Raw genomic sequence first — 144179 nt, 5'->3', positions numbered from 1 at the left:
CAATAACAATGGTATGAAATTACAACAAATGGTATAAAAAGTGATGCAATTCATGGAATACTCTGTCTACTTGGTTGCACCATATTCCTATAGAAGGAATTCTGGTATTTTATTTTAGATATGCGAGAAAAATGTTCCCTCAGGCTGTAGTTCATAAACAGTGTTCTGAGCTGCTCTGGGGTGCCTCAGGGAGCTCCTGGGGGTTCTGTGAGGTATTTTAACTTTTTGGGGAGACACAGTGCCATCTGTTGGACCCTATTTAAAACTACAACTGTTAAGTTGTCTGAGTCTATACTTCATTGAACTTCAGGGTGTTTCTTTGGCCTGAGGCACCATGAAAAAATTACTAAGTCACTAGGGGCTCTGTGACCCACATAACCGAGAAGGGGTTAATATCTAAAACATACAACGAACTCATACAGCTCAGTAGCAAAAACACAAAAAGATCTGATTTAAAAATGGGCAAAGGACCTGAACAGATATTTTTCCAAAGAAGACATACAAATGGCCAACAGGTACATGAAAAGGTACTCGGCATCACTAATCATCAGGGAAATGCAAACCAAAACCACAGTGAGATATCACCTCACACCTGTTCGAATGTCTATTGTTGAAAAGACAAGAGATAACAAGTGTTGGCAAAGTTGTGGAGAAAAGGGAACGCTTGTGCACTGTTTTGGGGAATAGAAATTAGTACAGCCATTGTGGAAAACAGTATGAAGGTTTCTCAACATATTAAAAGTACAACTACCGTATGATCCAGCAATCCTACTTCTGGGTATTTATCTAGAGGAAATGAGATCACTATCTTTTTTTTTTTCTTTTTGTTGAGGAAGATTGGACCAGAGCTAACATATGTTGCCAATCTTCCTCTTTTTTTTTCCTCCCCAAAGCCCCAGTACAGAGTTGTATATCCTAGTTGTAAGTCCTTCTAGTTCTTCTATGTGGGACACTTCCACAGCATGCCTTGTTGAGCGGCACATAGGTCTGCATCCAGGATCCAAACTAGTGAACCCTGGGCCTCCAAAGCAGAGCATGCAAATTTTAACACTTGGCCACGGGGCCGAACCCCTGAAATCACTATCTTAAAGAGATATCACACCCCCTTTTACTGTAGCATTATTCACAGTAGCCAAGATGTGGAAACAACCTATGTGTCTGTCAACTGATGAACAGATAAATAAAACGTGGAGTACATATGTAATATATATATTACATATATACACAATGGAATATTATTCAGCCTTAAAAAAGAAGTTAATTCTGCCATTTGCAGCAACATGGATGAATCCAGAGGGCATTTTGCTAAGTGAGATAAGTGCGAGAAAGATACACGCTATATGATCTCACTTATCTGTGAATCTTAAAAAGTTGAACTCAGAAACAGGAGGTAGATTGGTGGTTGCCAAGGCTGGGGGAAGGGGAGGATGGAGAGACGCTAGTCAAAGGAAACAAACTTCTAGTTGTAACAGGAATGAGATCCAAGGATCTAATGTACAGCATGGTGACTACAGTTAACAATACTGTATTATATACTTGAAAGTTGCTAAGAGAATAGATCTTAAATGTTCTCACCACACACACACACACACACACATACACACGGTAACTCACGGTATGTGAGATGATGGATGTTTTAACTAACTTTCTTGTAGTAATCATTTCACGACATAGACACATATCAAATCATAACATTGTGCACCTTAAACTTACACAATGTTCTATGTCTATTGTATCTCAATAAAGCTGGGAAAAAAAGATGTGTTAGAACAAGGATATTTTCCTGAGCTCTAAATGGCAAAAGAAAAATGGACGCATTTTATGTCCCTGAAGTTTATCAATATCATTCATACTCATGGTAATTTATTAATGCATCATAACCTTATTGTCTGAAAGCTTTTTTGAGCTAGACTCCATTTCCAATTGCATCTTCAACTCCTCTGCCAGATACCCAACATGTTCAAAACTTAATTATCATCTCATTATCACTCTTGCTGTCACATGGCCCTCCTCTTTTAGTCCCTGTTTTGGTTGATGGTAATTCATCTAATATCCCTGGGTAGAAATCTCAGAGTCATTTAAAAAATTCTCCTGTGCCCTCCTTTTGATTTAGCCCCAATGTCTCTTTAATCCATTTCTTTCTTTGCATTCCGTTTCCACTACTTACATTTCGTTCTCACAATGTCTCTCCCAAACTCATTGTTTCACCTCCTGACTGAGTTTTCAGTTAATAGGCAATGGCACTGGGATCTGTCCCCTATGTCTGGCGTCAGAGGCTGTTCTTTTATTCTTTACACTCTAGGGAGTCCATATTTAGGTTAATTCACTTTGATCCACCATAGCATAAAGCTAGGGTACAGTTTTTGACAAGACTTTAAAAAGAGGATGTCAGAAGGGAAGTACAACGCAAAATTCACTTAGAATGATTCCTAGATAAGAATTCACTGGACCCAGAGGTCCAAAACCCGGCTCATGAGCTTCTTTTATGGGCAGCTTCAAGATCTAGCTCCACCCAATTTCAAGTCACAGGATATTTTGCCCCTGCTGTGGGAGAGACTTCATGGGCCTCTGGATACCTCATCCAGGCCCAACTGCCAAGAGGCCCAGTGGTAGAAAGGTGTCGTGTCACACCACATACATGGCCTACTTTCTATGTTCCTATTCCCTGGCGTTGGCCCTGCCTCTTCTGGGATGATTGACAGTGAGAATGTCCAGTCCACCAGGGCCCCAATAAAGCTATCATATCAGAAGAGGTGAGTCCTCCTTCTTCCAAGTTTTAGCTAACACTCTGTGTTATATTTGATTGCAACAGTCCAGTTCTGTCCAGTCCCTTTTACATTTCCATCTTCTATCATGAACATTTTAATCCTCTCTGTCACAGATTTCATGTCCTCTTCTTGGAGTGCTCCAAGGCTTAGTCCTTAGGTCTTTCTCCTTAGGTAATCTCATCTAGTGTCAGAGCTTGAATTACTCTCTGTTCTCCCAAATTTGTCTCCAACCTGGACCTCTTCCCTGACCTCCACAACTGAGATGAATATAAGCATCTCAAACAAGCCCTAACCCTACTTCTCATACTCAGCATTTCTCATTCTATTCATTGGTAACCAATTTACCTACTTGTTTAGATCAAGAACCTAGGAGTCATCTTCAGACATCACATCCAATCCATCAGCAAGTCCTGTGAACACATACATCCAAACCTGACCACTTCTTACCACTCCACTCCTGTCATTCTAGTTCACATCCATCTTGTCCCTGGTCGTCTCAAGTAGTCTCTCTGCATCTGCGGAAAGCTCTTCTCTCAGGCTCAAATGTCACCTTCTGAGAAAGACCTTTCCTGAACACCTTATCTAAAGTATCTTCCCTGCCCTCCCCTCCCTGCCACCACTCTTTATCCCTTACTCTGTTTGATTTCTTCTTCCTGGCACTTGTCACCACCTGGCATAATTTTTATTTGTCTATTGTGTGCCCTCACTAACTGCCCCTTCTTTTCCATTATAAGTTCTAGAAGAAAGGATAATGTCAATCTTACATGCCACTCTGTCCCAGTGTCTACTGCAGTGTCTGGCACATAATGGGATCTCGGTGAATTCATTGAGTGAATGTTTAATATCCTAAGAATACCTGCTCAGACAGGAACCCACAGATCTCCACAAAAACAGGGGATAAGTTTAAAGGCACAGCTCCATACGGAGAAAAAAAAGAAAACAAAACAAATGACTTGTACTCATTTATTCTTAAATAGGCAACAGATCCTGTAGAAACAGCTTTGAATGCACCATAATTACAAAATAGAGTGCTTAGCTTCTCAGTGTAAAGTATCTGCATTAATAGTTATTTCAGTATTCCTGAGACTAATCGTCAGGTACCTACTATGTTTTTATAACTAATGGACCCATTCAAGAGGTTTTCTCAATCCCAAAGGAGGGATTGAGCAGGAGGACCCAAAGGGGTGTTCACATCTTTACAATTTTTGAGGCAGAAATTAATTACAATTTTGAGAACAGTAATTTTCCTCTATGTTTAAACTATCCATTTTCAAGTATTTTAGCTGAAGTTTCAGACAGATTTTTCTGTTTTAAGCTTTTCCAGTTTTTGCTTTCTTTTCACCCAATATTTGCTACTTTGTTTTATTAGTGGTGGTCATCCTGTGGTGGGGGTAGGGGCACTTATCAGAGTACATGATTAACATGATCACACTGTTCTCCTTGGATAAGAAGTGAAAAACATTATCACCACAAGTCAAGAACAGACAGGAGTTGCTCTTTTCAATTCCGCAAAATGTATCCTATACTTCTAATGTCAAGGGTTCAGCATGCTCGTATAAAATATGTAGCAATCACTCTTACAATGACTGTTTAGAACAACCATGTATAATCCCAAGTGCTCCCTCTTTTGTCAAACACAGAATAATGGGATTAGATACCTAATTTCAAATTCTCTCATATAAACCAAACATCTGAATAGTCAGTGAAAGAAATTTAGTTATTACTCAAAATAGAATTGATATCATAGCACTTTCGGATGTTTTAAATAAGACAAAACAACATTTTAATATCTAATGATATGGTACATAATAGAAATATTGCCTCAAATAGTCTCCCATTATTAAAGAATTCCTAACAACTTAAAGTATCTTTAAATGAGCTTTGTGAATGCTTATAAAACAGATAAACAATAGATTAGTTCTCTTTGCAAGGAGCTACTCACGAAATAATTTTATTAGAACAGTTCAAAAGGACTATGACCTAATATCCTAGGGAAAATAATGAGAAGAGAAAGTTCTGTTACATTTCTCTTTAGCACCTTTTATTTATCTATTAATTCACCTACTTAAAAACAAATTCCACAAACATTTTATGGAGCAGTCGGCTAGTACAGATCTTTAGAAACCTACAACTTGATCTTTCCCCAAATGAGTGCATGCGTGTGTGTTTCTCTGTGTGTTTGTGAGTGTGTGTGTGTAATGGTGTTGCAGGAGTCGGCCAGGTGAGGCAGGTGCTAATTTGGAAGAAAGACAAAGGTTAAGTCAAGTAATTCAATATGAGTTACTAATCCTGAGGAAGGAATAACTAACTTATGTTGGTAAACAGACTAATAAACTACTTTTTTATGTCTTACGTTTAGAATTTAAAGGCAGCTTGAACTTTGGTTCATTTTAGAATTATGTCAGGCGGAATCTTTGCTTCCATTCTATGAGTTCTCAAGTACTGATGAAAAACAACATGCTTTACTGGAAAATTTGTTCTCGACAGATGTTAAGAAAAGATTATTGAATTAAAAACAAGATGACAGTTAAGGTATGTCACGCATGTTTGAATATCAATATATCTCTCATTCTATAAATAATATATTTTAGTTGCCTATGAAGAATATTACGAAACTTAAAATGAACTTTCTGTTTTGATGTAAAAGCTATAATTAAAGTCTAACCCAATAAACCATTAATATAAAGAACCTTCTATATTTTATTTTAAATTTCTATCCTTATTTTATGTTTCAGTTTACATTGAGGAAATCTTTGATCCTATCTGAGATGTATATTGAATGCTTCAATGCTTCCATATGTATGACATTAGTCATTTCAATTTAATGTTCAAGTTGCTGGGCGTAGAAAAAATGTTTATGGTTAAAAATATAAGTCATGGTTGATAAAATGACATGTACAAAATATCATGGTTAATCCTTGAGATGATATTTTGATAGTAAATGGGTATAAAATGATTCATAACTAAACCTGTCTTCAACAAACTCATTCTAGTAAAGTTGAGATAATAATCCAATGGGGAAAGAGGCAAGGGCTCGGCAGAGGCACACATAACTCTGGGGCAGTGTCTGAAGACATGCACTCACTTCCACTCAGGAGGAGTGGACCAGCGTCATGGAAAAGGTGATGTTGAAGCTGGGTCCTAAAAAAAATGCTTTGAGCCTGTGTGTGCTGGGGGAAGGCAGGGCAAAGGACTGGGAGACAACTGCATTCCAGGTAGAAGGAAACAGGATAAGCGAAGGCACAGAAGGAGAGAGTCAGCAGGTGTTCCAACGAAATAGCAAGTCACTTAGCAGTTAACAAGAATATAGGATTGTGTGACATGAGGCAAATTCAGAAAGAAAGAAAAAAAAAGGCCCCTGATAGTGGAGTGTCTGTGAGCCGCAGAGTCTAGCTCAATGCTTGTACAGAGTTTATCATAGCAAGGTGACTTATTAGACCAGAATCACCTGGTGAGATTGTTTGTTTAATTAAATTTCTGTTAGGGTTGAAAATTTTAGATTACAGCTGGATATATCATGATTGATTAAGTAGGCAACACATTTTGATTTACTCACACTGCTACAAACTGCTGTCGATTACAATACTATCAAGAGCAGAACGTAGCAGGAAAATAATGATTGGAAACCAGCAGTAGGCATTAAAATCAAAACTGTCTTCTTGAGCAGCAATTGCTGTGTGTGGCTTTGTACCTCTTATGTCAATAATTTTTAAAAGTGGTAAGTTGCACATAAGAATTCCAGTGCTAATGAGGGACCTGGCAGAAAGGAGGGACAACAAGAGGCACATCTATATAAAAGCAAATCTAGATTTGCTTGATTTTGTATCTATTTTATGGCCAGACTCATATTGCCATTTAAAAAAAAGATGCAGGAGAAATTACTTTTCTATATGACTAAAACTTAGCTTCCAACTTTCCTTTTTATTTTTCATTGAAATATTTGTTTTAATAGGACACGTCATGATAACGCTTGGTCTGTTAGGAATACAAATCTAATGTATGGTCAAAAGATTTTATAGTTTTCCCACCCAGATCTATTGAATCACACTCCCTCGGGGTAAGGTCTTTAAAAACTTCTGGAATAAGAAGTAACTGGAAATCATTGACTAGAGTTGAGGACAGAAGTCAGTGCAGGATAAATTTCCAGAATTTCTGGAGTAGATGCAAGATAGGTGTGATTAGTACTAGAGAAGAGGGGAGGACAGAAACTTGGAGGAAAGCCTGTGTTTTCACATGTATAGCAACTTTTAAAATTGCATTACTTTATGTTATTGTTCAACTGTCAGGAGGTCAGAAGGGATGGTGCCAGAAGAGATGGGAGTCAGAAGAAAAGATGTGTTTGCTCTGGCAGAGGAGACTGCTTCTCTATTATGCGTACAATCCAGACCAGTGTGTATCAATATTGTGATCTTTGTGTACCGAACTAAAAGAGGGCTGGGCCGAGGCTGAGGAAGGAGTTGCTACAGTTCAACTACATTGAATCAGTACTGCTAAGATACATGGGTCTTCCTTTCTCTAGAAGGAAATGTAGGTCATCTCCCTCACAGAAGGCTGTACTGTCAAAGCTTACGGGGAAGATCGGAGATAGGAGTGGGAAGGGTGCCCTCTGTAGATGGCACAGATCAAAGGAAGAATCAAATAGAACCTTAGTTCTGGTAAATTCTTTAACTCGTCCCACACTGGTACTTGCCCTGATATCAGTCTCCCTACATTAAACCCAGCGTATTTGGGGTTAAAACAAAAACGCTCATTCCCTGCTTACTCCCTGGCTTCCTGGCTCCAAAATCCATTATCCTCCATGGAGACAGACACAGCCAAGAATAACCACCTGGATTCGTTATCTCCTCCTCCTCCTCCTCGCAGCAAAGGAGCCACAGGCTGGTGGGAAAGCTGCTGACCAGCAAAGTCACAGGCTCCCTCTTCTCTGCAAGTAGTCTCAAGGCCACACACAGGCTGGTGAAAAGTTCCTACGAGCAAGGCCATATGCTCACCTCCCCCCACACACACACACCTAAAACCTCAAACTAAAACCCTTCCTTTTAGCTTTTCCGGGAGGTTGGGATTTCAATGTTAGCTGCCCTTTCTCCTTGCTCAGTGCTGTGCAATAATAAAATTCCTACTTTCTTCCACTACACCCTGTGTCAGAGATTGGCTTGCTGCACAATGGGTGAGCAAACTCACTTCAGGTTCGATATGAACACCTGGAAACTGACAGACATTTAGAAAATATTCATAGAACGAATAAATGAGCAAATTAAGTGTGCCTTAAAATTTCTGTGCCTCATTTCCTCCTTGGGGTTTTTCTGGGGGCATTGAATAAGATTACTCTATGCATAACACCAATAATTGTTCAATAAAATAGTACTTTATTGATGTGATTACTTTTATTTTTTAGCTTCCTGAAGGTCACAAAATTTAGTAATTAAACAGCATTTTAGTCATAAGTAATTAGGATTTAAAAACTATTCTAAGCTACTGAAATTCTTTGTTGTGAAACAGAGAAACTGAGCAAAGATGTTTCATAATTTCTGAACTTCCATTGAAGAGAAAGATAAAATTGCTGTCTATTTTCAAGTAATTTAATAAGCAAACTGAACCCTAAAGTTGATAATTGAGAAGTCATTTGCATTTTTATAGGAATAAATATTTGTTTAATAAGTGAATGAAGAGCAGTTACAGTTTACAAAGTTGTTTAAAAAGGAGTTTTCCATATTTATCACTTATCCTCTAAGCTGCTTAATAAAGCAAGCAAGATCTGTGTGCGTTATATCCTGATTTTATAAATGAAGACGCCAAGGCTCCATGAGGTTAAGTGATATATTTGCTGCAGGTCTCTAGGCTAGTGTTTGGAACTGTAATGTGGCTGATTCTAGGTTAGAGCTCTGCCTGTGACCACAGGCTGACTTGCTTTAGGACGTGGAATGCGAGGGAGGGATGAAGCTTCTTTCAGAAAGTTTCCACTGTAACAGACTGGGGCAGCGAAAAAATATGGAAGATCAATTGTCCTTGTTTTGAAAGTACATTTCCTGTTTTGAGTACAGTAATCCCTCAGTATGCTTCACTTATCATGAGGATATGATATTTAAGGATTAATAACTATCAGTCTGGAATCTATTGAGACTTGGCAGCAAATTTATGATGTTCTCAATCCAAAAGGATTTTATGGTCTTAAGACATATCCAGATGTAGTTTCAAAATCAGGAAATGAAATCAAGTTTAACTCATACAGAAACAACTAGTGTTGGGGGACTGTCCTGCTATCTTCCGTTTAACGATAACTCTGCCTTTTAATAGAAAATTGAAGGTTTTCTTAATGACCTGTGTGTTACCTTACATTAAAGACCAATTGGTCTTTATATTTTCTTTAGAAGTAACTCTCTGTGATATAAATTGAAAGTATGCTGGATGGCTTATTAAACTTAGAGTTAATATGCTTCTTCAGGGATCTCAAAATTAAATCATCCCAAATACTCAGACTGAGAAACCACTTCTGTTATAAATCATAGCCTAAGACATCTAGATAGATATGTTGTACCGAGCCAGGTTCTCAAACATTTCTATAAATCTGAGATTAAACTTGTCTCCATGATACCTAAAGCATAATAAGGCAATATTGTGTTTCAGGAAAAATCTGAAATATTAAGAATCTGTGTATTGAATTACTACAAAGATAAGTTTAATTCAATTTGAAATCCTGCTTTATATACAATAGTTTGTGATATGGACCACAAATAGAATTCAATCCTACTGTTTTTTGTCTCACACCGGAAAAAATATTATTCATTCTAAAACAGAAGTATAGAGAAAGTATAAATGATCCACCAAAATAATATCTTGGGATGACTGCTGACCTCAGTGCATGTGTGTGTTAAAATCTGACCATAACAATAGCTGCTAAACTACTAGTATCAGAAGATCAATTTAGAAATGTAATGTTTGTATCTAAGAAAAATGTAGTATTTTGTACCTAAGAGTAAAATTATAATTATTTCTTAGTTCACATATATAAATGGTAAACATATCTGGAAAATATTAAGAATTTTGTATATTCTATTAGAAAAGGAAATTATAGGGGCTGGCCCAGTGCCATAGTGGTTAAGTTCGTGTGCTCTGCTTTGGTGGACCGGGTTTCACAGGTTCGAATTCTGGGCATGGACCTACACACCACTCATCAAGCCATGCTGTGGCAGAGTCCCACATACAAAGTAGAGGAAGATTGGCACAAATGTTAGCTCAGGGTCAATCTTCCTCACCATAAATAAATAAATAAATAAATAAATAAATAAATAAATAAAAGGAAATTATAAATGATGGACATGGTTAATATTTTCTACTTTCTGTTGGTAAATGGTTTTTCCATTTATTTAGTCAGAGGTTAGAGGAAGGCATTAGATTAGTTTGTAATTCAGAAATGAGGGATAGACTGTAATTGGATCTTCTGAAGTTCATATATAATTTGTAAACTCACAAAATATAATTATATGTAAATAAAGCAAAAAAATATTTTCCCTTCTTTGAAGAAATGGATATTAAAATCAGGCTTCGAAAATCAATTACCATTTAATATTTTGGGTCCAAAACTATAATTTCCAAACAATAAAAAATTCTATTTGTTTAAATTTTACTCAAATATTAAAGAGTATTATATTATTCAATGTTGAAATTCAAAGTTTTAATAAATTCCAAGAATATAAAAATATTTTGATATTAAAAAATCATATGCTACTGCTGATGGGAACACAAAATGGTACAGCTGCTTTGGAAAACTGTTTGGCAGTTCCCCAAAAGGCTAAACATAGAATTATCATATAAGCCAGCAATTCCACCCCTCAGTGTATACCCAAGAGAAATCAAAACATATGTCCACACAAAAAAATGTCCACAGCAGTGTTATTCATAATAGACAAAAAGTGGAAACAACCTAAGTGTCCATCAAATGATGAACTGATAAAACGTGGTGTATCCATACAAACTAATATTACTTGGTAATAAGAATAAGAGAAATGTGAATGCATGCTATAGCATGGATGAACCTGAAAACATTATGCTAAATGGATGAAAGAAGTGAGTCACAAATCACCGAATAGTGTATGTTTCCACGTAGATGAAATGTTCAGCACACGCAAATCTACAGCGACAGAAAGTGTATTGGTAATTGCCTAGGGGAGGAAGGGGGAGGATTGGGGAAAAATAAGAAGTAACTGCTAATGGGTGTGGGGTTTCTTTTCAGGGTGATAAAAGTGCCCTAACACTGATTTTGATGATGGTTGTACAACTGTGAATATACCGAACATCATTGAACTGGTAAACAAGGGAACAAAAAAGGGCACTAGCAATCTCTCAAAAATGAATCAGTTTGTGCAAGTAAATCATGTGTCTTTTAAAAAGATTTGCACACTTGTCCAGATACAAGGATGCTTAAATCTAGCATATTTATAGAGGTAAAAAAAATCATTTGCAATACTTCAGGTTTGCAGGATAGGCATGTAGGTTAAGGCATGTAGGCTATTACTCATGTAGTGTTCAGAAGAACTAACATTTTGACTGAATTCATTACAGTTCTTTTACTTCAAAGGGAAAATATCATCAGTCTTTAATAGATCTCCTGAGGGGGCTAGCCCAGTGGCATAGTGGTTAAGTTTGTGCAGTCTACTTTGGTGGTCTGAGGCCCGTCAGTTCAGATCCTGGATGCGGACCTAAACACCACTCATCAAGCCATGCTGTGGCATCATCCCACACAGAAGAACTAGAAGGACTTACCACTAAGATATACAACTATGTACTGAGGCTTTGGGGAGGAAAAAAAAAAGATTAGCAACAGATGTTAGCTCAGGGCCAATCTTCCTCACCAAAATAAAAGTGTACCTTAATAGATCTCCTGAGTTTTTCAAAGATCAAATCAAAATATCCAGTCATCTAAAGAACAACTGGCTGACAAGCGAATAACTAGATGCACTAGCTGCCTATCTTCAGTTACATATGCAAGACTTCACAAAACAACAGAACGCCTTTGAGGGGTTCAGTTTAGGATTGTGTCATTACGTGCTTTCATCTCACAGATAATCCATTCCAAATAAAGTATAAAAATTGCACTGCTACAACATCAAAGAAGAGGACTAAACAAAGATTAAGCAAAGGTATTTGGCAATCCATTGTGCCAGTGCATAGAGACACAAATCTCAGTTTTGGCAGCTGTGTTTGTACACATTCTAATCCAGGCTGAACATTTGGACTCCTTACCAAGTTGAACACTCATGCGACTGGTACAACTTTGACATAAACTCAGACAGTGTTATGTATATGAATTTCTTTTGCAGCATGCTATTTATGTCTTGGAAATTGAACATGCATTTGTGGAAAGACAGAACATATCAATACAGATGTATGATATTTATAGATTGCCTTCTTGCCAACTCTGTACTAGGCTCTGGGGAAATAAAATGCATGATAATACTTTTTTTTTAAAGATTTTATTTTTCCTTTTTCTCCCCAAAACCCCCTGGTACACAGTTGTGTACTTTTAGCTGTGGGTTCTTCTAGCTGTGGCATGTGGGATGCCACCTCAGCATGGCTTGATGAGTGATGTCATGTTTACACCCAGGATCTGAACTGGCAAAACCCTGGGCCGCTGAAGCAGAGCTTGTGAACTTAACCACTCAGCCATGGAGCAGGCCCCTTCATGGCAATACTTGTTTATAAAAAACATGAAAAAGAAATACAGTATGTTCTTTAACCATTGTTATAATAGATATCACCATATATTATTTTCCTTCATGATTTTAGCCCTAAATACACTGTAAATTGTTTAATCAAATACATAGAACACTAAAATTTAAATTTGCTTTGTTTTCCCCTGTTGCCTCATCTATGCACTTAACTTTCAGTGACTTAAAAGGAATCAGAATGCCAGACTTCTCTTTCTGCATCCTGAAGAGCTCTGACAACAAATCATTTCACACATGGAAGGAAGAAACTGTTGGTTCTTTCTCAGATTTTTGAGATATCTGAAATTATCCACTAACCCAACTCTGGGGACTTCTGAGATCATGGAACCTTCTGCATTATCTATTAATATTCTGGAACCACAGCCCTGACTGAGGTCAGAATTAGCGGTGACTACATCGGAAGATCATATTTTCTTTCCAGAAACCCTCAACTCCAACACTTTGCTCTGCATGTAGCAGTCAGGGTTCTTAGCTGCCAACAAATGAAATCAGTTCTAGTTAGTTAAGAAGAAAGGGAATCTATAAAAACGTTAGGTAGCTCTGAATCTGCAGGAAGGCAAGAGAGCTGGTTTAGTGGCTGCACAGTCAAGAACCATGCCAAACTTCTTTCAAGAGTTTCCTGTACCGGGGTCGGCTGATGACGTAATGGTTGAGTTTGTGTGCTCTGCTTCAGTGGCCCAGGGTTCACAGGTTCGGATCCCAGGTGCAGACCCGGCACCACTTGTCAAGCCATGCTATGGCAACATCCCACATAAAATAGAGGAAGATTGGCACAGATGTTAGTTCAGGGCCAATCTTACACACACACACACACAAAGAGTTTCCTGTACTAGCTCTGTTACCTGAGATCCCACTGTAACTGCTCTCACAGAAGTCAGCAAAGTGTGTTAGAGCTGAATCTAACAGATACTTCCTGGATTTTATTCTCCTTGATCACTCAGCAGCTTTGAGACTGTTGACACCTCCTCTCCCCAGATTTCTCTCTCTCTCTCTTTTTAAATAAAACAACAGCATAAGTATTTTATTTTTTCATTAAGCTTCTTAGTTTCTTAGTATCAAATGGAATGATGAGAATACAAGAACAAAAAAGACTATGAGTATGCAAATCTCTGACAAAGAGCAGAGACATCAAGGCAATTGTGTATTGTAGTCTTTCCCTCCTCTCCTCTCCTTCTTTGGCCTCTTCTCAGGCTCCTTGGAAGGCCTTATTTTCCCTACTGTCTGTCTCTTAGATGTTATTATTCCCCAGCCTCCGTCTTGACCTCAACTTTTCTTTCTCACTCTGCCTTGGGCTTCTGCATTTCCTCTCATGATTCCAGACATCATCTGGATAATGACGACTTCCAAATCTATGTCCTCTACCTAGACACATAGCCTAAACTCAGACCTCTGTTTCTAACACTTTAACCCACATAGCCTCAGGGACATCCCATAGGATCCCAAACACAGAATGCTCAACACTGAGCTTAGAGTTCCTCCCTCAAGGCTTGCTGTTCTCCTGTCCTGACTCTCTGTCCTGAATGACAACACCATCCTCCCTGCTGACTGAGTCAGAAAACTGCCACCACTCTTCACTCATTTATTTTTCTCACCCTTTATATCCAGCCACTTGCAAAGATCTTTCTACTGATTTACCACTTTAATATCTCTCCAAAATATTCGCTTCACTCCATCCCTGAAGCTACTCCTCTAGTTTATGGTGTTACTATTTCATGTCTGGATGGTTGCCCAGCTTCAGTGGTCTTATCTCCATTCTTGCCTCCTCCAGTCCATTCTCTACACTATAGCCAAGGTGAACTTTTTAATATGCAAATTTGGCTACTGGCTTCTTTATCTAAAATCTTTACTGGTATCTCACAGGCTCCAAGGATAAAGTCTAAACTCTTTAACATCTTTTAAACTCTTTCATTGACCTTGAACTTGTCTGCTTTGTCAGCCTTAATCTTCACACACAATGCACCAGTTATATGCACTGGATGAGATTACATCCAGCCACATGTAAATGGTGACCTGAACACCTGAATTTGGTGGTGTGTGTGTGTGTGTGTGTGTGTGTGTGACTAATAATTATTATTATTAGGTATCATATAAAGAAATCCAGCGGTAGACAGTTCAGGGCTAGAACAGTGGCTCCATGATATCATCAACCTCTCAAGCTCCTTATTATATCCTTCTACACTACCACTCACAGCTCATGGCTTTCCCTTTTATGGTCACTTCATGGTTACAAGATGGCTGCTCTACCTCTAGGAACACATTCACATTCCAGATAGAAGGTGAAGGAGGAGGGGACAAGGAAGAAGAGATAACACTTATACCAAGAAAACAATCAATAATGTGGGCTCCCCCCCCAACCCCATCAGGGTACTGACATTACTCTTCCCTGGGCCACTTGCTTATCCTTCTCAAGTATATCATCCTTAAAATATTGGTATATATAAAACAGATCAATGAGATTCAAAAGAGCTAGTTACTTTGAAGAAATGAAGGACTAGTACAAGGATCAAGATTAAAGAATATACAAAGCAATGGATCAAAGAAGAGATTCTAATATTTCTCTCTTTGACCTTGGCAATGAAAACTCTCTAATTAGAACAAAATAGTTTTATTTCCACTTTATGAAGTCTTACGCATGTTTTAAACTGACTTTCAAATGTTATTACATATCCTCTCACACTTTCCAATGTCTTAGCACTTAGCAGATACTAAATAAATCTTTGTTGGATTAAACATGTGCAGGGAAACTGGCTAGATATGTATGTCATTGTTCCTCATATTAGGAGAAAAATGGTGGAGACTGATAAAACTTGGCTCAGAAAATCTTTTCTATGGATTTTCATATTGTATTCTATAGAAGGCTAGAGACTCCATGCAGGTTTCTCAGGCCTAATTTTTTCTCAGTGCAGAATTCTGTAGTTCTTTGCTAAGCATTCTCTTATGACAGGTACTGATGGTTTAACACAGAAATCCTCACTCTTGGCTAAACATGGGCTTAAAGTCTAGATAAATTATTTATGAATTAATGCTTTCTGAAAATTAAAGAAAAATTGAAATATAAACTGAAAATTAAGATTCAAGAAGAATTTATATCTGTTAATTTCATTCTAAGTGAGACAGCCATCAGAGAATATGCTTTGGGAAAACAAGCCATATCTCTGAATAAAATGTACAATTTAAAGTTTCACTAATATGAATAATGTAAAGCACTGAGTGATGACATCACCTGTGGAGAAGCATTTATATTTTCAGTGAGCTATCAAAAGATTGTGAGAACATGATGAGAAAATTAAATAAAGAATGACTTCAAGAGAGTGACATCAGCATCATGGTGGAGTAAGCTGTTCTCTTAGCACCCCCCTGCAAGTTACAACCAAACAGACATTCATTGACCAATGATGGATTCCTTACAAAGCACAAGAGGACATCTGAGAGATCCATGCAGCCATACATCTGAAGGTGGGGTACTGGATCTCCAGGAAGCAGTGGAAGGAGGTAAGAGGATTCTCACCCACCACCCCCAGTGGCAGTGATTGAGGTTGTGCGTCCTCATGCAGCAGCCAGTGAATGACTGTAAGAGGAGGCTGGGGATAAAGCAGGCTGTGTGTGAACACTTTCACTTTCAGAGTTGCAGTCCAGCCTGCAGGAACACTCCACACCGAGTGGCATGGCTCAGCCACCACATGGGCATTCCTACCAAGCCCAGAAGCCCAGGTGAACATCCCATGAGTGCAGAGGGGGCCCATGCACATACAAAGGAAAGAAGCCCCCACCCCCAAGATCCCTGGCTAGCACACCAGCTTGACTGGTCCCAGCCAAGGCAGCACATCTGCACCAGAGTGCCTGCATGTGTGTGTGTGACCTGCCACATGGCTGCAGCCAGTTGGCAAAAGCAGATGAACCCTATAGGCATAACTTCCAGCAGACACAGTGGGCTCAGACAACACAGCTCCTGCCCCATCGCAGTGGTGGCACATGGAATCTGCAATCCGATACTACCACTATGCACCAGCAAAGGATCACTTCATCAAACTCGATGAAGAACTACAGTAACACTCCAGAGCAGAAGAAAAATGACAAGTTTCCAGAAACCAATCCTGAAGTCACAGAAATTTACAATCTAAATGACAGATTAGTCAAAATAGTTGTTACAAACTCAACGAGTTGCAAGAAAACTCAGAAAGACAGTTCAATGACCTCAGGAATAAAATTAAAGAGCAAGAGGAATTCTTCACAAAAGAGATCAAAAGTCTAAAAAAAATACCAAATACAAATTCTGGGGATGAAAAACACAATGAACGAGATAAAAAACCATCTAGAAACCTTAAAAAACAGAGCAGACATTATGGAGGACAGAATTAGTAACTCAGAGGACAGATATATAGAAATGCTTCAGGTGGAGGAGAGAGAACTAAGACTTTAAAAAAATGAAGAAATTCTTTGAGAAATATCTGACTCAATTAGGAAGTGCGACATAAGGATTATAGGTATTACAGAAGTGAAGAGAGGGAGAAAAGAGCAAAGAGCTTGTTCAAAGAAATAATAGCTGAGAACTTCCCAAACCTGGGGAAAGAACTGGACTTACAAGTTCATGAAGCCAATAGAACGCCTAATTACATCAGAGCAAAAAGACCTTCTCCAAGGCACATTTTGGTAAAACTGGCAAAAGTCAGTGACAAAGAAAAAATCTTAAGGGCAGCAAGGCAGAACAGAATAATCCACAAAGGAACCCCTACCAAGCTTTCAGCGGATTTCTCAGCAGAAATCTTACAGGCTAGGAGAGAATGGAATGATATATTCAAAATGCTAAAAGACAAAAACTTTCAGCCAAGAATACTCTATCCAGTAAAACTATCCTCCAGATACAATAGAGAAATAAAAACTTTGCCAGATAAACAAAACCTGAGGGAGTTCATCACCACTAGACCTCCTCTACAAGAAATGATCAAGGATACCCTCATACCTGAAACAAAAAGGCAAAAGTTTACAAATCTTTGAGCAAGGAGACAAATAGACAAAATCAGAAAATTGCTGCTCTCCATCAGAACAGGTTAGCAAACAATTATAGCATAAAAGATAAAGGGAAGGAAAGCATCAAAAATAATGACAAACACTTCATTTTAATCACAAACTCAGAACACAAAACAGAATAATTTGTGACAACAATAACTTAGATGAGGAAGAGGAAAAGGATGGAACCTGCTTAGGCTAATGGAGATAAGAGGCTATCAGAAAATGGATTATTTCATCCATGAGATCTTTTATACAAACCTTGTGGTAACCACTCAACAAAAAATAAGAACAGAGAAACAAATCATAAATAAAGAGAAAACTGAGAAAACAACCACAGAAAACCACCAAACTGAAATGACAGCCAGAAATATAAGGGAAGAGAAACAAGAGAAATATAGAACAACTTGAAAACAAGAGATAAAATGGCAATATTAAGCTCTCACATATCAATAATCACTCTAAATGTAAACGGATTGAATTCTCCATTCAAAAGACACAGAATGGTGGGATGGATTCATAAACAAGACCCAATAATATGCTGCCTCCAGGAAACACATCTCATCTCTAAAGACAACACAGTCTCAGAGTGAAGGGATGGAAGACAATACTCTAAGCAAATGGCAAGCAAAAGAAAGCAGGTGTTGCCATACTTATATCAGACAAAGCAGACTTCAAGATAAAAAAGACAATGAGAGACAAAGAGGAGCAATATATAATGATAAAAGAGAGATTCCACCAAGAGGACACAACACCTACGAATATATATGCACCTAACACAGAGCACCAAAGTATATAAAGCAACTATTAACAGACCTAAAAGGAGAAATTAACAGCAACACAATAATAGGGGACCTGAACACCTGGCATACAACAATGGATACATCATCCAGACAGAAAACCCACAAGTAAATAGTAGACTTAAACAAAAAACTAGACCAAATGGACTTAATAGATATATATAGAACACTCTATCCAAAAACAGCAGAATACACATTCTTCTCAAGTGCACATGGAATATTCTCAAATATAGATCATATGTTAGGAAACAAGGCAAGCCTCAATAAATTTAAGAAGACCAAAATCATATCAAGCATCTTTTCTGACCACAATACTATGAAACTAGAAATCAACTGCAAGAAAAAAGTTGGGAAAGTCACAAATATGTGGAGACTAAATAGCATGCTGCTAAACAACCATTGGATCAATGAAGAAATCAAAGGAGAAATTACAAAATGCCTGGAGACAAATGAAAATGAAAAAACTTCATACCAACTCTTACAGGATGCAGCAAAAGTGGTTCTAAGAGGGAAATCATAGCAATACAGGCCCACCTCAATGAACAAGAAAAATCTCAAATAAGTAGTCTTAAACTACACCTAACATAACTAGAAAAAGAAGAACAAACAAAGCCCAAAGTCAGCAGAAAAAGGGAAATAATAAAAATTAGAGCAGAAATAAACAAAATAGAGATTAAGAAAACAGAAGAAAGGATCAAAAAAACTAAGTGCTGGTTCTTTGAGAAGATAAACAAAATTGACAAACCCTTAGCCAGACTCACTAAAAATAAAGAGAGAGAAAGCTCAAACAAAATTAGAAGTGAAAGAGGAGAAATTACAGTGGATACCACAGAAATACAAAGGATTATGAGAGAACACTATGAAAAACTATATGCCAGCAAATTGGATAACCTAGAGGAAATGGATAAATTTTTAGACTCATACAACCTCCCAAAACTGAATCAAGAGAAATGGAGAATCTGAATAGACCAATCACAAGGGATTGAAACAGTAACCAAAAACCTCCCAAAAAACACAAGTCCAGGACCAGATGGCTTCTCTGGAGAATTCTACCAAACATTCAAAGAAGATTTAAACTTATCCTTCTCAAATTATTCCAAAAAGTTGAAGAAGGTGGAATGCTTCCTAACTCATTCTACAATGCCAACATCACCCTGATCCCAAAGCCAGACAAGGACAACAGCAGGTGGGAAAATTACAGGTCAATATTGCTGATGAACATAGATGCAAAAATCCTCAACAAAACATTGGCAAACCGAATACAGCAATACATTAAAAGGATCATACCTCATGATTAAGTGGGATTTATGCCAGGGACACAAGGATGGTTCAACATCTGCAAATCAATCAATGTGATACACCACATTAACAAATTGAGGAATAAAAACCACATCAACAGCTCAATAGGTGCAGAGAATACATTTGATAAGATCCGACACCCATTTATGATAAAAAACTCAATAAAATGCCTATAGAAAGAAAGTACCTCAACATAAAGGAAGCCATATATGAGAAACCCACAGCTGACATCATACTCAACTGGGAAAAACTGAAAGCCATCCCTCTGAGAACAAGAACAAGACAAAGGTGCCCACTCTTGCCTCTTCTATTCAACACAGTACTGGAGGTTTTGGCCAGAACAATTAGGCAAGACAAAGAAATAAATTGTATGCAAATTGGAAAGGAAGAAGTGAAACTCTTGCTGTTTACAGATGACATGATCCTATAAATTGAGAACTCTAAAGAATCCACCAGAAAACTATTAAAAATAATCGACAACTACAGCCAAGTTGCAGGGTACAAAATCAACTTACAAAAATCCGTTGCATTTCTATACACTATTAATGAACTAGCAGAAAGAGAACTCAAGAATATAATTGCATTTACAATCGCAAAAAAAGAATATAATTTCCGGGAATAAATTTAACTAAGAAGGTGAAAGACCTATACATTGAAAACATGAGACATTATTGAAAGAAATCAAAGATGACATAAAGAACTAGAAAGATATTCCATGCACATGGATTGGAAGAATAAACTTAATTAAAATGTCCATATCACCTAAAGCAATATACAGATTCAATGATATCCCAATTAGAATCCCAAAGACATTCCTCATGGAAATAGAACAAAGAATCCTCAAATTTATATGGAACAGCAAAAGACCCCGAATAGTGAAAGCAATCCTGAGAAAAAAGAACAAAGCTGGAGGCACCACAATCCCTGACTTCAAAATATACTAGAAAGCTATATGAATCAAAACAGGATGGTTCTGGCACAAAAACGGACACCCAGATCAATGGAACAGAATTGAGAGCCCAGAAATAAAACCACACATCTATGGACAGCTAACCTTCAACAAAGGAGCCAAGAACATACAATGGAGAAAGGCAAGTCTCTTCAATAAATTGTGTTGGGAAAGCTAGACAGCCACATACTAAAGAATGAAGGTAGACCATCATCTTACACCACACATAAAAATTAGCTCAAAATGGATTAAGGACTTGAATGTAAGAACTGAAACCACAAAACTCCTATAAGAAAATATAGGCAGTACACTCTTTGACACTGATCTTAGCAGTACCTTTTCAAATACCATGTCTATTCAGGCATGATAAATAAAAGAAAAAATAAACAAATGGGACTACATCGGACTAAAGAGCTTCTGAAAGGCAAAGGAAACCATGAACAAAAAGAAAAGACAACCCAAAAACTGGGAGAAAATATTTGCAAATCATATATCCAACAAGGGATTAATTTCCAAAATATATAAACCAGTCATACAACTCAACAACAAAAAAACAAACAACCCAATCATAAAATGGGCAAAGGATATGAACAGACATTTTTCCAAAGAAAATATACAAATGGCCAACAGATACATGAAAAGATGTTGAACATCACTAGTTATTAGGGAAATACAAATCAAAACTATAATGAGATATCACCTTACACCTGTCAGAATGGTTATAATCACCAAGACAAAAAATAGAAAGTGCTGGAGAAGATGTGGAGAAAAGGGAATCCTCATACACTGCTGGTGGGAATGCAAACTGGTGCAGCCACTATGGAAAACAGTATGGAAATTTCTCAAAAATTAAAAACAGGAATACCATATGACCCAGCTATCCCACTACTGGGTATTATCTAAAGAACTTGAAATCAACAATTCAAAGAGATTTATGCACCACTATGTTCATTGCAGCATTATTCACAATAGCCAGGTTTTGGAAGCAACCCAAGTGCCCATCAACTGAAGAATGGACAAAGAAGATGGGGTATACTACTCACCATAAAAAAAGACAAAATCATCCTATTTGCAACAACGTGGATGGACCTTGAGAGTATGATGTTAAGTGAAATAAGCCAGACAGAGAAAGATAAACATCATATCATTTCACTCATATAAGGGAGATAAACAAACACACAGATAAAGAGAACAGATTAGTGGTTACCAGAGAGGAGGAGTGTGGAGTGGGTGAAAGGGTAAAGCGCCATATATATATGGTGATGGATAAAAATTAGATTACTGGTGGTGAGCACAATGTAGTCTTTACAGAAACTGATAAATAATAATGTCCCAGAGTACATCTGAAATTACACAATGTTATAAACCATTATGACCTCAATAAAATAATCAAAAAAAAAAAGAGAGAATGACTTCAAGTTATAAGTGAAGTTAAAAGTCATCTTGTAAATAAACTGTTACTTTAGCATTCTACTGAGAAGAGATTTTCACATTTTGAGGTTTATGGAATAAATATTCAGGTTCAAAACTGATTTGGCTTGAACTGAAGAAGCCTGAATTATGGCCTATCAAACATACATTGTACATCTGTTTTAACCATTGAAGTAAAGAACACATTCTCTTAAGAATGCATACTTCTCTGCCTACACCCTATTGGTAAAACCCTATTGATAACACCTGTTTTAGTCCCTTTCCCAACATCAGGGTCATGTTGGCCTACTCATTTTCAAATAAATGCCTCTTTGAAACTTTGAAAATGTATCCTGGGTGTCTTTATTTAATTTATTTGTTTATTTTTGCTGAGGAAGACTAGCCCTGAGCTAACATCTGTGCCAATCTTCCTCCACTTTTGTTTATATGTGGGTTGCTGCCACAGCATGGCTGACAAGTGGTGTTGGTCTGCACCCACATCCAAACCCACGCACCCGGGCTGCTGAAGCAGAGCGTACTGAGCCTAATCACTATGCCATGGGGCCAGCCCCGAGCATCCCGGGTATGTTTAACATATGTTCTTTGTTCTAAAATGCTGTAAGACTGTACTGAAAACCATGCTTCTCTGGAACACTTTATAAGGCCATGAGGGGTTATAACCCTCACTCCGGCTCAAGTAAAACTCACCTTATTTCTCTTCTCTATCAAATGGTTATTGGTTATTTTGCATTGACAGATATAAGGGAGGTCTCCTGGATTTTGCTCTGGAAATCTTTGTTCCCTAACCTAGAACAAATATTTCCCTTTTTTTCCCTTTCTTATTTTATTTTCTCCCCTCAGCTTTTAAGATATAGTTGACACACAACATTGTGTAAGTTTAAGGTGTACATGTTGATTGATACATTTGTGTATTGCAAAGTGATCACCGCCATAGCATTAGTTACTCCAACCTGTCACATAATTACCATTTGTATTTTGTGGTGAAAGCATGTAAGATCTACTCTCTTAGTAACATGCAAGTATATACTAGAGTATTATTAGCTATAATCAGCGTGCTGTATATTAGATCCCCAGAACTTCTCAACCTCATAACTGGAAGTTTTCACCCTTTGACAAATATCTCCCCATTTCTCCTACCCAGACCCTGGTAACCACCACTCTACTTTGTTTCTTTTTTTGGACTCCACAAATAGGAGATATTATACAGTATTTATCTTTCTCTGTCTGACTTATTTCAATTAGCATAGTGCCCTCAAGGTAGAACCAATATTTTTTAAAGAAATCATTTTTTGCGTTCTTTAGGGAATAACCTTCATTTCATAACTTCAGTGGATTTCTCCCAAAAAATGATAAAGAAAGCAATTTTTCTGATTTATGCAAAGCTGATACACTCTGTTTAATGGTTCTATTTTGTTTATCAGAAATTGTTTGAATGAATGTCCAAAAAATTTCTGAACAAGTAAATTCCTATATAATAGATAGTTGCCAAAGAGAAGTTCACATGAGAAAAAGAAAAAAACAAGGAGAAAAAGGAAGAAGCAAGGAAGGAAGCAAGAAAGAAAGCAAGGAAGGAAGGGAGGAGGGAAGGAAGGAAGAAATGCTTTTTCCAAAAGTGAACTATTTCTGATGACCTTGCTACTCAATTCATTTCTAGAATTTGTAGCTTAGCCTGAGTCTGAGCCAGCATTTGGAAAGATGATAGGAGTTCAAATGAGAGCAAGGTCTAAACAGCCGCAGGAAATGCTGAGAAAATTAGAAAGTAGTAGCTACATAGATTGATTCCCACTTCTTCTCTTATAAAAATCTCTCTATTCTAGTAGAGTTTAGCTTTTCTTTGTTTCTGCGCCATTTTAGTGGGCTATCTACAAGCAAGCTCAGAGCCCCTACCGGCTCCACTGGCCACCAACAGTCAGTGGAGGGTCTGCCTTCCACGCACACCATTGCTTCCACGTAGAACTTAGACTCTGCTAGCAGAATTATTTTGGGGGCCTTTCTTGTTCTTTAATCAACACTTTGCTTTGGATGCTGTTTTTTCTCTTGGTCTTCAGTCCGCCATCTAATTCTGCTTATAACATGACACTTCCAGTTCAACTTCCAGGCTGGGCTGTGCTTCCCAACTGCAAGCAGTTTTCTGTCAAGGTATGAAGAACTTCGATGTTAGTTTCCCCACGCTTACACTCTCATACTGTGTGATGTCTTTCAAAGGGTGCAGAGGCTAGCAGGACCTTGCTCCATTATTTGTTAACAAAAGACCAAGTTATCGGTAAAGGTGGCAGTTTTTCCTCTCATTATCCAAAATGCTTTACTTCTTCCAGTCCAAATAAACTCCTTCTTTTATAACTGATTCTCCCTCAAAAGATTTGCCATTGATAACACACAAGAGCCTTCCTTTTTCCTCTTTAGGTGTTCTTGCAACACAACACGTAACCCAGACTTATCTCTGGAGGAGAAGGTAGAGCAACGTGTAGCAGACCCCCTTCACCCAGGCTGCTTACTGCTCAACAGCACCCCTGGCCTCCCAGAAGCACTGAGCCGTGTGTTCAGCAAGATACAGCCACCAAAGCTCTAAAGGATGCTGAGCCATTCTCACTCTTCACCTTGATCACAATCTCCCGTCTTAGAAGATTTCAAGGGCGTCCTTCCTGTTGAACTGCTACAAGGTCACAATCTTCCTAACTTCTAAGAGATAAACACGTAGATGGTCCATTGTTGATGTGCTCAGGATTTCTCAAGGTGCCCAAACAAGTCCTCTCCTCTCCTCTCCTGGCAACAGGGAAAGGGGCAGTGGTACAATCTTAGTCCTGGCAAATTGAAACTATCTTGATACAGGAAGACCTCCCATCTTTCAACTCCTCCTCTGAACCATATTCTGTATTTCAACTATGGAAAAGCTGCTTCAAGTTCTAGCGGAGGTCTGAGTAGGGATTTTCACTAACAGTGGAAGCAATTATACAGTCAGGAGCATTGGATAATGAAGGGGCATAGAGGGTAGGAGTATAGGCTGTGGAGCCAAGCTACTTGCATTCACATCACAGCTCAGCCAATGGTACTAGCCTGCACTCTAGACTAGATCAGGGAACATAACAAGGGAAGATATACATCCATCTAGGCTTTTACTCTGGGCAGAGTTATACCAGGAAATTTGAGTTGTAGTGTTAATTTGTACCTGTGAATGTGAATTCATTTAGAAAAAGGGTTTTTGCAGATAAAATAAAGGATCTTGAGATTAGATCATCCTGGATTAACTGGATGGGCTCTAAATCCAAAGACAAGTGTCTTTACAAGAAGAGGAGAAGACAGCGAAAGAGGCCATTAAAGGAGTCAGAGATTGGAGTTACACTGCCACGAGCTGAGGAGTGCCTGGAGCCACCAGAATCTGAAAGAGGCAAAGAATGATTCTCCCCTCTAGCCTTCGTAGCGAGCACGACCCGAAGGACACCTTGATTTTGGACTTCTGGCCTCCAGAACGGTAAGGGAATAAATTCCTGTTGTTTTAAGCCCCTAAATTTGTGGTAATTTTTATGGCAGCCTTAGGAAACTAATACAGCTTGTAGAATCTTTGTGACAGCAATAAAAGAAATACAATTAAATTATAAGTTTTGCAATCTTCTCCACGTCCCCTCCTTTCTAAGGAGGCAAGCATCTTTTGCCAGTTCGGCCAGCTACTGTTTGCTTATTGGTGTTGTTTTGTGCTTGACCATGTTGAGGGTTGGAAAAGAAAGTAACACTAACAGCAGGAATTGGGCTGGAAGCTGAGCACAGACAGTGGGAAGAGAACGAGAAAAAGTAGGAAAAATGAGCAGCTTCTGTGAAGAGTAGGAGATTTGGGGGAAGGTTTGCTCTATGTTTTAAAATATTAATCCTCTTTTTGTCGACTTTTTCTCAAGAGAACTTTAATAAACCCTGGAACTGCTTCAGAAACTCTCTGGAGCTAGCTCATTGTTTCCTTAAGATGCATTACATTGATTAGCATTGCTGAGGTCAGCAAGGCACTGGGGAGCATTTAAATTAGGTTGCATTTAATAATCAATAAAATAAAGATAGTTTCCCTTTGACAAAACAAGATGTGTAGGGGTGTGTGTGTGTGTGTGTGTGTGTACACTAGGGTACTCTTGATATCTCATATTCAGACATGACTACAGATGTTTGTGAAAATGAAAGATTCCTTACTTCTGTCCAGACCCAAGGGCACCCTGATCCATCCCAGACTTACACCGTCACGACCTATGCTTCCAGTTGGACAACAGATGTTTTCTCTTAGTTTTGAGAACTTTTATCCCTGCACGATTTGCCTGGGAAACTGACCCCAGAAGTATTACTCCCTCATCTAAAAATGGAAATTACTCGTCAAATCTGCCTTCTGGGCTCTGCAGTACTAATCCAGTTATAATCCACTATAGCCTGGCAGCTGCAGATAACCCAGAAACTCCTCCTTCTTTGGCCCCATAGCTGGCATATTTTAACACTGGAAGTACCGTATTCTACACACAGGGCACTCCCAAAACAGCAGCAACAACAGCAATATCGTGGAACCCTCTGGAACCCCAGTAGCCAGTTTAGTAGGGAGTAATAGATGAGGCCCAAACATGAGAATACCTCTGCTCTGAAAACTTTGTTTTTGTTGGTTTCTGTTTGATACTGAATAAATAAGGCCATCATAAGCATAAAATACCTACATGCAGCAGTCTACATATCTGAAAACTCCAAACCACCTGTGGTGCACTCTCTGTAAAGTGTGGGACTATATATTCTGCATGGGTTAGCCTGTGGCCAGGACTTGTCACTGTGCCATTTTAACCAGCCATGGTGGCTCTATCAACATATTAAATGAGGTTCAGAATGGGGTCAGTGATTTGTATTATGTTTACTTGTGATATCTGTCTCCAGGTTAAATAGTAGTAAAATGGATTATTTAAACCATTTTCTTCCCTTGGATGACCAGAGGGACACTTATTCTGGGTTTTCTCTCTTTTATTAATACAAAGCTATCATGGTGGTGTTATATACCCCGCCAAAATGGCACACAATCTCTAGCCCACCTCTTAACTCCCCTCCAGGCATCACCAGTTCAGGGAATCTCCTGCCTGTACGGGCAGGTCTAACTACCTGATTTATGGCTTCTGATTTTTAAAGGTTGTGTTCGAATAGAGCCAAGTCTGTACTTACCTGTCCCTTGTTTAAAGACAAAGCATATGTAGCAGTTGCCCATGTTCATCCCACTGAATTAAAAAGTACAACAGCTCCACCCAGAATGCTTTATAGCAATTTCAGTTTCTATTCCTCCTATTTCATGAGTTTCCCCACTTCACTGATACCCCTGAGGCAATCCATATCTAAAAGAAGGATAGGATAGACATGAATACCTCCAGTGCTCCTTTCCACAGGCAAAGCTAGAGAGAGCTCGAACTGGTGAGTCCCGGCATCACCTTTCATGACAATCACTCTTTCCAAGCTCCTGGCCCCTCTAAAGTGATAAAGACAATCAACTTTACTTCAGTTGCCTCTCTTCCTTGTCTCTTCTTATCCTCTGAACTCTGTCCACCTTCAGTTTCATTATACATGCCAAACCCTAAAAAGTGGAGCTAGACTATTTTTCAGAAGGTATTGTGTTACTGAGGACTCCATACTCAGCTGGTATTTTCAGTTCATTAGCAAGAGAATGGATCAGGAGAAATTTGCACCTCCATAGCATCTTTGGTAGGTCAATGCTCCAGTGAAAACTTGTGCACTTTCATCTTTTCCTCTGACCATTCTAAGGAGTTAAAGGCCATCCCTGTTGTTCTCACTCTGTTCCAGTAAGGGTTCATCAGTCCCCTGGGAGGAAAGATCTGACAAAATATATTCCAGCTATAGACCTAACACAAGCTAATGCCAGTGTCAGATAATTAGGAAAACTGAAATTAGCTCCCTTTTGTTTACTTGTGTATTTAGGAGCTGGCATTAGCCAGAATGATTTGGAGAACATCAACATTAATCTTAATTCATGAATTATTAAAACCTCAGGTTGAGTCATAGTAAATTTGCAGGAATAATATTTTAATTTAATACTATTTTCAATCAGTGCAGAAATAATGGAAATGCATTTTATGATCAAGCATTTTTAGTAAAGGTGTTATTGTTATCATAGTAACATTAAAAATAATCCCTTTAGGGGCTGGCCCCGTGGCCGAGTGGTTAAGTTCGCGCGCTCCGCTGCAGGCGGCCCAGTGTTTCGTTAGTTCGAATCCTGGGCGCGGACATGGCACTGCTCATCAGACCACGCTGAGGCAGCGTCCCACATGCCACAACTAGAAGAACCCACAACGAAGAATACACAACTATGTACCGGGGGGGCTTTGGGGATAAAAAGGAAAAAATAAAATCTTTAAAAAATAATAATAATAATAATAATCCCTTTAAATAAGATAGACTTGGTCATATTAACTAAATTAAAAGATCTGTTTTTCACAGGGAACAGAAAACATTATGACTACCAAGTTCTTATTCCTGCATTAGGAGAAAAATGTATTAGAAATCATCATTCTGAAAAGATGGAGACCTGATGAATATATGCAAATATCATAGTCAATTATATATTGAAAATGACATCTTACTACAAGACTGATGTCAAATAACAGTCAGCTGCTTTTCACATCAGCATGAAAGAGAAACACAACACAAGTTGCAAAGTACAAGGAAAAATAATACCTCTGATTTGTCTTCCACTGATTGCGTTACACAGGGAAATTGCTACTCAGTATCTTCATTTCTTTGCCAATGCAACAAAGAAATTTATCACTTAAAAATTCAGTTATATTCTTGGATGCATTTCTGTTGGGTATATATTATGGAGTCGAGTTTCTGGGTCATAGGGTATGTATATGTTCATTTTCATAGAAAGTGAAAGTTTTAAAAAACCAATGTATCAGTTCATACTTTCGCCAACAGTGGATGAGAGTTCCACTTGTACCACATCCTCACCAGTATTTTTACATGGTATTGCCAAGTAAAATATTTGATTTTAGCCATTCCCTAATGAATAGTTAGGTTGAACCATTTTTTAGAGATTTAATCACTTTTTATATAATTCTTTGTTATGTGGATTTACAAGCCTTTTTTTTCTCTTTCAGTTTGTTTGTCTTACCAGGGACAAAGAAAACTGAAATGAATGGTCATTGTGCATATGCTGGGCATATGTAGGCTTTTAAATTCAAATCCAGTTCAAACACATTAGGCTTAAAATAAATATTAGATTTTTTTCCTTTTAATTCAAAGTAAGTCTCAACTTTTTTTTAAGTAGAAGTCTAGTATCTCTATACAACAATATACATTTACGGTGTGTAGCTTTGGAAAATGATTGATACAAAAACTGATACTTGGCTAAATATGAACCAGTTGGACAGATGCTTAATGTCTAAATCTATATTGGGTTCCTGACCCTTTTTGGAGGCCAGATAGTACTACAAATACAACGTGGAGGCAATTCTCTTTCCCAGGACTGTAGAAATAAGTGGTGTGAAAAATTAGTTGATAAGCCATTTGAGATAGGAGATGAGAGCACTGAGAATTAAGCTTGAGTAGATAAAGGTGATCTCTAAATGCCTCTCCAAGGCAGAGGGTAATTGTAAGACTTCTGATTGACTGAGTCGAGAATGCACTTTTGGGAGCAGAGAAGAGAAATGAGAGTGACCTGTGCTAATAGCAGATCTGGATCCTTCCACCCTTCCTGCCTCTGATTAAATATTAGACAAATGTGCCAAAATATCAGTTTAAAGGAACAGCAACATATTAGCTCGCTTGGGAACACACACATCCCGCTCTCTTCCATAGGTGTCTGTTCTAACGTCCTTGATTTAGATTAGTGCATATTAGTGCAATGTTTCAGGTGAATTTTTTTTTTTTACAAAAATAATACTGTGCTATAGATCAAAAAGTTTTGAGCAATTTATATACCCATTAACAGTGTGTTTGTGAGCCCGTGTCCCTACAGTCTGATGACCGCTAACATTTTGATATTTAAACATTTACCTATTTGGTAGATAGACAAAAATATGATTCTTCTGTCTTATTTTGAATTATTAAATTATGAGTGTCATAGAAAACTTTTCAATATCTATTGGTCATTTTCATTCTTTTCTGTGAACTGTCTCTTCATTGTCTTTGACTGTTTTTCTACTGGGTTGTTGACTCTATTGATTTGTAAGCATTCCTTTTCAGTGAAAGAAATTAGTATTTATGTAGCTATAATTGTTACCACCAAAAAAGGGGGTTCTTCTCTCCTCCGCAAGACAAGCCAATTGTCAAGAGGCAAGGTGGTAGGAGAGAAAGAGTTTTTATTACGACTTGCTAGCATGGTGGAAGGTGGTGGGGGGGAGGACCAATGTCCAAAAGAACCATCTTACTGAACAAAGACTATGGGCCAGTTATATAGGGGCTGGTTTCCAAGTGGGACAGACATCCCATCTTAGTTCCTGATAATCTTTTGTTTTACTGGATATGCATCAGAGACCAGAGCAATGCTCTATACCTTGATTTAGTTCAAAGATAATAAGAACAAGAACTTCAATATGTATAGTAAAGATTGTTGTTTACATGAGTTGTGCCTACATAATGTTAGCAGTATGTATACACATTAATATCTAAGTTTCTTGTCTGTTTTTGGCACTATGTGTGTTTTATATTTTCATGTAATAAAATGTATCATATTTTGCTTTTAAGCCTTCTGAGTGCATATGTTTTTGCTGCGATGCATTTAGAAATTATATAGCTGCGTTTTCATCTCTCTCCTTTTGGGCAAGCTAAAACTCTCTGCAATAGAATTGAATAATCATATCAGGCTCTCACAACATTCTACCGTATCATCTTGCCACCTATCCCATTTTTGAGATTGCCATTCAATAAATATTAATTGAGACCCTCCTATATGCCTAGCCTGTGCCAGAAATAGGAGATGAGGAAAGCCACTAGCTAAACTACAGAAACACGGTCAAATACAAATGCAATTCAAAGAACTACTAACCTTGCTCTTTACTAATTCTGTGAGAAAGTATTCTTTGAACACCTCTTTCTCACTAGCCTTAAACAAGTATAACATTAAGCTTGTCTCATAAGATGTTAATAAATATAATTTTGATTATTTGTGATCCATTATTATTCCTAGAAATAGTTAAATGCCTTCCTATATCATTCTTGTTGAATGCCGAAGAAGTGCTACCTTTATTAGTGTACAGGTTAAGCTGTTGTAGCAAGAAGATTCCTTTTTAGGTAAATGTCCTCTTAGGTAAAATGTCAGTACTGAGTCACATGGCCACAATCAGCTCTAAGTGAGGCTGAGAAATTTCATCTCTACCTGGACAGCCACATATTTGCTAAAATTTTGGTGGGTTCTATGATTAGAAGGAATTAAGGGATTTTGAATACTAGAGCACACTCAGCAGCTTCTACCGTAACCCATTTGTATGGCAACTCAATTATCTCTTGTTTCTTTTGTCCCACATGAAGGGCACACCTCTATTCCAAGGGGGGACAATGTATAGTCCAATCCAGTTTAGCTTAAATCTAGAATCTCTCCATGGTGCAAGCTCTTTCCATGAGTTCTGATGAGGCTTCTTCTGGTTCTGTGACATAAAAACTAGTAGATAATTTCACTGCTACTCCCCCTAGCCCCCACACCCCCACAAACACAAATACACAAATACACTGATATACAGCGGTGGAACAGAACCAGGATAACTGCAGTAAAAATTTCTATTTGGAAAAGAGAAGAACAGGAAACACACAGAACAACTTTTTTATAGCAATGCTGAAATCTTGCTTGGAAGAAATTGCAAAGACTCCCCTTATTAGCAGTAGAGTAAGTTCCTTGATGAAATCCTGGCTCTGCTTTCTGGGAAACAACATGTCCATTGTCCTCTTGGTCTCCTGACTTTGTCCTTTGGAAAATTCTTCTCTGTCCATAACCCCCTGGGACATAGCTACTATGCATGTTGGAAAGCATAACTTTTGTTCTACCTTAAACGTGACAATGGACAAGAAGTTCTAGGCTTTGAGGTGAACGCAGCACAAGTTTCTCAATTGTCTGCTCATGCAGCACTAGGATCTCAGGAGGTGCTTTTTATGGTCAAACAATCACGAACTTTTGTAGACTAGACTTGTAAGTTCTTTGGCAATGTAGTTTGCTCAAAAACATAGTTGACTTCTTGTCTGTTTGGTTCCAGATAGTTGTATATGAAAGAAACCACAGCCAAAGGCTTTATCCAGATATAATCCTGACAATGCTAACATCCCTCTCTCCCTTGAATTAACAGCAGCTACACTGGGTGGGGAAACAACACCTTTAATCTGATTTTGGATTGGCTTGTATTCCTGGTTGAGAACACTCAAGAGAAGGCTCTTGAGGAGGTTCCAAGTGACGACTTTATCTAATGTCATTTTGTTTACAGAAATAGTTGACTTTTCCAAGTTGCTAATCCCTTAGTCAATTTAGATTAAAGGCCATCTGCTGAGAATAGAGCAGAGTTATATCCCCTTTCATCTCTGCTTTAAACTGACTAATTCTTGTCTGACTTCATCTCTCTCTTGTAGTACATTGCTAAAAGTTGCAGGGAACAGCCAATGCACACTAACATTCTGAATTTCCCTAACTCCTTTTCTAGGAGGTTTCAGGCTTGATAGGCATATGGTCTGCTTTCTTAGTTACCACTGGTAACAGTTTTATGTAATGTTTTACCATAAAAAGGACTACTGGCTTCCCAGCCCACAATATCTATGTACTCACTCTTAGCAAGTCTACCATTATGACAGGGCCACATATGTTTGATTATTTTTATGTTAAACTTCATTTCTAACACCAGTTTTTATATTAATTAGGATATAGGCTGAACTACTCGAAAAAGAGACTCCAAAATACTGCAGTTCAGATAAGATAGAATGTCCTTTCTTTGCATCTATCAGCCTTAAAATAAGCAGATTCAGTCATAGGAGGGAAGGTCAGCCATCCTATGTGAGGAACACACCTCTTTTCCAAGGTGAACAATGTCGAGTTCAATCCAACTGCATGGAAACGTGCTTTCTATCTCTGGGCCCAAGGTGGCTATTCAAATTCTCATTGTTTCCTAGCCAGTAGAAAAGAGGGTAGAAAAGTAAAGGAGAAAGAGCTCCCTTTTTAAGGAAGTGACTAGAAATCTGCCTTTATAACTCAAAGAACTTTTGCTCATGTCATTGGCCAGAACTTGGTCAGATGACCACACGGTACTGCCAGGGACAGAAGAAAGTGCCCTAAGTCAGGGAGGTAGGTTTTCATTACTAAAAGGGAAAAGGGAAGAATGGATAATAGAGACCAATTAGCAGATACAGATATCACATTAATATATTTTGTTCTTTTTTTGCTTGTTTTTGTTTTTTTGACATCACTTTGGGGGAAATATGAATATTTAAAAACAATATTTTTTGATCCAAAGTTACATACAAAATTACATATTTTCCATCTAGATTTCATATCTTTCGAATATTCGGACTGTTTACCAGCACCAAGTCACTAATCAATAAAAATATTTTTTCTTTGCCAGTACATTCTGCTTTTTCATTGTTCTTTGTGCTTTAAGTTGCACTGTTTTTTCAGAGCTAGAGAGAATCTCTCTCTAAACTCCTACCTTCTACTTTCTGAAATGTTCAATAAAATTGAAATTTCTTACCGATATGTTCGATGGTAGGGAACTATATATGGGTAAATGCAAAAGGTGAGTGAACACATAAAATGGCTACTCATATTCTTATAAGAGGTAGGTTTTATCCTTCAAAAACGGAGAAATTTCCCCTACCTTCTGCATAGATGTAGTTCTTATATTTTTTTACTTTCTCCTTTGCATATATAACAAATCTCATTAAACACAAAGTACTTCAAATTAGTTATAGTTTCTGGCATTGAGTTTTTCTCACCATCACCCCACCTTCAGCACCATTACTGTTTTATTGATTCTACTCAATTCTTGAGCTTTTCTCAATATCTCTTCCTTTTATCACTAAGGTTTCCATGAGTAGTTGAACAGTTATGCTTATAAATTGCTTCCTCAGCATATCCACTTTTGGCCCTATCAGTGTATTTTGGTTTCGTTCAGACAGTCTTTCTGTCTTCACCATATTCTGTAGGTCCTGAGACTGTGCCACGCTCTCCTTAACCTCCTCCTTCTATGCTCATTTGGCTTAACTTGAGCCAGCAGGCGGAGGGCCTCCTCCTGACTCCCAGCACCCACACTAACCAGTGGAGGCTACCTAACACGTGGATGTAAGGCGAGCAGGCAGGCAAACGCATGCTTAACTATTAGAGAAACTGAGGTTAAAAAGTGATTAAGTGATTTACCCAATACACCCAGCCCAGCTAATCATGGTTAAGCCAAGATTCTTCCCAGTGTCTTTTAATTAAAGAACCCATCGAGGCACCACGCAGTGTTCTTTAGTATTGCACTGTTACTGTAATCAACCACACCGCTTTCAGACAAAGCAAAGGCAGTCTAACAGCATCAGTAATCTGTCAGTCATATTTGGCTATGAGGTGTCATCATGGGGGTGCCCAGGAGGGGATCTGGTGCTGCCAACAGTGAACAGTTTACTTTCTGAGGGTAGAACCACGCATAGAAAATTGATTGAAATTATACCCTTTTCTTTTTGGTCTCACTTAACAATCATCTTAAAAGCCAACAAGCACAAAATACATTTTTTAAAAACCCGTAGAGCTGCATATTTTTGGATCATAGAACATTTTAACAAACTACAGGGTACCTGTAACTCTTATTAGGAAATAGAACATAATTTCTGTATTTTTTGTGGCTAAATCTTTTTTCATTAAAAATTGGGGAATCATTATTCTGTGACTATTTTTGCCTACACATTCTTCTGAGCTTGTGGCAGCTTTGGTGCTGAAATATGGAATGATTTGCTCCTGTGTATCATTTATGAAATTCCTTGAGAAATATATTGTGTTTGGCAGCGACCTCTTCTCTTAAGGAATGTCATCAAGAGAATGTAACAGGGTTATGATAATGTTATGTGAATTCTAAAGGGACAGTTAAGCATTATATCAATTTTCAGCTTTGAGTAACTGATGATCTCTCGGGGTCTGAAACATTACAAAGGAAAGAATAAAATGCAGACTCAAATGAGCAGCAACTGATTCAAGGATTGTAAAAAAAGATGTTATCTCTGGTCTCCCCTATAAAAATTCATGTAAAATAATACCTGACCTTATAAAATATGACGTTTTTTGAAGTACTTTTACATTCAGGAGTTAAAATCTCAAATAACGATTCTTCTCATTCAAGCCTGGGTTGAATGCTACATACCATTAGAAGCCTGTTGGCTAACCTCACTGATGACCTGCGGAGAATATTATCATCCTAGCAATGTCCCTACTGGCTCTTTAAATACATAAAATTCACAGGTGTCCTGTGACTAAGAATAGAAAAACACAACTCTCAAAATCACAGCCCCAAATCATCTTATTAAATTAGATCTTTAGTTATTCAAGATATTTTGGTTTTTGTTAAACTTAAATGAAATATCCTACCCACTCCCTTATCTCCATAATTGTCCCACATATATTTTTGCCTTTCAAGTAGTGTTACTGTCATTGTGTAGACAGCCACTTCCTTATGTGAACCTGCCATGAGAGATTTCTTTCTGCCCCCATTTATAAGGTTATCAGGTTAGAACAAGAACAGCACCTTTGCAAGGATTAGGAAAGAGATGAAATGTTGACTAGATTTCCCAGCTATGATTATATTTGTTTTCTATTTTAGAAATAAGGGTTTAGGCTGAAGGTAGAATTGATGGAAGAGAGTGGGAAAATCTACCAGCTTCCCAGGTTATTAGCTTTTCCTTTTTTCCCTCCCAAAGATGACCACATCCTGTCCAGAACATGTGAATAGGTCACCTTACATGGCAAAGGGACTTTACAGATATGATTAAGTTAAGAATCTTGAAAAATATAGGCGGTACACTCTGACATTGGTCTTAGCAGCATCTTTTCAAATACCATGTCTACTCAGGCAAGGGAAACAAAAGAAGAAAATAAACAAATGGGTCTACATCAGACTAAAGAGCTGATGCAAGGCAAAAGAAACCATGAACAAAAAGAAAAGACAATCCATCAACTGGAAGAAAATATTTGCAAATCATATATCCAAGAAGGGATTAATTTCCAAAATATATAAAGAACCCATACAATTCAACAACAAAAAAACAAACAACGCAATCAAAAAATGGGCACAGGAAATGAACAGATATTTTTCCAGAGAAGATATACAGATGGCCAACAGGCACATGAAAAGATGTTTAACATCACTAGTTACTAGGGAAATGCAAATCAAAACTACAATGACATAACACCTTACACCTTTCAGAATGGCTATAATTACCAAGACAAAAAAATTACCAAGTGTTGGAGAAGTTGTGGAGAAAAGGGAACCCTCATACACTGCCGATGGGAATGCAAACTGGTGCAGCCACTATGGAAAACAGTATGGAGATTTCTCAAAAATTAAAAACAGGAAGACCATATGACCCAGCTATCCCACTACTGGGTATTATCTAAAGAACTTGAAATCAACAATCCAAAGAGACTTATGCACCCCTGTGTTCATTGTGGCATTATTCACAATAGCCAAGACTTGGAAGCAACCCAAGTGCCCATCGACTGCTTAATAGATAAAGAAGATGTGGTTTACATATACAACGGAATACTACTCAACCATAAAAAAAGGCAAAATCATCCCATTTGCAACAACCTGGATGGATCTTGAGGATATTACGTTAAGTGAAATAAGCCAGACAGAGAAAGACAAACACTGTATGATTTCACTCATATATGGAAGATAAACACAAGGATAAAGAGAACAGATTGGTGGTTACCGGGGGAGTGGGGGCTGGAGGGCTGGCCAAAGGGGTAAAGGGGCACATATTATGGTGACAAATAAAAATTAGACTACAGGTGGTGAGCACGATGTAGTCCATACAGAAAATGATAAATAATAATGTACACCCGAAATTACACAATGTTATAAACCATTATGACCTCAATAAAATAACTGAAAAAAAAATTAAGAATCTTGAGGTAGGCAGATTATACGAGATTATCCAGGTGGGACCAGTGTAATTACAAGGGTCCTTCTAAGTAATGGAAGGAGGCAGAAAAGTCAGAGTTAGAGGAGATGTGACTTGTGGTAACATAGCAGAGGTCAGAGAGGGAGAGAGAGAGAGATTTTTGAAGATGCTACTCTGCTAGCTGTAAAGATGGAAGTGGTCACAAGCTGAGGAATTCAGAGGCCACTAGAACCTGGAAAAGGCGAGGAAAGTGATTCTTCCCGCAGAGCCTCCAGAAGGAACACAACCCTGTTAACCCATTTTGGAATTCTGAGCTCCAGACTGCAAGACAATATATTTGTGGTGGCTGAAGCCACTAAATTTGTGATAATCTTTTATAGCAGCAACAGAAAATGAATACACTATGATTCAACATCAATTTTAAATATAGAATATCAAAATTGTAGTGTTTAAAAATTATTTTAAATACGACCTTATACACATAACTGTATCCATATATTTTATATCTGTTAAACTCTAGGTCTTAGGTAGGGTCTCTATTTCAAGATGATAAGAATACGGCAAATTCAGTTAATTAATTCAGAGACCTTATCTGGTCCTTTATAAGAAACCCATGGGAAAAAATGAAGCAGCTGTCTTATCATGTGGTATCATCTCATTTTAGCTTGGTTCCTTATAATTTCTCTGTAGTAATATACTGCTTTACTTGCATTTTGAAATGCATTTTCTCTAGGTTACGGAGTCTCAGCCTTGGCACCATGGACATTTTGGACTAGATAATTCTTTACTGTGAGAGGCTTTCCTGTGTATTATAGGATGTTTTATTAGGAAATTATCAAAAAAGCATAGGTTGCTGTTTCCTTAAAATTCACACGTTTATAACTAAAGGAAGTTGACAACCTCAGCAAATAATTCTCTCATGGACATTCTTGGCTATCTTCTTGCCTCACTGGAATCTTTTCTCCTTCTCTTTGCTGACTGCTCCTCACCTCCTGCACCTCCTCAGTTATCCTCTCAGATGTCTTCTTCACCTACACTCACATCCAAGGGCATCACATCCACTCCTATGTCTTAAATGTATCTATACACTGACTCATAGCAAATGCATGTCCCTGGCCATGAATTCTCTGTTGAACTTGAACAGCCTACTCAACACTTTCAATTGACTGTCCAATAGGATAAGCATCTCAAAAATTAACATGATCGACTCCTGTTTCCTAGGTCAAAGCTTCTCCTACCACAATGTTTCCCAGCTCAGTAAATGGCAGCTCTTCTAAGAGGTGATTTCACTCATTTTCTCACACTCACTATCAATTCCATTATCCTCCTATTGGCTTCACATTCAGATCATATCAGAATCCACTCACTCCTCGCCACCACCACCATCAGCTCTGGCCTGGATTATAAACAAAGCTTCCTAACAAGCCTTCCAGGCTTGCCATCCTCTAGTCTCTTCTCAACTCAGCGGCCAGAGTGAGTTTTTCAAAATGTGAGACAAATCATGTCACTTCACCATCTCACTCAGAGGGAAAATAAAAGTTTCACAGGCTCTATGTGATCTATGCTTCCACTCACTTTCTCACCTCAACTCCCACACTTTCTCCATCTCTCTCGTTGCACTGTAGCCACGCTGGCTTCCTCACAATCCTTGAACAAGCCACACAGCTTCTCCCTCTGCTTGAAAGGCTCTGCCCATCTCCACCCAGAGACATACCCAGGCTCTGTATTAGTCACTAGGGCTCTCCAGAGAAACAAAACCCACTACAAATACATATATACACACCTATACACATGCACATATATATTTATATAAAATGAGATTTATTATAAGGAAATGGCTCACATTATTATGGTGGCTGAGAAGTCCCACAATATGCCTTCTGCAAGCTGAAGACTCAGGAAAGCTGGTGGTGTAAATTCCAGTCCGAGTCCAATTGCCTGAGAACCAGGAGCACTGATTGTGTTAGTCCTAGTCCAATGGCAGGAGAAGACCGGTGTCTCAGCTCAAGCTGTTAGGCATAGACAGCCAATTCACCCTTCCTTTGCCTCCTTGTTCTATTCAGGCCCTCAACAGATTGGATGATGCTGGACCCTATTGGCGAGGGCCATCTGCTTTACTCAGTCCTCCAATTCAAATGCTACCTTTCAGAAACACCTCCTCACACATCCAGAAATAACGTTTAACCAGATATCTGGGCATCTCATGGCCCAGTCAAGGTGACACAAAAAATTAACCATCACACACACAAACCTTCCCTTCCTTCAGGTCTCTGCCCAAATGTCACCTTGGAGAGCGCTTCCTTGTTCCCTCTATTTAAAATAGAATCCTTCATCTCACAATCCCTATCCCTCTCTCCAGCCTTATTTTTCTTCATAACATTTATTGCTGCATGGCAGGATATGTATTGACTTTTGCTCCTTTTCTGTCTCCACCCAAGATCTGCTCTCTGCTGTATCTCCAGCACCCGGACAGCCTGGCATGTAGCAAATACATAATCAATTGCACTTATTTGCACTTTATTGAACCTCAAAATTGGAAAACGGTATAAAATGCTTCTAGACGAGGAGCACAACCACGTTTGACCTGCCTAGAAGCACTACGCTTTTCAAACTAAAATATAAGTCAATATGATTGTATTTCTCAGTGTTTTCAGGAACTAGTGATCTTTCTTTATAACATAGACAAAGAGTGCCCTCTCCTGTGTTGTTTAGATATACACATCTCCGAAGGTTTTTAAAAAATTTCTTAATTTTTGTTTTAATCACGCAGAACACTGTTTTAATGAACTTGAAGAGACAAATAGATAATTTCCATCCTTAACGCTTTAAAATCAAAATCTATTTCCAGAGTAAACAGAAAGTAAATCTTATGTTGTTGACTGGTGTAGATTTTTTTAACAGAATATTCACTACCTCAGATTTGATTTGAGACAGAGGTGGCACACAGGCAGGACTTTTAAGTCAAAGGGATGTTTGTCAGTTATCAAATACTTGTTTGAAGGCTAGTTATAGTTTTTGCTGTTTCTGCATATGAAAATAATATAAGAATGCTCCCTGGCCGGTGAAGCAGTGTCCAGAGCTAGACAGATCTGTATTTGATTTGCAAAAGGCTCCTAGTAGGTCTCTATCCTTGCTACACATTCTAATCACCTGGGAGCATTTAAAGACTAGTAATACCCCGATCCCTTTGCCAAGCTTGCTTACTTCTTCCTTTCCAGTGTTTGGGCTTTAAGTTCTTTCCCTGCCTTATTGAAGTGGCTCTCCATGAGGGACAGTTTTGCTTCTCTCTCACCCCAAGGACATTTGGAAATGTCTGGAGATATTTAATTTTTTTTTTTTGGCAGGGGAAGATTCGCCCTAAGCTAACATCTGTCGTCCCTCTTCCTCCTTTATTCTTCCTTTCCACTGTCCAAAGCCCCAGTACATAGTTGTGTATAGTTGTAAATTCTTCTGGTTCTTGTACATGAGTTGTTGCCACAGGATGGCTACTGACAGACAAGTGGTGTGGTTCCATGACCAGGAACTGAACCCAGGCTTGCCAAAGCAGAGCATGCCGAACTTTAACCACTAGGCCATCAAGGCTGGCTCTTGAGACATTTTTGATTGTTACAACTGCAGGTGAGAGTAGGGGAGGAGGGCGCTACTCATATCTGGCAAGCAGAGGCCAGAAAAGCTACTAATCATCCTGTGATGCACAGGACAGCCTCCCCAAACAAAGAATTATCCAATGTCAGTAGTGCCAAGGTTGAGAAACCCTACCTTACTATGCAGACCTGGGCCTCCACTAAAATATGGAATTGAGAAATGAGAACCAATATCTGCATCTTGTTCCAGATTTTAGGAGGAAGCATTGGTCTTCCGCTCTGAAACATGATATCAGCTGTACATTTTTTGTAGATATCCCTTTTAAGATCGAGAAACTTCCATTTTATTCCTAGTTTGCTGAGAATGTTTATTATGAATGGTTGTTGAATTTTAGCAAATGTTTTTCTGCATGTATTCAGAGGTTTATGTGGTTTTCTCCTTTTAGTCTGTTAATATAGAGAATTCTTGATTAATTTTTAAACATGAAAATGGATTCCTGGGATAAAGTCCATTTGACTTTTTACAAATTTTTTAATTCAATTTGATAAAATTTAAAGATGTTTACACCTGTGTTTTGAGGCATACTTGTATGTAGTTTTCCTTTCTTATAATCTCTTGGTTTCGTTTTGATGTCAGGGTAATACCAGCTTCATAAATGAGTCGGGAAATGCTCTCATCTATTTTCTGGGTTTGTAGAGAACTGGTTTTATTGCTTTCATAAATGTTTGATAGAAATCACCAGGGAAGTCCAATTAGGCCTAGTCTTTCTCCATCAGAAGGTGTTTATGAATTCAATTTCTTTAATACGTGTGTGTTGCTATTTAGGTTATCTGTCTGTTTCTTCTTGAGCCAGCTTTAGGAGTTTCTGTCTCCCAAGGAATTTGTGCACTTATCAATGTCAAATTTACAAGCATAAAATTATGTTTCTTATTTTCTTTTTAGTGTCCAGAGGTTCTATGGTGATACTTCTCTTCTATTCCTGATAATAATTTATATTTTTCCCCTTCTCCTGTTTTAGTCTGTGTTACTCCTTCCCTTCTGCCTTCTTTGGGCTTAATTCGCCCTTCATTCAGTTTCTTAAGGTGAAAGCTTACATCATTGATTCAAGCCATTTCTATTTATTTAATGTTACAATTTAATGCTCTAAATTACCTTTTAATCACTGAGTTAGCTCTATCCCACACATTTTTGAGGAAGATTAGCCCTGAGCTAACATCTGCTGCCAATCCTCCTCTTTTTGCTGAGGAAGGCTGGCCCTGAGCTAACATCGGTGCCCATCTTCCTCTACTTTATATGTAGGATGCCTACCACAGCATGGCTTGCCAAGCGGTGCCATGTCCACACCTGGGATCCAAACCGGCGAACCCTGGGCCACTGAAGCGGAATGTGCGCATTTAACTGCTGCACCACTGGGCTGGCCCCTCCCACACATTTTGATAGGCTGTATTTCAATTTTTATTCAGACAAAAATATTTTCTAATTTCCCCTTACATCCAAATATTTGGAAATTAACCAGATATCTCCCTGTTATTAATTTCTAGTTTAATTCCATCGTGGTTAGAGAACATAGTTTGTATGATTTCAATACTTCAGATTTATTGAAACATTATGGCCCAGAATATTTTCTCTCTTGGTGAGTAACTTAAGTGCCTTTAGAAAACAAATATGTACGCTGCTATTATTGGTGGAGTGTTCAGCACATGTCAATTAGGGTTAAATTGGTTGAGAATATAGTACAAGACCTCTGGGTCCATACTGATTTTCTTCTTATTCTGTCCTCTGTTGAGAGACGATTTCCCTATTCCAACGTAATTCCATGTTGTCTTCTATTATTTTCATAGTTTCATTTTCACATTTAAATTTTTGAACCATACGGAATTTATCCAGGAATATACAGAAAAACGTGAATCCAACCTTTTTCTTTTTTTACCACCAAAGTACTTCACCATTAATATTTTAGGTAGCACAGTAAGGATAGTATTTAAGAGAGAAAAATTATATTAGAGACTATATAGACTACATAACGTACTTTAAAAATATCTAACATAAGTCTTTAAAACCAAAAAGGGGGCAAATCATAGTGGAGAAAAAAATAAGAAAACAGCAAGAAAAAAGTTTGGAAAATACATTTTTTTGAACTACAACATACCACTCCTGTATATATGTAATGAATACTAATTTTCTTTACTTGGACTAGAATTTCATCCCTTTGAATAACCTGTCCAATACAGAAGTTATTTTGAAGCCAATTCTCTAATGGTCTTGCAAAACAAGCAAACAATAGCTTAGACGACAAAACAATAGTTCACTTTACCTATCTTCCTTCTTTCCTGGTCTTTTGCTCAAAGTTAATGCCATAATCTGATTCCCTATTTGAAATTTCTGGGATGTCCTACCTCTGACTAGAATACTTATTTCTGATTAGCACTTGGTTTTCCTGGATTCGCTAAATTTTTTTTTGTTTCTTTTCTAGTCACAAATTTCACACAAAAGTGAGTGCGCTATATTTTCTGAAGCAAGGAAATGTCTGTAAAGCACTAGTAGCTAAGGACTAAATACATTTCTTTTGAGTTTTCATCCTAAAAATCTTTGAGGAAAATCAAATAGAGAGGAAGGAAAGCTAACATTTCATATTAAAAATTAATAAGCAATAGCTCCAGTCAAAAAGAAATAGAAAATTAATTATGAAACTTTTATATTTATTAATTAGGCTGTAAGAAACTGCATTTGAAATCCAAAGACTAATTTCTACCCAGGTTTACATCTAACTAGTTTTAAGACTACACAATATCGTAGACCCTTCTATAATCCACCAAATGTCCACCTTTGTAGAAGTAGACCGCTTCCCCTCCCCCCACACTGATTTTACATGAGTGGCAGGTGTTTCTTCAAGCCATCTCAGCTTTGTGTGTGAAAGTAAAACAGCAACTCCCTAGCTCACCCTTTCCAGGTAATTTTTACAAGTCCTCTTTATCCCTTCGCTCCACCAGCTGCCGTTCAGTTTACTCAATGTAGGGCTCATAAGTCTTCTTGATGGAGTAGCTGTAGTTGCTGGTAAGTTCTGTGACAACTCCAACTGTTTCAGGGGGGCATTGCTGCTCAACAGAGATGTTCTCCTTGTATTGCTTGTGCTGATGACATGGCTGTCTCCTCAGGTGTCACCATTACTGCCTCCAAGTACTTGGGTTTGGGATTTGGGGAAGCCATCTTTTCATAGCTCAGGCTTAAAACGGCAATTGTGTTTAAGATGAATTTTTTCTAGTCCAGTGGTGATAGCAGGAGAGAATCTCCCTGCTTCTTTAGACTTTAGCCTCATTATATCAGGCACACCCCCACTTCTGGGCCTTTGGACTTCAGATTCTTTCTGCCTGGTGTGATCACAGGTTCGTTCCTCCCACCTGTCAATTCTCTGTGCGATATATCATCTACACAAGAAGGCCTTCCCTAACCACCCTATTAAATTGCACCCCACCCCACTCTCACCTAGTATTTCCTGTCCACCTGCTCTGTATTTTTTTCCTCCATAGAACTTGTCTTCTAATATATTTTATATCTACTTATGGACTTTGTTTTCGTTAGCCTCTTCCCTGGAATATAAACTCCATGACAGTTGGGATTTTGTTTCATTCACGTTGGATTCAAAATGCCTAGAACGCTGCCTGACACCAAGCAGATGCCTCATAGACATTTACTGGAGGAATGAAGAGTCTCTGCAAGTGCATCTTCTCACTGCTTCCTTACCTCCCACTCACGCCCCATTCACCCTTAGGCCATAATGGAACTGAGGCCACTTCCCCCAGCAAGGACCCAGGCCAGGACCCAATCTGAAACACGCACGCCCTTCCTTTCCCCAGAGCAAGGGTGAGAATTCCTGAGCCCACTCCGGGCTCTGACTCTCCCTTCCATGGAAGTGTAGCTTCCCCTCCGTACCCAGCCACCCCCTAACGTCCCGCCAAAGCTGGTTTCTACTTTACTGGTGCTCCATCTTCTGCCCCAACTCCTGTTTTCTGGGGGCTGTTAAATTAATTCAACAAGGAGGCCATTAGGCTGAGGTGGCTTTAATTCTATGGCAGCCTGCATAAGCAAACCAAAACCTAAGACTGTAAATGCCTCAAGGTTATGAAACTGAAATCTAAGGACAACAAATCACAAGAGCCAACTAGGCTTTAAGCTAGAGCCAATCAATCATTTCCTTATTCTGCTTCCCCCTCTTCTCTCTAAAAGTCTCTCCCTGAGCTCACGTCGGTGGAGCGCTCCTAATCACTTCCGGTTTGGCGCTGCCTGATCCAAATAGATTTTTGCTCAAATAAACTCTTAAAACTTGTAATACGCCTCAGCCCATCTTGAGAGCATGTTGGGAGGTTGTAGCAGGGGAGCTCAGCCACTCATAGACCCTTGACGGAAGAAGGATCCTCCTCTATCAGGGAAAGTCGTCCTCTTGGACCAAGAGGGCAGCTTCGGGAAGGTCACACATGAGCCGTGATGGAGCAAGGGGACACTGCCTGGCTAGCCAGGTGAGCTGAACCAACTCTGGCGATCAGTGGAGTGACGGATGTCACAGCCAATCGCCCTCACATCCTTAATATGCCTCAGTTTATCTTCTAACAGGGCCCAGGCAACATATGCACTGCATGATCTTTAAAATCTTTCACAATTATGTTACCATGGAAAAGTTTAATTTTGACTACTTAATAAAGATGCATTAAGAAATATTAAATTCATATTTACTTATGCATAAAAGTATTTAACCTTAAAATTAACTGTGTAATTAGCTCACATATCACATTTAAATAAACTGTCACAACAAAAAACCTTTTCAAAAAGAGATGTATTTTAATAATGAAAGACAGCATTAGTGAAGTTTTTGGTACATACCTTTTGTGATATTAAACATGTACTGTCATATATATCTAAGCGAATCAGAATACAAATTATTTTGTCATGAAGGAGCTATGCTTTCAAAGGCTTTTAAAACAGCAAAAAAGGTCGTTTCCCTTAGAAAATGATGTTTAGGAGTCAATGGTCTCAAAGTCACATTGACTAGAGAAGAAAACGACAACCGACTTTTAAAGCTATCTCAACATAAACCTTACCGCAAATATACAATTCTTTTGAACACAATACATAGAAAAGAGAATAACCTCAAAGGCATTATGGTTTTCTTCTGTGGCATGTGAAAGAATAAGTCTGGCTAATGGCTCCTGATTTATAAAATTTCCTGACAAACTCGCCTAGATTGTGCATAGCTTTCCACTTTTAAAAGGTCATATAAAAAGATATCAGTTTCCAGCAGAGCTAATATTGGTCCATAGCAAATGTTTAGGTTAGTTTAAAATATTAACATATGAAAACTTCCAGTTTAAAAAGAATTTCAAAACAATACTAGGCATTAAAAAATAGCCATATGGCTGAGGTTAATTTTCTAAAGTCAAACAAACAAAAACCTTTTTTCTTCCAAAACAGCAATGGGACAGTTGGCCCATAACGTTAGTTTGCTTTTTCTTACAAAGGTCAATTTACTACTTGCTGGAATCCCAGCCCAGGAACCAGCCTGTGAAAGTGGGTGGCTCATGGCCCTGTTTTACGATGACAATTGGAGTCCTCTTGTCTCTTCCAGAAGGATCTGTCTCAAGGTAAACTTTGGCTAAAAAGAGTTGCAAAGACATACAAATTCAGTTAGTTTTTATTAAACTAAAATAACTATAGAATGAAAAGTCTTCCAATAAAAGTAATAAATCAAATTTTTCTTGCCCCCAAATAGCCAAATACTGTTCCATATGAATAATTCCTTATTGATTTCTCTCATCTGCCACGGAATGTATCATGAGTCTCATTATTGCCTAAAAAATTTCCAAATTTTATGAAATTATCCTTATGGCATAATTATTATGTTTTTCAAAAAAAAAAAAATTGTGCTAGAAAGAACAGCATTACTCACCCAAAGGAATTTTCTAAAAAATCTAGGTTATCACAGTTATGGAGGTTTCACTATTTCCATAATAAACAAGGTAAGTGAATTTAAATTTTCCAGAATAACTGATATAACTACATTCTAAATTAGGTAACAAAACCTATTTTTCTTGTTCCTATTCTGAAATTCTTTGGTTTAAAAAATTCGATTACTCTTTAGTCTGAAGATGAAAGCTAAGCTTCCTCTCCATTTTGATATGTCGTTTTGGAGGATATGATGAAAAAGAGCAGTTAGAAACTTGGTAATAACCATTCGGAGCTATTGCCATAATTCTCCAAGGGATTTAGCTTACCAGACTTCAGAGATTCTGTTTTCTCAACTTCATTAGCATCTTTGCCAATCCAAAGAAAAATCTGAAAAACGAACAGTAATTACATGTGCTGTTTGGTGCGTCTCACACATCACTCATTCAATCTTCACAACCCCGGAAGTCAGGAGGCGCAGGGAAGGTCAGCCACTTTCCAAAGTGTTTATACTTATTAGGAGAGAAACTTATATCCAGCCAGTCGGACTCCGGATTTCACATTCTGATATTTTAGGTTTACACCATATTTTCTAGTTTATAAAGTGAACTTTCTCAAAAAAAACATATTCACTCTTTTTTGTACCCACCCCTGGGATGTGTCAGGCAGTCATTATTCCCATGTTATTATTCTGGGGGGATCACACTGAGCTTGTTTGTGGGTACTCCAGACTCCCTTTATGAACTTTGACGTAAGCCTAGTGTTCTCCTATAGTACTGTATCCTGTAACACTTTGGTAAAAGTGCTATAATATTTAGTTTTTAAATATTGAGACTTAGGGGCCAGCCTGGTGGTATAGTGGTTAAGTTCTCGGACTCTACTTTGGTGGCCCAGGGTTCGCTGGTTCGGATCCTGGGCATGGACCTATCACCGCTCAGCAAGCCATGCTGAGGTGGCCTCCCACAGAGAAGAACTAGAAGGACCTACAACTAGGATATACAACCATGTACTGGGGGACTTTGGGGAGAAAAAAAAAGAGGAAGATTGGCAACAGATGCTAGCTCAGGGCCAATCTTCCTCACCCAAAAAAAAAAAAGTTATTGCAGGTTAAAAACCCTCATAAAATTATATATTCTCTAAGTGTACTTCTTATGAAATGTGTAGGTTGGATACCCCAATGTTGAAAAATTCTCCTGAATTACCTTATATTTAAATCACTTTAAAATTACTCGTTGGCAGAGAAATTTTGGTCAAATTAGTTTTGATTGTATTCTAATTCACACTGAAAGTGCTGGAATCTTTGCTGGCAGGGCACAGAACAAACCATGACAGCAGGGTAATGTAAATGAAAGTAGGACTTTAAAACTTGAAATGTAGTGGGGGAAATATTCTAAAGTATCCATGACTACAGAAATAATAGAGTTGACTAAAATGGGAATAATTAAATTCTTCTGAATAAGGAAATGCCATTCTTATTTTATAATCCTAAAATACACAAAGGTGTTTTATTGACATGAGGTTTTAAATTTCATATCTAGTAACAAATGATCCATTCACTTGGGGAGAATCTGTGCCTAGATCTCAAATTCAAATATGGTAATTCTAGACCAAGAAGCTAAGGGGAAATGTAACTGAGCAGACCCCAAAGGTAACAATCTCTGTGGTTGACTCTAAGATCAGGCCTAATTCAGGTAAGTGTTTCATAACTGTTCTATGATTCAGTTCCTAAGATTTATTTTTCCCTTTCACTATTATTAGTTTACGCAGAGACTAAAGAAAAAACCCAATTATCAAATGTGGCATGTCAAATCACCATTCATTTTCTCCAAAATAAAGATATATATAACAGCAACATATTTTGCTGTGTAGATTCAAAACTATTCTCTGTTTTTTCCCCAGGGGAGGGGTCCCCTATGACTTCTCATCAAATTTCAAGAGAAACTCTGAACATTTCAGTTTCCCCTGTGGCACTGTACCCACTAATGCACTGATTAGTTAAATGAATGGGTGAATGTTTGACTAAATTAGGAGTGAATTTTAAAAATAAGTGAAAAATAGAAGTTTTTTGGCCTAAAACTATATAGCCAAAGATGATAGCTGTGGAATTATTTCCACATTAAAAAACCAACTTGCCATGCATATCAGTTTTATTTTTTGCCAGACTGTGTTGAGTCTCTCTTCTTTTTTTGCTGAGGAAGATTCATCCTGAGGTAACATCTCTGCCAATCTTTCTCTTTTCATATGTGAGCTGCCGCCACTGCATGGCCACTGACAGACAAGTGGTATAGGTCCTTGTCTGGGAACCTAACCTTGGCTGCCAAAGCAGAGCACACCAAACTCAACCCCTGGGCCACTGGGGCTGGCCCAAGTCTCTTTTAAATATAGCCTAAATCTATCAGTCTATTTAATGTTAGATTTGCCATTTTTCAAAGCAGGTTTTATCAGCTCCCAACTATAAATATACTCTCTTGTTATGGACAAAATATAGTTTTACCTGTTCCCAAGTATCTAGTAACATGACATCATCTTCTGCTAAATCCTCCTGGGTGAACTCTCCTGGGACCTCTTCAATCTGAAATGCATGAAAAAGCTTTATGACCAAATAGTAAAGCAGTAATTTCCTAACACATAGGACACAAATGCCTTGTATTATTTTGGAGCATAGCAAAAACAAATTTTGGTAGTCATTTTTTTCTTCCTTTTGGGTGATAAAGATTTAAATAATTGTTTATCTGTTTAATTGGGTATCACAAACTGACGGTATCTCATTTGGCAAGCACAGTGCTTAATATAAATGTTGCACTTGAATGCGTCAGGTGGCCATACACAGTCAAAGTGACCACAGTTCTCCCGACGTCCAGTTCCTTATGACACACTGCTTCACAGATTTATGTTGCCTTCCTATCCCTGCAGATATCTGAGTTTATGGTCTGAGTATTAAACTGTCTTTCATCAGGTCAAGATTATTTTAATAAAATCAATAGGTCTGGTCATTTTAATAAATCAACAATTTTTAATAAGATGAGATTATAACAATATTCCATATGCAAAATTTCATTATTTTTACTTTTAATGGGCCAGTATTTTTTAAGAATTCTGGTTGAACACCCCATCCTTAGGAAGGTGTGTAGGGTCCCAATTCTTCCCTCCCCCCTCTGCCATGTGACGTTGCTGTGCGGCCCAGAGTAGGGGGAGTTGACTGTGGCCTCAGCCCTGTCACATTAGCAAAGGTGACTCAGCAGGGGCCCTCTTGTGCTCCTGGGCTCTGTCACAAGAAAAACAGGCACAGAACCCAACCTACAGTCCAAGGAGAACCTCCCAGCAGCCCAGCCCAGATAAACCTGGCCCCTGGCAACCTGCAGCCCTCTGGCCACAACAATACCTGTTTTTTGTAATCTGATGAGATTTTGAGATTGTTATAAAACAACAACAACAAAAACCTATCCATTTACAGAGGGCAAGGAATTTGCTTGTATTATCTTTTTACAGAATATTTACCAATCGCATAACGATTTAAACAAACAAAAACTTTAAATATCACTTCCTCTGTGCCAGGCACTGTTCTAAAACTTTATATGCAACAACTAGTTTAATACTCACAACAAACCTATGAAGTAATACTAGGATTATGCCCATTTTACAAATGAGAAAACTACAGCACAGAGAGGGCAAGTAACCAGCCTAAGGTCACAAAGCCAGTAAATAATACCACCAAGAAAGTGAAACACACAGGCAGATTGGTTCTAAAAGCACCAACAGGCTCTGTTGCCTCTTATGAATTTACATGTCTAGAGCCTGCTTTCTGATAGCGATAATAAGATAAAACACCTGTTACTAACGATCCTTTTCATTAAATTGCAAAGGGAGTAGAAGGGGATCCAGATAGCAAACAAGAAAACGAGTAGGTGTGGAGAAAAAGTATATTTCGATTAAATATGTGCATGACAAATATCTTCATTGGAAACAAACATGTAATTTACAGCAATATTAGCAAATAATACTTATAAGGAGTTATAGAAGCATATGCTGAAAAAGAAGTTTAGATGCAATATCAAATTAACAGTGAAAAGAATAAAACAACAGATTTTTCTGACAAGTTTATAAAGTACAAGGGTTTCCTGCAAAGTAGTGAGCAAACTGCCATACCCAACAACCAAATCCATCACAATCCACGATTTAGATCTTTAATTTTCTTTTTGTGAGGAAGATCGGCCCTAAGTCAACATTTGTTGCCAATTTTCCTCTTTCTGCTTGAGGAAGATGGTCCCTGAGCTAACATCTGTGCCAGTCTTCCTCCATTTTGTATATTGGATGCTGCCACAGCACGGCTTGACGAGTGGTGCTGGGTCCGTGCCCAGGATCCGAACCTGCAAACCCCAGGCCACCGAAGCTGAGGGCGTGAACTTAACCACTACACCACAGGGCCAGCCCTTAGATCTTTAATTTTTAGGTCAAATCACTTACAAGCTTCAAGTGTGGTTTGTACATGAGCAGTTTCTTCTTCAAAGCGTTTTATTTCTAGAAAGCAATGTACCTGGGAAAATGCTCAGGAAATTTTCATGTGTGTGTGCTGAAAAATAAAGCTTGTAATTACAAGGATGTGGGAACCAAATCTTTAGATCAAATTTTAGATCATTCTTTAAATGAAAAACTTACACAGAAGCCTAGCATGTCAAGCAGAGACAGCAGGATTTTTGTGGTTAAACTGAGATAAGGGGTTGCATGCAGCCTACGATATTTCAGAGCCCAGTATAAAAATCACTCTTGAACACAGATACTTTCACTTCGAACTGCCTGGAATGCAAAGACTGTGAATGACTGAAAGAAAACATTCCTGTTGATTTCAGTTAATTTGCAGGTGCGTATATAGCTTTCTGTGATTTTGCCCAGTGATGATACTATTTCCACGATAATTTTTTATTCAGTCAAATGGTGAGATTTTTTATTCCCCTGGGACACTGAAGTGTAAAATTTACATAGTTTGATCAAAAACCACTATTGTTGTCCAGAGAAAGTATCAAATTATTAAATGAGCAAATCCAACCACCTACATAATCATAAAGTAACTACCACATGCTGACACAGGTGCAAAGTAGCTGATATTTTTAAGAGCAGCTTGATTGCTCTAGTACACCACAGTATTTCTAAGCTGTCACATCCATTACGTCATCGACTCTTAAAACAACTCTGTGTAGAGCAGAGAGATTATCATCCGTGGTTTGCAGGTAAACTGTAAGGAGACCGGTAACATGACTGCAGTGGCAGAGCCGACCCCGGAATGCCTCTCCCAATACTGTCCAGTCCGACTCCAGCGCTTTGCAAGACACTTACAATGAATCTTCCGGTTTTGTTTGAGCAGCCGTAAAGCCGAGGCGGATGGTCTTCAGCCTGGGTTTCTAGCAGTGGCGAGGTCTGGTAGTCTTTTTTCCCTCCAAGGGAATTCCAAAACTCCTCTGTGGAGAACACACTGAGTTATCCGATGTATTTCCAGGAGCCTGTGGTCCGTATTGCTTTACATTAACAAACAATATTAGTTCACCTTGTGTTTAATGTTAAGGAGTTACTTAAATATAGCAGGTACCATCACCCACTTTTGCAACTAATGGAAGGATTTTTAATCCCTATAACCTTTACAATGTGACTATGTGTGGAAAAAATAAATCACATGATTTGCAATCACACCAAATACAAGCTCTGGTCAGCGTCCTTGGCCCCACAGTACACACCTGGTTCACTGCCTTCCTGAATCCTTGTGGTTTTGCATTTGAGGACACTTGCCACATACTCGGCTCCTTTCTCTTCCTCCTGGCTGGCACCTTTGCCTATCCAGATGTAGCCATTGTTTTGTCGCAGTTTCAGGACAAAAACATCGTTGGAATTCAATGAATCTGCATCAACATCGACCTAGCGTATGAAGAAAAATAACATAATGATTCAAATTCATTGCTGCTCCCTCAATAAACATGTCCCAGCACCTGTGACAGTGACAAACCATCCACAGCCTTTTGTCCTGATCCCAAGATATTAATTCAGGGAGACACTGGGACACTACGATGGCGTTAGAAACATCAGGGTAAGAACACTTTGGTCTGTGTCACTTTAATACTCAACTGCCCTCAGACAGTAGGCACAAGGATCTAAGAATAAAATTAGCCAAACTTAAGTGATGAGGAACAAAGATAATATTCAAGGAGACCATAAGGACAAGGACGAGCTATAACCGGCTTTTGGAAAGAGGGCATAATATTTACAAATGACAAAGGTGTTCAGTTTTTCTTTCCCCCACTAAAGAGGTTTATCAAATAATCAAAGGGACACCAAAAATCATAAAACAGGGACTGGAGTCCAATGTGGGCAAAGAGATAATAATAAAGATTCATGAAAAGGTTCTCCAGGTTCAGATAAATTACAGCTTAAGTTATAAAAGACTATTTATAGGGGATTAAAAACATAGCATTGACATACTCCTTCCTTTCAACTGAGAAGCTGTGCACACTGTCTGAGATTGGCCAGGTTAGCACAGTTCTTTTCCAGGTGGGCTCAGAGCAGTGAGAGGGACCCAGAAGAGCCCAGACTCCGCCCTCAAGATGAGGCTGAAGGTGGAAGAACCTTTGGGCAGGGACAGGCATGTACAGAGTCTCAGATTTGAAGGTGAGACCGAGGGTCCTAGGATGGGCTTGTGCCTTTGACTATGTCTATGACCTTGTGATTTTGTGACTTTGTGAGAACCTCTGTCTGGCCATATCATTGTGTGACTGTGACAGTATGTGTATGACTTTCTGCGTGACTGTGGGATTCAATGTGATGTGAGAGATGAAGAAGAACCAGTAAGTAAGACTGAGGTGGAGCAGCCATGAGAGAGGAAGAAAACAAGGCGTGGTGTTCTTGAGGCCACATGAAGAGAGTGTTTCAAGAAGGAGCTGGTGGGGCCGGCCTGGTGGCGCAGCGGTTAAGTGCGCACGTTCCACTTCAGCGGCTTGGGGTTCACCGGTTTGGATCCCGGGTGCGGACATGGCACCACTTGGCACCCATGCTGTGGTAGGCGTCCCACATATAAAGTAGTTCCTCAGCAAAAAGAGGAGGATTGGCAGCAGTTAGCTCAGGGCTAACCTTCCTCAAAACCAAAGAAGGAGCTGGTGATCAGCTGTGCCAAATGATGCTGTTAGGTCAACTGCATTGAGCTGCTGGATGAAGGTGTCAACTATGTGGAGAGCTGGATTTCACCAGGTTCATCAGCATCCTGTCCCCAGAGAGAGCACTAGAGGAGGCAGGAATGGCTGATGGAAGTCTTAATGACATGTCTCAGGAGTTGGTAACGTTTAAGGAAGAGGCTACAGTCATCTATCAGTGGGAACGAGGTTTCATGGACTAAGCTCAAAGGAATCTGTCAGATATGGTGATGGAGAATTACAGGAAACACGATTTGCAATTTCTAATCCAAACGTCTCCTTATTGGTACAAAGGAAAGAGCTTGGGTGATGGAGAGACAGGTGACGAGAGGCCCATGCCCAGACTGATGTGAGATCAGAGATGGAGTTCCAACACAGAATGTTATAAAGCTTTAGCCTCCCAGGAGATGAAAACAGAAAGCCTTATAAACAATGATTTCAGAGAGGCTGGGAATGTGAAGGCCAGTTTGAGAGGCTGCAAGGAAATAACGTCTCACAGAGAAGCGCCCACTGGGAAAGAGACCACTGCAACGATTCTCATTGACTCTTCCATCTGAAATCAACTGAGAAGGCCTGTTGATGACAGCTTGTCAACTTGACGGCTTTAAAAATAAATTAGTCATAATTGAACACATGAGAATCTGTGCACAGAATGTTCTGGATGAGATCAATTCATATGATGGCATTGAAACTATATGGCTGAATGAGATCACTCTGAAGAGGGCCAAGACTGAGCCTTGGAGCGCTCAAGTGCTTAGAGGACAAGCAGAGGAGGAGAGTCCAGCAGAACTGGACTGGAGTGAAAACACTCTTCAGAAGAGTGGCCCTGAAGTTTGGAAGAAATCCTGATACAAGCAGTGTTCCAGAAGCCTGGTGAAAAAAACCCAGTGTTTCAAGAAGGCAGGAAAGGGCAACTGTGGCAAATGCTAGCGAAGGTTAAGAAAGTGGGATTGGGGAGGAGACTTTTGGCTGAGGCAAAGACAGGTCACTGGCAAACTAGATGAACACCATTTTGGTGGAGTGGCGGGAATGGACACCTGAGCAGAGTGGCTTTAGAGAGAACAGGCTCAAAAAGTAGGGACTGAGTGAGTGAAGACAACTATTTTGAGGATCTGTACTCTTAAGGATGACAGAGAAAGGATGTGGTCTGTGGGAGGCTCAGGGTCAAGAGAGAGTTTTTAAAGAAAGGATGAAAGTGTTTTAAAGGCATGATTGTATTTCAAAGTAAATAATCCAGGACCGAAGAATAAATTGATGATACAGAAGAGAAGGGAGATTATTGCCTGCAATAATGCTGAACTGGAAGTGAGATATGAACATGGGGCAGAAAGAAATCCAGAAAAGTCTTTAGAAAGGCCAGAGGGCAGGGGATCCTGGAGAGAAGCTGGGTTGGGGGGAAGGGGTACTACAGAATTTGGCCTCAGACAGGAGTCACATTTTATTTATTTATGTAATAAATATGCATTAATTTATTTACCAATATATTACTTCATACAAACATTATTATTATTAATTTATGGATAAGAATGTATTGATATTAATTTATTAAATAATTTAGTATTTATATATTAAAAAGAGAATACATATGTACAGATGCAGCCAAGTTGGTGAAATTGGAGGGGCGTAGAGAAGGTGATTCTCGTGTGGATTCTGCGCCAGTTATCAGTAGAGAGCAGGGACACTGGCGATTTGGAGTGGGAGGAGGACATGAAGGGTGTGCTAGATGGAGAGGGTATATGGCTTCAGGGAGACTTGTTGGAATGTGCATCCTGGAGTGAGGGGGTAAAGGACAGGAGATGGCTGTCAGAGATCAGATGTTTGAAACAGGTTTCTGAGGTGCTAAAGTTATCACCAATGACAAGGTTTAGTATAGGACCATGGAGTGTGAGATGAAATGGGGTCAAGGACAAGACTGCTGGATGAGAGAAGCCAGAGTGATGGAGATAGTGCGACAACGGCTGAAGCTGTCGAAGAGTAAGAGGGGAAGGACTGGCAGCTCTGGAGATGACAGTACAAGGGGGCTGAGGGAGGGAGAGTCTGATAGGAAGGACAGAAGTCAAAGAGGCAGGGGTGAGCAAGGAGGGGACCCTGCCCACCCCCATCTCTGGTAAGAGGGCACTGGGGAAAAACACAGCTTCCACGTGAGAGGGCTATATGGGAATCTGCATCCTCAGGGGACAGCCATAGAGCAAGAAGGCGAAGAGGGAGGTTGGAGGTAGAGGGACGCGATGACTGACCCGGTTTGAAGGGCTCAGCTCAGTGGCTCGTGTGAAGGGGAAGTGCTGGCAGGTGGGTCCAGGTTGGGGGGTTTGCAGAGCATACAGGGCAGTTTATGGGTGACGTGGGAGACTTGCATTTCAATGGTGACTGAGGTGACCAGGATGAGAGGTGTGATGGATCATCCCAGAGGTCAAAGCACTCAGCCATTGAAAAAGCCAGGCCTGCTGGCCTTGCCCACACCTGGAGGCCTTCTTGTCTTATGACACTGTGATACTGGGTTTGATTTCTTGCACAGCTGCTGTCAGACACAGCTTATTTGGCCAGTTGAGTTATGGTTCTGGCCAAGGGTGGTGAAGCTTGCTTCCCACGTTCATTATACTTGTACAAACAAAGGCCTTCCCTCTTGAATTTCCCCAGTGTGGTCACCTGACCATCACCTGCCATCCATCTTGCTCCAGGCCTTTCAAAATAGAGCTTAAGCTGCCTCAGGCCTTTGACAGCCTTATTTGTTATATTATTCTTAAAATTCATTTGTTTTTGTACAACACAGTTGAAAAATATGAGAGGCCTGGTATCTGGAGTTAACTTTTTACTGATTCTCCTACTTTTAATATTTTTTATTGTGAACACTGGATTCATTACAGAAATGAAGGGAGTTTACTCGCCAATTTCTTACAGACTAATATTTGTAGATGATTCAGGTCCACTGGGAAGACCATAAGCAAGGCACGTTTTATTGGATGCACAATATTACCTCCACGATTCTGGTGATAGATGCCAAGTTTCTCCGGACTTGAAAGAGGCGTGTAGGGGGAGCAGGCGTCTGACCCCCTTTCTTTGAGGTTCCATCCTTGTAAATAATGAGCGGTTTGTCTTTGAACAAACTCAGCAGGTGAGCAGGTTCTTTGCCTTGGGACACTCGAATCTGGGGGTGAGGATGATAAAAGAAATGATAATGAGTGCAGTGATAGACTGCTGTCCTTCCAAATGTGTTCTTATTTTTCTTTTTGGAAACAAAACAAAAAATAAACCACAAATCAAGAGCTGTAGGAATGATGATTAACAGAAAATAGCCGTTAATAACAAGCAGTTTCCTCACTGACTTAAGAATCATTTGTTACTCTGGACACAGCACCCTGAACAGCTTCTCCTCAGGGAAACAGCAGCATACTGCAGCACTTTCTGCTTCCAGAGAGCACAAAGACGTAGGTCTGTTTATCTACGTGTCCTAAAGACAGAAAACAACAAAGTGCTGACGTATGCCGTCTTTTACGAAAATCACTCTTTCCTCAAGAGCACCAACACTTTACAGATGTTTAGAGATATCCTTGCTTCTCACATGGTTTGGATCTTGTTCAGAAGGTTAAGAGACAAGCATCCAAATGCTTCAAAAGATAAGACAACACAGAAGCATACTCCTTATTTCTACATCCCTACAACTGTGAGATGATAAAATAATCATAAATCCATGTGGGAATGGATAAAAGATTTCTATCCAAACATCAGAAACTGGCAAAAATAAATGGAATATACTTTCTACTTTTTAACTTACCTTTAAAATGGTAATAGATTTGCTTAAAAGTACAATATAAGGACTTTCCAGGATAAGAAAATCAAAGAAAATAAATGGTAAATTATTTAATTTCACCTATTAGCTTCACACCAGATAGTGGATTAGAATGAATTTCCTATTTCTTCCATAAACTATTGATGTATTTTTTTACATAAAGTGTTCAAATTTTGTGCTGGTCCCCTATTTTTTTTCAATGATTCTGCCTTATGCTAAAATTGAACTGTCTCACCTAGTCCAATGTGTCTTTTTCTAGAAGCCAAGTGAATGGGAATACTGATGCGCATACCATTGTAGGGCGGCCTAGGGAGCACTGAAAATAATTAACTTCACAGATACCTTTCAATTAGCAGACATTCAAAGAAGCAAGTAGAAATTATGAAAGTGTCTTTTGAGTCACAGTCCCAAAACTTGGGGTGAGATCAGTTAGGAATATCTAAAACTGTTGTTGGCTTAGCATTTCCCATAACAGTGAGAAAACCTAAATTGCCAACCTAAAAGAAAGGGGGCCACTGATTAAGACCCAACTTCCACTGTGAAATGAGAATTAAAGAGAAAAGGTAAATCGAAAAATTTGCAACACTGTTAATATACACTCTACAAAGGAATGTTTAAAACAGCAATAAAGGACTTGAGTTGTTTATGCATTATTGTAAACTACTGCCATCTAGCGATTAAATTAAACACTACCATTTCAATGTCAATTTAGGATTCACCTGGCTAACAATGAACGGAAATTTATTCATTGGGCATATCAAATATTTTACTATGAAATACAGAATTTAAAAAGCGCAATACACATCTTCAAAGTTTTTGCATAATTTAATATAAAAAGTTAATACGCATCTTAGATCTAAGTTAAATTTAGATCTAAGTTGCTTTATATATCCATTAACAAGGTAGAAAGGAAACCAGATGGAGAACCAAATTGAGCCTTCTCATCTTGATTTTATGTTCTAAAGTATCAGGCTTACCTCTCTATTTAATTACTACCTTTGAAGAAGCAGTTACACATTTACAAAGATTTGAAAAAAAAAAAAAAACTTGTGCACCACACAGAATCTTAGCTCACTTAACATCAGGCCTGAGGAAGTTAAACCGACACAGCTCTGCAAAGGGAATGCTCATCCTGCTGTATCAGAAATGTCACCACACTGGCCAAACCACCACTTGCTCTCAGTCTCGACCACGATCTGGAGGATGCTTTTCCCAACAGATGGGAGCAGACTCCTTCCCAAAAACTAGCCAGAGAAAATACACAAGCAAGCAGAAAAAATCAAGTAGTGTGGGCTGCTCCAGCTAGGAAGTGAGCGAGGGAATGGGGGGCAGGCGGGTGGAGAGAGAGAGAGAAGGCATGAATATGAATGAACCAGGGAGAGCTTGCTGTAGGGCCAAGAAACAAGCCAGCGCCACCCCTGGGGTTAAGAAGAGGAGTAGACACACTGGAGCACACTGGAGGGAAACAGAGTCTCCTTAAAGCCTATATTTAACTTCCACATCAAGGAATTCAATAAGCAAAGAGCAAGAATTTCCTGTGGTTACTAATAAGTGTGCTGAAACAAGTAGCAGATACACCACCCCAAACATAAGAAGAGGAGCAGCTGAGCTTGAGAAAAGAGGAATGAAGGGCAAACCCGGCTGGAAAGGGTCCCTTCGACACAATGAGAACTAGAACTAGATGCTGATATCGGATTCCCATTGGATGATATTCAAACTTTTATAATAAATAAGTCAACACATATTTCTCTCTCCCATCTTTTTTCTATTTCAATCTCTCTCTCTTTCTATACATAAATATATATACTAAAAACTTGGCTCATTTATACTTATATGGAATTTACACTCTGAATTTGGATTCAGTCATTTTCAACAAATTATTTTCAGAAACACCCAAATAAAGGATTCATCTCTCTCCTCCCTCACATCATCCTCTCCTTTCTCTTTCCTCTTCTCTCCTCTCCTCCCCTCTCACTTTCTCCTCTGTGATCTTCCTCCCTCTCTTCCCTTCCCTCCCTTCTGGTTTTTCTCCCCTCCCCTCCCCTTTCTCCTCATCTTTTCCCCTCCCCTCCATTTCTCCCCTCCCCTTTGGGTGTTGGACTTTGTTTCAGTCAAGATTCTACAACCCGGAAGGGAAAAATAAGGATCCACGCTCTCTTATCAAGGTTTCTTTCAGTCCGCCTGTGCAAAACATAACTTGGGCACTTTTAGGATTTGAGAGTGTACAAAATATTGTTCTATTTTTTTACTACTAATTAGAATTATTAATCTGTGCTTGTTCTCTACTGCTGTATTTAATTCCTATTGCTGCTGTAACAAATTATGATGATTTTAGTGACTTAAACCAGCACAAATTTATCTTCAGTTCTGGAGGTCACAAGTCCAAAATGAGTCTCCCTGGACTAAAACCCAGGTGTCGCTGGGCTACATTCATTTTTGGAGGCTCTAGGGCTGAATCCATTTCCTTGTCTTTTCCAGCTTCTAGAGGTTACCCATATTCATTGGCTAGGGGCCCTTTCCATCTTTAAAGCTAGCAATTGCTGCTTGCATCTTTCCCAAACTGCCTCCTTCTAACCCTGCCTGCCTTCCTGTTCACTTGTAAGGATCCTTGTGATTATCCTGGGCCCACCCAGTGATCCCAGATTACCCTCCTGTTTCAAAATCTGTTGATTAACTACCTTAACTCTATCTCCAATCTTAATTCTCCTTTGCCTTGTAATAAAACATATTCACAGGTCTTGAGGATTAGGATGTTGACATCTTTGCACGGATGGGTATGGGGAATAATTTTATCTACCACATCTGTTTAACAACAGCTGGAAAGTGGTAACTCAGAAAAGTTTTAATGTCTAGTGACTGTCACTGACACATGATATGATTCAAAAGGAAAGATTCTTTTGGGCTCTTAAATCTGTTAATAGTTTTATTTTGTTTGTTTTGGTGTTTGTTTGCTCCCTTTTCTCCTGAATCTGAGAATATGGCATGAGAGTAGGAATATTTGAATTTCAAAATGAAAAAAAGGTAGTATTTAGAAAATGTCAAATTCCCACCCCAACTTGGGAGGGGCTTAACTAGGCCGTGGGCTAGCAAAATGTTAACTTGTCTAAGTTTTGGGGGCAAACATATCCCAACCTGCACAGCCTGTCCTCCAAGGGACCTATCCAACTGAACAGTCAGGAAAGCCGATGTTGTCAGCTCGTCTCTCGTGGCATTGGCTCCTTGCCTGGAGGAACAGAAGTAAAATAAATTAGCTTGTATTTAAGTTTTAAGACCTTCTAATGTAGGCATTTCAAGCAGAAACTTGTTATGAAAGATCAAAAGAAACCAACTGTTTTAACCTGATATGCCTGTAGAAGCTAGCATTTTTTGCAAGTACTAACACTGAGCCATGAACTGTCCTGTGTATTGTCAAGCACTACATACAGTGAGTATTTTTATCTCCATTTTATAGGTAAAGAAATGGAGGCTTAGCTCCTTACACAACTTAGCTAAGTAATCAAGTCTATCTGATTTCAAGTGGGAGCTGCCTAGTTTGGAAAATCATCTCCATAGTAAAAATAGTCCATTTGAGTAGGAGACTCTGAGCCAAATCAATTAGGCTGGATATTACAGGCATTTTGTCTTCCCATGAATATTTGGTGAGCATAGTACCAAATGTCTGGACCCAGAAAGATTGAGAAAATAATCATCAGAAGTAGGCAATGGCTGGCCCCATTATGTCATTCTAGCAATTCTTTAAAGGAATTATTAATAAAACCATAAGAGAAGCTAAACTACCAGTGATCCAGAGAAAGGTCAATAAATCAATTTGTCCATTCATTTGCACTTTCTCTTTCTAGGGTAGCTTGTGGCTGTAACTCCCATCACTAGCTTAACCTTAGAGGCACTCTTTGGGAGATGTGCTTGTTTGATGAGTTTGTGGGTGGGTGGGTGAAAGCAGCCACAGCAGTGAGCATTGTGTGCTTTTAGCCAATTCTCCCATGTTTATTTGACTTGGGGTTAGCAGGAGGAATACTAATCCTGGAATTAGGTTTTGAAAGTTAACCATAGCTCTTCTTCTGAAACCTTGAGAATGACCTTCCTGTTCTATAACCAGAACAGATTAACAATAACCTCCCATCCTGGGCAGCAAACACCCGCCACACACACACACACATGCACTCCCCTAAGCACTGGGTGCAGGGGGCGCGTCTTATTTATCTCAGAATATCTCATTGCACCAACATAGCCAAATGATTGATATAAAAATGCTCTATAGTGGAGGGCAAAAAAAAAAAAAAAAAAGAAAAAAAAGGAAGTGTGTGTTCATGTCAGGCACACCTTTAAAAGAAAATTAAAAATGCTTCCTCTAATAAAGGCACCCATAAAAATATAGTCTTTTAATGTTAATAGCCTAAATTTTCCATGAGCCTATAATGCTAACAAACACTTCTGCAAGCCACTGGGAACACAGGGTGGGGAGTAACACCGAGCCCAGGAAACAGCAGGCTGTGTTACCACCTGTCATTCCTTCATCCTATCTGTGGTTTCCTGGCTAGTCTTCCATTTTGCTTTTTTGTTTTGCAGGAAAAAAATTCAAACAACTAATAGACAACATCACCAAACTTTTGTCTCCATTTTTCTTTTTGTTTTCCTGGAACAATTCAACCAGCAAACCTGAAAAAAATCACCAGACTTTTGCCTTCCGACTCTTTTTTTTATTTTTTAGCTGAGGAAGATTCACCCTGAGCTAACATCACTTGCCAGTCTTCCTCTTTTTTGCTGAGAAAGATTTGCCCTGAGCTAACATCTGTTGCCAATCTTCCTCTATTATGTATATGAGCCACTGCCAAGCATGGACACTGACAGATGAGTGGTGGAGGTCTGTGCCCAGGAACTGAACCTGGGCCACCAAAGCAGAGCACACTGAACTTAACTAGTAGGCCACTGGGGCTGGCCCAATGACTCAATATAAAATACTTCACTCCTTATCTGGAGGCCCTCCTCCTCTTCCTGTCAAAGTGACCCATGCTCTCATCCACACAGATTCAAACTAACTTGCTTTATGGATCCATGACCCAGGGGGTCAAGTGCTCCACTACAATCAAGACATAATAAAGTTGCTCTTTGCCTCTAATTTTGAAATCCTATGCTCAAAGGAAAAAAATCAATCTACTTTGACATGATTTCTTCTTTATAAAGCTGTGGTGCTTGTTGCTCATTAAAAATAAATGCTGCATGAAAATGGAATTTACTGCTTAGAAAGACTCATCATTGCCATTGTTCAATGTTTGTTCAATTTCAATTACCTGACATTTCAAAGAAAAGATCAGTGCTGAAACTGTCTCCTATCGTTTTAGAATATAAGTGCTTTCAGAAACAAAAAGACAAATTTGTGTATTCAGAAGTTGATTTAATTCTAATCTTTCACCTTTAACTCTGCCTCCTGGATTTAACCTGTTTACATCCTGGCATTGAAATTATCCCATAAACTGGAAAGTTGTTTAATTTGAAAGCTAGTCTTGAAGAGAACTGCTTATTTTTTAAATGCCTCTTCACTACCTTTATGGAAGCTTTGGAAGGTCCACAAACCACACAACATTAACAAATGCACATATTTAACATCTGTGGCATTATATGGTAAAGGCATAAAAGGACTCTCAAGTATCTAAGTTACATTCTTGATATCTCAAAAAGTCATACAGTCTCATCATAGGTATGCTGAACACATCAAATTGGAAAGAAGAAAACTAAATGACCCCTCCCCCATCCCCAGTCTCAGCCCAAAGATGGTAACTATTAACAGTGTGGTGGACCCTCATTATCTTCTCCTTCCCTTTGAATTTTTTATGGGGGGCTGGGGGAGCCTGGAGGCAGACTTACTCTCCTCCAGAGTTCTTTATCTTAGTGAATGAAACATTACCACTTCTGCACGGACCAGAAATCTGGGAGTCATCCCTGACTTGGTCATCTTCTTCGTTCCCCATAACCAGTCTTTCAGATGCCAAATCCTTAATTCCTTGCAAATTTGTCTCATCCTCTCCCTTCCCGTTGCCCTTATATTGAGTTCTGGCCACATTATCATTCAGCTGGATGATTGCAACAAATCTCCAATAGCCTGGCTGCCTCCAGTCTTCTCCCACCAGTCCACTCTTTAGAAGTCAACCAGACTAATTTCTCCAACCTGAAAACCAATCACGTCCCCGAGCAAACTCTTTGGCTGGCTCCCAATGCCCTGAAAATAAAGTTTACTCCCCTCAGATGGTTAGAAGGCCATTCACAATTTGGCTTCTTCTAATTCCTCTAGTTTTATCTTTTGCTGCCTAACTTTGCTCCAGCCACACAACATGATTAGTAGATAAGAGCACACTTGTCCCCACACTGCTTGGAACAACTTCTCTATCTGCTTGCCTGCCTGGCTCCCACTTCTGCTCCCACTTAGACGTCCCTTCGTCTAGGAGCCCTTCACCAGTAGCCTGGAGTGGGCTTGGTTGTCTGTCTAAAGACCACTCAGTTTGTTCTTATCTTAAAATCTTTCATACTTCATTGAAATGCTTGTTAATCATCTGCCTCTCTTTAAACTGTAAGTTCTTGGGGACACAGGTTGTATTTTTTTTTTTCCACCACTCTATCTTTAATCTCTAGCACAGTGCTTGGCACATAGAAAGAGCTCAATGAATCCTTTCAGATGATTTAATGAATAGCTAATGCATTTAAAATTTATAACTGCATTTAGTCTGTTTTAGTTATATCTGAGTAACTATTTACGTGGATTTCAAATTGTTAATTCTTCAAAATATTCTCTTGAATTCTTCGCTCAGTCTTTCTTGTCAGATCTAAGTGCACAATCAATTATATTTTTTTACATACAAAAGAGAATTAAGAGGAAGACCAAGAAAGAGAATGTAAAAGAACAGCTGACTGGGAACAAGTAAGTTATTCCTGGAAATGCCACACTTTGCACAAAGACCTCTCTAAATTAAAATTTTAGAAAAGGAAATTGCAAAACAAGGACATACCTACAGGGTATACCTGCACTCAGGCCTAGAGTTAAAGAGAGCTGCAGGTGAGGGTGGGAAAAGCGGCTTTACCAGATACCGCAGCTGTGACTTTGGGTTTAATTACTTAATCTGTCTGATTCCTCCCCTCCCTTCCCTTTTTTTCTTTTGAAAATAACCTGGTTATGAAGAAAACAGATAATACATGGAAACACCTGGCACTTTGCTGGCACAAACATGTTACCCCAAAAATGGTTGCTATGAAGATGGCATCTTCAATACAGAATATGATGTAGGCTATATAGAAGTCGAAAATATAGTGATGTACTTCTGAAATGTACAGAATGTTATAAACCAACGTTACCTCAATAACAAAAGCAAAGAGAAAAAAACTTCAAAGAGCAGGCATTCTACTCTATAGACAATACAATGTGGTTTTTGTAGACTATATGTGTTCAAATATTCGTGAGAATATTATAACATAATAAAGTCAAACAAACCCATGGTACCAACATAATTCAATTTGCTTTTTAAGAAAGAATGACAAACTCTTTGAGTAGAACACACCATACTCCTGGATTTCTGAAGTGTGAAAGTCCTCTTCTAACTGAAGATTTCTGAAGATAACTGAAGATTGCTGTGCTTCATTGAATCGGTCGGACAATGCGGCTTCATAGAAGAGGTTTATGTTTGTAATTCAATTTTCTCCCTTTATGTTTATGAAAAAGCCTTGATAATATACTAAGTTTTCATAATATACTAAATAATGTCTCAAAATTTTTGTCTCTCTCACATCAAGCACCATGTAAGACACATGTCGGGCCGGCTCTGTGGCCGAGTGGTTAAGTTTGCGGGCTCCGCTGCAGCGGCCCAGGGTTCGGATCCTGGGCGCAGACATGGCACCGCTCGTCAGGCCACGTTGAGGTGGCGTCCCACATCCCACAACTAGAAGGACATGCAACTAAGATATACAACTGTGTACGGCGGGGGGGGGGGGGGGGGTGGTTTGGGAGTGGCAACAGTTGTTAGCCCAGGTGTCAATGTTTAAAAAAAAAAAAAGACAATGTAGTTTCTCAAATTGAGTTTTCGGTTCAATGATGGCATTCCTTTTTTTCTAAATTCAGTGAGTTTTTTATTATTAAAACAAAAAGCACTACAGACATTCATCTTTGACAGGACCTGATGTGGCTGAGGGGTTAGAAATGTCCCCGGGTAGAGTGGTCTTCATTATGCTGGCTGTGGGGTACATTAGAATCTCAGGAGTCCTGCCGCCGACAGTGAGAGAGTGAGATGCATTTGGGTTGAGGTGGAGGCCAGGCATTTGGATTTGTGAGAAAGTGTCCAGCTTCCTATATGCAGCCAGTGTTGAGAACCACTGCCTAAGGCAGGGCCTGTCAATCATTAAAGAGCATACGAATCACCCTGTGATCTTGTTAAAATGCATGTTCTGCTTTAGGGGGTCAAAGGTGAAGCCCGAGATTCTACATTTCTAACCAGCTCCCAAGTGACCCCAATGTTTCTTGTTGCCAGACCACACTTAGGGAAGCAAGAGCCTACAGGATAGGGATAGTCACCCCATCCCCTGAACTTGGTTGGGCTCAAGGCACTGGTCAGTGTAAGCAGTTAGTAGTCACGCTGTGGGGACCAACATGACTCTGTCATCTGGCAGGATACGGATCAAAGAGAAATGTCCCCAGCATAGTCTGTGCACTTCACTTACTTGGTTGGATATTTCCTGTTAAAGCACAGCCATGGATGGCACTGACTCTAACTAAGTCAACTTACTCTTCAACTAACTCAAACACTATGCAAAACCATTAGGTTGTGGATACATTTTTTTTCTCCATTATTGCTAGGAATTTCATGGTTTTCAAAGAATAAGGATGCAATTTGAGGTCTCTGGCATATGAAATAGAATCGTAAATCATACATACATCCCTCAGAGGGTTTGCCTCACTGCAATCTTGCAGCTCCAATCAGGCTGGGTCTCTGCGGATTTTAACAATAAGAAGACATGGTATCCAACGCTGGCTAGCTGGAGGGTTAGCTTGCCTAGAACGTGAGATATTCAACAATGTATCTACTAAAAGAATACTATTTGAATATCAAAACCTTTTTCCTAAACTAGAGAGGATTTTTATCTAACCTCTCCTGCTTGTGGATAGCAGCTACAAAACATAGTCGAGATCATATTGAAAGAAAAATTACATGCATGCTATACAAATCTCACCGGGGTAACTACACGATAATTCTACCCCATATTGCATGGAATTCAATATTGGAGAAAAATATGGCCCCTGTGGAACTTGAGATCTTGTGAAAGAGAAAAACTTACCAGGTGTAGATAATCTGTCCTCTGGGATAAGTGTAGAGGATAATGTAGCAGTCACCACCATAGAATTCGCCATAGGAGTTTTGGTCAATTTCGATCCTACCATTGTTTTCAACACGCCAAATCTGAAAGGAATGGAATACGCATAGCAAAATTAAAATTCTTGATCTAATAATTCTTCCTAGAATTTTTAAAAAAATTTTTGGTTTAGATCTATCATTAAACAACTTTTAAATTACTTTTCTAACTAGTTTAAAAGTCAAGCAACAGGAAGAAATTTTATCAATTTAGCAATTTGTTTATTCACTTTTCAAGTACTTACATTTCTTTTGCATCCTCCACAGTATTTAGCTCAGTTCTGAGCCTGGTGTTTCATAAATACCTACTGTTTGATGGATAAGTGAAAATAACACAACATTCTAGTGGAATAACAAACCAAAATATTCAGCTCAGAAATATTTCTCTTAAACTTACATAAAATTTTTCATCAGTTGGGAGATAATTTTTTTTAATTTCTTTTCCCTGTGCTTTAAGGCATGAGACTATTATTTTCCCAGGCAAGAGCGGCAGATTGTGACCAAATAATAGAGATGCAAATTGCACAACTTTTATTTTCAGAAGGCATTATCTAGGCATAAGACTGAAAAGATAAAAGCAGGCAGAGCCAGTTTTTTCCTACTTCCTCATCCTCATCACTGATTAAAAACACTCCAAGTTAGAGAGATGAGAGTTGTAGATGAAACAGGAAAGTAACATACGAGTGAGAGACCGCCAGCAATATGCATGCGCACACACCCTCCTGCCTGGGCCCTGGGGAGGGGCAGGACAGACCGTTTGCCTTGAAATTTGGAGATGAGCTTTGAATGTGGAGAGGACAGGTGTAGTGCTCTCAGAGAGAAGCCTTCCTGCACCATGCCGGTGAGAAGAGGAGAAACGGCTACAAGCCCTGGCTAAACCCAAGAGCCTAGAGAGAGCCCCTGGATTTCAGCAGCCCTGGGGTGGCACGGAGGACATCTCAGAGATGCTATGGCCTGACATGGAGACATAGCCGGGACACAGTTGGTGCTGGGGGACCAGTTCTGCCACAGGGCCCTCTGGCTGTGCTGAGCTGCAGAAAAGGACGTCTGAGCAGAGGACACATCCAGACCCAGAAGTAGGTACCCCACTGACAATGGCCATGAGGGGGATTTCTCCTTCTGCAGTTCCCACAACACCTGTACAGCTTAGATTCACATTTCGTGTTTTTGAAAAAGAGAAAAAATTACTTCCTAAATCTCTTTACTATATACTTTGGTCCAAGCATTGTGCTAAACCCTGGGAATACAGAGATAAAATATTCATTCCTGGGACCAGCCTTGTGGCCAGTGGTTAAAGTTCCATGTGCTCAACTTTGGCAGCCCAGGTTTGGGGGTTTGGATCCTGGGCACAGACCTACACCACTCACCAGTCATGCTGTGATGGCATTCCACATACAAAATAGAGGAAGACTGGCATGGATGTTAGGTCAGGGGTAATCTTCTTCAAGCAAAAAAAGAGGAAGATTGGCAATGAATGTTAGCTCAGGGCAAATCTTCCTCACCACGGGAAAAAAAAAAAAAAAACCAAAAGATTCATTCCTGACAAGAGGAATTGACAAAAATGACAAGAAGTCTAGGAGGAGAATATTACTTATGGTTTGAACATAGAGAAAAGCCATTTCAATGCAGAGGGGAGGCTTCTCAGAAGAGAGGCAGCTTGCGACATAACTGAGTTATAAAGGAGGAGTGGGAATGTTAGCCAGAAGGTGGAGGGGAAGAGCCCTCAAGGCAGTGGAAGGTGAGGCCGTGAGGAGAGCAAGGATCAAATCATGGAACGCCTTGTAGGCCTAGCTGAAGATGGATGTTCTCAGGAAGATTGTGGAGAGCTGTTAAGATATTTTAGAACAGTAAGTGACATCACTCAGTTCTCATTAAAGTTAGATGACTCATGGGCGGATTGAGTATGAAGAGATTTGAATTAGGGAGAATTATTAGAGGGGTTTGTTTTAGCAATTTTTGTCAAAAAAAGGGAATAATCAACAAACTCATTTCAAATGTTCTAATCTGTGATTTTAGCACATAACACATGCCCAATTTGCTTTTGTGAATGCCTCTAAGGTGTGAGGGAAGGAGAGTCTGATGATAGCTGGTAATCAGAGCAATACACCCTCACTGGACAACCCCAGTTCCGAGAGCAGGAGCAGTTCTGGATCAGGAAACAAGATGGCTTGGTTCCATGTCAGGTCTCTAAGGTGATAATTAGGGGTGATCTTGCACATATCACCTAACTTCTTGGACTCTCAGTATACACACTGTAAAATAGGACTGAACCTCAGACAACATCTCTTCCAGCTTTAAATTCCCTGATTTGAAGTACAGTCTTGGACCATCTTTAGTAATAAGTAAAATTCACATTTTACAAAGTTCCTATTTTTCTGAAGTTATATTTCCACACATCCTGGCATAAATGGACTTGATAAAAACAAACTGGGGACTGGCTACACAGCCTAGTGTTTAAGTTCGGCACACTCTGCTTCAGCAGCCCAGGTTCTGTTCTTGGCATGGACCTACACCAGTCAGCAGCAGCCATGCTGTGGCAGCAACCCATGTACAAAATAGAGGAAGACTATCAATTGGCACAGATGTTTCCTCAAGGAGAATCTATCTCAGCAAAAAAACCCCACAAAAACAAAACAACAAAACGAATGAACGAAAACAGGTAAATACCTCCACTTTGCCAGAACCATCATCCACCATATTGTGCTGGGCTGCCATTTGCGGAGAACTGTGTAATTTTGAGGCATCAAATGGAATCTGTTCTATTCGAGCCACCTTCTCTGTGACATACACTTTCCCAAAGCCATCACTCTGATCTTTGTCTCTCCAGTCCTTAAAGAACTGTTTGAAGATTGGTGTTTCACCTCCTTCTGGAAGAACTTGAATCTGAAATTTAAAAAATAATAACAATAATAATAAACAGGAAATAAGAGATTGAGGAAAAACATTAATCTAGTAGTGGAGAAAAAATGAAGGAAATTCAAAAAGATTGTTCTGGTTTCTATGATAAGTGACATAAACTTAGAAGCTGGGATCCTTAAATGAATGCAAAAGGAAAGGTTATCAAATATGAAACTAAGATAGTCCAACTCTGCTTTTTCTCACAACTAAAGTAATTGCTACTGGATTTGGACGTTTGAGGTAAGAATAAAGTTCTTTTGCGTGTTAGCGTTGCAATCAAACAAGTTTGACTGTCTTCCACATTAGGTTCACAAGAAGTCTGTGACCTGGAAGAAATGATCTCATTGTGTTACTTGCACCAGGACATAAAAATGAGAGAAAAGATGAGGCTGAGAGATTCAGAAGGAAGGGTAACTAGCCAGTGGCTAAGTTGATCTTGATGAAGCCAAATACTATCTGGGTATTAGTCCACGTCTGCACAACTTGTCCTAAGGAATAACTGATAAGTGCTCCCAGTGAATTCAGCCATGGTTGATGATCTTGACTTAAAGGCTGTGGAGGAAGTGGTGGGCTCTTATTCTTATCATCAGCTCCAGGGAAGGTCTGATTTCCAGTTTCTGCAAAATTCCATCCTAAACACAGACAGAGTTCCAGGGACATACGACAAAACATGGCACACACGTAAGGAAAGAACGACTTCACATGCACGTGTTACTTTGAACCAAATTGTTTCACGAGTTTTGTGGAAATGTCATGAGTTCCTGTATTTCTCTTTCTCTTTTTTTCCTAGCCCGTTCATTTCCATACATACTTGGGTATTGGTGGAATAATTCATTTGCCTTAGGAATTCTTCAGCTGTCTTCATTGCAGCCTTTCTCTCCTGGGGATTAGCATCTTTACCTAAAATGCAAGAAAAATTAAAGAGAGAATTTCATAGAGGGAAGATATTATATAATTAAGAAATACCTGTGCACCAAAAATAAACACAATTATAATTTAAATATAACACTGAGGGAATGGCAAAAACGTCCTAGTACACTGAATATATTTAACAATATCCTAATGAATGCTAAATATACAAAAAAGATTCTTTTTATATTCCTCCAAATGCTTTCTTTAAGACCACCATCCCTGGCAACTGATGCTGATAGGGAGAAAATATGAGTTTGATGTCTGCATTTTATATGAGCAATTTACAGATCAAGTCTCAGAAAGGCAGGCTTTTTTTTTAATCAGAAAAGATGTTTTCTGTACCTTTCTGAAAAAGTATCTCTAAGTCTGAAGAGCAGCAACAACGTCAATGGCATCTCTTACCTTTCCATACAAAAATTTGTTTTGCAGCACCATGGTCCAAAATAAAGCATTCTTCAGAAAGCAGCATTGCCATGGAGAAGGGGTTTTCTTCTGCCACCACGGTCACACTCATGGATCCACTGGCATCTGAAACCTAACATAAAAACCATGAGCTCATTTGGGGATGAGAAAAATGTTCTAAAATCAGATTATGTGATGGTTGCACAACTCTGTAAATGTAATAAAAACCATTGAACTGTACACTTTAAATGGGCGAACTTCACGGTATGTAAACTGTATCTCAATAAAGCTGTTTCAAAGAAAACAAACATAAAATCCACGAGCCTGGGCACTGGCCTGGTGGCATAGTGGTTAAGTTCATGCACTCTGCTTTGGTGGCCTGGGGTTCACTGGTTTGGATCCTGGGCACGGACCTATACACTACTTGTCAAGCCACGCTGTGGCGGCGTCTCATATACAAAATAGAGGAGGATTGGCACTGATGTTAGCTCAGAACTACTAATAAAAAGTTAAGTTTTGACACTGTTTCTAAAAGCATTAGACAATAATACTGAGAATAATAATGGCTAAGGTGCGTTGAGATGCTCATATGTACTAGGCACAACGTAATGAATTTTATATGATTATTTGTTTGAATTTTTACAGCAACCTTTTCAAATAGGTAATAATCTTACACTCATTGTACACACACAAAAAGCTGAAGCTTAAACACTCATTCATTCACCATTTATTGAGTGCGTGCTGTATGCCAGGCAGTGGGCTAAGGAAGGCATTGATGCATCACAGTTTATGCTCATAGATTTTTTTCCAATATAGGTGCCTAGATTCTTGAAGTTTTGAAATGACTACAGAACATTTTTTTTAAAAGTTGGAGGTGGTCTTACAAAATTGGAAGTAATATTGCCCAGGTTAGAATTCACTGGTTTTCAAAGGCCAGCTTGTAGGCTGCAAGGTAGTCACCGGGGGCTTGTTAACATGTAGATTCCAGGGCCCTCCCTAGATCAGTGGTGGAGTTTTGCAGCACTGTGGTAGGCCTGAATTCTCTGTTTCTAGAAATTGCCCTAGCTGACTCTGCTTCCCAAAGTTTTGTTCAGCAATCCCAAATTAAAGTATTTTCAAATTGGCTTTAGACTTTAGATATATGCAGTACATTAAAGATCCACTAGAGAGAGCAATGATTCAGAATAAACATGTTCACATTTTACAATATGTTTTCAGTCCATCACGCCGTCCAAGAGGAAGAACAATTTTATCTGATGATGCCACATAAAAGATATTTGTTAAGCTGTTGAAAATGGGTTTTAGAAACAGTAATGAAAAAAATAAGCAGCCATGAAGTCTTTAGATAACAATTTCTGCATGGCTTATATTAAAATTATCAGTATTTAGCAGATGTGGTAAGCACATTTTCTTTTGCTATCTAGGAAGAAAAGAATCCTCTTCCCTTTTACTAAAAGGAAGTTATGCTACACAAGTGAGTAACTTGATCTTCATTTAAAATCACAGAGTTTATGAGCTAGATGGTCCCTTTAAGAACAGTAAATATAACTCCTTCCTGTAACAGATGAGAAAACTGCTCAATTCTGCAAGAAGATGATGGTCTGCTCCAAATCATGTGCTTAGAAAATCACAAGACGAGGGAATGCTTGAAGGATCCCATTGGAGTAGTGCCCTCAACTGGTAGAGTTTGTGACTTTTGTCACCCTCGCCAGCAATAAAATCATAACATCATGGAGTTGGAAGGAACCTGAGTAATCTAATGTAATCTCTTTTTTTTGTTTGTTTCAGATAAGAAACCTAAGACCTAGAAGGGCCATGTCTTGCCCAAGGTCACCCAGCCCATCCTTCACCACAGAGCTGACATGGAACTAAGTCTGCCAATGCGCAGGACAGGGCTGTGTTGATCCTGCTTCCTTCCAGCTGTTTGTTTCGACAGCCTTGCCCTCCTATAAGAAAGCAAGCCTTCATTATGGCTAAACAGGATATTTTAGATGAGGTGAAGATTTTTTAGTTTATCAAGATTTTAGAAGAAAAAGCTTGCAAAGTATTTTTACTCCATGAAGTAAACATTTTATTGAATGTAATACATAGAAATATATCATTGCAAACTAGTACAGCAATAATATGTAACTCTAAGTCATACTAATAAGTTCACTTACTTGCTGTTTTTAATAAAAATAAGAAAATGTAATACAAAAAGGAATTTTAATAAATATACTAGAGCAAAGAACAGATTCTATCTACACATTTCTCTTTGAGGTCAAATGAGGAGAATTACCAACCGTGGCAAAGAGAGTCCCTCCCGATACAGGCCCCCCCAGCTCCATCCAGTCCAGTATAAACGACAGAACTCAGTGACAGGGAACTCACCATGTAGAGTTTAGCCATTTTCCTGTTAGTTATGTCTGCTATGGTGTCATCATCATCACCTCCATCTCTAAGCACTGGCTTTTTCCCTAAAACCTGATAAAAAGGGAACAACAGATAAAAGATAAAGACCTCTCATTAAACAATGCAGAATTAAAAAAAGAAAAAAAGAAAACCATCTCACATTTCTAAAGACATAGATCATAAAATATTTGCAATTAAAATGACCAGTCTCAAACATTTCTCATCAGTCATACTACATTGGCCTTTCCCCATGGGTCAAATCAACCAACAGCATTAAGTAAATAAACACTTAGTCTGCTGGTGATATGAACGTCCGAGAAAGTAAAGTCCCTAGGTGTCCATATTATTGAAAACTAGCAAGAATTAGTTAAAATATGAGTTCTAAGTTTAGTTCTGCAACAGAATTTCTTCTGTGACTTCTGCTTCTAGAAGCAATCTATAGGTTTAATTAATTTATTATTACAAAGCAGCATTACTATTTGAATGTAGGGCACCGTCGTCATTATTGACATATTATAGGCAGGGTACAGCGCAAGTTTTTGATGACCATACCATGCTTTGTTTTCTCCTGTATCCTTGGCCCTTAGAAGAGTGCCTAGGGTGTAGGAGATGCTCAATAAGTATATGTCAAATGAATACATTTATTCTTTGCATGTATGATACAATCCAAAAGTTAAGTATTTAGTAGAAAGTACATCTAAAACTGCCTTGAACTTCTGTACATTAAAATAAAAAACTATGTTTATGTAAAGCACTTTAATTAAATTAATTGACATAAATAGCATAGGATGTTAAGGACAGGAATAAAATATAAACTTATGGTAAACAATGTGACTTTTATAACATAGTTATAAATTCAAGTTTAGAACATGTAAAGAAAGTATTCAGTTAGATTCAACAAATGTTTGATATACTATGAAATTCCTTGCATAATGTGTTTTATATTCAACATTCCTCCCAATATATAGTGTGAAAATACATTCTGTGAATACCAACCAACAATAAAAATGTATATAAATTCTAATCCTTGCATGAATATGGGCACAGCCTTGAGTCTAGGAATACAGTAAAGACCTTATTTTCTCTGGGAACATGCCCATCTTTTTGTTTACACAATGATAAACAATGTTTTAATCACTGTACATAGTAAAAGATTCTAATATAGTTTTTCTATTTTGCTAAACGTAGGATCAAGACAAAAATCAAAACACTTGCAATCAAAAGCTTTTTTTTAAAAAACATATTTACTCTGGTAGAAGTAGGTATGTTTTATAAGAGCAGTGAAAGGTCTCTTCATAGACTGTTTTGCAGTTCTATTCCAACAAAGACAGTAGTTTGGCATCAACAGTTTGGGTTAAGGACATATCTAACACTGGGAAGTCTCCCAGGGGCTGAGTCTGAGATTTGGGGCACGCTCTAACTTGTAATTTTCAGGCAACAATTCCCATATTAGCTAAGGACCTAAATTAGCCTCTCAAAGGACTGTAGCATAGCTGGGAATTGAATTCAGGGATTTACCAGAAACAGACTTAACTCCAGCAGTAGAAAGATGCTGTATATTGTCAAGTTTCTCTAAGGACCATTTTAAAATTCAGTCCAACAACTAAGCATTACCAGATTCCTCACTGGGGTATACAAATGAGTTTTCAATCACCTTATCCAACCCTTAAGAACTTTATATCCTGGCTAGAAAGAAAAAAAATAATTAAATATGTTCCCTTTCTCAACTATGCCATACATTTTGATCTTTGAAATAAACTGTAAATATAGCTTTTCTTTTTCTGTACAGGTACAATAATGCCTTAATTTAAAACAATCATGTTAGGTTTCTCAAGCGATTAGCATTCAGCTCATGTAATCCTTTGTGTGTGAAATCACATATATTTTGACAATTTAAAGAGGAAGGGAAACAGAAAAGCCATATCTGAGGATGGTCCATAAAAATTTCATCTATCGTTCTAGCCAAGACCTGCTCCCTTTTCCTTCAATTATTTTCTGTAAGTTTCCACTTAGAACTATCATCATTCTCTAACACGCTTCAAATCGAGCTTATCCATCCACAAAACTGACCATTCTCAATTCTCCATTTGCTTCAGTGAATAGACTCTATTCTCCTCTTCACCAGACTTAAAATCATGTGGTCAGCTTTGGTTTTTTTTTAAAGTTTGGCACCTGAGCTAACATCTGTTGCCAATCTTTTTTTTCCCCTTCTTCTTCTCCCCAAAGCCCCCCAGTACATAGTTATATATTCCAGTTGTGAGTGCCTCTGGTTGTGCTATGTGGGGCGCCACCTCAGCATGGCCTGATGAGCGGTGCCATGTCCGCGCCCAGGATCCAAACCAGTGAAACCCTGGGCCACTGAAGTGGAGGGCGTGAACTGAACCACTTGGCCACCAGGCCCGCCCTGGTCAGTCTTAAATACTTCCTGTCCTGCACTTTGAATCTCCTACCCACTTAGTCATTAAATTCTATTTTTTTATGACAATGTTTTGAGTCATTGATTCCTGTCTATTCCTTTATTCCCACCTTAGTGAAGGCCCTCACCAATGTAGTCATGGGTTACAGCTTGCTGTCAATTCCCTCTTTCCTTCAGTCTCACATCATCTTTTCATCCAGAAAGGTATCCTGTACACAAATAAGGAAGGCCCCTTATTTCACTTTACTCCCATACTTCAAGAACATGACTCTAAAAGATAAAGATTTACATGTTACATCTACAGCAGTGGTTCTGAAAGTTCAATGTCCTCAAGCAACATCTGGGTGATTTGATAAAACACAGATTGCCATCTGCCAGCTCTTAAGTCCATACGTCTGGGACAAAGCCCAGGAATCTGCACACCAGATGATTCTGAGTTGGAAGCTTTCTGGACAGAGCCAAAACTCCTCTGTCTGGGTTTCAGAGCCCCTCCAGAGGCTGGAGGTCACCTACCCTGAATTATTTCTCACCATTCTCCACCCAGTGGCCTTCTCTAACCAGGCTGATGTTTTCAGTGTCCCTGTGGGAGCCATGTACTTTCCTTCCCCAGGGCTTTATCCAACGCTCTATGTAACTTCTACCTAGGCTGACTGGCTATGGTAGAAGCAAAACTGAGCAATTATTCTTTGGTTGGTTCCGCTAATTATAATTAGCACAGTAATAGTTATGGCTTATTGAATGTCTATTATGAGTCACACTCTGTATCAGGAGCTCCAGACACGTCTCATTTCATCCTTATGAGAGCTCCCATGAACTAGACACTGTTATCAACATTTTACAGAAAGGTCACGGAGGCTCAAAGAGGTGAAGTGATGGTTTCACAGAGCTGCTAAGTGTCGAGGCAGAGATTCTGGCACAGTTCCCTTTACTGTAACTTTTCAGTAACTTTTAGAATTATTGGTTGCATATTTCCCTAAATCAAGGGAAACCAGGCAAGTCTTTGAAATGGACAAAAAAGTTCTCTCCATAGATGGTGCCCAGGGGACCCTTCTGGTGATCGGATGCCACAGAGGGCTGTACCTTTCCTTTTCTTTGAGTAATTTTCTAATTCAGTACAAGACTGATGGCAGCAAATGCTTTGCCTACAGAGATGCAGAGCAATTTTGTCTGGTGGAGATGAAACTAATTTCTGTCCGTGGAAGAGGCCAGCTTCGCATTTATTAGCAAGTTCATTTCAACATGATTGCTCATACATTCGTCTGTTCTTTGGATTCTTCTTTAACTAGTTATAATATCCTATTAGTTCTCTTATTAATGAATGATGTAAATAAAATCTTTGACATGGGTTATTTTATATTTGTATGAGATCCAAGATTTTACTTCTTTGAAAACTACCCTTTAACATCTAGTACGTCTCTTGTCTAAAGCACATGTATTGGAACTTGTTTATATATTTATTGCCTTTCATTATGTATTAAAGGTTTCGGCTAACACTTTTCAAGTGCCATTACAAGCCATGGCAGGCACTTTAAAAATTTTATTTAACAGACGCTTACATATCACTAAGTACCACTCTAAACACTTTACATTTATTGTCATTTTATCTTTGTAAAAACTCTATGAAACTCTAAGAAACAGACTAAGTAACTTGCTCAAGGTCATGTAGCTAGTTAGTGACAAAGTCAGGATTTGAACTGTGACTCCAGAGTGTGTTCTTAACGAACCTGCTGGGCTGCCTATTGTAGGTACTTTAAAAGGTCTTAACTTAATTGTTCAGGCCTTGTCTCTGGAGATAAAGCAGAAGACGTTTCACAGCAGACTGAATAGGACCACTTTTAGCTCTCCCATTCTGATTAGAACAATACTAGCAAACGCACGTGCGGCATTCTATTCTCCATGGTCACAGGGTTCTGCCTTCCTCTCCACAAAGTTCTGTTTTCATCTTTTTCTAAGTCCTCTCTTTCTATTCCCCTTTCTTGCTGGTTCTGCCTATGCTATGGGCATTAAAGGCTGAGAGAGGAAAGTTCTCTCATCATATCAGAGGGTTGTGTGAGCACAGAGCCCTCAAAAAAAAAGATATAATGGTATTCAACAAACATGAGAGCTATGAATGAATGTAAAATAAAACAATAATACTTCCTTACCCATAAAATTGTCAAAGGTTAGGAGAAAACTGACAATATCGAGTGTCGGGAAAGATTCAGTACTCTACCAGGCACTCTTGAGAGAAGGAAAACTCTCAAAAGTGATTAATAGCAGGTAACAGAAACTTTAAAAGCATGCCAATTATTTAATCTAATAATTCTATTCTAGTAGTTTATTCTAAGGGAATAATTAAAATATATGCAAAGAATTAGCAATGAATGTTCATCATAGCATTTTATAATATCAAAAAATACAAACCACCTAAATGCCCAACAGGGATGGGACTGGAAATCTGTGGGTATATGATTTCGTTCTCTGCCTGAATAGATCTTCTTTTCTGCTGCCCACTCTTTGCCTTCGATAGGAGTTCAAAGAAAAAATATCAGAAGGAACTTATATTAAATTATTACAGCAAATAAACAAGCTAGCTTTAGAATCATAATCCTCTAGCTTCAGAACTTCTAGGTGCTGGCCCGGTGGTGTAGTGGTTAAGTTAACGCACTCTGCTTCAGTGGCCCAGGGTTCATGGGTTCAGATCCTGGGCACAGACCTAGCACCACTCGTCAAGCCACACTGTGGCAGCATCCCACATGAAAGAGAGGAGGATTGGCACAGATGTTAGCTCAGCAACGATCTTCCTCAAGCAAAAGGAGGAAGATTGGCAACAGATGTTAGCTCAGGGCCAATCTTCCTCACAAAAACTAAACTAAAATAAAAGAACTTCTAAGTTCTCGTGACCTGTGTCAAGATCATCCTCAGTGTCTTGTTGTGCTTTTTCTATATGACCCATTGTGACTTTTTCTCTTAATACATAAGTAGGCCTATGTGCAAATTTGGCTTTTTTTAGAAAGAAGGACCAGGCAGTAGGAAAAACTTGGCTATATCCTCATAATTCTTACTTATTTTTCACATCTGCATCTGTCTTTATTTACTTTGAAATTTTTAGCCAGCTCCACCTATTCTGGATATGAAATTCCAACATTTACAATCTTCCTCACTTAACATGCACTTTCCTTCCTTTAACTTTCTACAGAAAAGTCAAGATGTTTGGACACCGTACAGTAAGTATTTGGAGTGAATAACAGGAAGAGAAGGGATAATATATGACCTGGAAGAAGGACAATACATAACTCAAAACTCCAGATCACTTCGGATAAAAATATTCTAAGTTGGCGTCAAGTCCTAAAAGCATTGAACAGACAGGCTATGTGCTTCTCGATTCTGATCTCAGCATGACAGATTAGGAAAATGAGGCTGAGAGATGTTAGGAGTTTTGTCTTTGGCCCAAGTCTTATAAAAAGTAAAGCAAGGATGTAAACCCCAGTCCTAACAACTATTGCAGTGCTCCATCAAGAAGTGAGACACGGAATTCTTCTTATCTTAATCACTTCAGTGTGAATGGCTCTGCTTCTACTTTCACTAAAAACAGAGTAAACTCTCAGGTTCCGAGAGCTAACATTTTAATCACTCATAATTCTAGCGTCTTATTTCCTTTCCCTAAGTGGGAAAAAAAAAATCAATAGGATGCAAGCATATGGTGAATAGGAATTCATTGTAAAAGTGAAGTATAGCCTTGTTGTTATGGTGTTTTACTTGCTTCAAGGCACTTAATGCCTTAGGTACAACAAATATTTGATAATAGGGAAGATACACAGAGATATAAAATAACAGGCAATTCTGAGGAGTTCTACGACCTCGTTTAGCTGGCTCCACCTTATTTGGATATGAGGTTGCAACATTTGCCCTCCCATTCTCTCTCAGTGATTTGCTTCCTTGCCTCTGAAATACCTTTATCTCTTTATTGATCTATCAAACAAAGGGAAATTTAATATATCAAATAGTGGGTAAAGATATTTTAGATGAGGGAAAGCATGTGAAATACAGGTTTGGATAAAAGGATAAAGTGAATTGATTGTCTGCAAGCGAGGTTTGGCTATTTAATTATCTGGGCCAGGGCCATCCAACAGGGTTTTCCGTAACTGAAATATTTCATATCTATGCTGTCCAAAATGGTAGTCCTAGCTACCTGTGGCTATTGAGCACCATGGCTAGTATGACAAAGTAAGTGAATTTTAAATTTTATTTAATTTTAATTGATTTAAATCAGAACTTAGCCACCTGCATCTCACGGATGCTGCTGTTGACAGTGTAGCACTACAGGACTCAGGGAATGCCATGGCTTTGGGGAACTCACCGCGATGCAGGTCTGATCCTCAGTGTCACTGTAACATCAACAGCTTAGAGACCAGATTTAGAGGGCCCAACTCACAAGAAAGTTAACTCATAAGTTATTATACCATGGAAAGCTACTCACAAGTTATTAAGATATATAAGCCAGAATGCCAACTTATTAAACTAGAGCAGTTGTTTTCACTGGCTGCATATTAGAATCATCTTAGGAATTGTGATAAAGAATGCTGAAGTCTGGATCCGAGCCCCAGATATGCTGACTGAAGCCCCATCATTGTGTATTTTAAAAGCCCTCTGGACCTGGTTTGGTGATACGATTCAAGTGTTCAGTGGCACCAGCTTTGTTAGCCTGGCTCATCCATCTCAACCATCAGGATGGGGCCAGCAAGCATTTCTGACATTCACATTAGCTTTTCAGGGAACTTTTCCTGTGGACTAATTATCATGGTCTGGTGGTCTGGAAGCTGTCCCAGGGCAAACCTCAGGTAAAGATTTTAGGCCATCCGCCTTTTCTGGAGATCATTAAACTTTTTTTCACAAGATCTCAAACCCATTTGGACATCTCTACCTGATAGGTTCTTGAATGGACACTTCCATCGTTCGCCTTTGGGCTTCCTAATTTCTGTGCTTCACAATGAGCATCCTCCTCCTTGTCTTTTTGACAATTCCTTCATCTGGCAGATAAGGCAATCTGAGAATCTGAATCTGAACCCACTATTAAGTGACGCTGTGACCTTGTTTCCACATTTTAAATGGTACAATAATTAATACCATTCACAATTATCATGATGATTAAGTGAAATAATGTATGTGAGGCGATTGTCACTATACCTGGCGCATAGTGAGAACTCAATGAAAGTTAGAACCTGCATCCTCTCTTCGCCCTTACATATGTAGAGTGAAACCTTGCCCTGGTCAAAGGGTCATTCTCTCTGCTTGATATGCCCCTGCACGTCACTGCTCTGATTCTTTGTATGATGATTTCACCATTTTGAACTTCCTGCCATACACCTCCCTGTGGATTTGCACTTAATTATTATTTGTTCACGTCTTGATCTATTGATGTCATTAAGTAGCTATATGTCTTGATAGTGTACCCTTGTCAAAGTCTTCTATGTTAAGTCTAAAACTACCAATTGAATACAGATCTATGTAGGCCTCTTCAGAAAAACCTTTGAGAATAGTCTCCTGAGCAATCAGCAAGGGAAGAGCTGATATTACTGAGAAGGAAAAATAAGACGTAATAACGTCTTCCCTTCTTTGAAGTTTTTCCACAATTACAGTATGTATGATGCCATTAGTCCTTTGTCATCAAACTAATTCTCTGATCTTCCTATGGATTTCAATCGTATCTCCCCATTTAGTCTTGTACATATGACCTTATTTTGGAGGCAGGATGTATCAGTTTTGTAAGATTTATAAATAGAGTGTCTATGGTATAGCAGCACCATGGCAAAGAGTGGGGCTGTAAGGATGACTAAGTTAGCTGTGGTCCCTGCCCTCAGTGAGCTTTCAGTGTGGGGAGGATAAAGAGGTTTCACTTGTCCTTGCTAAATCCCAGTGTAGGCACTGGCTGCTGGAGCAGTCTGCAGAGAAGGATTCTGAGGCTTCCAAATTTGGTAAGAAAGTTTAACATGATCTACCAGTTATTACACTCATGGGCAGGTAGAAGTGGTGGACATATTTCATTTATTTTTAACCCCAAATATGTGAAAATGGCCTGTAAGGATTCTCAGAGTTTAGAGAGTATCAGGTCCACAGAGGAACACCCTCCCCCTCTCAAGGCTGGCTCTCCACCATCATGCTTCTGGGCTTTTTCCCTCAGTAACGTATCACTTATTCTCATCAACTTTCGAGATTACCAGAAAGGTTGAATACTGACAGTAAGAGACACAAAACAAAGGGTTAAGCCAGTCTGCTGAGCACAAACAGTGTGCTACTAAAGCTATGACTTACAATATGGAGCACATAAAACAGGCATGATTGTCAAAAATGTGTGGCAAAATTTTGGAAGTTATAAAATAACTTCACAGCAGATGGGCTTCCCATGTCTCTGTATGTTTAAGATTGCAAGCTCTGGAATGAAGACTGCGTGGGTGTGAATCACAGATCTCTCTTTCCCATTCCCAAGTGGGCAAGTTCACAGCCTCTCTATGACTCACTTTCCCCATCTGTAAAGTGAGGGTGTAGAGACGCTATGGGTGCTCTGCCCATCTCACCTTGGTCTATCTCAGAGGTCATCTGCAAATAATGTCTTAAAGGTCAAAGCCTTCTGCTCTCTGCCTGATGGCATTATCTGGTCCACTGAGCTGTACTGTATCCAAACACAAGGCAGGCTGGAGGTGCGAGGGAGTTCACACCCAAGGACCAACCCTCAACCAATGAGTGACGGGAGTTACTGGCTAAATCCTGCAGCCACCTCAGCCTTCAGTGGGTTGATTCTGAAGTGTGTTGCATACAGTTTCTCAGAGGGTCCCTCTGGGACTAAGTCCAAGTTGATGCAGCAGTAAATAACTTACTGACAAACTATTGCCTCATTTTACCCCTACTCAATGCTTCCAGGATCATCTTCCAAATAACGATCTGCTCCCAAGTCCTTGTCTCAAAGTTGGCTTTTAGAGGAACACAAATGAAGACAAGGGATAATAAATGTGTCTGCTTCATAGGGCTGTTGGAAGAATTAAAGTCGCTCATCCTCGTAAAGCTCCTAGAAGAATGCCAGTCACACGGTAAGCACTGGATGTTGGTCATGGTAGGGCTTGTTTTTACCTCCTCTGCAGCAAATGAAATCCATGACAAATTTGTTTCTTAGATGATGGAATTTCTGTGCTAATGGTAAGAAGCACTTGTATCATATAAAGAAAAATGCAACTAGAAAGAGTAAGAAGTGAACAGAAAATTCAGCCTACCAGTGAGCCAACTGCCCTCACGCTTGTAGGGCATAACGAGATGAAATTACGCTATCACCTAGCATTGGAGCTCCAGGACTGTGAAGATCACAGCAACTGATATTCGATTATAGTGCATTTGCTATTCGCTCAGAACAGTGTTCAATCAACATATTTGCCTTGTCTACATGCACTCTATCAGACTTCATTAAAATCTATCTTCAGTTTGGGTTTGCTTTTTTAGTTGCAAGAATTCATTGAAACAGAGCATTGATATTTAATTTCTCATTTATGCATGGTGTAGGACTTCATTTCCTAATATATTTGTATGGCTTTCTTTTGTTTTGCAAACAGATACTAATACGTATTTTTTACAGTATGTTAGTACTTTTTCCTGATTAGTAGAATGTTATGGAATAGCCAGAACTGAGGATTTTCTATTGGTTTCCACTAAGAGTATACTGTATTTACATGAACAAGCTATGCTTTCCTTATAGTCATTTTAAAATACTTTTTTATAAAAATACATATATAGATATATCTAAAAACAATGTAACTGTAAAACTGTAATGCACGGATACCCTTGCAAACATAATAGTAATTCTAATAGCAATAAATGAGCAATAGCATTGCAATAACACTGCAGTTTTTTGCAGTAACATTGGTTTTTCATTTGCACAAGCGCTGTCAGTATAACCCAATTCCACCACAGTGTGATTCTTGGCTCTGAAAAAACAAGACTTAGAAGCATTATCCAGATGGCCTATATTTTAGGGAGTTCTTTCCAACATGTGAACATATTTTCTTATGATAGTAAACAAATATTAATTACTAACTAAATACTAAGGAACTGTGACTTGCTAAATCTTGGAGTTGACCTTTTAATATCTGGGCTTGGCTAATTATTGGGACAGAATGTGTCAGAGGAAACTGATATGAAATTAATATTACTGCTAATTATTATTATATATTTAAAAAACTATTTAATTTATAAAATGAATGTCAAGGGAGTTATGAATCACTGAATCTCAGAGATCTAGTCGTTTGATATCTGAGTTTGCTAATTCTTAGCATAAGGGATAAGAAGAAATTAACCTAAAATTACTGAAAGAAAATATAGTCTTACTGTTAGTTTTTTATTATATATTATCACTAATATTATAACAAACATTAGGAGTAATATAAATAGAATAGAAACTTGTGATTCTAGTTTAATATTTATGTTAATTCAGATGTTGACTTTGTCGGGGCAAAGATCGATCCTTCTATGCAGTGCATCTGTCTTAAAATTGCATTATCCTATTTACAGCTCCTATCACTAGTTCCTCACTTCGGCTGCAAACTGAAGGGAACATTACCTCATTCAGAAATGATTGCCAAATGGCATTAATTTGGACTGATTATATAAAAGTGACCCATTATCAGTAAGGTCACAAATCTTCATGTTGAACTTCGGTGTGACAAGGTGGAAGATTATTTGAAATATTTATTATTATTTTATTGCAGCATATGGTTAACAATACTGCTACTATATTTCTTATGTTTGTTCAGAATATTTCAACTTCTCCCACTGGATGAACTGGTGAGGAACAAAATGGCTATCTGAATTAAATACTAGAAATCCAAATAAAAGATTCATTAAAATAAATGACAACAAATGAATGGTCCTCAAACAGTGTCTGACACATAGTTAGCTATCAATAAATAGTAGATATAAACAGCTATAGCAACTACAGTGCTCTTGAAAGCATCATAACCTACAGCATGCACTGCTTGTCACTATAATCCTTGGGATTTGGGGTGTGTACTAAGTATCATTGCCATAAAGCAAAATGGAGGGAATGATTTAATTACAATGCAACAGAGGGAAGAAAAGGAAAGATTCCTATCTACTGGTACTGTACCTCATACCTCCTCTCTACTCTATATGTAATGTAGCCTCAAGACTAATCGAGAAACAGTGGTAAATATTTTGATCCCTTTAACTTAAAAATCTTTGAACGGTAAACTCATAAATGGACCTCCTTTTTCCATATGACTCTCATAATGTTATTTCAGTCAGACAACAAACACGGAGGAACCTCTCCGACGTGCCAGACACCATGCTATATGAACGGAAAATTCCAAAGTGTTTGTCCTTGTCCAATTTCCCAAGGACTTAGAAAAAGATCCCAGAAAATAAAGGAAGGATAAACAAGGAAGTTAAAGCTACTTGGACAGCACAGAAAGAGAAGTGTGCCTCTCTGAGAAAACATGTTTGTTGTCTCAGTGTTAGTATCTATTGACCAAATTAATATCTCAGGCAACTCAAATTTCCACCCTTACAAAGTACAGAGTTATGATTATCAATGAGTAAATATGAGGGCAACATAAAATAGTTCAATGAGTGATGTGGGTGTGTGTGTGTGTGTGTGCACATTATACACCCACAAAACCACCTCAGGTCTTATGTTTAAGGAGCTCAAAACACCCATGTTTGTTCCCTGATGCTAAAAAGCAATATGATTTTTATTCTTATTTAGATTATTTTCCTGCAAATCTTTAGACTCTTTAAAAAAATACTATATAATCATTGTTCCAAAATGATCATGATGGGGATTTCCAAAACAGCTCCCCCTTTCTATAATGGTGCTTCTTTGGTTCATTTTATATTATTCTACAAAGATAAACAGAAATAGACTTATCGAATCAAAGATCAACCCAGAAATAAAAAAGTTCCTCTCACTCTCTATAGCATCATTTTCAAAACGATCATGCTTGATTTAAACATACAGTGATATTTCAGTTAAAAAATTAAAATGTGATCCCACGTAAATCCAGTAAACCCAAGATTACACTATGAAGCAAGCTTTCCCACAGAGAAACGTAAAGGAATGTTGACACAATTCTAAATTTCTAAATTCCACTTTGATCTATTTCTTCATCTTTTGCTTTACATGCTTAAACGTAGGAATATCCCAATGATTAGATTATTAAATGTTCAAAATCACTCCTGATGTTACTTTCTGTAAATTTAAATTATATAAAAACTTGGGAAGCATTAGCCATTTGCATAGCCTTTTGATGTTAAGTTTTGGGGAAGAATAAGACAAATATATTTGGTGATTTAAAAAACAAAGCTCTACATCTATGTAGTGCCATGGAGTTCACGGAGCATATTCACTTTTAACTCAGTTCTGAGAAGCACCAGCACTGGGACTGTGGGCACCAGCCAAGCAAAGTGGTCAGGGCCAGTGGACAGCACTAGAGAGCGAGAAAAGGAGTGGGCCTTTGTGGTTGCAGGACACTAAATGGAGAGGTGACCTGACGCAGGAAGGAGGATCCTACAGATGGAGGTATCCCACTACAGCTCCTGGGAACACGCATTTTTATTCACTGAATGAAAACTTAGACACCAGCTATTGATTTCCTACTGTGTTAGGTACTTTCACCTGGAGAATATGCAGTCTATCTAACACATGGGAAGATACTGCAACAAATATAAATAAGCTCAGGACTCCGTTATTTCTTTCCAAAATCTTAGTTCTAACTATTCATCTGTAGAAAGGAGAGGAGCAGCATACATGAATTATCCTTATCTTAACACTAAACTGCTCCTTTACAAATGCAGCTGGTTTTAAAACTTAATCATGTCTTTACCAACAATATCATTTAAAATGCAGGGAAGCTTTTTAGGCAATACTATCCTCTAGAAAACAGGAAAACAAATGTTATGGTTTTCTGGTACCACATAGTTCACAGTTAATTGTATTAATTCTCCAAACATGAATGAGCAAGGAGTTAGCACTGTGAGGGCTACACAGATATAAAGGCAGTGCCTGCCCTCGAGGACATTGGAGTAGCATTGATAAGATATAATTTTCTTTGGCAAAATAGTTTAGGAAAATATGATTAAAATTTTATTCTTTGACTAAACAGACATTCCTAAAGGATAATTTAAGAAATATCTGCTGGATCCTGAACTCACCTCCTCCCACAGACACAACAAATCTACAACTATATATGGAATAATTTCCTCTGAAAAAGTTCTGAAAACTGGATAGGCAGAACTTCCACATCAAAGAATAAAAGGGCAGCAACGAAACAGTTAGGAAAGGCAGACACACATTCTTGCCAAAAACAAAAAGACAAAACAACAACAAAAAAACCCACCCCAGGTGAACCGATCCAAAAATGGGAAGGATCCCCAAAATACACAATTTTTCCCTGAAGAGCAAGGGGTTTGTGCTCCACATCAGACACCCCAGCCCTTATATACTGCAAGAGACCAGCCCCCAAAATGCCTAGCTTTGAAAACCAATGGGGATTATGACCAGGAAAATCATAAAACGGTAAGGAATGGAGAACCCTCTATGAAAGGATTCGCATGCAGATTCACTGGCCCTGGAACTCAGCACGAAAACACCAGATTGAAAAGCACCTAGACCATATGTGAAGGAGACCCACTCACTAATCTTAAAGCATCTGCCAGAGGCAGGAAATTACTGGGACTCTTTCCAGGTTGGAAATACTGGCAGGCGCCATTTTCGCAATCTCATTCTAACTTGCTAAGGCTGGCATTGTTGAGCGCCATTTTGGAACGCTCCCTCTAACCTGCTAGAGAGGGTGGGAGTGCCCTGCTAAGAGTCCTACCCACCCCAAGGCATCAGCAGATATACGCACCTCTACATTCGCAGCAGCATTATTTACAATAGCCAAGATATGGAAACAACCTAAGTGTCTGTCGATGGATGAATGGATAAAGAAGATGTGGTATATATGTACAATTGAATACTAGTCAGCCATAAAAAAGAATGAAATCTTGCCATTTGTAATAACATGGATGGACTTTGGAGTATTACGCTAAGTGAAATAAGTCAGATGGAGATATGTTTTCACTCATAAGTGGAATCTAAAACAAAACAAAACAAATGAACAAGCAAAACAAAACAAAACAAAAACAAACCCATAGATACAGAGAACAGATTAGTGACCACCAGAGGCAAAGGGGGTTGGAGGGTGGCCAAAATGGGTGAAAGGGGTCAACCGTATGGTGACAGATGTTAACTTGATTTTTGGTGGTAGATCACTTAGTAGTGTACACAAATGTCAAATTATAATGTTGTACACCTGAACCTTATATAATGTTATATACCAATTTTACCTAAATGAAAAAAAAAGAAAGAACTATCTGCACTATTCAACTCTAGATTTTACTTATAAGATATCCAGCTGAATATCTGATCAACTTGTAAAGAGAATAACTGAATAAATTATTTTATTTTCAAGTTGTCAATTATGACGTATAGTAACAAGATGAACACAGTTCCTATATTGGGAGATCCTTCAGAGGTTACTCTAGTCTATGTGCTATTATCGTACGGTCTAAAATACATAAATTTTATCATGAGAAGGCTTCCAACTAATGGTGGTATCATTCTGATCATGCCTTCTGGCGTTTGAGGACCCTCACCATCTGTTCCCACTCTCTGACTCTGTTTTAGAGCTAGCGTGTGCTTTTCTCCTCAATCACACAATAAAATAAGTAGAGTTTTTGGACTTTACTGGGAAGCAGCCTCCTGCTCAATAAATACATTAACTGAGACATAATATGATAGTCTAATTTTTCTTCCAATTTTCCTTTTTTTTTGGTCCACAATCTGAAACAATGATTGCACATGATGGTCTAGGGAGCCTTAGTGTTTTCATAAAAACAAGAAATCTAGCAGTTCAGCAACATAACATGTGCTTACAATCTTCCTGCAATATTTTTACTGCCAGTATTCTGCCGCCAGCATCTATAATGATTACAGACTTAACAAGTTCATTAAATTACATTGGAAAAAAGTCTTTCCGGGTAAGACAAATTAGTTGTTTTTTGTTGTCATTTCAAACAAGGTCTTCTTCATTCTCTTTTTGATATCTACCAGATGCTATCTTTTTATAATGAAAGTCTATAATACAGATTGATAAATTATTGACCTTAGCAATTTTTCCTCAGGGAATATTTTAGTCTCCCTCCTAACATTTAGAGAATGAATACGGCCAACCAAGAAAATTTGGGACCTTACTACTAGTGAGCTATTTAATTCTCCTTCACATTCATTGATAATTTATTTTAAATATGAAAAGAAGAAAGACCAAGAAAAAAGTTTTACATAATTTATACACAGCTTTTCATGGTAAATATGTTTACAGTGATGAGAAAGAAAGCACAAAGTAAAATGCAGCTTTAATTAGTTTCACTTACAGGATTATTTTCGTATTTAAACATATGCACTTTTGAGAGTGCTAAAGATACAGATAAGAGGCTGACCACACATCCTGTTTCTCCAGACAGTCTTGTTAATACATGGCCTCTCCGACTCCTGTCTGGTTGGTATCCCCTATTACTCTCCTAAGTGTTTTGGTTTGAAGGACAAATTTATGATCAAACTAGAGATCAGCCATGTTAAAATTGTGTGAAAAAAATGGTGTGGACAGCTGAAAAACTTCAAAATAAAGATCAACTTTTCAAAAAGTTCTCAGAAAAATTATTTTTTAATATTTTTTGTGTTGAGTACTTTAATGTGTTAGAAAGACATGTTCCAAATATTCAGTATCGAATATGAAGAAATCCTAACAGGATCATTTAATTGATTGAAAAGTCCTTGATTTAAAGCCATTACTAACCTTCATATATAGACTTCCTTTTTTTTTTTTTTTTTTGAGGAAGATTAGCCCTGAGCTAACTACTGCCAATCCTCCTCTTTTTACTGAGGAAGACTGGCGCTGAGCTAACATCCATGTCAATCTTCCTCTACTTTATACGTGGGACACTTACCACAGCATGGCTTTTGCCAAGCGGTGCCATGTCCACACCCGGGATCCAAACTGGTGAATCCCAGGCCGCAGAGAAGCGGAACGTGAGAATTTAACCTCTGCGCCACCGGCCCGGCCGCAGGACTTCCAAAGTTATTTAAGATAAATAATTTTTACAGATTCTCATTAAAAATGAGACACTTAAAAGGTCAAGTTTAAAAGACATTTTGAAAGATTTTTAAAATCCGTCTCTAGCGAAGTCAACAGTTGCATCAGAGTCTCAGCAAAAGAAATGGCATTTCACTATCTTAAATGAGGTAACCTTCTGTGTGTGCGTGCTGCAGACCACTCCAGACCACTTTGGAAGATTATGAACCTTTTCTAAGAAAAATATTTTTTAAATGTCTAAAATAAACTACAAAGTATTACAATGGAAACCAATTATATTGGACTACAATTATCAAAATATCAAAATATATTTAAAAAGCAAACGTGATAAAGTAATATGTGAGCTTCTTCATTAACTCATGAATTAAATTGTCGAACAGCAGGTCTAATCACCATCATGATTACCAAGCAGTGATGAATAGATATGATACTTTGAGGTTATCTAAAATAACTCTAATGTGGTCTGAGAAGTCACAGCTACTGCTCACGCTACTGTGGTTTGTTGACTACATTCACAAGTGGAGAAAATGTTCATTAAGAGGTTAGTGAAAAGAAAGTTGCAATTCTTTTCCCAACCAAGTTCATGACCTCTTTGAATTCTATTGTTTTAGGTACAACATTAAGAAAACCTAGTGGTCCAAACAGTTTATCACAGGTGCACAATTAACTCATCAAACTGCTACTGACCCTTGCAATGAAGTACACAAAACAACATGTGTGAAAACAAAAAGCCCACTGAAAGCTTTTTAAGAAAAAAAGTGAAGGCTCTCGCTGAAAATGCAGTTCAGTTCCCTGTGTGTGTGAGCTGTCAATGAAGTGCAGCACATGGTGAATGTGTTGAACGGCAACACAGTGGGGCTTTTCTAGAACTTTGAAAAACCAAACAATGAAAACTCCTAAAACACAGACATGGCATTTTATGTGAAGCAGTATGTCCCTTATCCCTATCACTAATATCTTATAATCAGTTATATTGTCACACACATTTTTCTTCAGGTTTGCATTTTCTTATTTTACTTTAACAGTGTATTCATTGACTATTTATACTTTTCTTTCTCCAAACTTCAAATGAAATCCAATAATGGACACCAAAGACTACAAATGGTTCGAATTAAACACAGATATTGCCTAAGAGATAAGACAGAATTACAGATCATTGGAACTTAAAGGGACCATAAAAGCCACTTTGTCTAACCTCTCACTTTAGAAAAGAGGAACTAGAGACAACTAGAAGTTGAGGTTAGGGACTTGCTCAGGCCCCAAGACAACCAGAGAAAAGCTCAGTCTGATAGTTAATGCACCGCCCCTCCACCTCTCGACAAGGGCAAGTCCTGTTCCTGGGCCCACTTCTATCAAAGCATAGCTATCGAAACAAGCGGTTACAATCAATTAGCAATACATCTTATTTATAGATTTTTGCTTCCAAACATGGCAGTAAGAAGACTTAACTGGTGAGCAAATCTCTAGAACAGAGGCCTTGAAAGAATAGTAAAAGATCAAGAATTTGTTTTGAATAGTTTATAAGGTCTAATTTATTAGCAATATTATTCTGACTACTAAAAACCCAGTCAAACCATCGCTAACTTTATTTTTTTAGATGGCCTTTTTTTCTGATTATAATAGGAGTACACATCCATTATATTAAATTTTGAAAATACAAGGATGAATGAAGAAGAAAATAACAAGCAGCCTACGCCAACAGTCAAGACAATATTGGTAATATTGGTAATATTTCAGCATATTTCTTTCCAGAAATATATGTACATATGAATATATAGTTATTTACATATAATCTTACATATTAAGATAATATTGTATATAAAATTTTATACCCTGCCTTCTCTCTAAGCATTATACCATGAGCATCTTCCCACTGAATTAAAATTGTTTCCAAAACATCATTAATGTGAAAGTCTATGTTTCGTGCTTATTAAGTAATGAAATTTAAAGATAATATAATCAGTAAAATTATCTCATATAATTTTTGATCACTGGATTATGTAGGCTATGACTGATCAGGTAACTCTAATGCATTACATTGCTCTAAATCAAAATTATTAAAAAATGTGTTCTCTAAAGACAAGGTAGTGTTTAGAAAAATTTGAATGCAAATGGCTAAAATCTTTACGGAAAAATGTATAATATCCCAAGAAATTACAGAAACAAAAATCCAAAGAGATACCAGCTGCTACTATTAAATGCAGTAAGATTCCAAAAGCTATTACAACAGTCAATCATGATCGGGCTCTGTAAAGTCCTGAGGGAACACAGTACTTGTGCAAGGGAGCAGCAATTAGTGTAAATATTTAGTGCCTGGTACACTGGAGGACTTTAATAAATGTTGATTGAATGAATAAATAAAAATCAATTTACGAACAGGTATAGACATCTGAATATGATTATACTCTTTCACTGACAATCTTACTTAAAGAAATATATACAACATATACACTCAGGTACACATTGCACTTTTCTTAAGGGGGAAAAATTGGTCACAATTAAATGTCCAAAGCTGGTAATGGTTAAGTAAATGATGTAGGTAGAAAGAGCCATGGAGACAATTTTCAGATTAATTTAACAACTATACTAAAATTATAAGTGTCTTGCCTATAATTCTTAGTTTAAAAATGATTATTTAAAATATTGGTATATTTAATCTCTTGGTATAAGATTTTATTTCATTCTTTAAATAAAATAATCGCTAATTTTAAAATCGAAGAAAATCACTGCATTTAAAAAAAAATGTTGAGAAGCCCAGATGAATAACTTATTATTTTTCTTCCAAAATATATTCTTATAGTCAATATCAAAAGTGTTGTGCATCTCTTTGTTCCTGAATACCACAGAAGATAGGGTCAAGGTTTCCTGGAAAGTCACATGAATGGTGAGAGAAAACAATCTTGACATTCTATCTTCCTAGTACCATGAGTCACATAACTCTGATATTTCCTCTTATTAATCTTAGCCTAAGAATTAGAGAATTTGTTAAAACTAACACACACACACGCACACACACACACATACACACACACACATGACTTAGAGTGGTGACCCTTTAAAAAACAATGTAAGTCACAATACCTGTAAAAGCTCTGATGGTTCACTTCCTTCTTCCACCACAATTAGTTGAGATCTTCCTTTCCTTTCATTGTCCCGAATGCCAATGGCAACCTGGCTTGCCTTCAGACGCTCATATTTATTGCACGAGGAACCACACCATTGGTAAATTTCCTAAAAGAGAGGGACAGATCTTTTGACCTCAGAAATATGTGGAAGACATTCAGCACTGTTGTAATACCCATTGTGATTAATTAGGAAAAAACAAAAAGGTATAAAAATAAAGTTATTTGTTATTGAGGTATATATGATTTTACATATTTTATTTATACCTCATTCTGTATCCTGTTGCTTTCAGTTAGCATTATAAAGTAAGCATTTTTTTAAACTATATAAATACATATCTCACCACTCTGTGTATATAATCCACTAAGCAGAATTTATGAAAGTAAACTTGTATAGATTACTTAAATTTAAAATAATAAATTTACCATATTTCAGAAAGGTGGTTAAGAATCTGTTCTGCTCTTGATGATCATAAAAATTGATACAACACTTCTGTAAAGCAATTCAACAATTCTTATGAAGAGGCATAAAAAGAGTTAAAACCTCTGACCCAGTAATATCACTATCCAGAATTTATTTTAATAAATTATTCATAAAGGGAAGAAAGAACATGTACAAGTGTTTTCATTGCTATGATTATATTGGTGAGGCACTGACAGACATTAAATGTTCAACAACAGAATAACAGTTACGTAAATTATGATACATTGAAAAATAGATACTTAAATATCAAAGTTATACTTTAACAGAAATTTAGAAAAATAGAAACAGAACAACAGTTTGATATTTTGTAAATTAGGCAGACTACATTAGCTGCCATTTAGATTAAAACATTTTATATTTTAGACTTGGGTACAGTGTTCAGAAGGTATAGAGATACAAATGTAAATAAGACTGAAATATCATTTTCTCCATTAAATGTAGTTTAACAAAAGAAAGAAACACAAGTTTAATGGTACCCAGGCCTGGTGGGGGTATGGGAATGGGCATTATCGCACACTATTTGGGTGGTTAAACTGACATAGGTTTTTTTTGAGAGTAGTTTGGCATCATATCAGAAAATTACATACGCTTTCAGAATCAGAAAATTCCATTTCTAGAAATCTATTCAATAGAAGTATTCAAACATGAGATACAAAAACAAAAAAACAAACAAAACAAAAACAAATGTTCATCAATAGGGAGCTGGTTATATAAACGCCATTACATGGACACTGCAGACTACTCTTCAGCAGTTAACAACTGAGGAAAATGTTTGAATACTGATGTAGAAAATTACCCAAGGTGTATCATGAAGAAGAAAATGAAGCCCACAGAATAATACAGTTCCATTTAAGGAGAAACAGAACCAGAAGCTCTGTTTCTGCGTTTGCAGAGAAAGATTGCTAAAGGTAGACAGTTTTAACACGTTGGCAGGGGCACGCACACACAGAAAGAAAGCCTTCAACTTTTACTGTATCTAAGTCAGTGTTTTCCCTTTTTTTAAAAATGTCATTCACATTTATTAGGTGCCTATTATGAGCCAGATGTTGGGGATAGAAAGATAAATGAGAGAAAACTAGCAAGGAAAGACTGCCATGTAGACAACGAACACTAATATCTTTGCATTACACTTGGTTTTCAAAATGTTTCCACACATACTTCACCGAGTCAATTGTCGAGAGATGGTCAGCACAGTGGTTAGGGGTAAAGGAGACAGACCTCAGTGGCCACTAACTGCCTATGTGACCTTTTATTTGCAATTTTTAAAAGAGCAAATAAATTAATAACCGCAAAATAAAAGAGCACCCAAGCATTCAGAGAGACCGGCTCTTTTCTCTGATTAGAAGACATTTCCAGTCCAGAGTTGTTTCAAAAATGGTTTACTGATTGCCTAAAATGGCGCACACTCTCTTCCAGGTCCTAGGAGCACAACTTTGAACCACGTAGGCTTGCGACAGTCTCTCTGACCCCTCACCCCACCGTGTTCCTGATTGACCTATTCCATATTCCTTTTTAAGAATAAAACATACATTTCAGAAATTCAAGTCTTTATAAGAAGTAAAATAAAAAGGATCATGCCTTGCAATCTCTTTCACTCTAGAATCTGATTTAGTAATTCAATATGGTCAAGGGATGTTTCTATTCTGTTTCTAAGGGAATCACACACTGCCATTGTCCCTCTCTACCTCTTTTCTACACCTGGGTATCTGAATATGAGGCTCACATTTGGAGGCAATTTAAATACCGTGCCCCGGTTAGCACTTACAAACAGTGAAAACAGATGGTTCCACTAATCAGTCAACGCCTATCACTGAGCATTAAAGTCAGGTGATGGAGTAGGAAGGCGATTTTAAAAAATACAGATGCCTGAGCCCTCCCCTTAGGGACTCTCAGGGGTATTCTGGGCAGCGTGTTTATTGAATGCTCCCCAGAGGATTCTAGCATTCAACTAGGGCTGAGAACCCTGGCTAGTCACCCTGAGCACGCTGCACCTGGCACTCATTACAGGGAATCTGTAACATTTAATCACCCAAAGGAGCCAAGCAGGCTGCTCTGCTGAGTACACCTGGGCTCTTAGCTCAGCTTCCTTTCCTACCGTATTCCATGGTATTTTGCAAATGATTCTTTTTTCAGTGGATCTGAGAAAGCAAACTTCTAATATTTACATTACAGTGAAATAGAGGAAGTATCTCAGAAGTTAGCTGTCTAGATTTCTCAGACTTAGCAACTTTCACCACTGACTTGCTCTGTATTTTTATAATCATCTAACAGATGTATATGTTCTCCCTATCTGAGTTGTATAAATGACCTCTCATCTACTTCAAACAGATTATATAAAATCACACTAAATTTTAGCAGCATCTGTAAATCATTATGGAAGGTTCATAAAATGTGTTTAAAAATGAATTGTAAATAATGATAATTTAATGAACATAATTGTTATTTAACATAGAATTTTACAATATTCTATAGATCCCAAAATATTTTCTATGATATTACTTTGGGTTGGGAGATTTTACGTGCAGTAGCAATTCACAGATAAATTTAGTTGTACCATTGCTTACAGACCACAGTCTACCTTTAAAATAGCAAAACCATATCTAGGAAATACTCATCAAAATAATAAAATTTTTAAGAGCAAAGTTTTCCTTTTAACTGGAAGATGACTGAGTCCCTACAGCGTTACACAAAATTTCTTATAGAGCTCGAAAAAGAATGCTTTGTATTCTGCTTATTCTTTTTTCATTTTCACCTTATTTTGTGCTACTATTTCTACAAAAGTGACACATTATCTTATTTACTAAATTTAATTTTCAATGGTTAATTCAGGCAAGAAATGCAATAAAATATGGACTTTAATTTTAAATTGCTAAAAGCCAGAATTATTTAAAAAGTTGTATTAAAAAATCTTTTTCATTCAATGCTAATTAATTTTTTATGCAAATATAGTTCATTCAATTCTGGCAGAGCACAACAAAACATGCTTTAAAATTTTAAACAGAATTTTAGCAATTCATTAAATTTGAGCAATTTCTATTCCACCACATGTGGACGATGTGTTTAGGACATCTCACTTTAACAGAGCTCTACTGTGATGAAATAAATGTGTATAGTACTATAAATAAACTTTACTGCCCAACACTTACTCTTTTCAGAAGTAGTTGGTTAAAACCTCAACACTCTGTGCACAAGGAAACTTTGTACTCATTTGGCCCCATGCTTCAAAAACTCTCCTGTAATTCAACTTACCCTGTTTTTCAGAAGGAGTGGGCTGAAAAAAAGAAACTCTGCATAGAGCTAAAAAAAGTCTGAATGGATGTGATAGCTTGATATGTATTATTACAACGAAAAGTTTTCATTATAATTTAAATTGTTTTATTTATAATACTTTAGTGGGCTTTAGATGAAAACCCTTTCGTAAATCTGATTTAAGTGTACTAGACGCCGAAAATTGTAAAGCAAACACAGTTTCAGAGGCAACTATTTTACCCTCTAAGATCCTAAGGAATTTAACAACTCAACACTAAATATTATATTTCTTTGGGAAAAGAGCATAAAAACTCCATGTAAGTATGGAAGTATCCATTCAATTCAGAATGAAGTCCACTTAAATTTTGGTGGAAATTTTTTGATGAACTATAACCCATGAACACCCTCTAGCAGAAGTTTATGAAACTATAATTAACCGTTAATATGCAAACTATTAAAGGAAAACAAAATTACTCTGGATAATTGGAAGAGGAAGAAATGAGGGAGTAAAGACAATCTGTTACTGGCAGTTAGTTTGGTCCCCTAGTAATAGGAAATAAAAGCAAGTGAGTGATACTTATAGAAACGACACTGGGAGCAAACAGAGGTTTCTAAAATTTCCTTTAAACTATGTGGTCAGGTTAACAAGTAAAACATCAAAGTGCAGCCAAACCTCATTTGGGGACAGGAAATAAGCGCAGCAATAAAACAATGCTCCTGATGCCCTTGATGGGAAGCTGGATTAAAGGAGCACCCCAACAGCCCATGTGATGTTCACGCATAACGCGCAAAGAATTCAGCATGGATTTGCTCCTCTTTTGTCCTTTTCTCAGTTATTTATTCTAAACACATCTAAAATTTTATAAAAGGAGAAGTAGGGGCCAGACCTTTTCCTCTCCCTTGCTTCTACTTGCTTTATTTTCACTGGGTTTAATTTTCTCTTAGATCTAGTTAACCAAATATAGAAGTTCATTCTCATCTCCCTCTAGGCTGGAGGTTCTCCAAGTATAGCTAAAAAATAATAATGACTTGTGAGATACCTCTGGGAATCTATCTTTATCTTAAAACTTTAAAACATGACTTTTTTTAGTTTTGGGACAAGCAAATGTTGATTTATATCCTATTTTGTTGTTCAAAGCCAAGCCAACACAATACCCTTCAATGACATATATATATGTGCTTTAAAAAACATCTCTGCCTGAAGGATGGAAGATGAATGCAGCAACACTTGAAGGCTTGATGACCAGAAAGGAAAAAATTGCATGTGAACCAGGAAAGAGCAGTGGTGATGGAGAGGAGGAGAAGAATCAAGGGATATTTCAAAGGTTAAAGCCTGCAAGGCTGGAGAACAATCCTCTGACTTGTTGGTTCTTCAGGCATGTGATCCCTGAATTTTCCAGCCCCTTTAGACTCTTCTCATATTGAAGTGGTTCTCAACATTCAATGTACATTATAATAACATTGGGATGGGGCTTAAAAAGTATTTACACCAAAGTCCCATCCCAAAACTTTAAAATCAGAATCTTTAGGGGTCAAATCACAGGCATTACTATCTTTAAAACCTCTTCCAAATGATTCTAATGTGAAACCATCATTAAGAATTAAGTATAAATCCTAATACCTTGAAAACTGTTTTTCCTAGTACCCTCACCCACTCTCTAGTTACAATGTGTGTGCACCTCTACCCCAGCACTTCTCACAATCTACCCTGTCATACTCTGACTTGTGTATGTGTCGGTGCCTCTCACCACTTGACAGCACCTAGAGGTCAAAGGCTGTCTGTTTTTCACCCTTATCCTCCATGCACCCAGCGCACACTAAACACACAATAAATGCCATTCGTCCCTACTTTTATTGCAGGGTAAATTTTACAAATTTAAGATTAGGTTTATTTTTAACATTATCTTTTATTCTTGCTTCCAGGTTCTCTTCTTATAAATCCAGTGGGAATGATCACTTCAGGATAAGGACAAATTTATTCATAACAAAGAAGATTTTGCTCAGTTTTCAGTTTTAAAATAAGAATCTTAAGTTATAGCAGAGACAAAAGTCTGAAAGTCAACTCAGTTTTACTTTTAAAAAACCTTTATTTTTCTAAAGACTTTTGAGAGGAAGAGTGAGGATGCAGTCCAGAAAGTTGTTTTTGCATATCTAGAACCAGAATCTTGGCCTTAGGGGTTAGAGGATATTACAGAAACCATAGAGTAGGCAATAGTGTGAAATGGTGTAAGACCAGTTTGTCTGGTCCAAGAAGGGAAAAATAGGAGATTACAAGGGAATTAGGAAACTTGGTCAGATATAAAGAATCTTTAAGAAGATCTCGGTACACTTCCATCCAACATAATTGTCATATACTCATCCACGATCCTGAGCATTAGAGGAGGAACAACTGTGGGCAGTGTCCAGCCAGTTGGACCAATGGGCACTGGTACAATGTGGTTACAGTGTCCCACAACTGCAATGTGGCATGGGAAAAGCAAAGCAGAGCTCCTGAGCAGGGTGCAGTAGTGGCTCACAGAAACAGAGTCTTGCAGTGGATGTGGGCACAGAAGAAGACCAATGTGAGCCCATGGATATTTTCCAGCAAACGTCTTGGGACAGATGCCAAGGCCCAAACCTCAAAAATGAATGAAATGTCTATGCCTCAATGAAAGTCAGAGAGGCGTGAGGCCTGTAGACTGCAAACCAGACTCACGTCTGTTCTCAACCCTGACCCCCATCCCCAGGCCGTTATACTACACACGCATTCCAAACCAAAGGATGGAAAACGGGATGAGAGGGATAAGTCTGAATAGCTTTAATGGTAAATAAAATTCACTTGAATAAGGCAAGATTATTTTATTTTTAACCTTCTTGTGGAATTAGAAGTTTGACAATAAAAGCAGGTTGAGTGATAAATGAAAAAAGAAAATTACATCTTTATCCACATGAATGCATGAGACTGTATGCATTATGTTGGATAGACAGACATTTGTTCAAACATCTGTTGAGTGACTGTAAGCTCTGGGCCTTATGCTAGAAACAAATTGAGTGAGTGAGGTTCATAAGTGAACGGACAGGCAATGTGGAAAGTGCTGAGAGGCAAGACTCTGCATGGTAACAGGAGAGTGAAGATAAGGGCATGCCCAGCTCTACAGGAAAGTGACATGGGACAGGGGAGGGAGAGGTCAGGGAACACATTAGAAAGAAGATAATATCTGAGTTGAATATTTAAGGATGAGACCATATGAGATGCTTGCTGGAGAAAGGTGATGCAGAAGAGGAGAGGACTCTAGGCAAAGGAAACCATGTGCACAAAAGGAAAAGCATGGCAACTTGAGGGACAGTGTCATGCACAGGGTTCTGAGGCAGCATCACAGCAATGAAGAAGTGGGAGGGATTCAAGAGACACTTAGGAGGAAAAGAGACTAGACACAGTGACTGAGTGAAGGTGCAGCATTACGGAGAAGTCATCAGGATGACTCCTGGATTTGGGGTTTGAGGGCCTGACTGAGCGGTGGCTCCATTCACAAGATAAGGGCAAGAAAAGGAGAAATTGTTCTGGAATGAGAAGATGAAGTTGATGAGTTCCATTTTTAGACTTGTCGAGTCTGAGGTTCTCATGAAGCACGCAAGGTGAAATAGCTGGGAGGCAGTCCGAAATACTGACCTAGGGCTCAGGCAAGAGGTCTGAGCTGGACTCTAAAACTGAGATTTACCAGTAGGTAGTAGGTGAAGCTTTGGGCGGGGATGAGTTTGTTGAGGAAGAATGTATAAAGAAGAGACAATGATCAGAAGTGGAATCCTTAAGAAAAAAAAAAACCAGCTTTAGGGGGTAGACAGAGCATGTGAAGAAGAATGAGAGTGGTTTGAAAGGGAGGAGAAGCAGGGAGCCAGGGGAGAAGGGAGGCTGAAGCAGAGAGGAGTAATCCAGTGTCAAGTGCAGCACAGGGATCAAGTGACAATGATCAAAGTGTCCACTGGATTTAGCAGACGGCATTATGCCTGTGGGAAGAACAGTTTCAAAAGACTGGTGGGCGTGAAAGTCAGGAAACAAAGGTCGAAAACCAACTAGTAAATGAGGAAGTGTAGGCTGCTTTTCCAAAGCAGCAGACTGAACAATGAGAGAGAGCTGACAGGGCATAAACAGTAAGGGGCGTAGGCAAAGCTGTGTGAGTGACCAACAAGTGAAACAGGCAGAACACCACGATTAGTAACTCAGCAAGAAATTCCTAATCCTGTGAAACCTAATTCTCCACTAGTGGCCGGCTCTGATGCGTATTTCTAACAGAGTTAACTCCGGATCCCCAACTTTGAGAATACGGGCTCTGTTCATTACCATTCACATTCGGTAGTTACTGATGCTTTGTTGCAATATATTTAGATGTGATTTTACTAGTTAATTTCTACAAATACCTCCTATCTTTAAATATAGTGGGAAAACAATGATTTATAAATTCACCAACATTAAAATATAGTCCAAGGCATTTTTCCAAAGATTCAGTAAATTGCAAATTGCTGAGATCTAGCCATGTTCCATATTATTTTCTGAAAATACACTACACGTAAGACAACTTATTGAAATCATCCTCTAAAATGTTGATGATTTTAACTTTCCAAGTGATTAAATGCATAATTTTATAATCTCATGCTTTAGCTTGAAGGGATGACACTGTCACATCTAGGGAATATTTACTGTAGTCTAAAATCCTATCGGCAAACGTTTCTAAGGTATATGGCATATCATATTCATAATAGTGATTGTTTACCAAAAGTTGACTTCCCTCAAACACAATCAAGATCTGGGATTTGGGTTTTACTCATAACCTCAGTGTTGGCCAGCTGGCTTTAGTTGGGTGACAGCTTTAGATGTCTAATCTACCTTTTTCATACCCGGGTAATAAAACTTGAAGAAACTGCAGTGACTTCCTTTTGCGTCCTCCAATGTAGAAGGTGGTCATGAAATAATTAACTCAATAACTGCTATTAAAATATTATGGCAGAGAAAATTTTGGCCTCATGCCTTCTTAGTTTACTATGACATGCCCCCAAAATAAAGTCCCCAAGGTAACTGCAAGATCTTATCACCATTTAGAAGCTTTGGCAACATACCAACAGGTTAAAGGTTAGTGGCATAAACACAGATCACGTGGGTATTTGTTCGTGTCCTTAGGGATCTAGTGCTTGATTCCTACTAGGATATGCTTTTGGGGTGTAGGTAATCTCCACAACATAAGAGATAAACTCAAGTCCTCTGCAACACATCATTGCACATGTCTCTAACCAAGCCTGAGAGCGGGTGAGAACTTGAACGTTATTAAAGATAATTAACTATAGAAAATAAAGATAATTTACTATTAAACAGATAAATGTCCTTGAACTTTATAGTAGAGACTCTGTCCCTAGTATATGAGCCTGGATTTGTGGGTTATACTCCCACAGGCAGACATTACCTATGGGAAAAGAGCATATGTTACTAGAACTAAAATCTGGCTACCACAGCACCCAACTATCAAGCCATTGTGGAAACTCAATACTTGTTCAATAAAATAACAAATGATTTCATTAATACTACTACTTTAATCAGATACTAAGCCAGATGAGACATAATTCCGAATTCAGCAGATTCTGAAACTGTTGCAAGATATTCTGTTATAGGGCCATATCATCTTATATACTACCAAGTTTGCTTAATGCAGAGAAAAGGATGTGAACTAGGAATAGAAAAACCCAGGTCTTGTCCCAGGTCACCACTCAAGCTGTATTAATGCAAGTGACTTGCTCCCACCTTCTAAGGCTTTTTTTGCCTCTTGTGAAACTGGGATGATAACTGCCCTTTACAGATGTGACTGTGTGTCAGACGAGAGTGAATCATAGCCAGCTAAGGTTAGCAGTGTCATCAGAAACCAGAGGCAAGATGAAAAAAAAAAAAAGGAAGTTAACGTTTAGAAAGGTTAATAACGTGCTCAAGATCAAAGAGCAGATAGTTGGAAAGCTGAATTGACACTATTCATGATAATTAAAGAGATTATTGCATTGGTGGAGCAATTATACTACATATAAAAAATCTTTTTTTTACACAATGTTATAAACCTTTATGATTTCAATAAAATAATTTTAAAATAAAGTAAAATTAAAAAGACAAATACCGTCTATGTCTTACATGTGAAATCTAAAAAGGCTGAACTCAGAGAAGCAGAGAGTGTTGGTGACCAGGAGCTGGGGAGGTGTGGGCATGGAGAGATACTGGTCAAAGGATACAAATTTGTTGTAAGATTAACAAGTTCTGAGTATCTAATGCATAGCATGGTGACTATAGCTAATAACACTGTATTACATACTTGGAAGATGCTAAGAGAGTAAATCTTAATGTTCTCACCAAACACAAAGAAAAGAATGGTAATTATGTGACTGGATGGAAGTGTTAACTATTGCTATGGTGGCGATGATTTTGCAATATATAAATGTAACAAATCAACACGCTGTACATCTTAAACTTACACAACGTTAACGTGTCAATTATATCTCATTAAAGCTGGAAAAAAAGAGGAAAGCATTAAAGCTGCCAGAGAAAACTGACAAATTACATACAGGATTATCATGATAAGAATGAGAGCTGACTTCTTATCAGAAACTGGTGTAGAGAACACATCTCTAAAGTGCTGAAGGAAAAAACTATGTCAACCTGAGTTGGTCATCTGTGTCTTCTCTCTTTAAAAAGTTTTTTTTTTTAGAAAAGAAATATTTTCAAGTAATGGCAGTGAGGAATGACATTATCAATGGGAAGTGTCTCTCTTGTTTAGGATCCTAGAGATCATCTAATCAGATACCTGACTTTATAGATAAGGATCTGAAATTACAGTAAACTTGGATGAAAACTGAGGTCCCCCTTCTCTATGAAAAATACTATCTTATATGTAAAAATACTCGATAAAGGGACAAAGGGCTAAAAACATAAGCGGTTGAGATGAAAGTTGAGATAGGCAATTAATTACTGTGCACGGGCTGTGAGGGGCTCTGAACGCTCTAATGGTTTTTAGAACTGTGAGGCGTGATGATTCAAGGGGTATCTACTCATAGAAGTTATGGCTGTGGCTGCAGGGGAGCGGACAGCTGGAATACTATTTGTTTTCTGCCTGGACCTGAGGGTCCGGACTTGAGCCTGGTCAGGTGAACGGGTTAGCAATTAAAGTTGAAAAGGACTTTTCCATGAAATTCTTCGTGAGATTCAGGGCAAGAGTACTGCCATTTTGCGTGGAAATGTCTACGTGTGATACTGAGAATTGTACTTTGGGCATTAACATTATGATCTCAACTGTGCACACAGGCTGGTGTGATCCAAGACAGTTGGATTATACATTAACGGTAATAAAATTCTAAGTGTACCCTAACTTAGAGGAACTTATAAATGAAGTTTACAGCTTGGGGTCCTTTCCCAATCATTTATAACCTTAGTACATTTCATATCTGTGCTGTTACCAAACTGATATTGCTTGAACAGAACTTTGACTGTGTAGCTCCGTTTTCAAAATCCTTAGTGTCCCTCCTCTCTGCATGTGGAATAAAGTCTTTTAGCTTCTGTCTCATGCTTTTCCCCAAAATACTGCTCAAGGAGAGGCAGCAAAACAAAATGCTTAGTTGGGAATCAGACGTGCGTAGGGTCTACCTCTGGCTCCATCATTTACTGGCTGTACAACCTTGAGCAAGTTCCATAGCCAGCCAAAGCCTCAAGCTAATCAAAGCAATAAAGGTCAGAGCAAGTGCCCGTACAATGCTTGGCCCAGCAACATTAGGGATGACGACTAGAATGCTGATGTATGTGGTGTGATGAGAATGATGATCATGAGGAGAAGGACATCATAAACGCGCTCTGTGCTTTCCTGCCTTCTTCGCCTTTGCACGTAGGTTTTCAATGGCAGGGAATACCCTTTATTTCTGCTTTTAAAACCTTACAAAGTTTTAAAGACACAACTTAAATCCTACCTCCTTGAGTCTAGCACAAAACTTTGCGATCATACTTCTTTGTCATGATAATAATCATGAAGTATACCTGACCTTAGAGGGGCCTCTTTTCCTGGAAAAAAACATGTCAGATATTGATCATCCCATTAAGATGATACTTGATATTTGTACTTGTGCCTTTTTCTCTAATAATTCTAAGAGAACTAAAATGTGTGAAGTAGTATGATGTATGTGTGTCTGTGTAAGGGACATATTAATATCTGTTAAAATATTTCCCAAAAACTCTTCAGGCAGGCTGTTTAGATTCATCCTATGTCCATTTTAAATTCTAGAACCTTTGCTTTCTGAGGGAATCAATTTCCCCCTTAAGCAAAGTGTTTTCCCACACACAATTAGGGACAAAAATAATTAGAGGAAGCTCTGTTCAGAGAGAAGGGAAAACATTAAAAATTATTCAATTTCTGTTCTATGGTAGGAAGAACTAAATCACTACTCCATTCTAAACCTATCAAAGAAAAGAAAAACTTTGAAGTCCTACTTTATGTGGCATTTAAATACTTGCCAATTACTCATATGATATAATTGCATCTCACATAAACAAGATTTATTTCTAGTGTGCAGACAAAGTGATTACCTTCCACGACACGTACGCTTGATTTGACCTGAAGACAATCACTTTCCTTTAGACGTCTACCTGTGTATATCAAACTTACAGTGCCAAGGTCAATGATGAAGCAGTCGCCCTTGTTGAAACTGTCCCAGGTAAGGGGAACTTCCGTGGCCCTGACCACTCTGCGACCCTTCACATGCAGGAGCCTCTCGGCGGTCAGGTCATTGGTGAGAACGTGATTTAGTCCAGATGCCACACCTCCAGCCTGATGGGTGCGAGGAAAACAGGAAACAAATCAAAGTGGATGAAGCTTCCAAGTAGACAGAGCAAAGTATAAAACCACAGATGTTTGTGCCAACACTGCCTGGCAGGCCAAGATAAAACAGCCACCTAAGTGCACGTGAAAAGTTAAATATGCAGAGAGAATTCCTTGGCAAATCAACATGTTTGGTTGCGCTTTTTTTTTTTTTTTTTTTTTTTTAAGGCTCTTTGGTCTTCCTGTATTAACCATTCAATTGAATATTGCAAACGTCTAAAACCTAAAACCTACTACATAAACAAAAAGAAGCAGCCATAGCTCTTGTCTTTTGGGAAGCAATGCTTCTCAAGTCAGTGAGCGAGAAGGCAGAAAAGGCTTTTAGGGAAGATGAAGGGGAGGCAGAGATAACAAGCACAGATGAGGAGCACCCAGGGAATAAGATGCCCCCAAATTCCCACTGTCACAGCATTAGGGCGGAGAAGGGGAGTCGAGCGCTGGCCAGGTATGGGCTGCTCCTGTTTATGGTACTTGTTTTTACATTAAAAATCACCTGTCTTATTTACTTATGTTTTGGTGAAAAGAGTTTACTAAATATGCCAGGCCTAAATATTTATACTCTAAATTAGGAGAGAGGCATCTTGGCTGCATATCCCCAACGAAAACAAAACAAAATAAAACTACATTGAATTAAAAAATGCAGAGGAAAAGATATTTACTGTATCAAGTACATCTTCTTGTATTATTTGAAATCAGCATGTACCTTTTCATTTTTTTCTAATTACATCTTGGAACAATAATCTTTATTTATTCTACAATTATCAGGTAATGTGCATGCTAAAGGTGCAGTGTAAACGAATCTCTGTCATTTACTGATCAAAGGCCTCCCATGATAATATAGTATGAAAAATTAACAGTATAAGAAAGCTATAAATAATCCAACATTTCAATTCTATTATATAAACATACACAGTAAATCCAGAGAAAGAGAAGTTAAGCTGCGTATGCAATCATTAACACCTTCTTTAAATTTCCATTGACTTTGAATTTCCCCAATTCTCCAGGAAAGGCCCTCATGAATAGGAAGGTTTCGTTAATATAAGCTAACTGTTGACTTCAGGACAACTATAACCACAAATTTTAAGAAATATGTAATAATTTCCCAGACCATAACTTTACAAAGGTTGCCATACTTCTTAACTGAACAAACTAAGCATTATACAGTAAAAATAAACTGAAGTTTTCATCTACATACTACCACTCTTGGCCATTTCAATTATTTTTTTAATAAGAAGTACATTGTAATCTAATAAAAAATAGTATAAAAACACTGTCATCTGAAAAAGTGTTATAAAATATTGAGCAGACTTAGACTGAAGATACATATATAACATTAGGTCCACTTCATATGAAATTATAAACTACACAGTTTGTGAACATTTAACAGTATTTAAAAAATCAATTCCATCTACATTATATAATAAGGTACACAAGAAAAATTTCAACTTTCATATATGTCTGTATGAGACAGTAAGCAGTTCTTCTGTGAATACTGTTTGAACTGACCCTAGTAGTTCCCTGTCTCTTTCTACCTTTTCCACAGAATGAAAACAAGGCAAATGAGCCACTAAATCAGTGGCACCATAAATACAGTTTTGCTGGCCAAAGATGTCTGATCATTGCTGTGTACAATCATGGCTGAGGGTTGGGTCTTGTTGAGCTTGGGAAAGGTGTGATTAGCCAGAGATTTATTATGAGGAAGATTTATTATAAGGAAGTAATGGTAAGTAAGAGTCCTCTATAACCCCTTCCCAATTCCCTATAAAACCTTAGAAAAAAATCTGAAGTCAGTTAAAAGAAATAGGAAGATGGTCTTAATGTTGAATCTTTACATTACGTATGGCAACTAACCATGGTTGTTGCTGACTGAGTAAGGGCAAGGCTTTCCCAAGTTTTGCCCATTCCAAATAGACACAATATCCTGTTTCACTGAGTAATCTTAAATAAAAAATTCATCCTGACATTTGAACCATTTATGTAGGTTGAGAGCATCATAGTATAATGGTTATCATCTTAGGCACTGGAGGCAGATGGTCACCCAGTCACCTACCAGCTATTAGACCTTGACAAGTTGCACAGTCTCTTGAAGCTTCAGCTTACTGACCTTAATAGGGTGATAATGATAGAAAGTGCACCACAGGGCTGTTGTTTGGATTAAATGAGATAATATACATGAACTGCTTAGCATATTCCTATAAGCATGAAATTAAGTAAAACATAATATGTAGTCTTTGCTATTCTGGGTAGTAAATTATCTTTGAATCCAAATTTCCTATCAAATATTGTGGCAACAGCACACCTTGTCATCTGCTCAGTGTCACTAATGATAAGATAGTGAACTGATGTTTTTGCTGATAAATTTGACTTCCATTTGCAAACATCCTCTTTCTAAAAAATGGTGATTTATAGTGGTTTTAACGTTGATAATTAGAAGATAACTGTCAAATCACTTTTATCATGTCCACTTTTAAGTATATATCTGGAAGTTTGATTTCAGAAGTCCTGCTAATAGCCAGAAGGATTAATATTACCAACATAAGTCCCTACTGATTGCCTATGTACTATATAGGTATTTTATTATTTAATTTAATCCTTATTCCTTGCAACACCTATACAAGGAAGCTGTTGTTATACCCACTGCATATTTGAGGAAACTGAGCACAAACAGCTTATGTACTTGCCCTGAGGCAAACATATCATATGTGGCAGAAATCAGTTGATAACCAGGATGATGGCACAGTACGTGCTTTTAGTAACAAAAAACCCAGCTTATTATCAAAAAGTTGCGCTCACTGACATAAAGGAAGTTTCAAGATCATTTGACATAAACTGTAGGAACTCAGGTGTATCAAAGAAAATGAAACTATAGGAATTAAATAAAATGAGAGGTAATAGTTTCATATTTAGGGTGGTTCATAGTCTAAAGTGAAAAAATGATTTCAAGAGAGAGAAGAGAATTTCTAAGTGTTTTGTCCTAATCTCAATGGCATCACAAAATAGTCACCTAAGGCTCTGATCAGGTACAAGCAGAAATAAACCCTGGCATCCAGGCAAATTTGGGATACATTTAGAGTTCTGGTTTAGCTCTGAAGTTTTAGGTTTCCACTAGGCTAACGTGCCTGAGTCGGCGACGGTGGGGTCTGCAGAACACCATTGGAGCACATTTGATTTTGCAAAGGATTGTTTCTGGAATGTCTGTCTAGGGAGAGTACTCCTTACAGTTCAGCTGAACACTCCTGGGGGTAGGGAGGATGGTGAAGGATGGCCAGTCTGCAAGGGTCACTGGGAGATTTCCAGAAAAGCTATCCTTTACTGAAGGTTGCTTTTAAAGGACAGACTATTTAACTTTGTTTGTTTGTTTGTTTTTGTTTTCAGAAGAAAAGCCATCTGGTGATTAGCGTTTCAAGCCAAGACACACAGAAATTTACACCAACTGTGTGTAAATGTGTTTGTGCCACTGTATGTGCATTTGAGCTTGTGAGGCTGAACCACACCTATGTTCAACTCAGTGGTTTCATCTGTAACATTTCCAAGGTCAAACCACACTATTTTAGAAATGGATGTATAGTTCTTTGCATTAACTAAAGTTATAATTATTATAAATACTGTATTAAGATATTCCAGAACAATTGATATTCCAAAATCATGGGTTATTTGCAGCAAATCCAGAAGATTCTCTAGAATGGCAAAAATGAAAACTGTTAATACCCAACTAATCAATATTTAATTACTGAAGTAACTTTACAAAATTTAAAGGGCTTTCTTGTGACGATATAACTGAAAGCTCTTAACTTTATTAAAAATTAACCTATTAAATGAAATCAAGTCAGAATATTTCATATATTACAGAACATATTCCACAAACATTTATTGAGTGCCTACTGTGTCCAGTAGGTCCTGGGGATCTATCAGTGAACAACACAGATTAAAACAAAAACAAAACAAAACAAAAGATCCTGCCCCCAATGAACTTCCATTTTATGAAGACGTGAAGTGTGGATGGATAAGAAGAGAAAGGCAGTCATAACAACAACAGTTTGAGAGCCGCTTACCTTGTACTTCAGACCTCCTTTGAAATAGCCAACAAAATCAGTAGATTCATAGCCTTGAAGTTCTCTATTCTGCACTGGCTTGCCACCCAAATAGTCATCCATCTGAACAGCGAAGATGGCAGCTGCTGTACTTTCATCCTGAGTACACTCCTTTCCTGAAATAGCAAACGACGGCACTTCATTTATCAAGCAAGGAAAAAAATTAAGGCAGAATTTCTGATAGGAAAAAACTCAGAAATTTTCTTTGAACATGCTCAGGAAGATAGAACAACACATTCCAATACGATTCAAATTCACTTGGTACAGTCAACAAGATCAGGCTATGAAAACATTCTGCAATCGTCTTAGCCTTTACCGGCATCAATCTTTAGGTTTCCAATATGTCAATATGTTAATATTTGTAAGGAAGATGAATGTCACAGGCCATTGCTAAACAACTTCAGGAAAGCGGGTGGTTTTTAGAGTGGAAAAAGGAATGTAACCTGACCTTACCCCTGTTTTTGAGTCCCAGTGTCCCCACTTCATTATCCTATTGGTATAAGATAGTATTTTCTGAAGGAAAAGGGACAATAAAGGAACTAATATGCTAACATCTACTGAACATTAATATACATAGTATTATCTCAGCAATTTAACACACAACCCATTTAATTTTCACAATTCTAATCCAGATCACACGCAGGCAACCTCACTGAGGTTGAAACACCAATTCTTAAGAACCAGCATTTCAACGTACACAGTGATCAGAGCCAGGACAGTGCTGAAGGGAACTCAAATTTAGTAAAAGACACTTCAAAACCCTTAGTACATCTGAGCTGTGTAAAAATCATAAGTCACTCTAGAAATAATAATAGCTAACATTTATACATTTATAGTACACTGGCTGTGGGCCAGACACTGTGCTAATGTTTTACATGGATGAACTCATTTAATCTTTAAGTAACTCCATGCAGCAGAAACTATTTTCTACCAGATTACAACAGAAGAAATGGAGGCTTAGAGAGGGTGAGTAACTTCCCCAGGGTCATAAAGTCGACCTTACATGCAACGTGACCCAGAGGCAAGCTTCTGTCACTCTGAAGCACAGGCTCTTAGAAGTTACAATACTAGTAGATATTATTTTATACTCAGACTCTCATTAGCAGTAAGATTTTGTGGTGATCGGGGTATGTTATTTGCCTCCATGGATACCTGATACATAACAGTCTAGACGCTATAACAATACTATAGTTCACCTGAAACCCCAAAGGAGAGTGTTCACCAAAGTTGAAGAAAGGAAATCAGTCGGTTCTATTAAAGAAAGAATTAGATTTCACAATTCCTCCCTTACTGTTAAAGGAAATCTGTGTAGCAGGTATCTTCTCAGGAAAAAAATCAGTAGCGAGAAGAGTATTTGACACGGTATCAATTTTGCGAACTCGTCGTCGTCAAAGGAAATTATTTAACACATATAAAAAAAACACATGCGATTTTGCAGTCCGAAAGGACTCTGGTGTCATTCTTCTGCCCACTTTCCCATCCATAAATGAGAATACTAATAGAGGCACAGACGTGGATTTGCATAGAGATGCTTTAAGAGGGAAACTTAAGTCAAGGTTAATATCAAAGTCTTAAGGATGATGTATTTGACATAAACATTTTTACTTGAGTACAAGTTGAAACCTGAATCCCTTTAGGTACACAGAAATGGACAGGCATGCAATTAACGAACGAACTGGAAGTAAGTTAATTAAACTATGCCACCATTTGTTGATGCTTATGTACTTTGCTAGGCCAGGGACTATCAGCACGAATAAATCAGTCTTCGCTCTAAAGAGGTTGAAAAGTCTTAATGAAGCCAATACCAGCCTTTGAATGCGAAAACTAGAATCGAATTCAGTTGTATCATGATGAAATTCTAGCAAGTGTTCAGAAACTTATGAATTTTCTGTATGAATCCTGCTTACGACTTCATTTATTTTCCCAATGCCAATTTTACCAGTCTTTCATGTTATATTGTTTTTTTGTTGTTATTTTATATTATGCTATATTTGTAAGTATATTATATTTGTATATATGCTATAATCTTCCTGAAATTGTTTTGTGGATGTAATGATTTTACACATAAAACGTAGATTAAAAAAGAGGTTTAATAACTAGGCTAATCGAACATCCATTCATGATAAAAACTTTTCCCAAGTTAGGAATACAGGTGAACATCTTCAACTTGATAAATAACATCTATAAAAACGTACAGCTAACATAATTCCTTTTTTTTTTTTTTGGAGATTAGCCTTGAGCTAACATCTGCTGCCAATCCTCCTCTTTTTGCTGAGGAAGACTGACCCTGAGCTAACATCCATGCCCATCTTCCTCTGCTTTATATGTGGGATGCCTGCTACAGCATGGCTTGACAAGTGGTGCACAGGTCTTCACCCAGGATCCAAACTGGCAAACCCAAGGCCGCTGAAGTAGAATGTGCAAACCTAACTGCTGTACCACTGGGCTGGCCTGCTAACATAATTCTTGACGGTGAAAGACTGAACACTCTTCCCCTAAGATCAGGAACAAGGCAAGGATGTCCACTCTCACTACACTTGCTCAACGTAACATAGAAGTTCTAACTATTACAATAAGATAAGAAAAAAAAACTTACAGCTAGGATATACAACTATGTACTGGGGCCTTGGGAAAAAAAAGAGGAAGATTGGCAACAGCTCAGGGCCAATCTCCCTCACCAAAAAAAAAAAGAAAAGAAACATAGAGATGAGAAAGCAAGAAATAAAAATGTCTCTATATAGAGATGACAGGATTGTCTACATAGAAAATCCTAAGGAATCTACAAAAAAATTCCCAGAATAACTGCATTCAACAAGATAGCAGGATAAAGATTAATCAATAACAAAAAGCAGTCTCATTTTTATAAGGAAACAATGAACATGCAGAAATTGAAATTTAAAGCACAATACCATTTACAATCACTCCAAAGAAACTGAAATACTCAAGTATATATTTAACAAAACAGATATTTATATGCTATGTACTATGCTGATTTATACGCCAAAAATCACAAAATGGTGATGAAAGAATCAAAGACCACAATAAACATAAAGACAGAGTGTTCATGGATTGTAGGACTCAATATAACACAGCTGTCAATTTTTCCCAAACTGATCTATCAGCATAATGCTATTTCGGTCAACATCACAGCAAGGTTTACTATAGATTATACAAATTTACTATGAAATGTATATAAAAAAGCACAGGCACTAGAATAGCTAAAATAATCTTGACCAAGAAAAATAAGATAGGAGGTATAACTCTGTCTGATGTTAAGGTTTACTATATAGCTACAGTCACCAGGACAGTGTAGCATTGGTGGGAGGACAGACATAAATCAATAGAGCAAGTTTCCCTCAATGGTAACATTTTGTAAAACTATAGTATAGTTTAGTATACTACAGTATACTAAAGTATAATTATAACAGTATAATGCTATTACCTTTTATGAAAATGCTATTACATTTTTTGGAATTGGTGAGCACTAAATGAATAATTAAGAGTTAACATGAATCTGTAAACCCTACAAAAGACAGTACTTAAAGAACTTATTTGGATAAGAAAGAACATACAGAATTAAAAAATTGTGTTCAAAGCCCTCTTGCAGTCTTCTGACAAAGTCGAACTCAACTGATGCCTACAGCAAGATAGGAAGTTTTCCACCTGTTAATTCACCAAAATGACAAATGCAGCATTTCAGACACTTTTATTCATTCCATATCCAAGTTCTGGAAAGAAAAACCAAGGTGAGGACATTATTCTATCCGGCATCATTCATTGGTGAACATGGTTATATATAAAGGTTTCAGCGTTTTCTGATATAAAATATAAATAGATTGCCATCTATTATAATAGGAATAGCGACATCACACTAGGAAACCAAAATGCGTTTGGAACTCAGATTCAGCCTCCTCAGGCAAGCATAAAATTTTGATATCTAATGCTGTAATGAGAACAGTCCTTTTTCTCTCTCTCTGTATTGATCATTTGGAGTGTCTGCTCCAGATGTTCACTAACATTGAGAACAACACTTCTCAACGCTTTCTACCATTTTGTTTCTTAAAATCTCCTATTGTTAGGAATAAAAATGATGGCTTTCAGGGACTTCATAATGTGTATGTGTGTGTGGTTTTGTGTGTTTTCTCAATAAGGTCAGGAGTAAAACTAAAAATAAAAATACGCAAGTCCAGGGGAGGCAAGCTATTTTAAAAGACGGCAATAAGGCTCAGATAATGGGCACGTTGTTAGACAGTGTGCCCACTGGCACAGGATCTCACAAGGAGAGTGGGGAGGACATTCAGGATGTTTACCAGTAAAAGTAGAAGGTGGAAAAAGTAGAACACACAAGGCCCAGTGTCCTGAGAGCCTGGCGCCAGCGCGGCCCAAAATAATTACTACTGCTGAAGGAGCCGTTTTCTTCCACACTGCGTCCTTGTTCGAGTAAAAAAATAACAAGTTTTTTAAAATGACTATTATAATAAAGCAACTCATTTAAGTAAATAAATATGCCATATAAAGATATTTATTTATATTGAAGGTCTCCGGCATCCTAATAAACAGGGATACCTATTGGCCAAGGCTGCAAGCAGCACAGTGTGGGCGGGATCCTGATATAAAGTGGCCCAGAACATTAATCGCCGCAATTAGCAGAGAAATACAAGGTGGTGGTGCCCAAGGGCAAAAAGTAAAAATAAATTAATTAGGAAAAAAAGGGGAGGGCTTCTAGCCAGCTAGGGCGGATGCCCCCAAACTTGTTTGACTTCATCTCTCTGACGAGGAAACCAGGACTGAACTTGTTGGAAGGTGAGCGGGATTTGGCCAGCGCCAGGGTGCGCGGGGAGGCGGCCCTGGGCGGGAGTGCGGTTTGGAGACTGCAAGCTGAAAGGGGCTAGAGGAGCCAGCCCCAAAATCCGGGAGCCGGGCACAACAAAGGTCAAACCCAGTGAGGTAGGGCTGCTTCCGACTTCGCTGCGCCCGGCGTCTGCAGGAGCGGACTCCAAGGGAGAAGGTGGGCAGCCCGAAATGGGCTGCCCGGCGGGGACGCGACTGGGGTGATGGGTTTCCCACCCTCAACTCCAAACTGCAGAGCTCAGCGCCCCCGCAGCGTCGCCCCTCCGAGACCTGGGCGCGTCCGGTGCCGCTGCCAGCCGCGCCTTACCGAGCCAGAAGTGCAGGCGGTAGGTGAAGCCCCGGCTCGCCTTGGCGGTGTGCAGCACCAGGTAGGCATCCCCGACGTAGAAGTCGCCGTACAGGCTCTCGGGCACGGGCACCAGCTCCAGCTTCTCGATCCTCCAGACCTGCAGCCCCGCCTGCTTGCCGGCGCGGGCGAACTCCTCGTGGTACAGCCCCTGGGACATAGTTCCGGCACGCGATGCTCCTGGAAGAGGGCGCGGGACCTTAGTGACCTGGGACTCAGACTAACCGGAGACCAGCAGGAGGAACCTTGTTCGCCGCGGCTTTATAGGGTTCGCCCTGCGGGGGGGCGGGGCCCCAAAGGGAGGGGCCCAGGCAGGAGTCGCTCCGGAGGAGGCGATCCGCTGCTTCCCGGAGGGCAGCGCTGAGTAACAACCTCCTACGCCGCTCTTGCAATCTCAGAAATCGTGAGATATAGAGGGAACTTACAGAAACTCTTGGAAATGCCTCCTCCTAGGAAGAACATTTCCAGTGGCAACAGATGGAGGAGATTAACAATAAAATCTGTGATTGGTGCATCGATTTTTAAAAATTGACTGTCCAGGTAACAATCTTCTTAATTAATCATCAACGCCGTCATTTCATTGGCCCACCTCTTCCTTCGTGATGGCTGCAGTTTCTCTCTTAATCTTACTAGCTTGAAAGTGCCATGAAAAACAGCATGTCAGGTTTCTTGGAAAGGATGGAAACTTCGAAGGTTGGCAGTCCTACCCGGGGAACAGAGCTCTGTAAGTCCCCAGGGGGTCAGGAGCTGTGGTTAAGTTCATTGCCACCTGCCTCCTTTGGCCAAGAAAGTTCCTGAAAAAACAACAGCCCTCCTCCTGGGGTTTTCTCAAGCTGGGCTATTTGTGACTGCGACGTTATGCTTGGCCTCCCTTGTGAGTTACCTATTACCTGGTTTCAAAGTGTTGATTTTCTCATTGTTCGCCCTAAAAGTTTTCGCTTTTGGAGCACGGGCAAAGCTCTGTAAAATACAAATGGAAGTTTACTCTTTATTTTGCATTTATTTAACCGAAGCTGATATGACAAAAGATTTTACTGTTATTGAAAAAGCAAATCGCTCACGATGTAAAGAGTGAGAAAGCTGATTTTTGTGCACGTACAGTTTTGTCACTGTTCTGCCAAATTACAAGAGACCCGGGAAGGTCACTAATGATGTACAATTCGATTTTTTCCTTAATTCATTTATGTTTCTAAATAGATATTACATGACCACGGTAAAAAAAATTGAAAGTAGAAGGTGTTCAATAAAAATCTATCTCCATTTCACCTGCCACTCAGTTGCTTTCCCCAGAGGCAACTAAGTTACCAGTTTCTTATTTTTCCAGAGATATTTGATATTCTTTCATCTACAAGAATATAGGTAATATAGTAATTTTTATTTTCTAACAGACATGGTAACATACACACAGTACTCATAGAGCTGCCTCCTCTTACTGACCACATAGTATTCCATCTTATAAGTGTGCTGTAACTTATTTAATCTGACCAGGTTCACAGGCATTTAAATTTTGTCTATCTTTTGCTAGGACAGTGTTGCAAACAACGTTTTTTTAACATACTTTATTATGCACATGCATTAGCACTGTGAGATAAATTCCTAGAAATATGATTGCTAGAAGGATTGGAATTAAATGATTTTGATGATGGTGATGATAATGATGAAACCAATCACTACCATTTATTGTTCTTCTGCCATGATGGGGCATGGCACAGATCACCTTCATTCAATTCCTGTGTCCATCCTGGTTCTGAGGCTTTTGACAAGTCACCTAACTACCGCTTGCCTCAGGTTCCTCATCTATAAAATGGGAAAATAATAGTATCCACCTTAAAAGACTGTTGTTTGGATTAAATGTTACGTAGAAAGTGCTCATTAACTATGAGCTATTATTATGTGGTGGTGAGCTTGCTGTTAAGCCTCTCAGCCCTTCTCCATCCTTCCGCACCTTGCAGTCTTCCCTTCAGGCCCGCCTGCATGAGCTAAAGCAGCTGGGCTTTCCCATCCGCTAGCTTAGGGTTTGGTTGGGAATCAGAGGGAGAGAGGAAGGTGAGATCACAGTGTTTATTTCTTGGCTCCCTCCACCAAAGGTCACTGTACCTTTAAAGACAAATAACTCTATGTGACTTTTTCTCTCCTTGGGGGTTCCAGCACCTGTCCCCTCAGATGCACCATCCCTTTTGGTTTCTCTACCCTTCTACTTCTAAGTATAGCCTGTTAAACAGAATCTGGAATTTTCCTATTTTGTGTGTGTCATCTGTTACAGGTTGAGATCCTGATCAAGAAATATTTTTAACGACATTCTCGTTTTTGCCTCCTAACCCAAACAATGAAACATAGGCATGATAAGGCTCATTTTACACATGAGGAAATTGAGGCTTTGGAACTTGTCAAAGGTCACCCAGCAGGTGAGTGGACAAAGAGGAATTCAAGCCCACTGTGTCTAATTTAAAAGTACATAATCTTTACAGTTATTCTTTCAATCCAAATTATTTGGCCATGATTTCTCACATAGGTATACTTTATATTTTCATTTTCTTCAAATTGTCCTTAGAGAATCTTCTGATCTAGGGTGTTCCATGCAGCACCAAGAAGTTTAGTTTTAACTTTGTCACTGAGCTGTTGTATGTCTTGGTTTCTTACCTGTGAAATGGAAATCTCTTCCTCTAGGGAAAAAATATGAGAACAGGTGATCTAGACTTAAGATAATTTAAAAATCAGAGTTATCACTTACATTCAGTTTCAGTTTTAGTGATCATTCTTTTCCCTTTAGAGAAAGAATTCCTTTTAGTGAAGAAACAAAAATAAAAGGAAATAATTTCCTTTTAGTGAAGAAATGAAAAGGAACTTTAGTATAGGTAAGGGAAATTTTCTCTTGCTTAGCCCAGGACTAGGGCAAGACAAGGGAGGCACCTGCTTGGGATGCAAAATTTACAGGGCACCAAAAAGGCTCAGTAATCAAGATCAATACTATTTTAAGGCACTATTTTTAAAAAATCAAAATTAATGCAAAAAATCATGATAAAAACGAAAGTTGAAATAAGGCAGAATTGTTAATAGCGCTAAATGGGGCCATATTGGAGGCTGAGGCAAAGGAAAGATACTGATATTCCTTTACTTAAAATGTTGATATTTGGCTCATTTTTTACGATTATTTTTTATGATTTTTAAATATCATTTTGATATTTAAAAAAGCATTGCATTAAAATATTATTGATTTTGATTATGGTTGTTATTTTTGCCATCCCTCTTAAATTTTGTGCCTGAAGGAAGCACCTCCCACCTATCATCTAGTTCTGTCCTGGCTATGCAGCCTCCAAACTCAGATTTACCTCTTCCTGTTAGACCTAGCTACCTACTTGATCTGCCAAGGTCAAGTTCAGTGTGTTCAAAACAATCTCATCATTCCTTCCAAACGTACTTCTCCTATTCTTCCTAATTTCAGTGGCAATGTGTTTGAATTCTGACTCAGCACTCTCATTTTATCTCCACATTCAATCAACTAGGGTGCCCAGAATGTTTCTCTCACCCATCCCAGCTGCCTGCTCTCTTGCTATTTCTCTGATTCCCATCTTCAGGTGAGGCATGCAGTGGAGCCAAAATGAGCTGGTTTACAGTATGGGCTTGACCTAGGTTGAACCCAGGCTGCTGCCCTCTCCAGCTGATTGAGCTTGGACAAGTTACCTAACATTATTATACTGTCTTATTTTTCTTATCTGTGGAATGAGAATAATGATAGAAATTACTTCATAGGATTGTGATGAGTTTTAAATGGATGAATAAATCTAAACCTGCAATAGTGCCTGGCATACACTCAGTGACAGTAAACTCAACTGAGATTGATGAGTGGTTAATTCACTTCTCCAAATTCAATCCTATAAGAGTAGCGTTTCCAAGTCTAGTTAAGACCAGACCGCCCATTTCCTATACAACAAAAGTCGCTAAAACCAGGTGCCAATTTCCTTTCAATGCCTTTATTTTTTCTCTTTCTCTCATTTCCTAGGTTCTTAAAAGTAGATTATTTTCTCCCCTTAATGTTATCGCCCTTCCTCCACTATCTGCCTGTTGAATTTTTACCAGTTCTTTAAGGTTTAACTAAAGATACACGTCTTCATCATCATTATTGCCTTGGCTCCACTAAATTCCCACATGTCCCTAACGCTCTTCATATGCTCTTACATGATAGCACTTACCACACTCTGACGTGTGTTTTCTCTCACAAGGTTGTAGGCTCATTCAGAGACTGTGTCTTGTTGTTTTATTCCCTGACCTTATGGTAGTACATGCTGAAAAGTTGTGGTTGCATAGTTGATTTTGGATTAAATTACATTTTTTTTTAATCAATGTACTAATCCTGTCTCAGTCCAGGTAAACCAGCCAAGGCAAATATGTCTTTTACCGAGAGTTCTTCTAGAATGTTAATGCCTAAGGGGAAGTGCTGCATAGTTTAGTCCTTGAAATAAATAACAGCATTAAATAGTGTAATTGATTCATTGTGCAATTCATTGGAATGAGTTGGTTAAAAAAAAAAGTTGGCTTCAAGTGATCTTCGCTTCCCAAGTCACAGGATCTTAGAGTTGAGAGGCATCTTATTTTATTTTATGCATCAGGACCACAGAACTATTGAAATTAAGTACATGTGAAAGACAGCAATTGCACTGTTTTCCAGGAGAGGAGTGTGCTATTTATTTGCTTTCCTTTCATTGTGAAAATTGAGACTGTAATTAAAGTTACATTTCTTTTACTGGTAGTGCTGCTAAATTGTAATAACTTATGTTTGATTTACTAAATGATTTTAGGGTTTAAGCATAGAACCTGGAGTTAGAAGACTTGAGCGTTGTGAGGATTAAAAGAGAGAATGTATGTCAAAGCCCTGTGAACACAATCAATAAACTCGGTTAATGATCAGCAAGGGCACTTAGCCCCAGTACTTATCAGAACTATGTGATTATTAACAGCGAAAGTGCACTCTAGGGAATTGTGTTTTCATCCTTCTTGTCCATACTAGACAAACTAGAACTAATTTTTTTAATTCATCTATTTTTTTTTTTCTTTGAGGAAGATTAGCCCTGGGCTAACATCTGGTGCCAATCCCCCTCTTTTTGCTGAGAAAGACTGGCCCTGAGCTAACATCCATGCCTATCTTCCTCTAGTTTATATGTGGGATGCCTGCTACAGCATGGCTTGCCAAGTGGTGCCACGTCTGCTCCAGGGATCTGAACTGGTGAACCTGGGCCACCAAAGCGGAACGTGCAAGCTTAACCGCTGCGCCACCAAGCCGGCCCCCTATGTATTTTTTTTTAAAGCTCCAGTCAGGATCTAGGACTTTCCCTTTCACGAATCACTTCTTTTTAAATTATACGTAATACTGTAACTATAAAGGAATAGTCATGGCTTAATACTAAGGTGAGGGTTTTATTGGTCTGGAATGTCTGCTATTCTGATAAATAATGCACATTTTTTAAACCTGCTTACCACAGCAGGTTGATTCAGCTCTTTCTTGTTAATATTTTTATTATATATAAAAATCATTTATTTTATTTTTATTTTTATTACTTACGAAATAGCCAACTCCTGTGAAATCATCGAGAGAAGACATCATCACCACTTTAGGAGTTTACACATTAGAGATGCTTATGACCAAAAGAAACCGTTGAGGATCCAAGTTCTCATGGAGATTTATGATTTAAAATGATAATTCTCGCTTTAGGCTTATGATTATGCAAATAGAGATTTAAAGAAATTTGGGGGCCTAACGAGTAACACTAAGACAATTATTGGAGATGAATATAGTGATTCTAGTTCCATTATTTCCTGTATATTCTTTTAGCTTGTGTGCCAAAAAAAGTATCTTTAACTCAGGAAGCATTCGCATGAATTGTAAAACCTGGGTTACTAATTTACTATTTTATTGCCATCTGATTTAAGTATGTGTAGAAAAATACTTGTTTTTATGACTTGAAATCTTGCTGTGTTACAAACTGTCATCAGAAAAACATTTAAATGATTGTTAAAGATAATGTGCTTTATGTTGCATTTATGTTGGCCTTTCTTTTTTTCTAGTTTCAAAGTTTATAATAACCCAGGAAACATATTTACTTATCGAATCAAGGAAACAGCAAGAAAAACACAGCTTGGTGAGTATTTAAAGTAAGAGAAGGCAGGAAAACAGAGGAGAATGTTTCTTCCCCTTCAGCTATATTCCTACTGATCGTCTTAATTACTATCCTCTTGCATTTAGGCCCTTCATTATGTGACTGCAATACTTAATTTTTAAAATAATGACAAAAATTGCAATATACATATTCCTTATCAATAAGGCAAAAAAGATAAAAGTGTCTCGTTTTCACTTAGAGATATAGCAAAATATTTATGAATAAAGCGACACAATGTCTGGGATTTACCTTGAAATACTCCACAAAGAAAGTGGAGGAGGGATGGATGAAAAGAAATTGGCAAAGTGATAATAATTGTTGATGTTGAGTGACAGGCATATAGGGCTTCACTATTCTCTTAGGCCAACTTTTGCGTAAGATAATAATAATAATTAAATTAAAATTAATAAAATTAACAAAAAATTTTCCTTAAAAAATAATACAGCTGGGCTTTGAGTGGTTTTAAAAATCATTTTGCTATAATTGCCTTCTGAACTATTTGTGAAATGAATAAAGCTCTGAGAGCTGCATGGCTGGAAACATTTGGAAGAGTTCAGGAGGCCAGTCCAAAAGGCCAGCTGCATTCGGGTTGATGGATGGCCTGACACATGTATCCCGTTTCTAAACTAACTGGCAGATGTGGCTGCTTTTTCATATACGTGGTACTCATTGGTGAGTTTTCTTCCTCTCTGAGTTTGCGGGGGGCAGCTCCCGTCTACAGATGTTGCTTTCCCTCTCATTGAGCAATTTCCAAATTAAACTCTCAAGTAATGCATATCTATTTTAATCAAGTAACTTTCTTAAGAAGAGTAAGATGTTTTTTTTTCAATTTCCAAAAGATGGTACTGAGATGAGAACAATTGCCCAAAAGGAGATTAGCGATTAATGATTAAACATTAAAATACTAGCTGAGCATTAGTAACATTTATTTTGAAAGTTCATGATAATTTAAACATTTTATATTATGCGTACTAAAATCTGAAGGAGAGTGTTGAAAGGCTGATGAGAAGAATCTGGAGGTCCCTGCCAAGCAGGCTTTCCAATATGACGATATAACTAGCTGGCTTCCTTCCCTTGTCATAGCAAGTAAATTAAGCTCATTTTTTAGAGAAGGATCACATCTTTCAAAAGGTCGTCCGAAGGTTAACTTTCTTTTGTTATCTGGATGACCAGGGTAGATTTTCAATTTATATAGCCTTCAACTTTCCCTCTTGGAATTCTGAGACTAAAAGTGAATCTTTCCTACAGAAAAGTGCTCTGCCCATCTGTTGAGGGACGTTTAAAAGTTTCATGATGAAATTGACATAGAAAAGGTTTAAAGTTCTCGATAAAAGGAGAATAGTTTGAATATTTTAACTTTCTGTTTCAATCAGTGAAAAAACTGAATGTTCCTCTACAGTCATTAAAAAAGTGTGGTTTATCTTTGCTTTAAGTTTTTAATGTTGTCTTAGAAAACATAGAAAAGGCATTCTTCAACTTAAAGAGAAGAATAAAAAAATCCTTCTCTGTGGGTGACAAATTCTGTAGATAAATGAATGAGTCAAATTCTTAAGCAGTTAAGGAGATAGAGTTTAGCAGAATTGGTTCTCCAGTGATAAAATTAGTGATAAAAGAGACACTTGAAAGCTGTTTCCTGCCCTTTGCATGCTTATAATTCTTAGAGGCACTGAGTATAGTAGTTAGGAAAGTGAACTTTGCATTAAAAATAAAACTACCTGGTTTTGATTTCCACATGCTCCATTTATAAGTAGTGTGGCCTGTGACAAATGAGTAACCTTCTCAGTCTCCCCCTCTGTAAAATGGTGATGACGAATAAATACTGAACACATATCTATGAAAACCTAGGCACATTGTTGTAAAGGTCAAATTAGATTGCACATAAAATGTGCTAGAACACTTGTAGAATGTGCTCAACAAACAGTAGTTATTATTTACTCTGGGATAGCATTCACAATTAATTTAAAATATATAGCAATGAATACATACGACTGGCAAAATAATAGTTTTGCAAAGGAACTTTAGAAACGTATTTCTTGTACAGAACCAAGTAAAACTGGAGTGTATATCTGCACAGTTGAATGACTCCGAAAGTTGTTCTGAAATTCTCTGAAAGAGGCAAAGTTTTCTCATTGGAAGACTACTTTCTTTGAGTTTAAAATTGCATCTGGTTTGAATCAGTCTTGGAAATCACTGCTCTTTTTTTCTAGAAGAAGTGCTTTATAATCTCCATATAAACCTAATGATGACATCATTTTATTCTTTTTGGATAGTCACTTGATTGCTCAAAACTTTCACAAAGAGAAATATAAGCAGCAGGTTGTAGCTGGGATTTTCCCAGTTGACTGTAAGAATGTGAGGAGGCCCATGTCTAGCTCATCACTGTACAACTGTGTGCGAGTGTAGAGCATTTCTCCTCACTGCTGTCAATTCTTAGTGATTCTATTCCCACTGACCTCAGAATTAAATCGATGTTATTGTGGCTCCAGTAAAAAGCTTCTCATCATACAAGTGCCAGTATTTTCTCTAAAAGCTATTTCTTATCTAATATGATGTTAATATTTTAAATTCTCTGACCCTCCATTTTATTTCATAGAGGTCTTAATTGCGAGGTCAAAGACAGAATTTAGCTACCCATTGTTGGAGAAGAAAAGGAGTCCCAGCCTTTAAAAAATGTACAAGAAGTCGCAAAATGCTCATGTGACTCAGAGAAGAGAATCTAGGATCCTTGGGATCCTGAGAGCTTGACAAAACTAACCAGGCTGTGTGTGCTGCTGTCCTCTTTCAGGCTGGACCTGTTCAGAGAATGTTAATGAAAAGTCTAAGAGATGCAAGTTCTGAAGACCAACTGTTGAAATCAGTTCCAGCTCTAACTACTACTGTGGGACTTGGGCAAATTGTTTGTAGTCTCTTTAAAAAGGGAGAATACTCATTTCCAGTTCATAGAATGGTTCTGGCGATTAGTTCAGTCAACCCATGTAAGGCTCTTAGGATAGTGCCTACCACAAGATAAGGGCCCAGTAGATATTAGCTATCATCATCATCATAATTATAAACACACAGACTAAAGCATGTATAGATATATATAAATACACATATCCACACACATACATATAAATATGCATTTAGGCACCAAAATAGTATGCCTTTTGGTTTTATCTTGTAATTTTTGCTTACAATGGACTACTCTTTCAGATAAACACATATAGATTTATTTCATTAAAAAATTGCTGTCTTCTAGCACATTATATTGATGTACTATTCTCATGCTGATGTATCTTTAGTTTTTCTTTCCAGACTTTTTGCTTTACAAATAATACTTAAAGCTATTGGTTTCTGTACATAACTTTGCATATGAATACCATTTTTTCTGAAAAATAGATTCCTAGAAGTGAAATCAACGGATCAAATTATATTTGTATTTTAAAAATTTGGTAGATGCTTCTAAAGTATTCTCCAAGCATGTCATACCCATTTTCTACTTCTAAAAACTGTATAAGACTATCCATTTCCACAAATCCTAGCCAGCACTAAATGCTATCTATTTAATTATTGCACATCCAATGGGTATGAAATTGTATTGCCTTTGGTTTTATTTTTTTATTTTATTTTTTTTAAAGATTTTATTTTTTTCCTTTTTCTCCCCAAAGCTCCCCGGTACATAGTTGTATATTCTTCGTTGTGGGTCCTTCTAGTTGTGGCATGTGGGACACTGCCTCAGCGTGGTTTGATGAGCAGTGCCATGTCCGCGCCCAGGATTCGAACCAACGAAACACTGGGCCTCCAGTAGCGGAGCGCACGAACTTAACCACTCAGCCACGGGGCCAGCCCCTGCCTTTGGTTTTAATTGGCATTTCCTGCTAACGATGAAGCCGAGCATATTTCCTTATATTTTTTTGTCTGTGTATAGGTGTTCTATGACTTATGTGTTCATATTATTTATATATGTATCTATTGTATGGTTTTTTCCTTATATGTCTTTAATCGTTATGTATATTAGGAATATTAATTTCTTGTCTCATATGTGTGTTTCAAATATTTTCTCCCAGATGGTTGATGGTTGTCCAGACTTTTTCCTCTTTGAGTGGACCTTCCCACACTTAGCTTAAAATATTCTCTCATATTTTGTCTTCTAATAAATTTATAGATTTGTTTTTGCTTTTTAGATATTTAATCCACATATGAAATACTTTTGCGTTAGTGATTGTCAATATATAGCTTTATATATATTGAGTAGCCAATTTCCTCATAATTAAATAAATGTGAAATCAGAGATAGAAGTTGAGAAGTGGATGGGACTTTAATGATTGTTCAGTCCATAGTCCCATCTTGCTATTCAGATGACTCAGGCCTAACAAAAGAAAACCGAGTAATTTACTCCAGCACCTACGGTAATTTGATTTGAATATTAAGGTTTGATGGCTGGTCTGAAATTGCTTCATTCAGCCAGAGCATCACATGGGCCTGGATTAAGCAATTTGGCTGGTACTAGTTTCATGTTTAGCTTCCTCTTCTAGATATTTTTGCCCTTCCTTGAAATCATAGGCTTTTACAGCATTATTTTAAATAGATAGGAAGATTTTTTTTAATCCTTTTTCTTTTAAGATAACTTTTTTCTGAAGATCTAACTGAGAGAGTTTCTTCAACTTCTGGTTTGGCTCAACCCTTCTTCTGAAAATAATAAAGTTTAATTTTCCATCTATAAATGTCTATCAGACATGAAGATACTCAGTAGGTCAGGCTTAGTTAGGAAAACATGCAATTTCATTCCTAGAACATATATATTGGGACACTTGACACAAAATTTAAAGGGATAATCTGTGATACAAGTTTGTTTTTCAGAGGAATGATTTTAACTTGGTTTTAATTTTTGTTAGCATTACTTATTAGCATTTATTGTTTCTTTTCTACTTGTTAAAGTAATGCATATAAATTGAAGAAAATTTGGAAAATATATGAAAGTATAAGGAAAAATTATATTCTGACACAACTTTAAATATTTTCTAGTCTATATATACATATGTGATATTTTGAACAAAATAAATACCATATTCAATGTGATTTTTCTTGTTGAAATTTACTTTTATTATTTAAAGTAGTGGTTGAAAATTATAAGATTTAATGTTAAAATCTGGGACGACTTGTGGCAGCTCAGTTTATAATCTGCTCTATAATGTTCCTCCTAGGGAGAATGTATCCTCTCACATGATGTTAATTTTTCTTTTTCCTGAGGAAGAGTTACCCTGAGCTAACACCTGTTGGCAGTCTTCCCTTTTTTTTTTTTTGTACGTGAGCCACCACCATAGCATGGCCACTAACAGATGAGCGGTATGGTTCCATGTCTAGGAACCAAACCTGGCCGCTGAAGCAGAGCATGCTGAACTTTAATCACTAGGCCATCAGGGCTGGCCCTCACATGATTTTAATTTTTAAAACAGTTCTTAATTCTGAACCTTTATATTTTATTCCTTACTCTTTGAGAAAGCTAAGCAAGCATAATAGCCAAACTGTGAAAGAAAGTCATAACTCTAGAAAGGAAGCATAGTATTGTGCTTCAACAGGATGGGATGAAATGAATAAGCAATATATCAGATTCAAGTTATTGAGCAAATTTTCCCTGTGAGGGGACAAGTATTTGAAAAAAATAAAGAATACTAATGTAGCAAGTGGAGCTAAGAAAACCTAATGAACTATTGTAGAATGTGTGCTTCTCGTTGTAGGAGATAAGTCAAAGTCAATACAGCAGTGAGTGGAGGTAAATGTATGGTTTTGAAAACAATATTTAGAAAGTAAAAAAGAATTAAATTATCTAAGCCTTTGTAGGGGAGGAAGAACTATTCCTCTACCCTCTAGGTTGTTCTGCGTGGCCTAAGAATTGAATTGACATGAGACAGAATAACAGGAGAAAATCAAACAAAGTTTAACAACCTGGATACATGGGAGAAACTCAGGAAAACTGAGTAACTCACCAAAATGACTGAAGCCACCACCTTAAATACCATCTTCAGCTGAAGACAAAGGAGGATATTGGGGGTAGTGGTTTGGGACTTCAGAGAGGAACAAGGCAGTTCACATGGAGATGGAAAAGCAAACATTTGTCTATCAAATTGATAGACAAATGTTTGCTTGGCCATCCATAGATGATGGGACCCAAGAGAGGACTTTGATCAAATGGGCCCTGCTGGGTTCTTCCCTGTCCACCACACCTAGTTCATATTATACTAGAGTTATCTATGGTGATAGCTCCTTCCTGGGGCAGGCCTTCTATCTTAAGTTCCTTTAGGTATTTGGGGGAAAGTGCAAGTTTCTTTCTGAGTCTTTTGTTTTTTAAAAATAAGCAAGCCAGCCAAAGAGACACATTTGGGGTGGTAAATTCTGATTCTCCTCACCTTCAAATAAAGAAGATAGAAAATATTAACAGAAAAACAAAGAACAACAAAACATGAAACAAGGGGAGAGTAAAGGTAACATCACTGAATGAAATGAAAGACAGAAATGTGATTTACAAAACTGAAAGCTACTTTTTAAAAAAAGATCGGTGAGCCAGACAGACATTTGGAAAACCAGATCATCAGTAAAAGAATGTGAATGAAAACAAACAAAACACAAAAAGAAGTGAAATAACTAAACATATAAAAAAGCCATGTTGCAACTTATCAAATTATGTCATAAATAATAATTTAACTGTACATTAGAAAGCCAAATTAAAAGGACAAACAGCATAAAAACGTAGAGTGCCAAAATTAGCAAAACATGAAAAAACAACCTGAATAGACTCATAGCTGCTAACTACATCGTATGACTAACTGAAAAATTTCTCTCTTAGAAAGCACCAGACAAGGAAAATTTTATAGGTAATTCCTACCACATATTCAAGGAATCATGCTAATCCCTAGTTTATACAAGTTGAACGAAAAAATAGGAAAAAAGACAAAAATGCCAAATTATTGTTATGAGGCCAGATTTTATTTCCCTTTGCTGCGTTTTCTCAAGAAGATTTTTGCCTTTCAGAATCATTAAGCAAAGAACTTTCTCCTAGTTCCCTTTCTATTTCAATTTTCTATTTCCATTTCAGTTTAAGAGGTCTTCATAATTGTACTTTGTGATAGTGAGAATCAGAATTAATCCCTTCTGCTTTCTACCTATCAAGTAAGAGCAGTTTACAAGCAAAACCTATAAAGTAGGGCTGAGAGAGAACAAAAGTGTTGAATTTTATTCCACTACAAAAAATTTAATATGAATAACTTTTCCCCCTTATTAATTTTTTAACTAGTGAAGAAATAGCATGTTTCTATAGTTACTCACAAAAACTGGTGTGGTTTTTTTTGGTATAGGTTCTTCCTATTCATTCTGCAAAACAGAAAAAAACTCTTCCAGTATAAAGAAAGAGTGATGAATCCTTAATTTTAATTTGCATAGCCAAAGCTTAGCTATTTAATAGAGATGAGTTGGAAGATTTAATTTTGAAGTTATCCCTGGCATATAGCATAGTGGTTAATAGCTCAGGCTTTGCAGTTAAGAAGCCTGCATTACTGCTTAGTTACTAACTATGCTGTGATGGTGCTAGAACAGTTCAATTATAATTTAAAGTAAAGAATCTTCAGCTAAAAACTTAAGCAACATAATATATATGATTGACAAAATTGTCTTTAAAATAACTTTTTAAAAACAAATTTATTGTACTAAGTGACGTAATGCTGTAGAAAGATTCTATTTGCTATCATTTAACGTCCTGAGATCCAATGAAAAAGACTAAAATTTCTGGTTGGAAATGTTAAGAAAAATGACCCAAAACTTGGAAATAAGGCTAAAGAAGTACAGTGTGACCTGTCAGCATCCTCCTGGGGCAATGTTTAACAAGCCCATTCGATATCTAAATATCTGATATTTAAATATCTAAAGCTACACCGTCTAACATGCTGGCCACCTTTTATATCTCTGTCTGTGGTTACGGAACACTTGAAATGTGGCTAGTTGGAATTGAGATGTGCTGTAAGCATAAAATGGACACCAGATTTTGAAGACTTAGTATGAAAAAAGAATGTAAACTATCTCATTCATAATTTGTTATATTACATGTTAAATTGATAATATTCCTGATATATTGGATTAAATAAGTTTATTATTAAAATTACTTTTACTTTTTCTTTTTTTTAATGTGCCTACTGGAAAATTTAAAATTATATAGCTGGCTGGTATTTTATCTTTCTTGGACAGTGCTGAGCTAGAGAACATAGCCTTGTATGACTCACTATTTACTATTAATTAAGGCCTGGACTCTGTGAAGTTACATGTTAACTGGTAGATTTAGTTCCATTGAGGATGTAAATGATTTCTCTCTCATAGAAACCTTTGTCCCACAGGTTTTGTCTTTATTGTCCTGAAGGATAGAAAGCAGTTTTATAAATAAACTAAGAATCTTATTACAACATTTTTTAAATGTGTGTATAAATGTCCAGAATCTCAAAATGGTCTTTTAACCAGCTTTGCCATCTTTTTAATTCCCTCATTAATGAGTTAGTAAGCCTTTGCCATATGTTCACTCTAGTGGATTTAATAAGCATGGTTTAGAAGAGTTCATTTCCAACTAATTTTGTACATCAAGGAAAGTTTTGTAACTTTCTGAAAATTATACTTTGACGGAAAAAAGTTCCTATTATGTTGTAAAATCTTTGAATTAGCTTGGCTTTTACTGCCCTTCTTCTGTAAGCTGATTGCAAGATATTTTTCTTAAAATTCAGCTATGATATAATTTGATATTTTTCTGAAAGTCACTTTACAAAGCACAATTCACAAACAACTTACAAAGAAAAATATAACCAGAAGTTTATAGCATAACCTTTATCCACTGTCTGCAGAGATGGGAACACAGATATCATAGATGTTTATGTTGATTAGACCATTTCTCTCATGCAGCTTTGAGCAGTTAATCATTAATGTTCAAGCAAACCTTAATGTTAAGTGCCTATTTGTCTGGCACTGATGAAAAGACTTACCAATCATTTAAGCACAAGCATTTTCCCTAAAAACTTAATTTCTTACTTCATGGGATGATATTTTCATTTCTAGTGCAATGAATAAGAATCTTAAAAGTTTAACGTCTCTGACAGATGCAAAGCAGTGTAACTGCATACTACTCCACAAAGGTATTAATTTAGAAATCAAAGCTGGATTTCACCTCCTTTAAGCTACAAGAGAAGAGATAAATAGAATATATGCATAACCCAGTACTCTTCAACCGTTCGCAGATAACTTTATTTTCATTGGCTCCTAAGAGTGGAATCTATAACCAGGTCAAGTGTGCCTTACGCGGCTCTCAGACTATTCCAGTGAAGTCATTCATTCAATAAATATTTAATAAGCACCCACTATGCATCAGCTACTCTACTTGGCACTGGGACATAACAGTGAGCACACTGACAAATTCCCTGCCTTCATGACGCTTCTCTGTGAGTAGGAAGACCTCAAGTGGCTGAAGAAGAATAAATAAGGAGAGTAGTAGAAGATGAGAGCAGAGAAGTAATCAGGACCGGATAGCAAAGAAATATGTAAGATATTGAAAGAACTTTGGCTTAAGATGTAAAGACACTGAAGAATTTTGAGAAAAGGAATGATGTGATAGGAATTGCATTTTACAAGAGTCAAAAAACTCTACTGTTGTGTTAAGAATAGACTGAGGTGGAGGTGGGCCTCTGGGGGACCTCCAGATAGGAGGCTATTGCAATAATTCAGGCAAGAGATGATGGGGATTTGAACCAGGGTATTTACTAGAAGTGGTTAAAGTAGTTGGGTTCATGGTAAAAGATAAAGTTAAAAAGAACTAGATTTGCTGACGTAGGGTGTAAAATAAAGAAGAGACAAGCATGACTCCGTTTTTATTTTTATTTTTTGCTTGAGCAAATGGAAGAATGAAGTTGCTCTTTAATGAGATAGGCAAGACTGTGAGAGGACTGAAGAAGAGTCTTAGGGCTGAGTTTTGGATATGGTAAGTCTGAGAGAACTGCTATACATCATGGGGAGATGTAGATTAGGTTGTCATACGTAAGAGTCTAAGAATCTGGAGTTCAGGAGAGATGCCAGGGCTAGGAATATACATTAGGAACTCTTAGGCACGTAGGTGACATTTAAACCAACAAGAATCAATGAAATCATCAAAGAATGTGCATAGATAGGAAAGAGACGAGAGCCAAGAACTGAGCCATGGAACATTCCAACCTTTCTACCCACATGTCCTGAGTAAATCTAATGTATTTAATCCAGTATTTGCCACATTTATTTTTCTAAAGAATACATTTCCTTTTCACTGATCACCTATTAGAATTCCAAGGAACTTGAATTATGCAAAACATCCTTTGGGAAATGATATAACTCATTGCCTCATCTTTCCACTAAATGTTGCTTATGTAAACAGAGCTATTAAATCCTTACTTGACTTTATTCTAATTAGTTTTCATAGTGAAGTTGGAAAGAAGATAGGAGAATTCATTTGATAAAAATGTCAGTGGCATAAGGTTCTCCTCCCTTGTAGTATTCTATTTAAAATGGTAATTATCGGGGCTGGCCTGGTGGCACAGTGGTTGAGTTCACACATTCCGCTTTGGCAGCCGGGGTTCACCGGTTCAGATCCTGGATGTGGACATGGCACCACTTGGCAAGCCATGCTGTGGTAGACGTCCCACATATAAAGTAGAGGAAGATGGGCATGGATGTTAGCTCAGGGCCAGTCTTCCTCAGCCAAAAAAAAGAGGATTGGCAGCAGGTGTTAGCTCAGGGCTAATCTTCCTCAAAAAAATAATAATAATAAAATAAAATGATAATTATCAAATCTTGATCAGAAACAAAAAAGAAATTTCAAGTCATTTGTTTTCTTTCCTGCAAGGTTTTTGAACAAAATTTTAGAAAACGATTTCAATATGTTAAAAGAAAGGCTTTCCCCCACTGGAACTATAAATTCTCCGAGCCTGATGATCTTCAAGAGGAATATATTTTGTCTCTATTAGTTGGAGATCTTCTCTCTTTTAGTATATTTGAGCAGTATATTTGAGTGTCTCAAATAAATTTCCAAAGATGTATTGGAAAAAACTGAAAAATAAAGATTCAGATTTTGGATAAATAGGCCATAAACATGCAAAGTAAATTTTGATTGTTTTAGTGCATGTCACCTTGGAAATATGAAAATGAAGTTCATACATATAACACTTGAATTTTTTTTTAAGAGATAAATAGTATCACAGAGCATCTGGCATCCTAAGATTCCTGAAATAAAATCTACTTCTGGGAACAATTTAAACCTTAAAAAAACATTGCTGTGCCACAAATTAAACTTTCCCACTTTTTGTCTTTAGATAATATCCTCCTGGAAAATTACCCTGTTTGTATGTGAACTACTTCAATTCTGGTTGCTTCATTGTTCTCTATATTTTTTTAGATCAAATTTTTTTACCTTTAACCAACTATTTCCCCCCCAAACAGTATAATGTTCATCCTTTAAGAAAATATATGCAATATACAGGGAATTCTTCTTGTTACTATGAAGGATGCAAACAAATAAAATTTGCAATGCCTGCCATAGAGAAGCTGGGTGGTCAAAATTAGTAGGCATTATTCTTGTTTATCTGCCTCTTCTTAGCTTAACCTGAGATAGAGCATCTCTTTAACTTTGGGCATTAACAAAAAGTACAAGTTTTATCAGAATTTCCACTCATAGTTGGAAGATCTAACTTTCACACATTAAATCAAAACCCCAATGACAGTATTCTTATCTCTGTTGCAACAAAGAAATTTCAAGGTAGACAACTTTAGTTTGAAAAATTTGTTGTTTTAGAACTTTTTTGTGCCTCTGTGGGGGGCGGGGGTGAATATTTTCCTAGTATCCAGGATGATGCCGCAATCCCTTGGTGTTCTCATAAGGAAATGCATTGACGATGAACATTCAGGAGAAATTTCTGGAAGGTCTATGTTGTTTGGGTCCATCAGCTACCTAAATGAACAAAAGAGAAATGTGAGGCCAGAATCTCCTGAATCAGCTTCTATAAAAGGTGAGGCTTACCTGATACATTGCTCCAGAACCAGAAACTGGACTGCAAATGCTAGATGTCATCTGTTTCGTTCTCTGACCTCATTATAGAGATGTTCATCTAAAATCAACTTCATAACTGCATGATAACAAAAGGAATAGTTGAACTTGACTACAACTATGATGTGGAATAAGAACTATACTGTGTTAGCCAAACAAATTTATTTTTCTTTGTTTTGATGAGGAAGATTCGCCCTGAGCTAACATACTTTGCCAACCTTCCTCTTTTTGTTTTGGCTTGAGGAAGATTAGCCCTGAGTTAACATCTGTGCTAATCTTCCTCTATGTTATACGTAGGTTGACTCTACAGTATGGCTGATGAGTGGAGTAGGTCTGCGCCTGGGATCTGGACCCACGAACTGGGGCCACAGAAGTAGAGTGTGTGGAACTTGAACCACTTTGCCACGGGGCCAGCCCCAAACAAACAAATTTACTTTTAATTATTTATCAGAAAGGCTGACAGGAAAAAAAAAAATTGATTCATTTGAAATGTGGTGTTGGAGGAGAGCTCTACAATCCCCTGGACTGCCGGAAAAATGAACAAGTGGGTCCTAGAGCAGATTAAGCCTGAACCATCACTGGAGGCAAAAATGATAAACTGGGGATGTCTTACCTTGGCACATCATTAGAAGGCAGGATTCTTTGGAAAAGACATTAAGGCTGGGAAAAGAAGAAGGTAGCAGGAAGAGAGGAAGATCAAATATGAGCTGGCTTGGCTCCATAAAGTAAGCCATGGGCATGAGTCTACGGGAGCTGAGTAGGGCTGTTGAGGACAGGACCCTGTGAGCACCACTCATTCATTCGGTTGCCAGGAGTCAGAGCCGACTTGACGCTGATGGGGTTCTGGGCAGGCTGCCCCAAGGTGCACCACTCTGGTATGCAGATTATTTCGAGCTGAAGACAATAGAGGCTCAGACTCAGGAAGAACCTTTGACCTTCCCCCTCTAACTGCCTACAATAAATTTAAAACAAAGGCCTGTTCGCAGGGCAGGCCATCACCATAGATAACTCTGGGTATAGGTAGACTGGGAGAATCCTTGCTAAGATCACTCTTATCAAAGTTCTATTTACCAAACATTTGCTTTCCCATTTCCGTGTGAGTTGCCTTCCTCTCCTTTGAAACCCCAAATCACTACGCCAAACATCCTTGCCTGTAACTGAAGATATTTAAAGAGGAAGCCTCTGCCAGATGGCTGAGTTTCTCAGTTTCACCTGGGTTTATCCCATGTTTACATGCTATTAAACTTTGTTTGATTTTCTCCAGCTAACCTGCCTTTTTAATTATTTGACCAGCCATAAGAACCTTAAGGGAAGGGGGAAAGTCTCCCTCTTCCCCAACAACGCACATAATGACAAATGCACATACCATTGCGATCGGCAGCTCATTCATTTTGAGTGTTTTGAAGTGTTGTCTTGAATGAGTGCTGTGAATGTTAAATTCCTAACGAGAACTTCAGTTTCCTAGTTTATAAAATTGTAGTGATGATAATAGCCGTCCCTCGTGGTCTAGTGGTTAAGATTCAGCACTCTCACTGCCTCAGCATGGGTTTGTTTCCTGGTCAGGTTGTCATACCATGTTGACTGCATGTTGCTGTGATGCTGAAAGCTATGCCATGGTGGACAGGCTTCAGTGGAGTCTTCCAGACCAAGACAGACTAGGAAGAACGACCTGGCTACCTGCTTCTGAAAAACTTGGCCATGAAAGCCCTGTGAATAGCAGTGGAGCATTTTCTGATACAGCACTGGAAGGTGAGAGGATGGCAAACAAACCCAGCAGAATTCCTCTGTGCTGTGTGCACTGTCACTAGGAGTCAGAATCCACTCGATGGCACTAACAAAAAATGATAATAGTAAAACCTAACTAAACATCACATGCTCTGGAAAGAATTGAGTGAAGTTATGCCTATGAAAGTGAATGTACATTGCTGAGTTTGATTTGTAAAAGATGACTAAAGGATGCAAAAATCAAGGACCCCTAAATACATCCTGTCTCACACAATTGAACATCTTCATCAGAAACAGGAGGGCGGAAGAGTGCTGAGGAGTGGTACAACGAACCATTCTGTATCCAGTTCCCGGTAATCTATATCAATGCATTACAATCAATCTCAATCAGTTTCCTGTGTTCACTCAATAAGCAAAGTTTTCAAGTACCATGTTCCAGGCACTCACCTACAAAACAAAATCAGGCAAGATCCCGGTTCTGAAATTGTTTATTATCTAGTATTATTTAGTTGGGGAAAGCAGCAGTCCATCACCTACGAACGTGTGCTTTTATGCTAGAGGTGTGCCCTGGGAAGTGTTGGCGGCTGGATGGACAAGGGATATTCAGATAAGACTAGTGGGCAGGGAAGGCTGGAGGAAGAATGTTGGAAGGAGGACTCCCAGGAAATGGCCAAAGGCATGTGAGGAGTGCTTAGGTTTCTCACTTAGGTGAGAGGAGTGGGAGCTCGCTGAGGCAAGCAATACAGGGTTAGCAGCATGTGGAAATGGGTTTCCTGTTGTCTTGAAATGAGGCAAAAGCCCCACAGCTGAGAACACAGAGGTAAGTACTCCTGTGTTTCACAGAGAAGTTGCTAGAAGATGTATCTCTACAAGGCTTTCTAAAAGGTAGAGGGAACAGACCTGCTGCTCTCACCCTCTACTCCACCCAAATTAAGTAAGTAAATGATTAAAACTCAAAAGGCATTTTCTGAGGGTGTAGGCATCGTTATCATTGTGGGGAGGCACTATAGAGTACCCATTCTTGTGCCTGTGAGGAAGGAAAGAAGGGTGATTCCTGCAAAGCCAATTCAGAGGTGCTCAGAATGATCATTTATAGAGACTAGAGATTGGGGGTGCCTACAAGAGGAGGAAAGCAGCAGGTATGTGCTGAATGAATTCTTGCTGAGCTGCAGAAAATGCAGAGGGCACCGCAGGGCTCATCGTCACAAGGCAGTCTGGGAGTTCTTGGTGGAGGCGTGATTTCATGGATGTCCCCAGGAGGTTTCAGAGGGTGTGCATTTGATCAAAGAGAATGGTGCCCACTTCTTACCTGGAGATTAAAAGATGGGTGGCTCACAATGTCAGGGAAAGGGGAAAGGAAAGAATGGGGCTATCTACATTCTCACCATTTGGTAGTCTTATGGAGCGTCCTGTGAACACAGCGGACTCATAAGATAGCTGGGCTCCAGCCATGTTGTGGGTAATCCTACCAAGAAGACTGCCTGCGCGGGACTTAGATCTACCTCTAAGAGGCAGCAGGATAGACTGCTGAGGCAGGGATGAGGGCAAGTTGCTGGAGGTTAGTCTTCATCAAAGGACTATGCAGAATGAGGTCCCTATGCAGGACAGAGAAGTATGCACAAAATGTGCTCCATAAGCAAGTCACTATTTGGACATCTGCCACACGGGATGTCAACGGCTGATGACAGCAATCTCTCTTACCTGAGATATTTGCCCCCATTCCTCCCATTTCTCCTCTGGGCACCAACACCTTGGAGATAAAAGGCAGACCAAGAAGCAATGGAGGGAGATGAGGAGAAGTTGTAGAAAGAGAAAAAATGGAAATGATGTTCCTCTCTCCATTGAAAATCCCTGAGCCTCAGGGCAGGCTTTTGTTGAGGAGAGCAAAGAAGTTGTGAGGTTGCAGTTTTAATTTAGAATGGATGAAGCTTCATTTATTTATTGTTTATTTTAATTCAGGCAATTACAAGAAAATTTCCCATTTAAAAAAATTTCATTAAAGTTTTCCATATATGCAGCACAGGGTACAGATATTAAATGAATATTTCTATGAAGTCTCACAAAGTAAATGCATCTCTGTAACCACGAGACAGGAAATACTACATTTTCAGAACCCAGAAACTCTTCATTATACTCCCTCTCTTCAAACTGAAGGAAGCCAACTCCTTGATTTCTTACATGTGGACAAGTATTTTCCTTCATGTAAATAGAATAATATATATATTTTTACATCTGGCTTTTCTTTATTTTTTTACTCATTAGTATGTTTGTGAAACTCATCCATGTTGTTGCACACAGCAATACTTTGTTCATTTTCTTTGCTGTTTATGGTAACCCACTGTGTAAATATACCACACTTTTTATTTATCCATTCCACTATTTATTGGCATTGGACTTGTTTCTAGTTTGAAGGTTATCACAAATAATTCTGCTGTGAACATTCCTGTACATATCTTATAGTATACATATGTATACCATATATATGTCTTAGCTAAATACACTTAAGAAGGTGATTTTGTGTCACAAGTTATATATATACATTTGACTTTAGAATATACTGCCAAATGGTTTTTCAAGTTCGTTGTCCCAATTTACCCTCCCTAAAGCAGTGTATAGGAGTTCTGTTTGCTCCATACCTTTACCAATGCTCCATAGTTTCTATCTTTTTCATTTTAGCTATTCTGGGAGGTGTGCAATAGCATTCCATTGAGTATGAGATGAGCACATCTTCATAAGTTTGGTCATTTAGGTATCCTCTTTTGTGAAATCTCTGTTATTTTCTATTGGATTGCTTGTCTACTGCTTATTTATTTGCGTGAATTCTTTATATATTATTCATACAAACCTTTTTTTGGTTATATGAGTAACAAATATCTTCTCTGGCTCTGTGGCTGCCTTTTTATTCTCTTACTGGTGTCTTTTGATAAATAGAAGTTTGGAGTTTTAATGCTTAAGACATTTTATAATTTTTTTGTATGTGGCTACTGCTTTTTTGGGGTTCTGTTTAAGATCTCATTTAATTTCCCAAATTTGGGGCCAGCCCCCTGGCTGAGTGGTTAAGTTTGTGCACTCTGCTTCGGCGGCCCAGGCTTTCGCCGGTTCAAATCCTGGGGGCGGACATGGCGCCGCTCCTCAAGCCATTCCGAGGCGACATCCCACATGCCACAACTAGAAGGACCCACAACTAAAAATGCAAATATGTACTCGGGGGGTTTGGGGAGAAAAAGGAAAAATAAAATCTTAAAAAAAAATTTCCCAAATTTATTCTAGAAGCTTTATTGTTTTTCCTTTCACATTCAGGTCTACAATCCATGTGAATTGATATTTTTATGCATGGTGTGAGATAAGATATATATATATTTTTTATCCTAGCCTGACTTTTTCATGGCTGAACATGAGTTTAAATTACAGAAATGACACTGCTAGTCCATATGAAGTAGTTGAAAAGCTATGGGATCCGTCAAAGAAATTCTGAAGCTGTGGGAAGGGCGCTCCAACACAGCACATTTAAAAGTCATGGTTTGAGGAATATAAAGCCATTTCATTTGAACCTTCACAGGGTGCAGTTTGCTAAGTACATCAAATAATTTTCAAGAAGAAAAAATAAGAGGAAACTATGACTTCAGATTAAAACATTTTTATTTCAAGAAGCTTGTGGGATATTAAAGTCGATTTGCTCTTGAAGTTAATAAAAGAAAATGCTTCCCAGTGACAGCTAGGCAGTGACAGCTAAGAAGGACAAGGTTCTAGCTGAGGCTGGAAGCCCTGAATTCATAGTGCTCAGTCAGCGGTAGTCTATGATTTTCTGTAACCACTTTAAGAAACTTGGTAATGAACTGCCACGTCATTTCCTTTGTGTTTGGCTACAAGATAGTAGTTAGCACTGAGGCCCCAACTGCTGAGCTCAAGTACAATGTCATCTATAGAGAGGAAGCCCCTGCTATTGCTATAGCAATCAAGAATTTCTCGTATATAGAACAGGATCTTTCTGGTTTGAAATAACTGCTCTAATCTTTGTAAAGATAAGTCTATCTCTACGTCTTGGGTGGGATCACTTCATGCCTACCACTTGTAAATATAAAATGAATTTCTGCCCATTTGACGACAGTTTTCTGGCTACGTCTCTTCTCCTTATGTACCCATCTGCAATCTAGTCTTCTAGAAATAGCTGTCTGCTGGCTCTCTGCTCCCTGGAGTCCCCTCGTTTACACGAGTCTAATCTTACTAATCTTTCTGAGGAGCCTCTCTCTGTCTCTCTCTCATCCTCTTTCTCTCATCTTTCAGTCAACCCTTGACTTGGCTAGTCCCTAGACACTGTAGATATTTTCTTTTGTAGACACAAATGCATAGTTGTTGAGTTTTTATTCATAAGATAGTTATATAACAATTACTAAGTGTCATGTGCTATGTTTCAAGTGTTTTGCAAATACAAACTTTTGATTTTTCATAACAACTTTATGAAGTTGGTATGATTATTATTGTCATTTTACAGATGAGAAAACTGAGCCACAGACAGTTAAGTAACTTTTCCATGGTCATGCAAAGCTATATCTCTATATTTTCGTTAACAATAATAATCAACAATAAGTGAATTCAGAAGATATGAAGGACTTTTCAAGCAGTTTATATACACATTTTTATTTAATTCTCCTAAAACCCGAGAAAGATTGGTTCAGGAAACTTAAGCAAATCATCCAAGACTACACAGTTATGGGTGGTTTGGTTAGAATTTGAATCCATTTTGACCAAACCCAAAGCCCAAACTCTGTCCATTATGTTAATCTCCCCTTTCATGCTCTTTCCATAGATGATGTTGACAAGTGAATAAAGAGAGGTAAGAGGAGTTACAAGACATAATGTCACTCAGATCCCGCTTGTCTGTGTCTTAGTACACACTATTTCCAAATTGCAGGTAAAGAACTGAGGAAGAGTGACCTGTCCAAGATTATGTGGCAAGGCTGGGATTCGAAGCCAGGCTTTTGGGCTTCTGTCTGTCATTATACTGTCTCCCAGTGTCTTGATTTAAGTTTCCTCTGAAGCAGATATTTAACAGGGATTCTAGAGAAACCAGAGGTGATCCCCAAAATGAAGGTAAGAGTGTGGGCAGGCGAGAAGGGAAAAGGAAGGAAGCCAACAACATGCAAGTAACTACCGGGTCAACTGGAGTTTAAGCCCTCGGGGAGATCTGGTGAACTATGTAAAACAATCAACTCAGTTATTGCTTGAGGCCTTCTGCTGGGAGATGGTAAACCTCCAACAGTCTGACCGGCTGTGGGCAGCTCCAACAGCCAGAGAAAGCCCTGGGGCAAAGAGACGCAGATGCTGATCTTTGGAGGTTAGGCAGAAATGTGGGGAATGACAAAGACTGAGGGGATGTGGGCGGCACCCACAGTGTTTCTGAAGCCTGAAATTAGGACATCATCACTGGTAGTTTTCCAGAATTCCACTGAAACCTAGGAAAAATAATAATTATCTGATCAAGGGACTGGATTCTTATAGACTCCACTTAAAATTGTTTAAGCACCGTGCAAATACTTCCTTTATAGTTCCTATGATAGTAGAGCTTCTGTAGGATAAAGTACAGTATTGAAAACAGTCGTTTGAGTAGTAATTCTAAAGAGTTGTTGTAAGTGTTCAACAACAAATCTTAAAACTTTTGCCCACCTCTGCTTACATGTCTTGGTAAACTTTTCTTCTACACGATCCATAAATGCACTGTACGCATCCCGCTGCCGTCTATGTCTCTTAAAGAAGATGGTACAGAGGATGTTAGCAAAAGCAAACATGTATTGACTTTAATCACTGTTTATCTTTTTTTTGATTGTTATTTAGTAATCTTTGCTTTGAAAGCTTGCTCTGTAGGACAAAAGCACATCTGTTCTGCTTGGACATACAGGGCTATAAAGAGTAGAATTTGAGCTATGGTAAAAATATGTTTTCTCAGCATCTTTCTTATGAGTGTATGACAGAGTCCTCTTGTCAGCCCTTCTTACTTAAGTGCAGTTCACTCAGAATGGGCTGCTCCAAATGAGATGGGAGTAAATTTGGGGGAAATTCCTCCCAATATTCAGGGAGGAATCAATTCACCATACCAACTATTCTTGTAATAAAAAAGAAAATCCAAAATTCTAGATAATCTACTATTTGCATTCTAAGAAAAAAACAGAGATCTGTGTGCTTTATTTTTTTTCGTTTTGCTGAGGAAGATTCGCCCTGAGCTAACACCTGTGTCAATCTTACTCTATTTTGTGTGTAGGTCCCTGCCACAGCATGGCTGCCAATGAGTGATGTAGGTCCCATCCCCAACCGCCCCCACCCCACCCAGGGAACTGAGCACGTAGAACTTAACCACTAGTCTATGGGGCTGGCCCCTGCATGCTTTACTGATTAAAATAGGAACATCTTTCACTATATACACTAACAGCAAATTAAAAACTCCTGCATTAAAGCAATTGTTAACAACAGTATTGGAGACATTTCCCAACAGCTGTCAGGAAAGGGTCAAACTCACCGTGTAGGAACCAGATCTAACCGGCCACGGGGCTTTTGGTAAAATTAGTTTTGAATCCCAAGTGCGTTCCCGAGGCTTGTAGGTGATAAACCTTTCCATACTGTTCTTGTGTTCATCATCTTTCAGCAACTGGCACCCATGTGCTGGAGATACGAAGACAAATGAGAAGCTTAGCCATTACACAAGTCCTTGTTCCTGGTGTCTCACAGAAGGTGGTATCATTTTGGAGATCAAGACTCAGGGTAGTAAATTGCTGGACAATTTACAAATGCAAATCTAAATAAAATTTGCTTATCCTTTTTGCTATTTATGCTGGAATTAATGTCCTCCTTCTTCAAACTCCAATTCAAATCCCACTTTCTTTTATTTCCCTGAAAGCTTCTTTTTAATGGTGCTTTGTGACTTAATAGCATATTTTGCATTGTACCTTATGGTTTACTTAGACACTTCTTGAGATCAGAGGCTGGGTCTTGTAAAATATCCCTGGCATTTTCTTCCATCATGACTTACTCACAGAGCAAATAAGGGAAGTTGACATGTTCCATTTTATTACAAACTTAGACAAGGCTTTTATCAAAATAATCCATGCTAAAATGTGTACATTGTTTGCAAATGAATCATCTTAATTTTACAATTATAAAACTATTTGCCTCTCATTTTGAAAAGAAGAAAATAAAATTAAACTATTATCCCATTATCTAGAGACAATACTGTTAATATCTTATTATTTTGCTAATAATTGATATGTAATTATAATATGTAAATCTAGCACACATGTATTATTCACCCTTGTCCAAATAAGGAATGCTGGACAATGCACCTTAAGTCTAGATAAACACCGTACAGATGGCACCATGATAATAATGATGTGTCTTTACCGTGTGCCAGACAACACGTACTTTACATCCATTATTAACTTAGGGCTTTCATGTGGTATAACAGATTTAATCTTCACAATAATTCTGTGATGTAAATTCAATTATTACCATCTCCATTTACAGATGGAGAAACCAAGAGATAGACAGCTTAGATAATTTGGGGCAGTGAAGCTAAGATTCAAAGCTATGCAGCTTGCTTCCAGGGTCTATCCTCTTAAGCACTAACTCAGTCAGTTCTCCACACGCAATACATTGAATTACAAATTCAACTTCAATAATAAATTAAAAGTTGTGGGTAACAAAGTAAATGGATTGTTGCCATTAATTAACTGGACATTCAAAAAATTTACCATTTTGTTAAAGGTGATAATTAAACAAGCACCTTTTTAGTTATATGTCTTTTTAACTATTAAAATATAATGCAGAAAGTTTATTTTTTTACCACATTTATAACTTTGCTATAATGACTTACCTACACTTAAGTGTTGTGACTTAAATTTTAATCCAAAAGGATCCCGTTCATAAGTTGTCACAAAGTTCGGTAAATTACATTGGTACTACATATGTAAAGAGAAGATTGTACTATTACTAATAAATACTGCTTCTTATTGTATTTCAAATTTGATTTTTCCAAATAATAAATATTTCATTGGCAAAATGCAATTTTGAGGATTTTATTGTAGCATTTAAAACTAGCATGTGAAAATTTGAAAGAAAATCTAATTTTCTTTCAAACGGAGCAGAGCACTTCAATTATTCTTGTGTGAATAAATCAGAAATAGTATTTTAAATAAGAAGAAATTAAGGGAATCTATTCAAAATTTGGCAACTTAAATGCACATAGAGTTACATGTTATATTTCTGCAGCTGAACTTATTTCAGGGATATAAAAAACATATTGAACACAGCCGAGCCTAGAATAGAGTAAATATTGATTAATTTTAGTAAGTTATAAAACAAAGTAGGTTTTGTTTGTTTGTTTGTTTGTTTGGTAAGGAAGATTGGCCCTGAGCTAACATCTGTTGCCAATTCTCTTCTTTTTTTTTTTTCTCCCCAAAGCCCCAGTACATAATTGTATATCCTAGTTGTAGGTCATTCTAGTTCTTCTATGTGGGACGCTGCCACACTATAACCTGAGGAGTGGTGCGTGGGTTCACTCCCAGGATCTGAACCATTGAACCCCAGGCAGTCAAAGCAGAGCTCATAAACTTAACCACTTGGGCATGGGGCCAGCCCCCAAAGTAGGTTTTTTAAGATGGTTTAAATGAGCCAATTTGAACTGAAATAGAATTTGTACCCTTCCAGAAACAAATAAAATAAAACATCATGTCTGCTTGAAAGCTGAATCAATGTGGCACAAAAGAGTGAACTTCGGGGGTCAAGCAGAAGTTAGACAGGGTTCTCTTCTTAGTGAGTGACTCTAGGTCCTGCATCAAGCAAAAAGGAAAATATTAAAAGTTTCAAAGAAGGAAACTCTCTAATATAAGATTTTTCAGTCTTTAATTAAATACAAAGTGAGGCCAGGTTAGTTTCAGAAATTCTTCAGTTGTTGGGGCTGGCCCGGTGGCTGGGTGGTTCTCCCACTCTGCTTTGGTGGCCCAGGCTTTTGCCGGTTCGAGTCCTGGGCGCTGACGTGGCACCACTCATCAAGCCATGCTGAGGTGGTGTCCCACACGCCACAACTAGAAAGACCCACAACTAAAAATACACAACTATGTACCTGGA

The 144179-nt window shown here is 38.2% G+C and overlaps 2 protein-coding genes and 1 long non-coding RNA gene across 4 annotated transcripts in view; 1 reads left to right on the top strand and 2 right to left on the bottom strand.

Moving 5' to 3' along the window:
* Nucleotides 1-45450: 45450 nt before the first annotated feature.
* On the bottom strand, nt 45451-115397 carry SCIN (scinderin). Its single transcript, XM_014863073.3, has 16 exons — nt 115077-115397; nt 109880-110034; nt 105615-105776; nt 93187-93336; nt 73498-73590; nt 71128-71260; nt 70625-70713; nt 69583-69798; nt 66842-66963; nt 60662-60752; nt 56717-56887; nt 52300-52477; nt 51905-52026; nt 49068-49145; nt 46903-46963; nt 45451-46283 (listed from the first exon to the last, which is right to left on the bottom strand). The coding sequence occupies exons 1-16, from the start codon at nt 115273-115275 to the stop codon at nt 46159-46161; spliced, it is 2145 nt and encodes a 714-aa protein (XP_014718559.1). The 5' UTR covers nt 115276-115397; the 3' UTR covers nt 45451-46158.
* LOC139045246 (uncharacterized) lies at nt 114594-126322 on the top strand. Its single transcript, XR_011503246.1, has 4 exons — nt 114594-114721; nt 117379-117520; nt 121176-121249; nt 124053-126322. It is a non-coding gene; the product is annotated as an uncharacterized lncRNA (long non-coding RNA).
* A 7350-nt stretch (nt 126323-133672) lies between these two features.
* Nucleotides 133673-144179, bottom strand: part of C1H7orf78 (chromosome 1 C7orf78 homolog) — an 18856-nt gene continuing 8349 nt past the window's right edge. The window contains exons 3-6 of one of the 2 annotated variants that reach the window (XM_070509238.1): nt 142927-143011; nt 141577-141719; nt 140730-140809; nt 133673-140518 (exon numbers count right to left, since the gene is read on the bottom strand). In XM_070509238.1, the coding sequence (XP_070365339.1) occupies nt 140476-140518; nt 140730-140809; nt 141577-141719; nt 142927-143011 (351 nt within the window). In that variant the 3' untranslated portion in view covers nt 133673-140475. Of the gene's footprint in view, nt 140810-141576; nt 141720-142926; nt 143012-144179 lie in introns of both variants that reach the window. The other variant, XM_070509234.1, reaches the window with a different exon arrangement.

Source organism: Equus asinus, chromosome 1, assembly GCF_041296235.1.
Source record: "Equus asinus isolate D_3611 breed Donkey chromosome 1, EquAss-T2T_v2, whole genome shotgun sequence".
NCBI classification, from domain to species: domain Eukaryota; kingdom Metazoa; phylum Chordata; class Mammalia; order Perissodactyla; family Equidae; genus Equus; species Equus asinus.
Note: the sequence above shows the minus strand (reverse complement) of the source record. Positions and strands in the feature narration are given on the sequence as shown.

Excerpts from the sequence above, each read along its gene's own strand:
- SCIN (XM_014863073.3), bottom strand. The coding sequence starts at position 115,275 with ATGTCCCAGGGGCTGTACCACGAGGAGTTCGCCCGCGCCGGCAAGCAG. Across the intron at positions 52,027-52,299 it reads TCAGGAAGGCAGTGAACCAG|AGGAGTTTTGGAATTCCCTT; the intron begins GTGTGTACTGTG and ends TGTTCTCCACAG. Across the intron at positions 46,964-49,067 it reads TACTAGATACTTGGGAACAG|ATTTTTCTTTGGATTGGCAA; the intron begins GTAAAACTATAT and ends TTCGTTTTTCAG.